Source organism: Cinclus cinclus, chromosome 31 (assembly GCF_963662255.1).
Source record: "Cinclus cinclus chromosome 31, bCinCin1.1, whole genome shotgun sequence".
Classification (NCBI taxonomy): domain Eukaryota; kingdom Metazoa; phylum Chordata; class Aves; order Passeriformes; family Cinclidae; genus Cinclus; species Cinclus cinclus.
Window position 1 is genome coordinate 1732120 of NC_085076.1, and position 134123 is coordinate 1866242.

At 60.8% G+C, this 134123-nt stretch overlaps 14 protein-coding genes across 23 annotated transcripts in view; 8 read left to right on the top strand and 6 right to left on the bottom strand.

Annotated features, from left to right (window-relative positions):
- Positions 1-1063: 1063 nt before the first annotated feature.
- On the bottom strand, positions 1064-17850 carry DCAF8 (DDB1 and CUL4 associated factor 8). Its single transcript, XM_062511199.1, is given in 10 exon segments — positions 1064-1603; positions 1811-1868; positions 2142-2214; positions 6684-6793; positions 10140-10238; positions 12116-12256; positions 14268-14914; positions 15260-15329; positions 16558-16590; positions 17729-17850. Coding segments are annotated over 8 exon segments (1335 nt in total). The 5' UTR covers positions 15309-15329; positions 16558-16590; positions 17729-17850; the 3' UTR covers positions 1064-1445.
- Positions 17851-18733: 883 nt separating this feature from the next.
- PEX19 (peroxisomal biogenesis factor 19) lies at positions 18734-24531 on the bottom strand. Its single transcript, XM_062511201.1, has 8 exons — positions 24456-24531; positions 22520-22617; positions 22285-22450; positions 21075-21160; positions 20836-20994; positions 19643-19819; positions 19495-19539; positions 18734-18998 (listed from the first exon to the last, which is right to left on the bottom strand). Exons 1-8 carry the CDS (start codon positions 24514-24516, stop codon positions 18936-18938), a joined length of 855 nt encoding a protein of 284 aa, XP_062367185.1. The 5' UTR covers positions 24517-24531; the 3' UTR covers positions 18734-18935.
- A 1520-nt stretch (positions 24532-26051) lies between these two features.
- LOC134055117 (Fc receptor-like protein 5) lies at positions 26052-42841 on the bottom strand. The gene is made up of 16 exons (XM_062511246.1): positions 42697-42841; positions 42546-42637; positions 41015-41371; positions 37793-37891; positions 31380-31847; positions 30422-30503; positions 29767-29787; positions 29448-29678; positions 28982-29214; positions 28589-28907; positions 27820-28089; positions 27428-27730; positions 27189-27275; positions 26726-26747; positions 26571-26641; positions 26052-26155 (listed from the first exon to the last, which is right to left on the bottom strand). The coding sequence occupies exons 1-16, from the start codon at positions 42839-42841 to the stop codon at positions 26052-26054; spliced, it is 2904 nt and encodes a 967-aa protein (XP_062367230.1).
- Positions 42840-54761, top strand: VSIG8 (V-set and immunoglobulin domain containing 8). Its single transcript, XM_062511654.1, has 8 exons — positions 42840-42888; positions 45564-45739; positions 48390-48591; positions 48935-48970; positions 49994-50161; positions 51377-51499; positions 52274-52427; positions 53987-54761. Exons 1-8 carry the CDS (start codon positions 42840-42842, stop codon positions 54156-54158), a joined length of 1080 nt encoding a protein of 359 aa, XP_062367638.1. The 3' UTR covers positions 54159-54761.
- Positions 54762-58628: 3867 nt separating this feature from the next.
- On the bottom strand, positions 58629-64815 carry SDHC (succinate dehydrogenase complex subunit C). 2 transcript variants are annotated; one of them, XM_062511428.1, is made up of 6 exons: positions 64789-64815; positions 63989-64045; positions 63311-63412; positions 61943-62004; positions 60370-60533; positions 58631-59227 (listed from the first exon to the last, which is right to left on the bottom strand). In XM_062511428.1, exons 1-6 carry the CDS (start codon positions 64806-64808, stop codon positions 59123-59125), a joined length of 510 nt encoding a protein of 169 aa, XP_062367412.1. In that variant the 5' UTR covers positions 64809-64815; the 3' UTR covers positions 58631-59122. The 2 variants fall into 2 exon arrangements, with proteins under 2 accessions (XP_062367413.1, XP_062367412.1); XM_062511429.1 differs by lacking the exons at positions 63311-63412; positions 63989-64045 and having other exon boundaries at positions 58629-59227; positions 64789-64808.
- Positions 64816-69146: 4331 nt separating this feature from the next.
- MPZ (myelin protein zero) lies at positions 69147-75607 on the top strand. The gene is given in 9 exon segments (XM_062511247.1): positions 69147-69204; positions 70280-70446; positions 71050-71263; positions 72061-72196; positions 72333-72393; positions 73040-73316; positions 74565-74756; positions 75365-75433; positions 75498-75607. Coding segments are annotated over 9 exon segments (1284 nt in total).
- Positions 75608-78865: 3258 nt separating this feature from the next.
- On the top strand, positions 78866-83573 carry NR1I3 (nuclear receptor subfamily 1 group I member 3). Its single transcript, XM_062511248.1, has 9 exons — positions 78866-79374; positions 80731-80861; positions 81201-81285; positions 81382-81478; positions 81875-82077; positions 82157-82302; positions 83053-83169; positions 83249-83354; positions 83444-83573. Exons 1-9 carry the CDS (start codon positions 78866-78868, stop codon positions 83571-83573), a joined length of 1524 nt encoding a protein of 507 aa, XP_062367232.1.
- A 74-nt stretch (positions 83574-83647) lies between these two features.
- Positions 83648-86494, bottom strand: TOMM40L (translocase of outer mitochondrial membrane 40 like). Of its 3 annotated transcripts, XM_062511432.1 has the most exons (9): positions 86366-86494; positions 85884-85951; positions 85706-85798; positions 84945-85046; positions 84750-84855; positions 84550-84672; positions 84392-84468; positions 84203-84305; positions 83648-84123 (listed from the first exon to the last, which is right to left on the bottom strand). In XM_062511432.1, exons 1-9 carry the CDS (start codon positions 86451-86453, stop codon positions 83984-83986), a joined length of 900 nt encoding a protein of 299 aa, XP_062367416.1. In that variant the 5' UTR covers positions 86454-86494; the 3' UTR covers positions 83648-83983. The 3 variants fall into 3 exon arrangements, with proteins under 3 accessions (XP_062367416.1, XP_062367417.1, XP_062367418.1); XM_062511433.1 differs by lacking the exon at positions 84945-85046; XM_062511434.1 differs by lacking the exons at positions 84945-85046; positions 85706-85798.
- Positions 86495-89408: 2914 nt separating this feature from the next.
- UFC1 (ubiquitin-fold modifier conjugating enzyme 1) lies at positions 89409-91771 on the top strand. The gene is given in 7 exon segments (XM_062511452.1): positions 89409-89545; positions 89897-89964; positions 90428-90491; positions 90572-90613; positions 90615-90649; positions 91171-91261; positions 91594-91771. Coding segments are annotated over 7 exon segments (495 nt in total). The 5' UTR covers positions 89409-89422; the 3' UTR covers positions 91666-91771.
- Positions 91772-92007: 236 nt separating this feature from the next.
- On the top strand, positions 92008-97502 carry USP21 (ubiquitin specific peptidase 21). 3 transcript variants are annotated; one of them, XM_062511312.1, is made up of 14 exons: positions 92008-92063; positions 92877-92932; positions 93015-93742; positions 94829-94888; positions 95408-95531; positions 95641-95752; positions 95856-95993; positions 96085-96149; positions 96240-96343; positions 96440-96526; positions 96636-96714; positions 96826-96933; positions 97017-97131; positions 97226-97437. In XM_062511312.1, the coding sequence occupies exons 3-14, from the start codon at positions 93023-93025 to the stop codon at positions 97314-97316; spliced, it is 1803 nt and encodes a 600-aa protein (XP_062367296.1). In that variant the 5' UTR covers positions 92008-92063; positions 92877-92932; positions 93015-93022; the 3' UTR covers positions 97317-97437. The 3 variants fall into 3 exon arrangements, with proteins under 3 accessions (XP_062367296.1, XP_062367295.1, XP_062367297.1); XM_062511311.1 differs by having other exon boundaries at positions 97017-97502; XM_062511313.1 differs by having other exon boundaries at positions 97021-97355.
- Positions 97503-97819: 317 nt separating this feature from the next.
- Positions 97820-104701, top strand: PPOX (protoporphyrinogen oxidase). 3 transcript variants are annotated; one of them, XM_062511320.1, is made up of 12 exons: positions 97820-98005; positions 98532-98666; positions 99063-99178; positions 99422-99791; positions 100352-100496; positions 101066-101256; positions 101852-101912; positions 102402-102520; positions 102614-102739; positions 103348-103497; positions 103789-103831; positions 104457-104701. In XM_062511320.1, the coding sequence occupies exons 1-12, from the start codon at positions 97919-97921 to the stop codon at positions 104591-104593; spliced, it is 1680 nt and encodes a 559-aa protein (XP_062367304.1). In that variant the 5' UTR covers positions 97820-97918; the 3' UTR covers positions 104594-104701. The 3 variants fall into 3 exon arrangements, with proteins under 3 accessions (XP_062367304.1, XP_062367305.1, XP_062367303.1); XM_062511321.1 differs by having other exon boundaries at positions 99659-99791; XM_062511319.1 differs by having other exon boundaries at positions 99063-99791.
- A 148-nt stretch (positions 104702-104849) lies between these two features.
- On the bottom strand, positions 104850-110445 carry B4GALT3 (beta-1,4-galactosyltransferase 3). Of its 2 annotated transcripts, XM_062511322.1 has the most exons (6): positions 109859-110445; positions 108325-108560; positions 107036-107226; positions 106828-106950; positions 105581-105685; positions 104850-105260 (listed from the first exon to the last, which is right to left on the bottom strand). In XM_062511322.1, exons 1-6 carry the CDS (start codon positions 110112-110114, stop codon positions 104912-104914), a joined length of 1260 nt encoding a protein of 419 aa, XP_062367306.1. In that variant the 5' UTR covers positions 110115-110445; the 3' UTR covers positions 104850-104911. The 2 variants fall into 2 exon arrangements, with proteins under 2 accessions (XP_062367306.1, XP_062367307.1); XM_062511323.1 differs by lacking the exon at positions 106828-106950.
- Positions 110446-111607: 1162 nt separating this feature from the next.
- On the top strand, positions 111608-128688 carry NDUFS2 (NADH:ubiquinone oxidoreductase core subunit S2). Its single transcript, XM_062511298.1, has 14 exons — positions 111608-112008; positions 112096-112199; positions 114509-114699; positions 117175-117295; positions 119512-119624; positions 119776-119850; positions 122131-122208; positions 123150-123235; positions 123341-123460; positions 124664-124793; positions 125308-125403; positions 126105-126188; positions 127727-127784; positions 128488-128688. Exons 1-14 carry the CDS (start codon positions 111902-111904, stop codon positions 128523-128525), a joined length of 1401 nt encoding a protein of 466 aa, XP_062367282.1. The 5' UTR covers positions 111608-111901; the 3' UTR covers positions 128526-128688.
- Positions 128689-130971: 2283 nt separating this feature from the next.
- Positions 130972-134123, top strand: part of FCER1G (Fc epsilon receptor Ig) — a 6896-nt gene continuing 3744 nt past the window's right edge. Inside the window, exons 1-3 of one of the 2 annotated variants that reach the window (XM_062511566.1) lie at positions 130972-131032; positions 131863-131954; positions 132143-132178. In XM_062511566.1, the coding sequence (XP_062367550.1) occupies positions 131008-131032; positions 131863-131954; positions 132143-132178 (153 nt within the window). In that variant the 5' untranslated portion in view covers positions 130972-131007. The remainder of the gene's footprint in view (positions 131033-131862; positions 131955-132142; positions 132179-134123) is intronic. The other variant, XM_062511567.1, reaches the window with a different exon arrangement.

A 134123-nucleotide genomic window follows, 5' to 3' on the forward strand; every position in this document is an offset into this window, starting at 1 on the left:
GCGCCGGCTGTACTGAGCTGTCTCAGGGCTGGATTTGGGTTATTTTTGGGGGATATTTGGGGGATATTTGGGGGATATTTGGGGGATATTTCGGGGATATTTCGGGAATATTTGGGGGATATTTCAGGGATATTTCAGGGATATTTCAGGGATATTTGGGGACTCTCCCCACCCGTGGCGTTGTTGCGGTGCCCCCTTGTAGCGCCGGCTGTACTGAGCTGTCTCAGGGCTGGATTTGGGTTATTTTTGGGGGATATTTGGGGGATATTTGGGGGATATTTGGGGGATATTTGGGGGATATTTCGGGGATATTTCGGGGATATTTGGGGGATATTTCAGGGATATTTCAGGGATATTTCAGGGATATTTGGGGGACTCTCCCCACCCGTGGCGTTGTTGCGGTGCCCCTTGTAGCGCCGGCTGTACTGAGCTGTCTCAGGGCTGGATTTGGGTTATTTTTGGGGGATATTTGGGGGATATTTGGGGGATATTTGGGGGATATTTGGGGGATATTTCGGGGATATTTCGGGGATATTTGGGGGATATTTCAGGGATATTTCAGGGATATTCAGGGATATTTGGGGGACTCTCCCCACCCGTGGCGTTGTTGCGGTGCCCCTTGTAGCGCCGGCTGTACTGAGCTGTCTCAGGGCTGGATTTGGGTTATTTTTTGGGGGATATTTCGGGGATATTTGGGGGATATTTGGGGGATATTTGGGGGATATTTGGGGGATATTTGGGGGATATTTCGGGGATATTTCAGGGATATTTCAGGGATATTTGGGGGATATTTGGGGGATATTTCAGGGATATTTCAGGGATATTTCAGGGATATTTCAGGGATATTTCAGGGATATTTGGGGACTCTCCCCACCCGTGGCGTTGTTGCGGTGCCCCTTGTAGCGCCGGCTGTACTGAGCTGTCTCAGGGCTGGATTTGGGTTATTTTTGGGGGATATTTGGGGGATATTTCAGGGATATTTCAGGGATATTTCAGGGATATTTCAGGGATATTTCAGGATATTTGGGGACTCTCCCCACCCGTGGCGTTGTTGCGGTGCCCCTTGTAGCGCCGGCTGTACTGAGCTGTCTCAGGGCTGGATTTGGGTTATTTTTGGGGGATATTTGGGGGATATTTCAGGGATATTTCAGGGATATTTCAGGGATATTTCAGGGATATTTCAGGGATATTTCAGGGATATTTGGGGACTCTCCCCACCCGTGCGTTGTTGCGGTGCCCCTTGTAGCGCCGGCTGTACTGAGCTGTCTCAGGGCTGGATTTGGGTTATTTTTGGGGGATATTTCGGGGATATTTGGGGGATATTTGGGGGATATTTGGGGGATATTTGGGGGATATTTCGGGGATATTTCAGGGATATTTCAGGGATATTTGGGGGATATTTGGGGGATATTTCAGGGATATTTCAGGGATATTTCAGGGATATTTCAGGGATATTTCAGGGATATTTCAGGGATATTTGGGGGACTCTCCCCACCCGTGGCGTTGTTGCGGTGCCCCTTGTAGCGCCGGCTGTACTGCGCGCCGTCGCTGTGAGAGGAGTCGAACAGGTAAATGTCCTCGTCGTTGTAGGAAGCCAAGAGCTCTGGAACGGGGCCAAACATCAGGAAAAACGTGGGGAAACAAGGAATTTTGGAGGAGAAATGGCTGGGGTGTTTTTTTTTTTTTTTGGGAGAATGGGTATTTTTTGGGGGGGGGGGGGGGGGGGGGGGGGAATTGATTGTTTTGAGGTGTTTTTAGGGATATGGATTCCCCCTCTCCAGGGTCCCCCCAAATTCCCAGCTGGACTCACCTGAGCCGTCGTGGCTGTAGACCAGGCAGGTGATGTTGGCTTTGGACTCGCTGTTCACCTGGAAAAGTGGGAAAAACCTTGGATTCAGCCCTTTTTTCTGGGAATTCTGAGTGTTAAAACTCCCAGAAAAGGATTTAAGGAAGTAGAAAATTGGGACTGAGGGAGAAAAAACAAAACCAAAAAAAAAAAAAATTGTGATTTTTGGGAAGTTTCTTTATGTCTTTTCCTAAAGGGTTTTCCAAGAAAAGGAGCAGACACTTCCCATGGGATTGTTCTGGGGGTGATCCCAGTGCTCCCAGTCCCCTCCCAGTGCTCCCAGTACCCCCAGTACCAGGTGATGGGGACAGAACTTCTTCAGGACTCCGTTGTTCTCGTTCTCGTCGATTTTCCTCTGGTCGTAAATCCTGCAGGAATCGGGGGGAAAAGAAAAGAAAAGGATTGGATCCCACGGCCAAAATTCCATCCTAAAATTCCCTGGAATTCTGTGCCAGGATACAGCTGGATTTAGGGCAGGAGTGCTGTTCCCATGGCCAAAATTCCATCCTAAAATTCCTGGAATTCTGTGCCAGGTTTAAAGCTGGATTTAGGGCAGGAGTGATGTTCCATGGCCAGAATTCCATCCTAAAATTCCCTGGAATTCTGTGCCAGGATAAAGCTGGATTTAGGGCAGGAGTGATGTTCCCATGGCCAAAATTCCATCCTAAAATTCCCTGGAATTCTGTGCCAGGATACAGCTGGATTTAGGGCAGGAGTGATGTTCCCATGGCCAAAATTCCATCCTAAAATTCCCTGGAATTCTGTGCCAGGTTAAAGCTGGTTTAGGGCTGGAGTTATGTTCCCATGGCCAGAATTCCATCCTAAAATTCCCTGGAATTCTGTGCCAGGATACAGCTGGATTTAGGGCAGGAGTGATGTTTCCCATGGCCAAAATTCCATCCTAAAATTCCCTGGAATTCTGTGCCAGGATACAGCTGGATTTAGGGCTGGAGTGATGTTCCCACGGCCAGGAATTCCATCCTAAAATTCCCTGGAATTCTGTGCCAGGTTAAAGCTGATTTAGGGCAGGAGTGCTGTTCCATGGCCAGAATTCCATCCTAAAATTCCCTGGAATTCTGTGCCAGGATACAGCTGGATTTAGGGCAGGAGTGATGTTCCCATGGCCAGAATTCCATCCTAAAATTCCCTGGAATTCTGTGCCAGGATACAGCTGGATTTAGGGCAGGAGTGATGTTCCCATGGCCAGAATTCCATCCTAAAATTCCCTGGAATTCTGTGCCAGGATACAGCTGGATTTAGGGCAGGAGTGATGTTCCCATGGCCAGAATTCCATCCTAAAATTCCCTGGAATTCTGTGCCAGGATACAGCTGGATTTAGGGCAGGAGTGATGTTCCCATAGCCAAAATTCCATCCTAAAATTCCATGGAATTCTGTGCCAGGTTCAAGCTGGATTTAGGGCTGGAGTGATGTTCCCACGGCCAGAATTCCATCCTAAAATTCCCTGGAATTCTGTGCCAGGATACAGCTGGATTTAGGGCTGGAGTGATGTTCCCATGGCCAAAATTCCATCCTAAAATTCCCTGGAATTCTGTGCCAGGATACAGCTGGATTTAGGGCAGGAGTGATGTTCCCATGGCCAGAATTCCATCCTAAAATTCCCTGGAATTCTGTGCCAGGATACAGCTGGATTTAGGGCAGGAGTGATGTTCCCATGGCCAAAATTCCATCCTAAAATTCCCTGGAATTCTGTGCCAGGATACAGCTGGATTTAGGGCTGGAGTGATGTTCCCACGGCCAGAATTCCATCCTAAAATTCCCTGGAATTCTGTGCCAGGATACAGCTGGATTTAGGGCAGGAGTGCTGTTCCACGGCCAGAATTCCATCCTAAAATTCCCTGGAATTCTGTGCCAGGATACAGCTGGATTTAGGGCAGGAGTGATGTTCCCACGGCCAGAATTCCATCCTAAAATTCCTGGAATTCTGTGTCAGGATACAGCTGGATTTAGGGCAGGAGTGATGTTCCCATGGCCAGAATTCCATCCTAAAATTCCCTGGAATTCTGTGCCAGGATACAGCTGGATTTAGGGCAGGAGTGATGTTCCCACGGCCAGAATTCCATCCTAAAATTCCCGGGAATTCTGTGCCAGGATAAAGCTGGATTTAGGGCAGGAGTGATGTTCCCATGGCCAGAATTCCATCCTAAAATTCCCTGGAATTCTGTGCCAGGATAAAGCTGGATTTAGGGCAGGAGTGATGTTCCCACGGCCAGAATTCCTTCCTAAAATTCCCTGGAATTCTGTGCCAGGTTCAAGCTGGATTTAGGGCAGGAGTGATGTTCCCATGGCCAGAATTCCATCCTAAAATTCCTGGAATTCTGTGCCAGGATACAGCTGGATTTAGGGCAGGAGTGATGTTCCCATGGCCAAAATTCCATCCTAAAATTCCCTGGAATTCTGTGCCAGGTTAAGCTGGATTTAGGGCAGGAGTGATGTTCCCATGGCCAGAATTCCATCCTAAAATTCCATGGAATTCTGTGCCAGGATAAAGCTGGATTTAGGGCAGGAGTGATGTTCCCATGGCCAAAATTCCATCCTAAAATTCCCTGGAATTCTGTGCCAGGATACAGCTGGATTTAGGGCAGGAGTGATGTTCCACGGCCAGAATTCCATCCTAAAATTCCCTGGAATTCTGTGCCAGGATACAGCTGGATTTAGGGCTGGAGTGATGTTCCCATGGCCAGAATTCCATCCTAAAATTCCCTGGAATTCTGTGCCAGGTTAAAGCTGGATTTAGGGCTGGAGTGATGATCCCATGGCCAGAATTCCATCCTAAAATTCCCTGGAATTCTGTGCCAGGATACAGCTGGATTTAGGGCAGGAGTGATGTTCCCATGGCCAGAATTCCATCCTAAAATTCCCTGGAATTCTGTGCCAGGATACAGCTGGATTTAGGACAGGAGTGATGTTCCCATAGCCAAAATTCCATCCTAAAATTCCATGGAATTCTGTGCCAGGATACAGCTGGATTTAGGGCTGGAGTGATGTTCCCATGGCCAAAATTCCATCCTAAAATTCCCTGGAATTCTGTGCCAGGATACAGCTGGATTTAGGGCAGGAGTGATGTTCCCATGGCCAGAATTCCATCCTAAAATTCCCTGGAATTCTGTGCCAGGATACAGCTGGATTTAGGGCAGCAGTGATGTTCCCATGGCCAGAATTCCATCCTGAAATTCCCTGGAATTCTGTGCCAGGATACAGCTGGATTTAGGGCAGGAGTGCTGTTCCCACGGCCAGAATTCCATCCTAAAATTCCCTGGAATTCTGTGCCAGGATACAGCTGGATTTAGGGCTGGAGTGATGTTCCCATGGCCAAAATTCCATCCTAAAATTCCCTGGAATTCTGTGCCAGGATAAAGCTGGATTTAGGGCAGAGTGCTGTTCCCACGGCCAGAATTCCATCCTAAAATTCCCTGGAATTCTGTGCCAGGATAAAGCTGGATTTAGGGCAGGAGTGATGTTCCCACGGCCAGAATTCCATCCTAAAATTCCCTGGGAATTCTGTGCCAGGATACAGCTGGATTTAGGGCAGGAGTGATGTTCCCATGGCCAGAATTCCATCCTAAAATTCCCTGGAATTCTGTGCCAGGATACAGCTGGATTTAGGGCAGGAGTGCTGTTCCCACGGCCAGAATTCCATCCTAAAATTCCCTGGAATTCTGTGCCAGGATAAAGCTGGATTTAGGGCAGGAGTGCTGTTCCCATGGCCAGAATTCCATCCTAAAATTCCCTGGAATTCTGTGCCAGGTTAAAGCTGGATTTAGGGCAGGAGTGATGTTCCCACGGCCAGAATTCCATCCTAAATTCCCTGGAATTCTGTACCAGGATACAGCTGGATTTAGGGCAGGAGTGATGTTCCCACGGCCAGAATTCCATCCTAAAATTCCCTGGAATTCTGTGCCAGGATAAAGCTGGGATTTAGGGCAGGAGTGATGTTCCCACGGCCAGAATTCCATCCTAAAATTCCCTGGAATTCTGTGCCAGGTTAAAGCTGGATTTAGGGCAGGAGTGCTGTTTCCACGGCCAGAATTCCATCCTAAAATTCCCTGGAATTCTGTGCCAGGATACAGCTGGATTTAGGGCAGGAGTGATGTTCCCATGGCCAGAATTCCATCCTAAAATTCCCTGGAATTCTGTGCCAGGTTAAAGCTGGATTTAGGGCAGGAGTGATGTTCCCACGGCCAGAATTCCATCCTAAAATTCCCTGGAATTCTGTACCAGGATACAGCTGGATTTAGGGCAGGAGTGATGTTCCCACGGCCAGAATTCCATCCTAAAATTCCCGGGAATTCTGTGCCAGGATAAAGCTGGATTTAGGGCAGGAGTGCTGTTCCCATGGCCAGAATTCCATCCTAAAATTCCCTGGAATTCTGTGCCAGGATAAAGCTGGATTTAGGGCAGGAGTGATGTTCCCCACGGCCAGAATTCCTTCCTAAAATTCCCTGGAATTCTGTGCCAGGTTCAAGCTGGATTTAGGGCAGGAGTGATGTTCCCATGGCCAGAATTCCATCCTAAAATTCCCTGGAATTCTGTGCCAGGATACAGCTGGATTTAGGGCAGGAGTGATGTTCCCATGGCCAGAATTCCATCCTAAAATTCCCTGGAATTCTGTCCTGGGATACACCCAGATATGGGGACTCCCAGTGCTCCCAGTTGGGCCTCACTGGATGAACTGGTCCCAACCCCCTCCCCGCTCCCCGATTTGGGAATGGGGAATTTGGGAAGGGAAATCCCTGGATTTGGGGAAGAGGAATTCAGGGATTCGTGACGGGGCAATGACCGATCTGGGCTCTCCCAGTGCTCCCAGTTTGGCCCCACCTCACGAACTGGTCGCGGCCGCCCACGGCGAACTGGGAGGTGTTGGCGGGGTTGACGAAGATGGTGTAGAGCCCGACCTTCTTCTCCTTCTCCTTTGTCACCACCATTTCCTGGGAAAAATCTCTGGGATCAGCCCCCCAAATCCCAGCCCAAAATCCCACCCCCACAAAATCCCAAACCGGGAGCGGGAATTCCCCAGGGGAGAAAAAAAAAAAATAAAATCCCAAAAATCAGCAGGATTTGGGTCAAATGAGGGTGGGGGATGTTCTTAGGGTGGGGAATTTTCCAAGGAAAAATCCACAGGATTTTGGGGGGTGTGGGGGGGGATTGGGAGAATTCTCAAAGGGGAAAATGGGATTTTTTTTTTTTTTTTTTTGTGGGGGGGGTTGCTTTTCCCTAAAAAATAGATGGGATTTGTGGGAATTTGGGGCATTCCAGGAGAGAAATATTCGGGGTTGGCTCTGGCATGGTGAGAATTCCAAAGGGATCCAAAGGACAAGGAGGGGGTTGGGAATTCCCAAAGGAAAATGGGATTTCCCAAACAAAACCCTTGATCTTCCCCCAAACTCTACCTGTTATTCCTCAAATCCCACCTGTTACCCCCAACAAATTCCCATTTTTTCCATTAAAAAAAAAAAAAAATCCCCATTTTGTGACGTAATCCTCATTTTCTTGTCCACCATTCCTCATTATTCCTTCCAAAATCCCCATTATTACCCCTGGAGACACCAATTTCCCCCTTCCTCCATTAAAAAAAAAAAAAAAAAAAATCTCAATTTTTTTTTTTCCCAAAAAACTCAAATTTCTCCCAAAATCCTCATTTTTTTCCCACCCCCCCACCCTCCATTTCCCCCCCCCCTTGAAAAATCCCATTTTTCCCTGAAAACAGCTGGGATTTGTAGAATTTGGGGCGTTCCAGGAGGGATAATTTGAGGTTGGCTCCATCAGGGTGAGAATTCCAAAGGGATGCAGCCCAGGGAGGGGGTTGGGATTGGCTCCAACCACAGATTCCAGTGGGATCAGGGATTAAAAGGCTTGTCCTGGTTATAAAACCTCAGGATTTGGGCTGGATCAACCTCCAGAATGACAGCCCAGAGGTTTGGAAAAAATACAGGCAGACAGAAAAACTGCTTTTCCTTAAAAAAAAAAATCCCTGCTTTTCCCATAAAAAAAATCCTGGTTTTCCTGCTAAAATTAATCTGGTTTTGCCCCAGATTTCCCTGTTTTCTTCAAAAAACAGTGGTTTTTCTCAAAAAATCAACCTGACTGCCCCCCCCCCCCCCCCCAAAAAAAAAGTTTTCTCCCAAAATTACTCTGGTTAAAAAATAAAAAAAAAGCAGTTCTCCCCCCAAAAAAATCAAATTTCCAAAAAAAAAAAAAAATCCATTTCTTCCCCTAAAAATATTCACCTCTCCTCAAAACCTACCCAATTTTCCTGAAAAAAAAACCCCCTCCATTTTCCAAAAAAAAAAAACTCAAGCAATTTTCCCCACAAAAATAACCTGATTTCCCAAAAAATCCCCTTTTCTTCCCCAGTCTCTGCTTTTCCCCCTAAATCCCCACTCTACCCCCCCAGAATTCCCCTTTATTCCCCCAGAATTCCCATTTTACAAACTCAAATTACTATTTCCCCCACTCAAATCCAAGGAATTGGCTCAAAAAAACAGGGATTTGGTGGAGGTCAATGGGGATTCCAGGGGGAAAAAAAAATTGGGGGATTTTTTTTTTTTAGGGAATTACGGAGATTTTGAGGAAAAGCACAGAAAATTTTGGAGAAATAACAGAGCTTTTTTGAGAAAAAAAATAAGGATTTGGCAGGAAAACCAGGGATATTTTTCCCGATCATATTTCCGTTTTCTCCCAGCACTCACAAGGCAGGTTCTGCTGCAGATCACCCCAAATTCCCTTTTTTTCAACACAAAATTGCATTTCCCACCCAGGATTCCCATTTCCCACTAAGCATTCCCAATTTTTCCCTCAGAATTCCCATTTTTTCCCTCAGAATTCCCATTTTTTCAGTCACTCACGAGGCCGGCCTGTCCTGCCGCAGGTCGATGGAATCCCCATTTCCCACCCCAAATCCTCCTTTTTCCCCAAAAAACTCCTGATTTTTCCCTCAGAATTCCTATTTCTTGCCCAGAACTCCCATTTTTCCCCTTAGAATTCCCACTTTTCCCCCTCAGAATTCCCATTTTTTCCCCCTCAGAATTCCCATTTTTTCGGTCACTCATGAGGCCGGCCTGTCCTGCCTCCGGTCGATGGAATCCCCATTTCCCACCCCAAATCCTCCTTTTTCCCCCAAAAACTCCTGATTTTTCCCTCAGAATTCCTATTTCTTGCCCAGAACTCCCATTTTTCCCCCTCAGAATTCCCATTTTTTCCCTCAGAATTCCCATTTTTTCGGTCACTCATGAGGCCGGCCTGTCCTGCCTCAGGTCGATGGAATCCCCATTTCCCACCCCAAATCCTCCTTTTTTCCCCCAGAACTCCTGATTTTTCCCTCAGAATTCCTATTTCTTGCCCAGAACTCCCATTTTTCCCCTTAGAATTCCCATTTTTTCCCCTCAGAATTCCCAGTTTTTTCCCCTCAGGATTCCCATTTTTTCGGTCACTCACGAGGCCGGCCTGTCCTGCCTCAGGTCGATGGAATCCCCATTTCCCACCCCAAATCCTCCTTTTTCCCCCCAGAACTCCTGACTTTTTCCTCAGATTTCCCATTTTTCCCCTCAGGATTCCCATTTTTTCGGTCACTCACGAGGCCGGCCGGTCCTGCCTCAGGTCGATGGAATCCCCATTTCCCACCCCAAATCCTCCTTTTTCCCCAAAAAACTCCTGATTTTTCCCTCAGAATTCCTATTTCTTGCCCAGAACTCCCACTTTTCCCCTCAGAATTCCCATTTTTCCCCCTCAGAATTCCCATTTTTTCGGTCACTCACGAGGCCGGCCTGTCCTGCCTCAGGTCGATGGAATCCCCATTTCCCACCCCAAATCCTCCTTTTTTCCCCCAGAACTCCTGATTTTTCCCTCAGAATTCCTATTTCTTGCCCAGAACTCCCATTTTTCCCCTCAGAATTCCCATTTTTTTCCTCAGAATTCCCATTTTTTCCCCCTCAGAATTCCCATTTTTTCGGTCACTCACGAGGCCGGCCGGTCCTGCCTCAGGTCGATGGAATCCCCATTTCCCACCCCAAATCCTCCTTTTTCCCCAAAAAACTCCTGATTTTTCCCTCAGAATTCCTATTTCTTGCCCAGAACTCCCATTTTTCCCCTTAGAATTCCCATTTTTCGCCTCAGAATTCCCATTTTTTCGGTCACTCACAAGGCCGGCCTGTCCTGCCTCAGGTCGATGGAATCCCCATTTCCCACCCCAAATCCTCCTTTTTCCCCCCAGAACTCCTGACTTTTTCCTCAGAATTCCCATTTTTCCCCTCAGGATTCCCATTTTTTCCCGGTCACTCACGAGGCCGGCCGGTCCTGCCGCAGGTCGATGGTGAACACCACGGCGTCCTCCCCCGCAGACAGGAACGTGCAGGGCGAGTCTGGCTCCAGCGCCAGCTGGGATTGGGGGGGGGAAAAAAAAAAAGGGGAAAAAGCCAGTGGGAATAGCTCCCAAAAATCCCAAAAAACAGGAAAATCCTCCTGGAAAAAACCCCCAGGTTGGGGATTCCTGACCCGAACAGCAGTGATGTCATGTGGGTGATGTCATTGGGAATGACAACATCGGGGTGATGTCATCCGGGTGGTGTCATTGGGAATGGCATCGTCTGGGTGACGTCATTGAGAATGACATCATCTGGGTGATGTCATTGGGAACAATGTCATTGGGAATGGCATCATCTGGGTGACGTCATTGAGACTGATGTCATTGGGAATGGCATCATCTGGGTGATGTCATTGGGAATTACATCATCTGGGTGGTGTCATTGGGAATGACATCATCTGTGTGACGTCATTGGGAATTACATAATCCAGGTGGTGTAATTGGGAATTACATCATCCAGATGGTGTCATTGGGAATGACATCATTGGGAATGGCATCATCTGGGTGACGTCATTGGGAACGACATCATTGGGATTGACATCATCTGGATGGTGTCATTGGGAATGGCATCATCTGGTGACGTCATTGGGAACGACATCATTGGGATTGACATCATCTGGATGGTGTCATTGGGAATGACATCATCTGGGTGACATCATCTGGGGATGTCATGGGGGTTACATCATTGGGATGATGTAATTGGGAGTGATGTCATTGGGAATTACATCATTGGGAATGACATCATCTGGGTGATGTCATTGGGAATGTCGTTATTGGGAATGACATCATCTGGGTGACATCATCTGGGTATGTCATTGGGGTGACATCATCAGGATTCTGTAATTGGGAGTGATGTCATTAGGAATGACGTCACTGGGAACAACATCATCTGGGTGACATCATTGGGAGTGACATCATCTGGGTGATGTCATAGGGACAAGAGCACAGCCAAGGGTTTGAACTGCACCCAAAAACTGGGAAAATCCAAAAAATTCCTGGATTTTAATGGAGTTGAGTGGCTAAACCCAGCTCGCTCACCTGTGTGGTGACGTCACAGGTGACAATGGCCACATCCAAGGTTTTGAAATATTTGGGAATTTGTTCCCTTTGCTCCCAAAAAGTCAGAAAATTCTTTCCTCTCTCCCAGAAAAACCTGGATTTTAATAGAACTGAGCGGAATCCACCCCGCTCACCTGTGCGGTGACGTCACTGGGATGTTACATGTGACATCACAGGGGACAACAAGTCTCATCCAACGTTTTAAATATTTGGGAATTGGTTCTCTTTGCACCCAAAACCAGGGAAAACGCCCACAATTCCTTGATTTTAACAGAGCTAAGCATGGAAATGTGGTGGTGGTGATGTCACTGGTGAGGTTGCAGGAGACATCACAGGTGACAAATGCCACATCCAAGCCTTGAAAAATTCGGGAATTGATTTCTGCTGCACACAGAAAGTGGGAAAATCCCTTCCTTTCTCCCAAAAAACCCTCAGATCCCCAGGAAAAGGAGCAGATGAGCAGGATCTGCTCCTTGAGCCCCTCACTCACCTGCCCAATGTCACCAAGACCCCGCAGGTGACATCAACGGTGACCCCACCCATCCCCCCACCACTCCCACTGTGTCCCTCCATTCCCAAAAACCCCAAATCCCAGGATTTGTCATTCCCAGGATTTGTGATTCCTGGGATTTGTGATTCCTGGCATTTGCCATTCCCAAACCCCTCTCACCTTGTGGGAGGCTCCCTTGTGCTGGGCTCAGTGCTGTGACAGCTCTGTCACCTGTGTGGTGACATCCCCAATCCTCCCACTGCTCCCACACCGTTCCCGCTGTATCCCTCCATTCCCAAAAACCCCAAATCCCGGGATTTGCCATTCCCAAACCCCTCTCACCTTGTGGGAGGCTCCCTTGTGCTGGGCCACACGCTTGGTGCTGCGGCAGCACTGGGTGGCCGAGAGCTCGGCCACGCGCACTTGCCCGTCCCGGGCACACATGGCCAGGGTGGAGTCGCCACTGTTGGGCAGGAACTTGGCCTGGAAAACGTGGAAAACAGGGAAAAGGTGGGAAAAAGGGAGGGGGAAAAAGGGGCAATCGCAGGGGAGGTGGAGGAGGAACAGGGAGGTGGCGAGGGGGAAAGGGATGGGGGGAAGGAATTGTCACAGCTCTCTTGGGAATCATCCCAAAATCTTCCAGGAATCATCCTGAGCTCTACCCTGGGAACCATCCCAGCTCCCCCAGGAATCATCCCAAGGCATCCCAAGAATTGTGCCCGGGATTATCCCAAACTCTCCTGGGAATCATCCTGGAATTGTCCCAAACTCTCACTTGAATCATCCCAAGCTTTCCCCTGGGTACCATCCCGAGCTCTCCCAGGAATCATCCTGGCTTTCCTGGGAATCATCCTAGAGACCAGCAGCTCTCCCAGGAATTCTGCCTGGAATTAGCCCAAATTCTCCTGGGAATCATTCTGGGAATTGTCCCAAGTTCGCCAAGGAATCAGCCCAGCTGTCCTGAGAATCACCCTGGTTCTCTTAGGAATTATCCCAAAATCTCTCAGGAATCACCCCAAACACTCCCAGGAATTATCCCAAACTTTCTTCTGGGAATCATCCCCAGATCTCCCAGGAGTCATTCCAGATGGGAATCATCCCAGTTCCCTTGGCAATCATATTGAGCTCCCCCTAGGAATCATCCCAAACTTTCTCCTGGGAACCATCCCCAGGTCTCCAGGCTTTTCTGGGAATCATCCTGGCACTTATCCCAAGCTCTCACACAAAATCACCCTCACAGCTCCCAGGAATCATCCCAAACTCTCCCAGGTGACCTGGCCCTTATCCCAAATTCTCCCAGGAATCCCTCCAGGTCCACCCTGGCTGGATCTCCAGGATGGGGAATTCCAGGGCAAACCCGTGGGATTTGGGGATCAGATCCCACTGAGCCATTCCCAGCCTCAGGTGAGGCTTTCCTGGGATCAGCCCCATCCTCATCCTCATCCTCATCCTCATCCCTGGGGATCGGGATTTTAGAGCACATTTCTGGGATTTGGGGACCAATCCCATCTCAATTGCTCCCACATCCCTTCATTCCAGGGACACCTTTCCCAATCATACCCTTTCCCACGTGAGGTTTTCCTGGGATCCTGTCCCACCCCAAACAGGGACCCTCAGTCTGACAGAGTTTAGGACACAACTGTGAACTTTGGGATCCCTCAGGATGACAGATCCTGGGGCATCCCTTTGTGATTCCAGCCCCTGACCCCACCCACCCCATCCCTCCCCTGGCCATCCCCACACCATTCCTACATCACCCCCACACCATTCCTACATCACCCCCACACCATTCCTACATCACCCCCACACCATTCCTACACCATCCCCACACCATTCCTGCCCCATCCCCACACCATTCCTGCCCCATCCCCACCCCATTCCTACATCACCCCCACACCATTCCTACACCATCCCCACACCATTCCTACATCACCCCCACACCATTCCTACATCACCCCCACACCATTCCTACACCATCCCCACACCATTCCTACATCACCCCCACACCATTCCTACCCCATCCCCACACCATTCCTACCCCACCCCCACACCATTCCTACACCATCCCCACACCATTCCTACATCACCCCCACACCATTCCTACACCATCCCCACACCATTCCTGCCCCACCCCCACACCATTCCTACACCATCCCCACACCATTCCTGCCCCACCCCCACACCATTCCTACACCATCCCCACACCATTCCTGCCCCACCCCCACACCATTCCTACACCATCCCCACACCATTCCTGCCCCACCCCCACACCATTCCTACACCATCCCCACACCATTCCTGCCCCATCCCCACACCATTCCTACATCACCCCCACACCATTCCAAAACCATCCCCACACCATTCCTGCCCCACCCCCACACCATTCCTGCCCCATCCCCACACCATTCCTGCCCCACCCCCACCCCATTCCTGCCCCATCCCCACCCCATCCCCACCCCATCCCTCCCCACCCCATCCCCAGGACTCTCCCCACCTGGAAGACGTTGCTCTTGTGCCCGCTGTCGAACTGCAGCACGGGCCGGCGCCTCAGCCAGTCCCACACCAGCACCTTGAGGTCGTCGCTGCCGCTGGCCAGGCGCGTGCCGCGCTGGTTGAAGTGCAGCGTGTTGACGCAGCCCGTGTGCCCCTCCAGGCCGTGCTGCAGCCGGAACTTCTGCACGAACAGCCGGGCGCCGCAGGCCTGAGCCACGAAACGGGAGCAGCCCCCGAGCTGGCGCTGCCGCAGCGCCGGGATCGCTCTCCAGCGAGGCCGGGGCAGAGCCCACGTCTCCGAGGCCACCCAGTCCTCCAGCGCCTGCTCCTCGTCCGACGAGTCGCGCTCGTGCGGCGGCCGCTTGCGGGGGGCCCTGCGCCGGGCGCGCGGCTCCTCCTCGTCCTCCTCCTCGTCGTCCTCGTCCTCGTCGTGTCGCGGCTCCTCGGGGATGGAGTAGTGGCCGGTGTCGTCCATGCTGTCGCTGTCCTTGTCGCCGGAGCTGTCGCTGTCGCTGGCGCGGCCCCGGGCGGCCCCGGCGTCGTCGCCCGTCAGGCTCAGGCTCAGGTCGGACGCCTCCACCTCGATGCCCGAGGATGTCTCGCGGCCCTCCTCGGCTGACATGTCCTCAGGGCTGCTGGACAGACTGCCTGGGGACACGGGGACATCGCAGTGTCACCATGGTCACATTGCTGGACAGGCAGCCTGGGGACACGGGGACATCGCAGTGTCACCAAGGCCACACTGCTGGACAGGTAGTCTGGGGACACGGGGACATCGCAGTGTCACCATGGTCACACTGCTGGACAGGCAGCCTGGGGACACGGGGACATCGCAGTGTCACCAGGGCCACACTGCTGGACAGGCAGCCTGGGGACACGGGGACATCGCAGTGTCACCTGGGTCACACTGCTGGACAGGCTGCCTGGGGACACAGGGACATCACCTCCGGCTGTCCCTGTCCCCTGTGCTGTCCCCCTCTGCTGTCCCCTCACCGTTGACGATGTCCGTCCTGCCGTCCATGCTGCCACCTCTGTCCGACATCACCGCTTCCCGTGGGAATCCCTGCGGGGACACGGGGACAGGGGGACATGGGGACAAGGGGACACAGGGCTGGAGTGGCCCTGCCACGGCCACTGCAGAATTTCCCCATGTCCCCAGCCCACCCCGGCACTGTGGGCGTTCCCCAAATCCCCGTTTTCCACGGAAAAACCACCTGGGAATGCTCCAGAACACCCAGCCCCTGGCTCAGCATCCCGGGAAAAGCCGATCCCGAGGCATTTGTGATTGGAAAGATCCATTTTTAAACACATTCCCACGCAAAATTTCCTCGGGAATCTTTCCAGGCTGTCCCAAAAGCTTCCCCCCCCCAAAAAAAAACCTCAATCCCACAGGAATGGGCAAGAGCAGAGCCCTGGAATTCCACTGGAACTCCATGGAACACCACCAGAATTCCACACAATTCCAAAGGCGTGCACTGGGAATTATCTCTCCCCCCTTCAAATCCCACAATTTTTTGCTTCCATCTCGAGGTGAGGGACCAGGAACGAAGCTCCCAAAGGCCGGGAACCCATCCCAGATCCAGAGGGGGGTGGGAAACTCGCTGGGAATGGCCGGGAACGAAACCAAAATCCCGGGATTCCGTGGCTGCCTGGGCACACATCTGGACAGGCTCAGCATTCCCAGCCTGACGCTGCAGCTCCCAAAAATATCCCAGGGCATTCCAGAGCCTCTGGAATTGGGATCCGCCTCCCCGCTGACCCTCCAAACTGGGATAAACTGGGATAAAAGTCCCAGGGGATGGTCCTGTCCACCCCTCACAGCCCAAATTCCTCATGGGATTGGTTCCAGCCACTCCCAGATTTTGGATGTTCCCAAAAATCCAACATTCTGGCAGCCCAAGATTCTGGACTGGAGCCCCCAAATCCCTCAGGATGGAGCCTCCAAAACCCTTGGGATGGAGCCCCCAAATCCCTTGGGATAGAACCCCAAATCCCTTGGGATGGAGCCCCCAGATCCTCTGGGATTAAAGCTCCCAAATCCTTTGGGTTGGATCCTCCAAATCCTCAGGGATGGAGCCCCCAGATCCCTTGGGATGGAACCCCAAATCCTCAGGGATAAGGCTCCTAAATCCTTTGGGTTGGATCCCCCAGATCCCTTGGGATGGAGCCTCAGGAGCATTCCCAGATCTCCAGGAGCATTCCCAGGAGTTTCCCAAAGCCAAGGGAACCCTGGAGAAATCCCAAAAATCCCCAAAACTCCCTCAGATCCCGCGGGATCTGGGCGTACTCACCTGTGCCAGGTGCTGGGGACAGCAGGGCTGGAGCTGGGGGGGAGCGCGGGGTCAAAGCCCAGGAACCCCAAATTTGGGGACCCCCTGACCCCTGGGAACCCCACCCAATCCCTGGGAAATCCCCCTGGATTTTTGGGAATCCCCCTGATCCTGAGGAAATCCACTCCTCCCCCCAGTTTTTGGGAACCCCTCCCGGGGAATTCCCAAGAGTCCCCTCAATCCCTGGAAAATCCCAAATTTTTGGGGAGCTTCCCAATCCCTGAGAAACCCTCACAGATTCCTGGGAACCCCCTGATCCCTGGGAATTCCCAGTTTTTGGGGATCTCGCTGATTCCTGGCGCCCTCCTCCTCAATTCATGGATATTCCCGATTTTTGGGGAACACCCCCCCCCCCCCAATCCCTAGAGACCCAAAATTCTGGGGAACCCCCCCCAGTCCTGCAAAAATTCCTTCCATCCCTGGGGACCCCAAACTTTTGGGAATTCCCAGTTTTTGGGAAACTCCCTCCAAGCCCTGGGGACTTCCCAATAATCTCAGGGATCTCCCCAAAAAACTCCAGAATCCTTCACAGCCCTCCCCGCCCCCCCCCCCACCAACCTCAGGGGCGGCCCCCAAAAAAACCTTCAGGATCCCACCAAAAGCTTGGGGAGTACCCTAAAAATCTCAGGGATCTCCCAAAAAGCTTCAAGGATCCTCCCAGGACACCCAAAAAACTTCAGGACCTCCCCTAAGGGACCCCCCCCCAAGGTTCAGGAATCCACAGGAATCACCAAGGACCTCCCAAAACCCTCAAGGAGCCCCCCAAAAATCTCAGGGGCTCCCCCAGGACCCCCTAAAATCCTCAAGGGCCCTGCAAAATACCCTCAACACCCTCAAGGACCGCCCAAAATCCCCTCAAAAATCTCAAAGGCCTCCCCCAGAACCCCCCAAAACCCCCGAGGATTCCCCAAAATCCCCCAAAACCCCCCAAAATCCCCCCCCCAAATCCTCAACGGCCCCCCAAATCCCCCCCCGGGCTCACTCAGAAGCTCCACCAGAACCCTCCCAAACACTCGGGGACCCCCCCCGTCCTCCCCGCACCGTCCCCCGCCCCGCCGCCGGACAAGGCCCGAGCCCGCGGGGGCCGCGTCCGGACCGGGGGCAGCGGAGGCCGCGGAGGCCGCGCACCGACCCGAGTGTCCCGGAGACTCCCGGCGGGTCCCGGGCGGTGCCGGGGGGTGCGGCCGGGCTCAGTGTTGGCCGCCGCGGGTCCCCCCGGCCGCTCCAGCGCCGGCCCCGGCACCGGGCCCCGCCGCCGCCATCTTTAACGCGCCGCCCCCGCCGGCTCGCTTGACGGCACCGGCCGACGCTTTTGCGACACCGCGGGCGCCGCTTTACGGCAGCGGCCGTTGCGCGACAGCGACGGAGGAGCCCCCCCACCCCCGGCGTTGCCATGGGAACGGCGCCCCTCCCACCTCCGTGTTGTTGTAGGGTCACCCCTGTTTGGGGTCACTGTAGGGTCACCCCCGTGTTCTTTTGGGGTCTCTTTGTGTCCTCCTATGGTGTTGTAGGGTCACCCTCGTTTAGGGTTACCTCTGTTTAGGGTCACCCCCGTTTGGGGTCACTGTAGGGTCACCCCAGTGTTATTGTAAGGTCGCTTTGTATCCCTGTGTTATTGTAGGGTCACCCCTGTTTAGGGTCACTGTGTCCTCCACAGTGTTATTGTAGGGTCACCCCTGTTTGGGGTCACTGTAGGGTCACCCCGTTTAGGGTCACTGTAGGGTCACCCCAGTGTTATTGTAGGGTCACCCCTATTTTAGGGTCCCTGTGTTATTGTAGGGTCACCCCTGTTTGGGGTCACTTCACGTCCCACCCTGTGTTACTGTGGGTTCGCTACAACCCTCTGGTGTTGTAGGGTCACCTGTGTTTAGGGTCACTGTCCTCCCCCAGTGTTATTGCAGGGTCACTTTGTGTTACCCTGTGGCACTGTAGGGTCAGCCCTGTTTAGGGTCACTCCATGTCCCCTCCCCCAGTGTTGTAGGGTGGCCCTGTGACCCTCAGTGTTGTTGTAGGGTCGCTTTGTGTCCCCTGTGTTATTGTAGGGCCACCCCCGTTTAGGGTCCCCTATCCCCCCCAATGTCCCTATAGGGTCACCCCATTTCTGTAGGGTCCCATCCCCATTCCCAGGCAGAGCTGCTCCTGTCACCAACTCTTTATTGGGGACACTGGAGGGGACAAGGGGGAGACACCTCCCCAAATGGGGGGGTCCCTGTGCCCCCCACCCCCCAAAAAAAACCCCAATTTTTTGGGGGGGAGGTCTCAACCTCCCCCTGGGCTCCTCTTCATCCTCATTTAGGGTCGGACGAGGCCGGGGGGAGCACGGGGACCCCAAAATTCCCCTACATGAGGCGGCACTGCTCCCCAGTGACCCCCCCCGGCAGCTCCAGGTTGAGTCCAGGGGGCTGTAGGGGGGCACGGCAGGGTCACCCCAAGTCTTTTGGGGTCACCCCAGCTCTGTGGGGTCACCCCAAATCTACAGGATCACCCCAGATCTACGGGAGCACCCTAAATCTTACGGTGTCATCCCAAATCGTTTGGGATAGCCCCAATCCTATGGGATCACCCTAAATTTTATTGGTTCACCCCAATTCTATGGGGTCACCCCAAATCTTATGGGATCACCCCGATTCTGTGGAGTGACCCCAAATTCATGGGGTCACACCAAATGTATGAGGTCACCCCAAGTCTTCTGAGACCATCCCAAATCTATGGGATTATATGGGATGATTATCTCATGGGATCACCCAGTTCTATTGACTTCAACCCAAAACTTTTGGGATCGCCCAAATTCTTACAGGATCACCCCAAATCTATGAGGTCACCCCAAATCTACGGGGTCACCCCCAAACAGCTCGGCTGACCCCAAATCCTTTTAGGGGGGCGTCCCCAAACACTCACCGTGTCCCCCGCCAGCTCCTTGGGGGGGTGGCCCAGGTCCTGCAGCTGCGAGGGGACAGAAGGAGGGGACACAGGGACACGGAGAGGGGACACAGAGGGGGTCAGGGCAGGGCCGGGCGGTTTTGGGGTCACCCCGGCCCCCCCGTACCTGCTGCATCAGGTCCAGCAGGGTCTCGAAGCGCTCCCGGCGCTGCCCCTCGGGCTCCTCCGGCCGCTCCCGCTCCAGCTCCGAGCAGATCCGGAGCATCAGCGCCTGCTGCGCCCGGAACCGCTCCCGCTGCTCCGGGGACAGGGACCCCTCGTGCTGCTGGAGCCACTCCGGGTACTGGGGACAGCCAGGGGACAGTCAGGGGACACCAGGGGACAGCCAGGGGACAGTCAGGGGACACCAGGGAACCCCCAAATCCCAGCCCCTGCTGCGCCCGGAACCGCTCCCGCTGCTCCGGGGACAGGGACCCCTCGTGCTGCTGGAGCCACTCCGGGTACTGGGGGCAGCCAGGGGACAGTCAGGGGACAGCCAGGGGACAGCCAGGGGACACTGTGTGAACCCATGAGGGATCCCCATGAGACCCTTGATGGAGCCCCAGTATCCCGGAGAAAAGGGGGAGATGTCCCAGTACAGCCCTGGGGGTGACAAGGACAGACCTTGGGGACAGCAGGGACCCTCAGAGACAGAAGAGACCCCCCCAAGAGAGCCCAGAAGGGACAGTAACATCCTGGGGGTGACAGGGACAGACCCTGGGGACAGGAGGGACCCTGGGGACAGAGCCAGGGAACAGAAGGGACCTGCCAATACACCCCAAAAGGGACGGGGACACCTTGAGAGTGATGCAGACAGACCCTGGGAACAGAAGGGCACCCCAGGTTTTTGGGAAGCTTCTCCCCATTTTAGGCATAACAGGACTCTCCCCATTTTTCTGGGGTCCCCTCTCGGATTTTTGAGATCCCCTCTGGTTTTTGGGGTCCCATCTTCTCGGTGATGTCCTTGAGAGAAGGGTAGACCACATCCTTGGACAGCAGGGACTCCATGATACCCCCACAAGTCTCCTGAGTTTCCCACACCCCAAAGGAACCCTCCAAGATTTCAGGGACCCTCCCTAGGGTTTTGGGGACCCCTCTCGCTTTTTGGGGTCCCCTCCCCATTTTTTGGGGTCCCACCTTCTCCGTGGAGGGAGGGGCAGAGCACACCCCAGAACAGCAGGGACTGCACGATGTCCCCACAACCCCTACACATTTCCCATGCCCCAAGGGACAACCCCAGGTTTCTGGGGACACTCCCAGACTTTTGGGGAAACCCTTAGGTTTTTTGGGGTGCCCTCCCGGTTTTTTTTGAGGTCCCACCTTCTCGGTGATCTCCTTGAGGGAAGGGTAGAGCACGTCCTTGGACAGCAGGGACTCCATGATGCTGCGCATGACGGGCAGGACGCCGTCCCCGCCGCCCTCCTCCAGCCCCAGCCCCTCCAGGGCCTTTGCCAGCTCCTCCTCCGAGCCTGGGGAATTCTGTGGGATCCCCGGGACCCCCGTGAGGCCCCCGGGATGCCGGGAGAGCCCCCCAGGATCCCAGGGAGGGCTGGGAATACCTGGATGTCATTGGCATTCTTGGCCAGCCCGCTCAGGGTCTCCTTGAGGCAGGAGGTGAATTCCTGCTGCGAGGCGGCGTCGCTGCCTGCGGGGTTGGGAAGGGGGATAATGGGAACAATGGGACTGGGGACAATGGGAATAATGGGGGTGTCATCCCCCATCCTGAATGGGGGGGAACAATTCCAAATGGGATTGGGAATGGGGCGACACTGGGGAGCCCAATGGGGTCTTGTCTCGGAGATCTTGATCCCAAACGGGGATCCCAGGAGTGGGAATGGGATTGGGAATGGGGTGGGAATGGGGCATAATGGGAATAATGGGGGGTCCTGCTGGGTTCCCAGGAAGATTCTCAGTACCCCACAGCACCCAGAGACGCCCACAGCCCCGAGCCCAAGTGGGGATCCCCAAATTCCAGAAACACGGAAGGTGCTGGGGTGGATCTGGGTGGTGACAACACGGGGTGACAACAGGGACTGGGAGCCCTCCATGGACCAGGAACAGGGACTGGGAATGGGGACTGGGAATGGGGACAGGGACTGGGAATGGGGACAGGGACTGTAGACAGGGACTGGGAGCCCTCCATGGACCAGGAACAGGGACTGGGAATGGGGACTGGGAACAGGCACTGGGAACAGGCACTGGGAACAGGGACAGGGACTGGGAATGGGAACAGGGACTGGGGACAGGGACTGGGAGCCCTCCATGGACCAGGAACAGGGACTGGGAACAGGTAACAGGGACTGGGATCAGGAACAGGGAACAGGGACAGGGATCAGGAACAGGGAACAGGGAACAGGGACAGGGACTGGGAGTGGGGACAGGACAGGGAACAGGGACTGGGACCCCTCCATGGACCAGGAACAGGGACTGGGAACAGGTAACAGGGACTGGGATCAGGAACAGGGAACAGGGAACAGGGACAGGGACTGGGAGTGGGGACAGGACGGGGAACAGGGACTGGGACCCCTCCATGGACCGGGAACCGGGACTGGGAACAAGAACAGGAACAGGGAACAGAGACTGGGAACAGGAACAGGGACTGGGAATAGGGACAGGGAGCAGGAACAGGAACGAGGAACACAGACTGGGATCAGGAAGAGGGATGGGAAACAGGGACAGGGAGCAGGAACCAGGGAGGGGACCAGACACAAGCACAAGGTGCCCAGGGCTGCTCCGGGGTGGGGATCCCCACATTCCCACCTCACCCACCAACTTTTCCAGCAGCTTCTGAGAGCTTCTGGAACTGCTCCACGAGCTGGGGCTCCTGCCGGGCCAGCTCCTGCATGGCCTCCTGGAACTCGGCCGCCGCCTGCGCCGCCAGCTCGCCCTCAAAGAGCTCCTGGAAGAATCTCTCCTGCGAGGAGAAGAGCGAGCCCTGCACACGGGGTCAGCGCGGCCGCACGGCCCCACAACGGGGCACAACGGGATTTTGGGGGGGCCCCACCTTGGCGGAGTCGGCGGCGGAGGAAGGAGAAGGGGACGGGGGGGACGAGGAGCTGGGAGGGGGAGCGGGGCAGCTGCGCTCGAAGTCATCCAGGGCACCTGGGGGGGAACGGGGTCAGGGGACCCCAAAAAAGGGGTGGGAAAAGGGGGTTGTGCACCCCACATGGTCACGGACACCGGGTGACTGTAACTGAAAGGTGTATGCCAGTAACTGTACCCCAGAACTGCACCCCAATAATTCCCATAAATCATGGCGCCCCAGTAACTTCACCCCAATAACTGTAAACCAAAACTGCACCCCAATAATTCCCATAAATCATGGCACCCCAGTAACTTCACCCCAATAACTGTAAACCAAAACTGCACCCCAATAATTCCCATAAATCATGGCACCCCAGTAACTTCACCCCAATAACTGTAAACCAAAACTGCACCCCAATAATTCCCATAAATCATGGTGCCCCAGTAACTTCACCCCAGTAACTGTACCCCAGAACTGCACCCCAATAATTCCCATAAATCATGGCGCTCCAGTAACTTCACCCCAGTAACTGTAAACCAAAACTGCACCCCAATAATTCCCATAAATCATGGCACCCCAGTAACTTCACCCCAGTAACTGTACCCCAAAACTGCACCCCAATAATTCCCATAAATCATGGCACCCCAGTAACTTCACCCCAGTAACTGTACCCCAAAACTGCACCCCAATAATTCCCATAAATCATGGCACCCCAGTAACTGTACCCCAGAACTGCACCCCAATAATTCCCATAAATCATGGCACCCCAGTAACTTCACCCCAGTAACTGTAAACCAAAACTGCACCCCAATAATTCCCATAAATCATGGCACCCCAGTAACTGTACCCCAGAACTGCACCCCAATAATTCCCATAAATCATGGCGCCCCAGTAACTTCACCCCAGTAACTGTAAACCAAAACTGCACCCCAATAATTCCCATAAATCATGGCACCCCAGTAACTTCACCCCAGTAACTGTACCCCAAAACTGCACCCCAATAATTCCCATAAATCATGGCACCCCAGTAACTTCACCCCAGTAATTGTACCCCAAAACTGCGCCCCCAAACCCTCATCCCCTTGTACCCAATAGCCCCCAGACCCTCTGTACTCCAGTGACCCCCCCCAGTTCCCCTGCACCCCAATAATCCATCCAGCCCCTCCCAACACCCCTCACCACAATAACCCCCAGGTCCCCCCGACCCCAATAACCCCTGGAACCCCCAGTACCCCACAAACTCCCCCAGCCCCCCATGAACCCCCCAAACCCCAATGACCCCCCAGCCCCCCATGAACCCCCAGCCCCCCATGAACCCCCCCAAACCCCAATGACCCCCCAGCCCCCCCTGAACCCCCAGCCCCTCATGAACCCCCCCAAACCCCAATGACCCCCCAGCCCCCCCTGAACCCCCAGCCCCTCATGAACCCTCCAAACCCCAATGACCCCCCAGCCCCCCCTGAACCCCCAGCCCCTCATGAACCCCCCCAAACCCCAATGACCCCCCAGCCCCCCCTGAACCCCCAGCCCCTCATGAACCCTCCAAACCCCAATGACCCCCCAGCCCCCCCTGAACCCCCAGCCCCTCATGAACCCTCCAAACCCCAGTGACCCCCCAGCCCCCCATGAACCCCCCAAACCCCAATGATCCCCCAGCTCCCCATGAACCCCCCAAACTCCAATGACCCCTCAGCCTCCCACGAACCCCCCAAGCCCCTCACGAACCCCCCAAACCCCAATGACCCCCTCAGCCCCTCACGACCCCCAGCCCCTCCCGCTCCCTTTCACCCCAATGACCCCCGACCTCCACCGCACCCCATGACCGCCACTGTTCCCAGTGCCGCGCAGCCCCCCCCCGCACCGCAACGACCCCCGGGCCCCTCCGGTCCCCCCTCACTCCAGGGCCCCCCCTCACTCTCCAGCAGCTCCTCCAGCTCCGGGTCGGGCCCCGGGCCCGGGCCCGGCTCCGCCGCCATCTTGGCCCGCTCCGCCCTCCGCCGCCAGGGGGCGCTGTCCTGGGGACACGCCCCTTCCCGCCCCGGGGGACACGCCCCTCCCCGCCGGCCCCGCCCACCCGGAAAACCCGGAACGGGAGCGGGAACGGAGGCGGGAGCGGGAACGGGAACGCGATAGGGAGCGGGAACGGGAGCGGGAGCGGGAACGGGAGTGGAGTGGGAACAGGAACAGGGACAAGAAAGGGAAAAGGAACGGGGACAGGAACAGGGGAACAGGAACGGGATCGGGAGCAGGGACAGGAACGGGGGAACAGGAACGGGATCGGGAACAGGGACGGGAACGGGATCGGGGAACAGTATCGGGAGGGGGAGCAGGGTCGGGATCAGGAACCGGGACTGGGAACTGAGACCGGGTTCGGGGACCGGGGCTGGGAACAGGGACTGGGGAACGGGAACGGGAACTGGGAGCTGGGGTAGGAACTGGGACCGGGAACAGAACTGGGAACATGGACCGGGAAGAGTGACCGGGACCGGGGACCGGGACCAGCGGCAGGGACCTCTCCATGGACCGGGAACCGTGACTGGGACCCTCATCCCAAATTTTGGGGGTCCCGGTCCCTCAGGTCTCAAATTTTGGGATCCCAGGGCTTGGACATCCCGGATTTTGGGGTCCCAGATTTTGGGGTCCCAGCCCCTCACGGCCGCAGGTCACCCCGGTGTCCCCATGTCCCCCTCGTGTCCCCATCATGTCCTCACCGGGGCGGGGGGAAAAAGGAGGAAAAAGCCCCAGAACTCAACGGGGAGGAGGTTGGGATCAACCCTGGAACCCCCCAAAACCCCCAGGACCCCCTTGGGGTGCTCCCCCAGCCCGGGGGGAGGGGCTGGGTTGGGATTTGGGGTCGCTCAAGGGCAGAACGGACTCGGTTTTTGGGAATTAATTGCGTTTATTGTCCACCGAAAGGGAAAACGGGAAGGAAAAAAAAAATCCAGAAACTCCTGCCCCCAACCCCGCTCCCCCCGGGGACACCCCCGTGTCCCCCAGGGCTGTCCCCAACACCCCTCGGCAGCTCCCGGTGACCACAGGGAGGGGACAGGGACAGGTCCCGGTGGCCACGGGCAGGGTGGGCACCCACGGGATGAAGTGACACACGTGTGTGGGCGTCCCCAGTGTCACCTCAGTGTCACCTCAGTGTCCCCAGGGTCACCTCAGCATCCCCAGGGTCACCCAGTGCCCCCAGTGTCACCTCAGTGTCACCCAGTGTCCCCAGTGTCACCTCAGAGTCCCCGGTACCAACCAGTGCCCCTGTGTCACCCCAGTGTCCCCAGTGTCACCTCAGCATCCCCGGTGCTCCCAGTGTCACCCCAGTGCCACCCAGTGTCACCTCAGCATCCCCAGTGTCACCCAGTGCCATCCCCAGTGTCACAGCACGTTCTCGTGCATGTCACCGCTGTCCCCTGGGTGGCATTTGGGGACCTGGCAGCTTCCCAGGGGTGGCACTTGAGGACTCAGCGTCACCCAGTGCCACCCCCCAGTGCCACCCAGTGTCACCCCGGTGTCACAGCACGTTCTCGTAGTCACCGCTGTCCCCTGGGTGCCACCGCGGTCCTGGCAGCTCAGCGTACGTCACCTGGGGGCCCTCGGGGGTGGCACTTGGGGACCCTACAGGAGACACTGCTGCCACCCAGTGCCACGCACGGGTGCCACCTCCCTGTCCCCAACCCCGCTCTTATCCCTTGTGTCCTGGGTGGCATTTGGGGACCGTGTGCCACCCCCAGTGCCACCCCCAGTGCCATCCCCAGTGTCACACAGTATTTTCCAGTGCCAACCCCAGTGCCATCCCAGTGTCACCCACTGCCACCTGATGTCTCCCAGTGTCACCCAGTGCCACCCAGTGTCCCCCAGTATCCCCCAGTGCCACCCCCAGTGTCACAGCATATTTTCATCGATGTCACCGCTGTCCCCTGGGTGGCGTTTGGGGACCTGGCAGCTCCCTGGGGGGTGGCATTTGGGGACCCAGTGCCACCCCCGGTGCCACCCCCGGGTGTCAGGTCCTTGTCCCCACCCCCACACTCACCCCCTGCCCTCTTGGTGGGCACCACCTGGCTGTAGAGCACCTCCCCCACCTCGGGGGGAGCCGGGGGGGTCCTGTGGGGACAATGGGGACAATGGGGTGGCCTCAAGGTGACGTTTGGGGACATGGGGACACCCCCGGGCCCTTCCCACACTCACCTGTCCTGGGGTGTCCTGGGGGCTGCAAGGAAAAGTGTGGGAGGGTGACAATGGGGTGACAATGGGGTCACCGGGGTTGGGATCCCCCTGAAAACCCCCGGAACCCCAAAAAGCTCCAAAATACCCAAAAGTCTTTGAAATCCCAACCCCCCTGCAACCCCCAAAACCCTCTCGGGACCCCAAAATCCCCCAGGACCCCACAAAAAGCCCCAAAATACACAACATTTCTTTGAAATCCCAACCCCACTGCAACCCCAAACCCCCCCCCGGGACCCCAAAACACCCCCAGACGCCCCCAAATCCTCCTGAAATGCCCCAGGAGCACCCTGAGATGTCCCCAAAATGTCTCCAAATCCCCCAGGATCCTCAGCCGAGGTCTCAATTTAGGGTCTGTGGGTGTCACCCCATTGTCCCCAACTCCAGGGGCCATCCCGCCACCCCTGTGCCCCCCATTGTCACCCACCCTGGCGGTGGCACCGGTGCCAGCCCACCATGGCACCCACGAGCAGGACCAGGGACAGGAGGGACCCGCCAACCCCTGCGGCCACTGCTGGGGACAAAGGGGACACTTTGGGGTCATCCGGGGGTCCTGGACCTCACAGTGACTTTGGGTGATGCCAGCTGTGCCCTGTCCCTCTGTGTCACCATCGGGGACAAACCCGGCGGTCCGAGCTCCCCACAGTGATCCCCGAGTGACGTCACCTGTGTCGCCGTGTCCCCACGGTGTCACCTCCAGGGCCAGCTCTGGGCTGAGTGCCCGGAACACGCGGTGTCCGTCCTGTCCCACCTGGTTGGTGGCCATGCACTGGTAGGTGCCCGAATGTCCCACATCGACGTCCCCAAGCTCCAGGAGGGGACCCCGGGCCAGCTCCTGCCCATTGTGCAGCCAGGTGAAGGTGACAGGGGCTGAGCCCACCTGCACCGAGCAGCGCAGGGTCACGGGGTCACCTGGGCGCACCTGGAGTGCCGGGGGACCGGGGGTGATGGTGGCATTGGCCACGGGCACTGCGGGGACACAGACAGGGCTGGCACGTGGCCGGGGAGGATGGGGATGCTGTGGGTGGGGTCACCCCCAGCCCGAGGGTCCCGCTCACCCAGGACAGTGACATTCAGGGGGACACTCTGGGCCACGCTTTCACCGTCGCTGACCCGGCACTGGTAGTGGCCGCTGTCATTGTCCCCAACGTGCCGCAGCTCCAGGCGGGGGCTGGTGCCCAGCGTTGCCCCCGAGCCCTCCCGGTGCCAGGAGAAGGACAGGGGACCTGTCCCCATGGTCACCGTGCAGCTCATCACCAGGCTGTCCCCCAGTGCCACCTGTCCTCCGGGGGGCTGAACCGACAGGGACACCCCCGAGGGTGGGACCCCTGCGGGAGGGAGGGGACACAAGGGGACAGTGAGGGACCCGGGGAGGGGCAGGGGGGACCACAGTGAGGGAGAAGGGGCGCAAGGATTGGGGGGTGCCTGGAAAGGGACCCCAAGGAAGGATCGGGTGTTCAGGGAGGGGACACCAGGAGAGGGATGAGGGGGACACCGGGGAGCGGTGAGGGGACCCAGACAGGGATGGGGTGACCTGGGGACCGTGTGGGGAGATCAGAGAGGGTTGGGCGGACGCGGGTGAGAGTCGAGCAAGGATGGAGGGACCCTTGACAGGGATGGAAGGTCCCGGGCAGCAATGGGGGGACACGGAAAAGGTGTCGGGGATGGATGGAAGCACCGAGTCGTGGCTGGGGGACGAGGGACGGGTCCCGGAAAGGAAGGGGGGACTCGGTGGGCTGGGGGTCCTCAGGCAGGGCGGGGTTTCCCCAACCAGTTTGGGGTCCCGTGGGGGCTCTCGGGGCTCCCCGTGCCCATCCCCGCACTCACTGCGCACCGTGACGCCGAGCTGGGCGCTGCTCTTCCACACGGTCCCCTCCTCAGAGCTCACCTGGCAGCTGTAATTCCCCGAGTGGGAGAGCCCCACGGCGGGCACCAGGAGCTGCGGGGACCCCTGCGGGCCCCCCACCCTCTTCCCATCCCGGTAGAAGCTGTAGAGGAGGGGGGCTGGGGGCCGCAGGGGGCTGGGGGTGCTGAGGCAGCTGAGATTGAGGGGAGACCCCTCGGTGAGCTCGGGGGGACCCTCCAGCACCGGCACCGAGAAGAGCTCTGGGAAGGAGAGGGGAGGGGGATTTGAGACCCCAAGTCCCTGGGGAGGGGCTGTGGGGGTGTCAGGGTGCCGGCTGTGGGGTGCTCACCCTGCACTGTCACTTTGACCGCCACAGAGTTCTCCCACGCCGATATTCCCATCTGTTCCCTGCAGCTGTAGTGACCGCTGTGGTGCAGCCTCAGAGGGGACAGGGACAGCTTGGTCCCTCTGCCGACCCTCCTCAGTTCCTTCCTATCGCGGTAGAAGGACACCGAGGTGACCAAATTTTTCTTCCAGCTCCGGCAGTGCAGCGTCACCGTGTCCCCCTCCAGCAGTGCCCGTGCTGGCACCTGCAGCACCAGATACTCTGTGGGACAGGGGGGACCTGTCAGACCCCTTGTCACTGGGACGCCCCGCTTGGTTCACACCAGGGATCCCCAATTCCAGCACGAGTTATCTCCCACACTGGGATGCTCTGGGATATCCCCAGAGCAGGGGACAGGCTCAGGTCACACCAGGGGGTGACCCATGGAGCTGAGCCCACCCTGAGCCCTCAGGGTCCCAGCGGGTGCTGGGGGTGGACACCCAAACCTCTCTCACCATTTAAGACTGTCACTTGGGAACTGAACCCTGTCCTGGGTCTGTCACACGTGTAGGTGCCACTCTCAGTGACAAGGAATCTGTCACGTCCATCCTGCCCCCAGCGCCGCCCGTCCTTGTACCAGGTGGTGGCACCGGCGGTGCCCGAGCCCTGGCAGGTCAGTGTCACCTGGTCCCACAGCACCGCCGGTGTCCAGGGGGGCTGCACGAGGAGCTGGGTGGTCTGGGCACCTGCGGGTGACAGGGGACACCAGCCTGCCAGGGACAGCCCGGGGCTGGGGACAGCGAGGTGGGGACATGGCATCCCCCGAGGACTCACCAGCGAGGCCGAGGGTCTGGGCTGGAAGGGAGAAGGGACAGGGCTGGGTGGGGGTGGCACCGTGGGGACAGTGGCACCCGGGGGCGGGGTGTGGGGCTGTCCCCGAGCTGTCCCCATGGGGACGCCGTTTCTTGTGGGAAAGCGCTCGGGGACAGTCCCCAACAGGTCTGGAGAGGTTCCCAGGGGACAGCTCTGTGTCACAGCCACCCACGATCCACGTCCGGGTGGCATGGACACCTCGGGGACAGCGACACCACTACCACCCCGTGCTGGCACAGGTTCCCCTCAGCAGCTCCACGGCCACATCCCCATGGTGCTTGTCCCCCATCCCTGTCCCCCTGTCCCTGTGCCCACAGCTGCCCCAGCTCCGTGGAGCCAAACCCCACATCCCTGTCCCCACATGGCTGTCCCCAAATCCTTGTCCCCACATCTCCGTCCCATTCCTGTGCTCTTGTCCCTGTCCCCACAACCCCGGTCACACTGGGGGGGGGGGGCACTGGTTCTGTCCCTCACTGGCTCTGCTGGCCTTGGGGACCTCAGGGGACCCCACAGCCCCCCCCTGTGCCCCCTCCCCACCGGTCTCTGCCTCACCAGGGCCCATCCCTGGGGCGTCAGGCCCGTGCCCGGGGCACTCACCCCACAGGAGCAGCGCCACCTTCCCGGCCATCCCGGTGTCCCCGGCCATGGGCACTGGCTGTCACTCGCTGCCAGGGCCACCTGTCCCCTGGCTGGCGGCTCTTGAGATAAAGGGGAAGGAAGAGAATTTACATCTCATCCCCACGTGGTGGTGGCTCTTGGTGGGGGCAGGGTGGCCACAAACTTGGGACAGGCTGGGGACGAGGCTGAGTGGCACAAGGTGGCACGTGGAATTCCCAGGAGTGGGGAGCACAGAGGGTGTGGGGAGCCAGGGGTGGGAGTCCCAGGGGAATGGGGGGTTCCAAGGATAAGGATGCCAAGGGAATGGGGGGTCCTGTGGGACTGGAGGGTCCTGTGGGAATGAAGATTCCGGGTAAAAAGAGGGATTGTAGGGGATGGAATTTTGGGCAGGGGATTTCCTTTGGGATGGGGGTCTGGTGTCATGGAGACCCTCGGGAAAGGCAGTCCTGGGATGGGGGTCCCAAGGCAAGGGGGACAGAAGGAATGGGGGTGCCTTGATTGGGGTCCCAGGGGAAGGGGGTTGCCAGGGATGGGCAGTGGCTGGGCAGGCCCCATGGGTCACAGCTCCTGCCCTGGGTACCTCAGATTTTGGGGTGATCCAGGACCCAGCACAGCCCCCAAAATGTGCTGCTGCTTTGGGGGAGGCACCCCAAAGGCAGATTCCAAGGGTCTCTGGGTCTGTGCCCACACACACCCCCAGGGACTTTTTCCTCTCTTCGTTTCCATTTGCTTCCATTAATCCCTCAATTTCACAACCCCCCATTGATGATCAGGGGGGCACCTGAGCAGGGAACGGGTTGGGGGAACCCCAGGGTGGAGGAAGCAGAGGGTGAGGGGTCTGCAGGGAAGGGTGGGGAGGCTTTGGGGGACGGGGGTGTCCAGCTGTGCCCCCCAACACTTTCACTTTCTCTACAAAGGGAAAAGTTCTTTCACTTTCTTTTCCGCCTGAGAGTCACACGGGGGCGGGTTCGATGCTCGGGGGCGCATTCGGGAATCCCGTCCGGGCACGAGCGTGGAAAGCCGGAGCAGCGGCTCTGCGGGAGCTGCCGGAGGTGACCCCGGCTGGATGGCGACAGTGGCCCCGGACTCGCTGTCGCGGCCGCTCGGGACACGCGGCCACCGCCGGTCCCCGCAGGCCGGGACAGTCCCGACCCTCGCAGCGCGATGGCAGCCGCGACCTGCGACAGCGACCCGAGCCCGGGACTCCGCTCCCGCGGTGCCGGGGGCTCCTCCCCGCGCTCCCGGGACCCCTCCGCCCTCCCGGCACCTCCGGGGCTCGGACGCCGCTCGGGGAGCGCCGGCTGCGGGGCTTTGGGCACCGGCGGGCACCGGGCAGGGCTGGAGCCGGGCCGGCCTTGGGGGGCGATTTGGGGACAGCCCCGGCTCCGGCCCGGGGCTCTCGGGATGTGCTCTGGGAAGCAGGGCTGGGATTTGGGATGAGATTTGGGAAGCAGGGCTGGGATTTGGGATGTTCTTAGGCAGGGCTGGGATTTGGGATGAGATTTGGGAAGCAGGGCTGGGATTTGGGATGTTCTTAGGCAGGGCTGGGATTTGGGATGAGATTCGGGAAGCAGGGCTGGGATTTGGGATGTTCTTAGGCAGGGCTGGGTTTTGGGATGAGATTTGGGAAGCAGGGCTGGGATTTGGGATGAGATTTGGGAAGCAGGGCTGGGATTTGGGATGTTCTTAGGCAGGGCTGGGTTTTGGGATGAGATTTGGGAAGCAGGGCTGGGATTTGGGATGAGATTTGGGAAGCAGGGCTGGGATTTGGGATGAGATTTGGGAAGCAGGGCTGGGATTTGGGATGAGATTTGGGAAGCAGGGCTGGGATTTGGGATGAGATTTGGGAAGCAGGGCTGGGATTTGGGATGTTCTTAGGCAGGGCTGGGATTTGGGATGAGATTTGGGAAGCAGGGCTGGGATTTGGGATGTTCTTAGGCAGGGCTGGGTTTTGGGATGAGATTTGGGAAGCAGGGCTGGGATTTGGGATGTTCTTAGGCAGGGCTGGGATTTGGGATGAGATTTGGGAAGCAGGGCTGGGATTTGGGATGTTCTTAGGCAGGGCTGGGATTTGGGATGAGATTTGGGAAGCAGGGCTGGGATTTGGGATGAGATTTGGGAAGCAGGGCTGGGATTTGGGATGTTCTTAGGCAGGGCTGGGTTTTGGGATGAGATTTGGGAAGCAGGGCTGGGATTTGGGATGTTCTTAGGCAGGGCTGGGATTTGGGATGAGATTTGGGAAGCAGGGCTGGGATTTGGGATGTTCTTAGGCAGGGCTGGGATTTGGGATGACGTTCGGGAAGCAGGGCTGGGATTTGGGATGTTCTTAGGCAGGGCTGGGTTTTGGGATGAGATTTGGGAAGCAGGGCTGGGATTTGGGATGTTCTTAGGCAGGGCTGGGTTTTGGGATGAGATTTGGGAAGCAGGGCTGGGATTTGGGATGTTCTTAGGCAGGGCTGGGATTTGGGATGAGATTTGGGAAGCAGGGCTGGGATTTGGGATGTTCTTAGGCAGGGCTGGGTTTTGGGATGAGATTTGGGAAGCAGGGCTGGGATTTGGGATGTTCTGAGGCAGGGCTGGGATTTGGGATGAGATTTGGGAAGCAGGGCTGGGATTTGGGATGTTCTTAGGCAGGGCTAGGTTTTGGGATGAGATTTGGGAAGCAGGGCTGGGATTTGGGATGTTCTTAGGCAGGGCTGGGTTTTGGGATGAGATTTGGGAAGCAGGGCTGGGATTTGGGATGTTCTTAGGCAGGGCTGGGATTTGGGATGAGATTTGGGAAGCAGGGCTGGGATTTGGGATGTTCTTAGGCAGGGCTGGGATTTGGGATGAGATTTGGGAAGCAGGGCTGGGATTTGGGATGTTCTTAGGCAGGGCTGGGTTTTGGGATGAGATTTGGGAAGCAGGGCTGGGATTTGGGATGTTCTTAGGCAGGGCTGGGATTTGGGATGAGATTTGGGAAGCAGGGCTGGGATTTGGGATGTTCTTAGGCAGGGCTGGGATTTGGGATGAGATTTGGGAAGCAGGGCTGGGATTTGGGATGTTCTTAGGCAGGGCTGGGATTTGGGATGACGTTCGGGAAGCAGGGCTGGGATTTGGGATGTTCTTAGGCAGGGCTGGGTTTTGGGATGAGATTTGGGAAGCAGGGCTGGGATTTGGGATGTTCTTAGGCAGGGCTGGGATTTGGGATGAGATTTGGGAAGCAGGGCTGGGATTTGGGATGTTCTTAGGCAGGGCTGGGTTTTGGGATGAGATTTGGGAAGCAGGGCTGGGATTTGGGATGTTCTTAGGCAGGGCTGGGATTTGGGATGAGATTTGGGAAGCAGGGCTGGGATTTGGGATGTTCTTAGGCAGGGCTGGGATTTGGGATGAGATTTGGGAAGCAGGGCTGGGATTTGGGATGTTCTGAGGCAGGGCTGGGATTTGGGATGAGATTTGGGAAGCAGGGCTGGGATTTGGGATGTTCTTAGGCAGGGCTGGGTTTTGGGATGAGATTTGGGAAGCAGGGCTGGGATTTGGGATGTTCTTAGGCAGGGCTGGGATTTGGGATGAGATTTGGGAAGCAGGGCTGGGATTTGGGATGTTCTTAGGCAGGGCTGGGATTTGGGATGTGGTTTGGGAAGCAGGGCTGGGATTTGGGATGTTCTTAGGCAGGGCTGGGATTTGGGATGACGTTCGGGAAGCAGGGCTGGGATTTGGGATGTTCTTAGGCAGGGCTGGGATTTGGGATGTGGTTTGGGAAGCAGGGCTGGGATTTGGGATGTTCTGAGGCAGGGCTGGGTTTTGGGATGAGATTTGGGAAGCAGGGCTGGGATTTGGGATGTTCTTAGGCAGGGCTGGGATTTGGGATGAGATTTGGGAAGCAGGGCTGGGATTTGGGATGACGTTCGGGAAGCAGGGCTGGGATTTGGGATGTGCTTCCCCTCGTGCCATTCCTTTCCCCCGCTCCAGCTGCTCTCCAGGGCGGGTTTAGGGCCCTGCCCCATTTTTCCCTCACCACAAATCCGCCCCAAAAAATTTCCCGGAGCCTTTTGGGGTTTCCGGAGGCGGGGAAGGAGATCTGGAGTGGGATTATCTCCGCTTTGGGATGGTTTTTCCCGTGGGGCGGAGTTGGAGCGAGGGTTTGGGATCTCTTATCTCGGAGGCACCTGGATGAAAATCTCCTCATTGGATTCATCCATTAATTAATCCCAGCCGCTCCTGGCTCCGGGGTGGCTGCAGTGACCGACGCCAAACCTTTCACCCCAAATTTTGGGAAGCTGTCCCGGGACCTGTGGGAAAGCCCCTGGAGGGGGATCAGCGGATCCAAAATTTGGGAATATTTCTGGGAGCGAGGCCCCAGTGTGGTGCAGTGCCAGGCGGTGGGATTGGGGCCGGGGTTTAAAGGTGGAAACAGAATTCCCAGGAAAGCTGAAATCTCGGGAAACAGAATTTTGGAAAATATAATTTCATGGAACAAAATTCCTGGGAAACAGAAATCCCGGAAAACAGAAGCCCCGGGAGACAGAAATCCAGGGAAACAGAATTCCCTGGAAATAGAAATCCTGGGAAACGGAATTCCAGGGAAGCAGAATTCCCAGGAAAACAGAAATCCCAGGATGGGCCCGGGGAAGCCACCCCGGGGTTGGGAACACGAGCCCGCCCGCACGTCCCCTCAGCAGGTGGCACTTTGGGGACAGCAGAGCGACAGTCAGGCGGGACTGGGAGGGACTGGGAGGGACTGGGAGGGACGGGGAGTACTGGGAGCACTGGGAGCTGCCGCTGGATGGCCCCGCTGGCCACAAAGAGCTGTCCCCGGGTCCCCTCCCGCCAGCTCCTGGTGGCCACAGAGAGGGGACAGGGACAGGGACAGGGACAGGGGACAGGGACAGGGACAGGGGACAGGGACAGGGACAGCTCCTGGTGGCCACAGACAGGGGACAGGGACAGGGACAGGGACAGGGGCAGGGGACAGAGGACAGGGACAGGGATGGGACAGGGACAAGGGGACATCTCCGGGTGGCCACAGACAGGGGACAGGGACAGGGACAGGGACAGGGACAGGGACAAGGACAGGGACAACTCCTGGTGGCCACAGACAGGGGACAGGGACAGGGACAGGGGCAGGGGCAGGGACAGGGACAGGGACAGCTCCTGGTGGCCACAGACAGGGGACAGGGACAGGGACAGGGGACAGGGACAAGGGGACATCTCCGGGTGGCCACAGACAGGGGACAGGGACAGGGACAGGGACAGGGGACAGGGACGGGACAGGGACAAGGGGACATCTCCGGGTGGCCACGTGCTGCTGGAGCTGGAGGTCCCCGGTTCCCTGACCCCCCCCCCCCCCTTCTCACGCCAACCCCCCGAATAAAAAAAAAAAATTGGGGTGATTTTGGGTTATTTTGGAGGATTTAAATGGGATTATAATGGGATTTCTGGGGGTATTTTATAGGGGTTTTGAGGTGGTTCTGGAAGGGGTTTTTGGGGTGATTTTGGGGTGATTTTGGGGTGATTTTGGGGTTTCACCCCGTCCTTTCCCGCAGCCCCCGGGCCCCTCCAGCTCCATCGTGCTGCCCTGCGATGTCACTGCCTCCCCAGGAGCTCTGCCCTCCTGCAGGGACAAACCCCAAATTAGCAGAATCCTCCCCAAAAATACCCCAAAAAAACCTCCGGGAGATCACGTGAGGCTGTTCCCAAGCCCTGGGGAGATTTGGGGACCCTGGGATGGATTTGGGGACCTGCGGGTGTCACTGCACTGTCCCAAAACCTCAGGCATCAGGGATGGGCTGAAGTACAGAACACGCAGAGCTGAATAATCCCAAAACCCAATAAATCCCCCCCAAAAAAACACCAAAAAAAAAAAAAACAAAAAAAAATCTTTCTGGTCAGATCTAGGGGTTCATTACCCCCCCAAAAATGTTCTGGATGCTGCCTCAGAATCCCAAAATCCCCGGCAGAGGCAGCGGAGCCGCGTGTTTGTGCAGGAGCAGGGCTGAACTTTAGGAACCCCGGCCCTAATTAAAAACACCTCATTAAGGGCCTGAATGGGGCCATTAACCCAACCTGCTCTAATTTAGCCTCGTTTTGACCTCCCCAAATTTTCCCTCGGAGTTGTTGGGCTTCGTTTCCTGTTTGGAGCCTCTGTGGTGTCCTAAAATGTGGCCCCGATGAGTCAGGTTTGGGGTTTTTGGGAGAGGGAAAAGGTGAGGAGGATTTTTGGGGTTGGTTCAGATTTAGGGTTGGTTCAGGGTTTGGGATGATTCAGGGTTTGGGGCTGATTCAAGGTTTGGGCTGATTCAGGGTTTGTCACTGGTTCGGTGTTTGGGACTGGTTTTGTTTTTTTTGGGGGGGGGGAATGATTCAGGGTTTGGGGTTTGTTCCAATTTGGGGTTTTTAGGGTCAGTTCAATTTTGGGACTGGCTCAGGTTTTTGGGGTTGGTTCAGGTTTTGGGGTTGGTTCAGGTTTTGGGGTTGGTTCAGGTTTTTGTCACTGACTCAGGTTTTTGGGGTTGGTTCAGGTTTTGGGGTTGGTTCAGGTTTTTGTCACTGACTCAGGTTTTTGGGGTTGGTTCAGGTTTTGGGGTTGGTTCAGGTTTTTGTCACTGACTCAGGTTTTTGGGGTTGGTTCAGGTTTGTGGGGCTAATTTGGGTTTTAGGGCTGGTTCAGGTTTTTGGGGTCAATTAAGATTTTGACACTGGGTCAGTTTTTGGGACTGGTTCAGGTTTTTGGGGCTGATCCAGATTTTCACACTGGTTCGGATTTTTGGGGCTGATTCAGTTTTTGGGACTGGTTCAGATTTTTGGGGCTGATCCAGATTTTCACACTGGTTCAGATTTTGGGGCTGATTCAGTTTTTGGGACTGGTTCGGATTTTTGAGGCTGAATCAGTTTTTGGGACTGGTTTGGATTTTTGGGGCTGATTCAGTTTTTGGGGCTGGTTCAGATTTTTAGGGCTGATCCAGTTTTTCACACTGGTTCAGATTTTGAGGCTGATTCAGTTTTTGGGACTGGTTCAGGTTTTTGGGGCTGATCCAGATTTTCACACTGGTTCAGATTTTGAGGCTGAATCATCTTTTTTTTAGGGCCGCTTCCATTTGCGAAACCGCTTCCATTTTTACAACTTACACCAAATTTTTCTAGCTCAACTTTTTACAACCATCTCACTTCTTTCAGGACCAGCTCATCCTTTCAGGCTTCTCCAACCTTCACCTGCATTACTCCTGTTGTTTTTCCATCCTTTTTATTTATTTATTTTTTAAATTTTTTTTTTTTTTTTAAATTTATTTACCCCCGCAGCTTCTCCAAACTGTTTGTGCCTGGTTAATTCCTGAAAATCCAGCCCTGGACATCCCCGAGAGCTCGGCCAAACCCTGGCCACTGTCATTACCTTTATTAGAGCCCGATGCTCTGCCGGCGTCTCCCGGAATCTTTTGCCGTGATGAGGCTGCCCGGGGCTGCCCGGGCAGGAATTCTCACTCCCATTCACCTGGGCAGGATGAAAGGTGACACACGGCAGGTAATGAGGGAATTCTGAGAGGCTTCAAAGTGCGGCGGCGTGGGGTTAATGCCCCTGTGCCACCCCTGCCAGCGTCACCGTGGGCTCTGAGTCACCCCGCTTGTCATTAACCCCCCCCGGGACAGCAGCCCCGTGTCATTATCCAAATTTTTACAGCCTGGGAAATGGGGGCACGGTGAGCTTCGCTGCTCTGCTGCCGGCCGACCGCAGCCTGACTCATTTTGGGGTGGCAGAGAAAAAGGAGGGGGGCACCTCCCTGGGCTCTGCTCTGCTTCCGTGTCCTGGATCCCAAAATCTGAGCGGTGGGAAAAGCGGGGTTTTTTGACCCCAAAATCTGCACTGGGTGAGGGTTGGGTGTGGCACGAGCAGGAGTGGCAGTGTCTTGGGTGCGGGTGACAATGGCACTGTCGCTGTCCTCCTGTCCTCGCACGGGGGAGGGGGCTGTGATGGGCAGGGGGATGTCCCGGAGTGGTGGCAGCAGAGCCAAAGTCACAGCCAGAGCTGTCCCCAAGGGGAGGCTGGCACTGTCCCCTCTTTGGGCAGGACACTCTGAGGTCCCTGTGCCATCCTGGTGGCTCTGGGGACACTGGTGACAGTCCAAGACCTGTGCCAGGCATGGCCAGGGGGTGGTGGCAGGGTCCCTGAGCCATCCTGGTGGCACTGGGGACACTGGTGGCAGTCCAGGACCTGTGCCAGGTGTAGCCAGGGGATGGTGGCAGGGTCCCTGTGCCATCCTGGTGACACTGGGGACACTGGTGGCAGTCCAGGACCTGTGCCAGGTGTAGCCAGGGGATGGTGGCAGGGTCCCTGTGCCATCCTGGTGGCACTGGGGACACTGGTGGCAGTCCAAGACCTGTGCCAGGTGTAGCCAGGGGATGGTGGCAGGGTCCCTGTGCCATCCTGGTGGCACTGGGGACACTGGTGACAGTTCAAGACCTGTGCCAGGCATGGCCAGGGGGTGGTGGCAGGGTCCCTGAGCCATCCTGGTGGCACTGGGGACACTGGTGACAGTCCAAGACCTGTGCCAGGCATGGCCAGGTGGCTCTGGGGACTTCAGTGCCAGCCCATTTTTTTATCCACATTTTCAACACCTTTTTCATCTGCACTTTTAACCCGTTTTTCACCCGTGTTTTTAATCCACGTTTTAAACCCATCTTTTATGCACGATTTTAACCCATTTTTAATTAAGTAATGGTTTTAATGAAACACTTTCTTTGAGCCCGTGCTGGTTTTCCATCCTCCCCTCAGCTCAGGAGCTGCCCCCGGGGCCGGAGGAGCCCTGAGGCTCCTTTTGTCCCCTCTGTGCCACTCTGGCTTGTCCCTCGCCCTGTCCCCAACCCCCAGCCCTGCCAGTGCCACCTTGTCACCTCGGTGCCACCTCTGTCCCTCGGGGACAAAGCGAGGGGAGCTTGGATGATGCGAAGGTGTCACCTGCGGGGGGGATGGGGACAGGAGTGGCTCTGATTAATTCCTGGAGCAGCTGGAAAACAAGCGGAGCCCGGCAAGGCGAGGCTGGGCCAGGGGACAGAGCAGGGACAGCACGGGGACAGCACGGGGACAGCACGGGGACACTGCTGGGAGCCGGGCCAGACCGTGGCCTCCTTGTCCCTTGTGGCTTTGTCCCCTGCAGCTCCAGCCCAGGGCTGGGTGTCCTTTGTGGGGACAGCTCTGTCACCTCAGTCCCCAGGGTCCCCACAAGGCCACTGTCACCAGTGCCAGTCCCTGGGTAGTGCTCTGTGCCATCCCCCGTGTCCATCTTGTGTCCATCCCCATGTCCATCCTTGTGTCCATCCCAATTTTCCATCCCTGTGTCCATCCCTGTGTCCATCCCCGTGTCCATCCCCGTGTCCATTCCCATGTCCATCCCCGTGTCCATCTTGTGTCCATCCCCGTGTCCATCCCTGTGTCCATCCCCGTGTCCATCCCAATTTTCCATCCCTGTGTCCATCCCCGTGTCCATCCCCGTGTCCATTCCCGTGTCCATCCCTGTGTCCATCCCCGTGTCCATTCCCGTGTCCATTCCCGTGTCCATCCCCGTGTCCATCCCTGTGTCCATCCCCGTGTCCATCCCAATTTTCCATCCCTGTGTCCATCCCCGTGTCCATCCCCGTGTCCATCCCTGTGTCCATCCCCGTGTCCATCCCCGTGTCCATCCCCGTGTCCATCCCAATTTTCCATCCCTGTGTCCATCTTGTGTCCATCCCCAGCGTCCATCCCTGTGTCCATCCTTGTGTCCATCCCCGTGTCCATCCTTGTGTCCATCCTTGTGTCCATCCCCGTGTCCATCCTTGTGTCCATCCTTGTGTCCATCCCCGTGTCCATCCCCGTGTCCATCCCAATTTTCCATCCCTGTGTCCATCCCTGTGTCCATCCCCGTGTCCATCCCAATTTTCCATCCCCGTGTCCATCCCCGTGTCCATCCTTGTGTCCACCTCCCATGTCACCTTCAGTGTCTGTCCCCATTGCCATCCCCAGTGTCCATCCCCAGTGTCCATCTCGATTTTTCACCCCCAGTGTCCATCCCAATTTTCCATCCCAGTTTCCATCCTCGGTGCCACCCCCATTGTCCATCCCAATTTTTCACCCCGAGTGTCCATCACTATTTTCCACCCCAATTTTTCACCCCGAGTGTCCATCACTATTTTCCATCCCAATTTTCCATCCCCATTGTCCACCCCCGGTGTCCATCCCACCACTGCCACACTCCGGCCATGTCACCCTGGGTCACTCTGAGCTCTGAGGGGTCCAAGGGCCACCGAGCCGAGCCGGGGCTGGCCCTGTCCCCAAGGAGCCCCGGGACCCTGCCAGGTGACAGAAATGACAGAAAGAAATGACAGAAATGATAATAAATGACAGAAATGATAATAAATGACAGAAATGACAGACTCGGCCCTGCACGTGCCCCGTGCCCCGCACGGCTCCCGCTGCCAGCCGGGCACGTTAACTGGTTAAACTGGGAGCTGGGACGGGAACTGGAGCAGCTCATGGCCCCGGGGCCGCGGTTCGGCCCCGCCGGGACAGCGGCAGAGCCGGCTCGGGCAGTCCCGAGCGGGGCCGCGGGGCAGAGCCGGGCCGGGCGGGGCCGGGCCGGGCCGGGCTGGGCACGGAGCGGGAGATGGGGCTGGACTGGGAGATGGGGCTGGACTGGGAGATGAGGCTGAACTGGGAGATAGGACTGAAATGGGACATGTGACTGAACTGGGAGATGGGACTGGACTGGGAGATGGGACTGGACTGGGAGATGGGACTGGACTGGGAGATGGGGCTGGACTGGGAGGTGGGACTGAACTGGGAGATGGGGCTGGACTGGGAGGTGGGACTGAACTGGGAGATGGGGCTGAACTGGGAGATGGGGCTGAACTGGGAGGTGGGGTTGAACTGGGAGATGGGGCTGAACTGGGAGGTGGGGTTGAACTGGGAGATGGGGCTGGACTGGGAGATGGGGCTGAACTGGGAGAAGGGACTGGAGTGGGAGAAGGGACTGGACTGGGAGATGGGGCTGAACTGGGTGACAGTGTCTGGGTGTCCCCCTGTCCCCGAGTTCACGGTGTCCATATCCATGTGTCCCCATGTCCCCGTGTCCCCCTGTCCCCGAGTTCACGGTCCCCACGTCTCCTGTGTGACCTCAGGGGACACAGGCAGGGACAGGTCCCTGGCACAGCCTTCCCGCTGGGCTGAGCCCCCCCCCGGTGTCCCCAACTGTCACGTCCCTGTGCCAGCTCCTACATCCGTCCCCGTGTCCCTGTCCCTGCTCCTTCATGCACTGTCCCTGTCCCTGTCCCCAAGGGTTCCATCCACTGCCATTGTCCCTGTCCCTGTCCCCAACCATTCCATCCACTGCCATTGTCCCCGTCCCAACTCCTCCCTCTGCTGTCACTGTCCCTGTCCCAGCTCTTGATCCTCTTCCATGTCCCTGTCCCAACTTCTCCACCCGTTCCTGTGTCCCTGTCCCATCTCCTGCACTTGTTTCCACTTCCCTGTCCCCAACACTTTCATCCACCGCCATGTCCCTGTCCCAGCTCTTCCATCCATCCCATCCCAGTTCCTCCATCCCTGCCATGTCCCTTTCCCAGTTCCTCCATCCATCCCATCCCAGTTCCTCCATCCATCCCGCCCCAGTTCCTCCATCCCATCCCATCCCATCCCATCCCATCCCATCCCATCCCATCCCATCCCATCCCATCCCAGTTCCTCCATCCATCCCGTCCCAGTTCCTCCATCCATCCCGTCCCAGTTCCTCCATCCATCCCAACCCAGTTCCTCCATCCCTGCCATGTCCCTGTCCCAGTTCCTCCATCCCTCCCATCCCAGTTCCTCCATCCCTGCCACATCCCTGTCCCCACGGACCGTGGCCCTGTCCCTGTCCCTGTCCCTGTCCCACCATCCTGTGCCCGTGCAGTGACCCGTGAGCTCAGTGGGTGCCACCGTCCCCACGCTACCACCGCGTCGCGGTGCCCGCCGCCCGAGGGGCAGGTCCGGAGGAGGGATCTGCCACCTGTAAACCCCCGCTCCAACCACACCTTTAAACCCTTCGAGCCCCGCTCCGAGCCCAGGATCCTTTCGGGATCCGTGGGGTCGAGCTGCCACCTCCAGCCACCCGTGGCTTTGTCCCCACTGTCCCCACTCCGTGCCCATCCCTGTTCCCTCTGGTGTCCCCCGGGTGTCCGATCAGTGTCCGGCCGGTGTCCGGCCGGGGTCCGGCGGGCCGGGCGCTGCCTAATTAGGGGGTAGGAGCGGAGCAGGGCGGCAGCCACGCACAGCTCGGAGCCACTCACTCATCCCGCAGGAATCCGCCCCACGGGGAGGAGCGGCCCCGGCCCAGCGCCTAAAAGGGCCCCGCACGGGCCGGGTGCCCTCGGAGCCTCGGAGCTTTCCTGCGTCCTCCTCCTCCTCTTCCTCCTCCTCCTCCTCCTCCGCCATGGCAGGGCACGGCGCCAGCCTGCTCCTGCTCCTCGGGGTCCTGCCAGGTAGGATCCCGGGATCGCGGCTCCCCGAGGGATCCCCGAGATGCTCCCGAACCCCTGAACCCGTGGTCACGCACCTGCGGTCACCACCGGGGTCCTGTGCTGGACAGGGCAGGTGGCAGTGACCCCCGTGTGTCACCTGTGTCACCTGTGTCACCCGTGTCACCTGCCAGGGGTGCGGGACCCAGCCGGGACATCCCCGCGGGCACCCGGTTTGGGAGATGCGAGCTGCGGGTGGGGGTTTGCAGGTGTGGGGTCGGGGTTTGCAGGTGCGCGGTTTTCGGAGCTGCAGGTGCGCGGGTTTCGGAGCTGCAGGTGCGCGGGTTTCGGGGCTGCAGGTGCGCGGTTTTCGGAGCCGCAGGTGCGGGCTTTTTGGGGCCGCAGGTGCGCGGGTTTTGGGGCCACAGGTGCGCGGGTTTCGGAGCTGCAGGTGCTCGGGTTTCGGAACCGCAGGTGCGCGGGTTTCAGAACCGCAGGTGTGGGGTCTTTGAGGTTGCCAGGTGTGTTGGAACACAGGTTTGGAGTGTGCTGGATCCCTGCGCTGCAGGTGTGGGGTTCAAGGTGTGTCGCGGCACAGGTTCGGGGTTCAGTGCATCCCTGTGCCCCACTGAGGAGGTGCTGCCAGGTGTGGGGTCAGGGGGTGCTACCTCGCATGTGGGGACACGGCTTTGGGGACCCTGAGCTCCACAGGTGGGGAACCGCAGGTTTGGGGTTCAAGGTGTGTCAGGGCACAGGTTTGGGGTGTGCTGGATCCCTGGGCTGCAGGTGTGGGGTCAGAGATGTCGGGGCACAGGTGTGGGGTCCCTGTACCCCATCCTTGCCCCCCGTGGGTCAGGAGCTGCAGGTGTGGGGTCAGGCCGTGCTCCAGGTGCCGTTTTGGGGGGGTTGTGGTGCCATTTTGGAGGTGACAGTGCCGTTTTGGGGGAGTGATGGTACGCTTTTGGAGGGGGATGGCGCCCTTTTGGGGGTGACGCTCCCATTTTGGGAGGTGACAGTTCCGTTTTTAGGGGTGTCAGTCCCGTTTTTGAGGGGTGTCAGTCCCGTTTTGAGGGGTGACAGTCCCGTTTTTGAGAGGTGACAGTCCCGTTTTTGAGGGGTGTCAGTCCCGTTTTTGAGAGGTGACAGTGCCGTTTTTGGGGTGTGACAGTCCCGTTTTTGAGGGGTGACAGTGCCGTTTTTGAGGGGTGACAGTTCCGTTTTGAGGGGTGGCAGTCCCGTTTTTGAGGGGTGACAGTCCCGTTTTTGGGGGGTGACAGTTCCGTTTTGAGGGGTGTCAGTCCCGTTTTTGAGGGGTGACAGTTCCGTTTTGAGGGGTGACAGTCCCGTTTTGAGGGGTGACAGTTCCGTTTCTGAGGGATGACAGTTCCGTTTTGAGGGGTAACAGTCCCGTTTTTGAGAGGTGACAGTGCCGTTTTTGGGGTGTGACAGTCCCGTTTTTGAGGGGTGACAGTCCCGTTTTTGAGGGGTGTCAGTCCCGTTTTTGAGGGGTGACAGTTCCGTTTTGAGGGGTGACAGTCCCGTTTTTGAGGGGTGACAGTCCCGTTTTTGGGGGGTGACAGTCCCGTTTTTGAGGGGTGACAGTCCCGTTTTTGAGGGGTGACAGTTCCGTTTTGAGGGGTGGCAGTCCCGTTTTTGAGGGGTGACAGTCCCGTTTTTGGGGGGTGACAGTTCCGTTTTGAGGGGTGTCAGTCCCGTTTTTGAGGGGTGACAGTTCCGTTTTGAGGGGTGACAGTCCCGTTTTGAGGGGTGTCAGTCCCGTTTTTGAGGGGTGTCAGTCCCGTTTTTGAGGGGTGACAGTGCCGTTTCTGAGGGATGACAGTTCCGTTTTGAGGGGTAACAGTCCCGTTTTTGAGGGGTGACAGTTCCGTTTTTGGGGTGTGACAGTCCCGTTTTTGAGGGGTGACAGTCCCGTTTTTGAGGGGTGACAGTTCCGTTTTGAGGGGTGACAGTCCCGTTTTTGAGGGGTGTCAGTCCCGTTTTTGAGGGGTGACAGTTCCGTTTTTGGGGGTGACAGTCCCGTTTTGAGGGATGACAGTTCCGTTTTGAGGGGTGACAGTCCCGTTTTTGAGGGGTGACAGTGCCGTTTTTGGGGTGTGACAGTCCCGTTTTTGGGGGTGACAGTCCCGTTTTTGAGGGGTGACAGTCCCGTTTTTGGGGGTGACAGTCCCGTTTTTGAGGGGTGACAGTCCCGTTTCTGAGGGATGACAGTTCCGTTTTTGAGGGGTGACAGTTCCGTTTTTGGGGGTGTGACAGTCCCGTTTCTGAGGGATGACAGTTCCGTTTTTGAGGGGTGACAGTTCCGTTTTTGAGGGGTGACAGTCCCGTTTTGAGGGGTGACAGTTCCGTTTTTGGGGGTGTGACAGTCCCGTTTCTGAGGGGTGACAGTTCCGTTTTTGAGGGGTGACAGTCCCGTTTTGAAGGGTGACAGTTCCGTTTTTGAGGGGTGACAGTCCCGTTTTGAGGGGTGACAGTCCCGTTTTGAGGGGTGACAGTGCCGTTTTGAGGGGTGACAGTCCCGTTTTGAGGGGTGACAGTCCCGTTTCTGAGGGGTGACAGTTCCGTTTTGAGGGGTGACAGTTCCGTTTTTGGGGGTGACAGTCCCGTTTTTGGGGGTGACAGTCCCGTTTTGAGGGGTGACAGTCCCGTTTTGAGGGGTGACAGTGCCGTTGTGTTCCCAGCTCTCCTCGTGGCCGTCAGGATCAACGGCAAGGGCCGCGAGGTTCTGTACCTGGCCAAGGGTGACTCGGTCAAGCTGGGCTGTCCCTATGTCCTGGAACCCGAGGACAACGGACCCCAGGGAGTGGGAATCGAGTGGATCCAGGTCACACCCGAGAGACCCGGCCCCGAGAACGTGGTGAGGGGCTCGGGCTCGGTGGGAAGGGGGCAGGAGGGGCAGGGATGGAGCGGGTGGAGGGGCGGGGAGGGACAGACGGACAGGGAGGGACAGACAGGATTGGAAAGGTCTGGCAGGACTGGAAAGGTCTGATAGGACAGGAAAGGTCTGGCAGGACAGACGGACAGGGAGGGACAGACAGGACAGGAAAGGTCTGGCAGGACAGATGGACAGGGAGGGACAGGCAGGACAGGAAAGATCTGGCAGGACAGGGAGGGACGGATGGACAGGGAGGGACAGACAGGATTGGAAGGGTCTGATGGGACTGGGAGGGACAAGCAGGACTGGAAAGGTCTGGCAGGACGGACAGACAGGGAGGGACAGACAGGATTGGAAAGGTCTGATGGGACGGGAAAGGTCTGGCAGGACAGACGGACGGGGAGGGACAGGCAGGACAGGAAAGGTCTGGCAGGACAGACAGGCAGGGACAGACGGACAGGGAGGGACAGGCAGGACTGAGGAGGTTGGGGAGGGCAGGCAAGGACCAGGAAGAGTTTGGAAGTTCTGGGATGGGAAGGATGAAGAGGGACAGGGAGGGACAGAACAGGAGAAGTCTGGCAGGACAGGGAGGGACAGACAGGGACAGGAAGGACTGGGAAGGACTGGGAAGGACAGGAAGGGACAGGTGAGACTGGAAGGGACAGGCAGGGACAGGGAGGACAGGAAAGGACAGGAAGGGACAGGTGAGACTGGAAGGGACAGGCAGGGACAGGGAGAGACAAGCAGGAGACAGAAAGACCTGGTAAGGACAGGCAGGGTTTGGAAGCCCATCAGGACAGATGGGACAGGGAAAGTTGGGAAGGGCAGGGAAGGATTAGGAAGGGTCTGGAAGGATGAAACAGGGCAGGATGGGATTGGGATTGGGATTGGGGATGGGATGGGATGGGATGGGATGGGATGGGATGGGATGGGATGGGATGGGATGGGATGGGATTGGGATTGGGATGGGACCCAGCCAAGCAGGTTGGACAGGCAGGGACAGGCAGGACAAGCAGGGACAGGCAGGACAGGGAAGGTCTGGCAGCATCTGGGAGTGCCAGTCTGGGAAGGACCAGGCAGGGCTGGGCAGGCTGGGCTGGAGTGAAGCAGAGCAGGCAGGGACAGGGACAGGGACAGGGGACAGGGATGGGACAGGGGACATGAGAGAGGGGATGGGGATAGGGACAGGGGGCAGGGACAGGGACAGGGGACATGAGAGAGGGGACAGGGACAGGGACAGGGGACAGGGACAGGGATGGGACAGGGACAGGGACAGGGACAGGGGACATGAGAGAGGGGACAGGGACAGGGGGCAGGGACAGGGACAGGGACAGGGACAGGGACAGGGGACAGGGACAGGGGACAGGGACAGGGACAGGGACAGGGGACAGGGACAGGGGACAGGGACAGGGACAGGGACAGGGGACAGGGACAGGGACAGGCAGAGAAAAAGGCCCAACCCTAAAAAGCCTTAACCATCACCAAAGCCTTAACCCTCACCCAAACCAAACCCTCACCTAAACCAAACCCAATCCTAACCCTACCCAAACCAACCCTAACCAAACCCTCACCTAAACCCAACTCAACCTAAACCCAACCAAACCAAAACCCAAACCAAACCCTAAACCAAACCTTCCCTAAACCTAAACCCAACTCAACCTAAACCCAAACCAAACCCAAACCCAACCCAACCAAAACCCAAACCAAACCCTAAACCCAACTCAACCTAAACCCAAACCAAACCCAAACCCAACCCAAACCCTCACCTAAACCCAACCAAACCAAAACCCAAACCAAACCCTAAACCAAACCTTCCCTAAACCTAAACCAAACTCAACCTAAACCCAAACCAAACCCAAACCCAAACCCAACCTAAACCAAATCCTCACCCAAACCCAACCCAAACCCTCACCTAAACCCAACCAAACCAAAACCCAAACCAAACCCTAAACCAAACCTTCCCTAAACCCAAACCCAACTCAACCTAAACCCAAACCAAACCCTAAACCAAACCTTCCCTAAACCTAAACCCAACTCAACCTAAACCCAAACCAAACCCAAACCCAAACCAACCAAAACCCAAACCAAACCCAAACCCAAACCCAACCTAAACCCAAAGCCAACTCAACCTAAACCCAAACCCAACCAAAACCCAAACCCAAACCCAACTCAACCTAAACCCAAACCAAACCCAAACCCAACCCAACCCAACCTAAACCCAAATCAAACCCAAACCCAACCTAAACCAAATCCTCACCCAAACCCAAACCAAACCCAAACCCAAACCCAAACCAAACCCAAACCCAACCCAACCCAACCTAAACCCAAACCCAAACCCAAACCCAACCCAAACCCTCACCTAAACCCAACCCAACCAAAACCCAAACCAAACCCTAAACCAAACCTTCCCTAAACCTAAACCAAACTCAACCTAAACCCAAACCAAACCCAAACCAAACCCTCACCCAAACCCAACTCAACCTAAACCCAAATCAAACCCAAACCCATACCCAACCCAACCCAAACTAAACCCTCACCCAAACCCAAACCAAACCCAAACCCTCACCCAATCCAACCCAAACCCCCCCCTCGTCCCCGAGGCCACCCTGACGCTGTCCCCTCGTGTCCCCAGTTCCTGTCCTACCAGGACCACCACGTGAACTACGGCAGCGGCTCGGGGCTGCAGGACCGCGTGGCCTTCGTGCAGACGGACCCGGGCCAGCGCGACGCCTCCATCCGCGTGGCCGACCTGCAGGAGAGCGACACCGGTACCTACCAGTGCCGCGTCAAGAAGAACACGGTGGCCGTGCACGAGGTCATCGTCACCGTGCAAGGTGAGACCGCCCCACACCTGCCAGGTGTGGCCCCCGTGTCACCCGGGCCCTCCCTGTGCCGCGCAGAGCTCGTTGTGATCACGCTGCAGCTTCTGGTGGCGCTGGCGGTGTCACCTGTGCCCCTCTCAGGTGGCTCTGGCAGCATCACCTGTACCCCTCTCATGTGGTTCTGGTAGTGTCACCTGTGCCCTTCTCATGTGGCCCTGGCAGTGTCACCTGTGCCCCTCTCAGGTGGCCCTGGCGGTGTCACCTGTGCCCTTCTCATGTGGCCCTGGTGGTGTCACCTGTTCCCTCTCTCATGTGGCCCTCGATGGCCCTGACACTGTCCCCTGTCCCCATCCAGGTGGCCCTGACAGTGTCCCGTGTCCCCCTGCCCCAGGTGACTCCCGTCTCTCCCCTCCCACCCCCCCAGGTGTCCCCTCTCCTGGGTGACCCCTGGTGACCCCAATGGTGTCCCCAGAGTGGTTCTGGCTTTGTCCCAGCCCTCTGTCCCCCTCCATGGTGGCTCTGTCACTGTCCCTGTCCCCTGTCCCCTTGCCGGCTGTGCCTGTCCCTTGTCCCCTTTCGTGGTGTCCCTGTCCCCATCCTGCATGTCCCTGTCCCCTTGACTGTCCCTGACAGTGTCCCCAGTCCCCTTCTCGGGTGTCCCGGGCAGTGTCCCCGCTGTCCCCGCCAGTGTGCCTTGACAGTGTGGCCGCTGTCCTTGGTGTCCCCTGACGCTGTCCTCGGTGTCCCTGGTGTCCCCTGACAGCGTGGCCAGTGTCCCTGGTGTCCCCCGCTGCTGTTCCCGGTGTCCCCCCAAGGTGTCCCCCGACGCTGTCCCCTGATGCTGTCCCCGCTGTCCCCTGACGCTGTCCCCTGACGCTGTCCCCTGACGCTGTCCCTGGTGTTCCCTAACGGTGTCCCCGGTGTCCCCTGACGCTGTCCCCGCTGTCCCCGGTGTCCCCTGACACTGTCCCTGGTGTTCCCTAACGGTGTCCCCGGTGTCCCCTGACGCTGTCCCCGGTGTCCCCTGACGCTGTCCCCGCTGTCCCCGGTGTCCCCTGACGCTGTCCCTGGTGTTCCCTAACGGTGTCCCCGGTGTCCCCTGACGCTGTCCCCGCTGTCCCCGGTGTCCCCTGACGCCGTCCCCTGACGCTGTCCCTGGTGTTCCCTAACGGTGTCCCCGCTGTCCCCTGACACTGTCCCCTGACGCTGTCCCCGCTGTCCCCGGTGTCCCCTGACGCTGTCCCCGCTGTCCCCGGTGTCCCCTGACGCTGTCCCCGCTGTCCCCTGACGCTGTCCCCGCTGTTCCCGGTGTCCCCTGACGCTGTCCCTGGTGTTCCCTAACGGTGTCCCCGCTGTCCCCTGACGCTGTCCCCGCTGTCCCCGGTGTCCCCTGACGCTGTCCCCGCTGTCCCAGCAGAGAAGCCGGCCGTGCCGCAGTGCTGGAGCGAGGGGGAGCTGATCGAGGGGGGCTCGGTGCTGCTGCGCTGCTTCAGCCGGGGGGGCACCGCGCCCCTCTCCTACCAGTGGGCAAAGCTGGCCGAGGGCTACGGGGGGGGGCGCCTGCCCTCGGGGACCCTGCAAGGTGGGTCAGGGACATTTTGGGGGGTTCAGGGGGGGTTTAGAGGGTCCCTGCCCTCGGGGACCCTGCAAGGTGGGTCAGGGACATTTTGGGGGGTTCAGGGGGGGTTTAGAGGGTCCCTGCCCTCGGGGACCCTGCAAGGTGGGTCAGGGATATTTTGGGGGGTTCAGGGGGGGTTTAGAGGGTCCCTGCCCTCGGGGACCCTGCAAGGTGGGTCAGGGACATTTTGGGGGGTTCAGGGGGGGTTTAGAGGGTCCCTGCCCTCGGGGACCCTGCAAGGTGGGTCAGGGACATTTTGGGGGGTTCAGGGGGGGTTTAGAGGGTCCCTGCCCTCGGGGACCCTGCAAGGTGGGTCAGGGACATTTTGGGGGGTTCAGGGGGGGTTTAGAGGGTCCCTGCCTTCGGGCACCCCCGAAGTGGTTGTAGGACCCCCCCAGAGGGACTCCGGGGCTTCAGGAGGGGCTTGGGGGGCACCGGGCAAGGGGCGCTGTGGCCGTGGGGGGCTCAGGGGGTCCTAGGTGGGGGGCAAGGGGCTCTGTGTGTCCATGTGTCCGTGTGTCCGTGTCCATGCCTGTGTGTCCATCCATCCATGTCCCTGTATGTCCATGTCCCTGTCACCCGTGTCCCCGTGTGTCCGTGTCCCTGCGCTCCCACGTCCCTGCGTGCTCCATGTCCCTGTGTGTCCCTGTGTCCCTGTGTCACTGTCCCTGTGTGTCCCCATGTCCCTGTGTGTCCCTGTGTGACCCTGTCCCTGCGTGTCCCCATGTCCCTGTGTGTCCCTGTGTCCCTGTGTCACTGTCCCTGTGTGTCCCTGTGTCCCTGCGCTCCCACGTCCCTGCGTGCTCCATGTCCCTGTGTGTCCCTGTGTCCCTGTGTCACTGTCCCTGTGTGTCCCTGTGTCCCCGTCCCCAGTGTCCCCATGTCCCTATGTCCCCTGTTCGTGTCCCTGTGTGTCCCTGTCCCTGTGTGACCCTGTCCCTGCGTGTCCCCATGTCCCTGCGTGTCCATGTCCTTGTGTGTCCCTGTCCCCATCATGTCCCTGTGTCACTGTCCGTGTGTGTCCCTGTGTGTCCCCATGTCCCCCGCCTGTGTCCCTGTGTGTCCCTGTCCCCGGTGCCCCCATATCTCCATGTCCCTGAGTCCCACACACCCTATCCGGGGTGTGCAGGTGGCACCGAGGTGACAGTGCCACCTGTCCCATCCTGTCCTGTCCCCCAGGCCGTGCTCCAGGTGACCTCCTGATCCGCAGCCTGACCGGGGCCCACGCCGGGACCTACCAGTGCCGCGTCACCAACCGCGTCGGGTACTCGGTGTGCCAGCTCAACCTGAGCCCCGGGCCCCGTGAGTGACACTGGGGACACTGGGGGGACACTGGGGACACTGGGGGTACTCGGTGTGCCAGCTCAACCTGAGCCCCGGGCCCCGTGAGTGACACTGGGGACACTGGGGGGACACTGGGGACACTGGGGGTACTCGGTGTGCCAGCTCAACCTGAGCCCCGGGCCCCGTGAGTGACACTGGGGACACTGGGGGGACACTGGGGACACTGGGGGTACTCGGTGTGCCAGCTCAACCTGAGCCCCGGGCCCCGTGAGTGACACCGGGGACATTGGGGTGACACTGGGTGGCACTGGGATGTCTCAGGTGCCAGGGTGCCCCAAGGGTGGCTCTGGGTGGCTGTCTCTGCTCACCAGGCTGGCACGGGGGTGGCTCTGGGTGACACTGGGGCTGTCCCTGGTCACTGGACTGGCACTGGGGGTGGCTCTGGGTGACACTGGGGCTGTCCCTGGTCACTGGACTGGCACTGGGGGTGGCTCTGGGTGACACTGGGGCTGTCCCTGCTCACCAGGCTGGCACTGGGGGTGGCTCTGGGTGACACTGGGGCTGTCCCTGCTCACCAGGCTGGCACTGGGGGTGGCTCTGGGTGACACTGGGGCTGTCCCTGCTCACCAGGCTGGCACTGGGGGTGGCTCTGGGTGACACTGGGGCTGTCCCTGCTCACCAGGCTGGCACTGGGGGTGGCTCTGGGTGACACTGGGGCTGTCCCTGCTCACCAGGCTGGCTCTGGGGGTGCCCCCGGAGGCACGGGCACCTGGCAGAGGCCGCTGGTGACAGGGAATGTCCCCGTGGCAGGCGGGCGCCAGGCTGGCATCATCGTGGGCTCCATCCTGGGCTCCCTCCTCCTCCTCAGCCTTCTGGGGCTGCTCATCTGGGCACTGATCGCCCGCTACCAGCGCAAGGAGTGCCAGCGCGCCTGCAGCGACTGCAGGTGGGCACCGCGGGCACGGGGGGGCGGCACTGGGCCCTACTGGGATGTACTGGGCTGTTCTGGGTGCCGGTGAGTGACACTGGGCTCTACTGGGATGTACTGGGCTGTTCTGGGTGCCGGTGAGTGACACTGGGCTCTACTGGGATGTACTGGGCTGTTCTGGGTGCCGGTGAGTGACACTGGGCTCTACTGGGCACCACTGGGCACCACTGGGCACTACGGGGCTGTACTGGGTGCCAGTGAGCGCCACTGGGCTGTACTGGGCACCAGTGAGTGCCACTTGGATGTACTGGGTTGTACTGGGAACTACTGGGATGTACTGGGCACCAGTGAGTGCCACTTGGATGTACTGGGTTGTACTGGGAACTACTGGGATGTACTGGATTATACTGGACTCTACTGGGCACCAGTGGGATGTACTGAGTTGTACTGGACACCACTGGGATGTACTGGGTTATACTGGGCTCTACTGGGCACCAGTGGGATGTACTGGGTTGTACTGGGAACCACGGGGCTGTACTGGGCACCAGTGAGGGCCACTGGGATATACTGGGTTGTACTGGGAACCACTGGGATGTACTGGGTTATACTGGGCTGTTCTGGGCACCAGTGAGTGGCACTGGGCTGTACTGGGCACCACTGGGTGGCACTGGGTGACACTGGGTGGGTGCCACCAGATCCTGGTAGGTGACACAGGACAATGAGGGACACCAAGGGGCACCCCTGAGTGCCACCAGGTCCTGATGGGTGACACAGGACAATGAGGGACACCAAGGGGCACCCCTGAGTGCCACCAGATCCTGGTAGGTGACACAGGACACTGAGGGACACCAAGGGGCACCCCTGAGTGCCACCAGGGCCTGGTGGGTGACACAGGACAATGAGGGACACCAAGGGGCACCCCTGAGTGCCACCAGGGCCTGGTAGGTGACACAGGACACTGAGGGACACCAAGGGGCACCCCTGAGTGCCACCAGGTCCTGATGGGTGACACAGGACACTGAGGGACACCAAGGGGCACCAGTGAGTGCCACCAGATCCTGATGGGTGACACAGGACAATGAGGGACACCAAGGGGTACCAGTGAGTGCCACCAGGTCCTGGTAGGTGACACAGGACAATGAGGGACACCAAGGGGCACCCCTGAGTGCCACCAGGTCCTGGTGGGTGACACAGGACACTGAGGGACACCAAGGGGTACCAGTGAGTGCCACCAGGTCCTGGTAGGTGACACAGGACAATGAGGGACACCAAGGGGCACCCCTGAGTGCCACCAGGTCCTGATGGGTGACACAGGACAATGAGGGACACCAAGGGGTACCCCTGAGTGCCACCAGATCCTGGTGGGTGACACAGGACACTGAGGGACACCAAGGGGTACCCCTGAGTGCCACCAGGGCCTGGTGGGTGACACAGGACAATGAGGGACACCAAGGGGCACCCCTGAGTGCCACCAGATCCTGATGGGTGACACAGGACACTGAGGGACACCAAGGGGCACCCCTGAGTGCCACCAAGCCCTGACTCTGCGTCGCGGGGCTGTCCCCTCTTTGTCGCAGGAGCAGCACGGGTGGCACCATGCCCCGGCCGTGCACGGCTTGTGCCCACCACTCGTACTCGCCACACGGCATCAGCTACATGCAGTGCCAGCACGGCGACAGCGACGAGCGCGCGGCCGCGCTGCTCTGCAACGACGGCATCCGCCACCAGGTCGCCTGTCCCGCTCTGTGACACCGCGCTCGCGCCCCGGTGTCCCCGCGCGGGGTCGGGACGGCGACCGCGACAGCGACGGCGACAGCGCGGACCAGAAAGTGACGGCGGGAGCGGTTCACTCTGCTCAAAATCTCCTTTAAAAAAAAAAAAAAAAAAAAACCAAACAAAAAACCCTCCCAGAATCCCACAGAATTCCACCCAAAAACTTCACCAAATCCTTCAAAAAAAAAAAAAAAATATCCTCAAGAATTCTCTCCTCGGTGTCACCTCTGCGGGGACACCGCAGCGACGGCGACAGAGAGCGGTCGGGAAAGCGACGGCGGGAGCGGCTCCCTCTGCTCAGAATCCCTGAAAATCCTCCGAAATCCCACAGAATGTTTCAGAATTCCCCAAAAGTTCCTTCCCCGGTGTCCCACTGCGGGGACACGACAGCGACAGCGACAGCGACAGCGACAACGACAGCGACATCGAGCGCGCGGCCCCAAAAGTGACGGCGGGAGAGGCTCCCTCTGCTCCAAATCCCTCAAAATTCCCCCAAAAATCGCTCAAAATTCCCCCAAAAATCCCAAAAAATTCCCCCAAAAATTCCTCAAAATTCCCCCAAAATTCCTCAAAATTCCCCCAAAATCCCCTCCCCATCACCCCCGGGCCGCTTCATTTGTTGCTTCATTTTGGGGTTTGGACCCCGTTTTTTACGTGTCCGTCCCTCCCCCCCACCCCTCAAATTCCAGACTCTCCCAGTTCCCCCCCTCCCAATTCCCAGTTTCCACCCCCATTCCCAGACCCGTTCCCGGTTTTTCCAGCCCTTCCCCCCTCGCTGTCACCGCCGTATTTATTGTCACCTGCTGTCACCAAAAGCTGATTCCCAACGCCCTTTCCCCCCCCCTCCCCCCGCGCATTTTGGATTTTTTGGTTTTTTTTTTTTTTGGGGGGGGGGGGGGGGAGGGAATTGAGGAACCAAAAGGAAAAGGAATCCCAAAGAGAAAACAAACAAAAAAAAAAAGGAAAAAAGGAAAAAGGAGAAATAAGGAAATTGAATAAAATTAATAAAATTAATAAAATTAATAAAACTACTACTAATAATAAAAATAATAAAATTGAGTGAAATGAGAGAGGGAGTGGCGTGACATGGGGGGGACAAGGGACAGGGTTGGGACAGGGATGGGACGTCCCGTCTTCTGTCCCTGTCCCTATCTCCTCCCTGTCCCTGTCCCCGTCCATGTCCCTGTCCCTGTCCCTGTCCCTGTTCCTGTCCCATCCCTGTCCCCTCTCTCATGTCCCTGTCTCTGTCCCTGTCCCCATCCCCTCTCTCATGTCCCTGTCCCTGTCCCTGTTCCTGTCCCTGTCCCTGTCCCTGTTCCTGTCCCATCCCTGTCCCTGTCCCCATCCCATTCCATCCCTGTCCCTGTCCCTGTCCCATCCCTGTCCCTGTCCCTGTCTCTGTCCCTGTCCCCATCCCCTCTCTCATGTCCCTGTCCCTGTCCCTGTTCCTGTCCCTGTTCCTGTCCCTGTTCCTGTCCCCTCTCTCATGTCCCTGTCCCTGTCCTATCCCTGTCCCTCTCTCATGTCCCTGTCCCTGCCCCTGTCCCTGTCCCTGTCCCCGTCCCCTCTCTCATGTCCCTGTCCCTGTCCCCGTCCATGTCCCTGTCCCTGTTCCTGTCCCCTCTCTCATGTCCCTGTCCCTGTCCCTGTCCCATCCCTGTCCCTCTCTCATGTCCCTGTCCCTGTCCCTGTTCCTGTCCCCTCTCTCATGTCCCTGTCCCTGTCCCTGTCCCCATCCCCTCTCTCATGTCCCTGTCCCTGTCCCTGTCCCTGTCCCCTCTCTCATGTCCCTGTCCCTGTCCCTGTTCCTGTCCCCTCTCTCATGTCCCTGTCCCTGTCCCCGTCCCTTTCTCGGTCCCGCCTCTGGGACCCATCCGAGGTAGGCGTGGCCATTTGAGGGGGCGTGGTCACAAAAGGGGCGGTGTTCATCGATGACGTCAGTGACCCCGCCCCTCGCTGCCCACACCGGCCGCCAGGGGGCGCTCGCCGCGGTTGCCGGGCAACGAAACATGGCGGGGCAGGTGGGGGAGGGGCAGGGAAATGGGGGGGAAAAATGGGGGGAAAAAAAGAGAAAAAGGGGAAACAAAACGGGGGGAACGAAGGGGGAGAAAAGGGAGGAAGAGAGGGGGAAGGAGGCGCAAAATGGGGGAGAAAATGGGGGGAGGAAATGGGGGGCGGCAGGCCCGGGGGTCTTGGGGGAGGGGTCCAGGGGTCCCGGCTCTCAGTGAGCCCCTCCCCTCCCCATCCCTGGACCCTCAAACCCCTCCCTGGGGGCACCTGGACCCCCCAACCCCATCCCTGGGAGCACCTGGACCCCCCAACCCCATCCCTGGGAGCACCTGGACCCCCAAACCCCTCCCTGGGGGCACCTGGACCCCCAACCCCATCCCTGGGAGCACCTGGACCCCCCAACCCCATCCCTGGGAGCACCTGGACCCCCAAACCCCTCCCTGGGAGCACCTGGGCCCCCAAACCCCTCCCTGGGGGCACCTGGACCCTGGCTGGACCTGACCCCCCGCTCGCCCCGCGCCGCTGCCGCCATGCTGGTGACACCTGGGACACACCTGGGACACACCTGGGACACACCTGGGATACACCTGGGATACACCTGGGACACACCTGGGATACACCTGGGACACACCTGGGACACACCTGGGACACACCTGGGACACACCTGGGATACACCTGGGACACACCTGGGACACCCATGGGATACACCTGGGTTACACACAGGGCTCCCTGCTGAGAGCCTGCAACGGTACCTGCACCCACGTCACTGGCCAGGTGACACCTGGGACACACCTGGGACACACCTGGGACACACCTGGGACACACCTGGGACACCCATGGGATACACCTGGGTACAGCTAGGATACACCTGGGTTACAGTTGGGACACACCTGGGTACAGCTAGGGACACCTTGGCACCCCTGGGGCACACCTGGACCCACCTTGGCACACCTGGGGTACACATGTGGGACACAGCCGGGGCTCAGGGAGGGGGGCAGGGGGTGGCACAGAACAGACAGGGACAAGGGATAATGGGGGACAGGGATGGGGGATTTGGGGACAGGGATGGGGGATTTGGGGACAGGGATGGGGGATCTGGGGACAGGGATGGGGGATCTGGGGACAGGGATGGGGGATTTGGGGACAAAGGGGACACAGGGATGGGGGATTTGGGGACAGGGATGGGGGATCTGGGGACAGGGATGGGGGATTTGGGGACAGGGATGAGGGATTTGGGGACAAAGGGGACACAGGGATGGGGGATTTGGGGACAGGGATGGGGGATTTGGGGACAGGGATGGGGGATTTGGGGACAAAGGGGACACAGGGATGGGGGATTTGGGGACAGGGATGGGGGATTTGGGGACAGGGATGGGGGATTTGGGGACAAAGGGGGGACAGGGATGGGGGATTTGGGGACAGGGATGGGGGATTTGGGGACAGGGATGGGGGATTTGGGGACAGGGATGGGGGTACAGGGATAAAGGGGGACACTGGAGTGGGGGGACACAGTTTCGGGGCTGTTCCTACAAGGAATCAGCTCCCAGTTTTCCCATCCATCCCAAACCCGGGCCTGGCCCCGGCTCCGGGTGGGGATCCAGACACCAAACCCAGGAGCTCCCCCCATTTCTGAGGGGTCCCCGGGTGCCCCCCACCCCAATTCCCCTCCATGGGGACCCCCCTGACCCCCCCCCCCCCCCCCCCCTCCACCCCTTCCCTCCTTTCCCACAGCTCCAGAAACCCTGGGATGAGACGGAACCTTCTGGAAAGGACCGGGGGGGGGGTCCCAGCAGGGGCTTCCCCCACCCTGAGACCCCAAAACTTGGGAACAACCCCAGGGGGGGATCCTGTCCCCAAACCCCCCCCCCCCCAAAAAAAAAAAAAGAAAGAGAAATAAAAGCTGGGAAAAAGCAGGAAATCCTTGGGATGAGCCCGAATCCATTTGGGATTTAAGGTTCGGCCCTACTCCCTCCTCTTCCTCCTCCCTGGTATCCCAGGGGAGGGTTTTTAATTGGGAAATTAATTGGGGATGGGATTGGGATGGGAGCAAAGCCCCCTCCTCACTTCTCCAATCCCAAAATCCACCCCAAAATCCCAAGCAGGAGAGGATTTTCCTGCCAAAATCCTGCATTTTACCGGGAGGATCCCCCCCCACAGGGAGCTGGGGTAGGAATGTGGGATGGAGTGGGGAGGGTCCCCTTTCCAAAAGTTAAAAATGCCCTAAAATCTGACCCCAAAAACTGCCAGGCTCATCCCTGCTCCTCCAGAACCCGCAAATTTCGGGTTTTTTTTTTTTTCCCCCCATGTTTTTTCCATGCTGGGCTCCATTGGGAAGCAGCAATTCCCCAAATCCCAAAGGAAAAATCCCTTTTAAGACAGGAGGATCAGAGCTGCTTTATTCCAGAGGGGACAGGTAACAACACCTGGGGAAAAAAAAAAAAAAAAAAAAGTTTTAAAAAAATCCCTCCAGCAGGAGAGGAGGAAAAAAAAAAAAAAAAAGGAGATTTTTCCCTGGCAGGAAGCTCCAAAACGAGAATTTTTTATTTTTTTTTTTTCCCCCTCCAGAATGGGCTGAATCATGGAATTCCCACGGGATCGAGGACCCCGAGTGGTGGCAGAGGGGCGGGGGGGAGGTGGCAGCGAGATGTCACCTGTCACCCACCCCCGTGGTGTGCTGGCTCAATGGAGCTCCTTGTCCCCTCTGCCATTCCCGATCCCACTCGTGGGGACACAGATCCCGCATTGTCCCGGCCTTGGGGACACGTGGGGACACCGGGGACGAGCAGTGAGGCTGGCACGGGTTGGTGGGGGTGGGGTAGGAGAGGCAGATCTGCTCATCCTGGCATTATTTTGGGGAGGGGGGGGGGAAAGCGTCACCTTCCCCGAATTCTGGGAATTGCCGGAATTGGTGAAACCCCTGGAATTGTGGCTCACAGGACGGCCAGGCCGGCGGAGGACAGCAGGGTCAGCAGCAGCACCAGCACACCTGACTGGGTCACCTGGGCCAGCCGCAGCCCCTTGCCCAGATCCCAGGCCTGTGGGGACACCGAGGAGCCCGTGGCAATTCCCAAGGACTGTCCCCAAGTCCCCGGCAGGGGACGTGTCCCCGGTTCCCCCGGTGTCACCCCGCTCCCTTCCTGCTCCCTGTTCCCATCCCCTTTTCCATCCCCTCTCCCCCTTCCCCTTTTTCCCACCCCCTTTTTCCCATCCCCTCTCCCCTGTTCCACTCCCTTTTTTCCCATCCCCTCTCCCCCTTTTTCCCATCCCCTCTCCCCTGTTCCACTCCCTTTTTTCCCATCTCCTCTCCCCCTCTCCCTTCTTCCCATTTCCTCTCCCCCTTTCTCCTTTCCCATCCCTGTTCCCATCCCCTCTCCCTCTTCCCCTTCCCCTCTCCCCTTTCCCTTCCCCTTTTTCCCATCCCCTCTCCACACTCCCATTCCCAATCCCGTTCCCATTTCCATCCCAATCCCATTCCCAATCACACTCTCCCCATTCCCATCCCCATTTCTCTTCCCATTCCCCCATTCCCCATCCCCATTCCCCATTCCCATTCCCCATTCCCATTCCCCATTCCCCCATTCCCATCCCCATCCCCATTCCCCATTCCCCATTCCCATCCCCATTCCCATTCCCCATTCCCCATTCCCCATTCCCATTCCCCATCCCCATTCCCATTCCCCATTCCCATTCCCCATTCCCCATTCCCATTCCCCATTCCCATTCCCCATTTCCATCCCAATCCCATTCCCAATCACACTCTCCCCATTCCCATTCCCCATTCCCCATTCCCATTCCCCATTCCCCATTCCCATTCCCATTCCCATTCCCCATTCCCCATTCCCATTCCCCATTCCCAAAGGCTCCGCTTTTCCCAAACAAAAAAGCAAAAAAACGCAGCCCAGACCCTCACCCAGGGCCACCCCAGTGCCTCAATCCCAGTTCCAAACTGGGAGCACTGGGATGCTGTCATCCTCTGGAATTCCCAAATAAAAGCCCTCCAGCAATCTCTAACCCAGCAGATTTCCCGCCCTTCCCAAAAAAATCCTCTCCAATCCCGAGGGATCCGGGCAGGGGGGGACGCTCCGGTGTCACCACCTTTGTCACCTGCCACCCCCAAAAACAGGGACAGGAAATTCCAGGCTCACAATTCCCAAATTTCCCAGGCTGGGGCACTCACCAGGTGCCGGATCCCGTTCCAGGTGTGGTAGGAGAAGGGAAGGACCAGAGCGAATTTGGCCGAGAAAATGAGGGCGGGGCCCAGGCTCAGGTCCCTCACCTGAGCCAGGTAATGAGGGAAATGCTCTGGGAGCAGGAAAGCAGCCAGGGAGAACAGGGACACACCTGGGATGGGCAGGGAACACTCAGGGGTACACCTGGGATGGGGATGGACTTCCCAGTGTCCCCAGTGTCACCCACCCAGGCTCAGTGTGCTCCCCCAGTGTCCTCAGTGTCCCTCAGTGTCCCCACCAGTGTCCCCCAGTGCCACCCACCCAGGCACAGTGTCCCCCAGTGTCCCCGCTGTCCCCCTAGCATCTCCAGTGTCACCCAGTGTCCCCAGAGTCCCTCAGTGTCCCCAGTGTCCCTAGTGCCACCCACCCACACTCAGTGTCCCCCCCAGTGCCTCTCAGTGTCCCCAGCGTCCCCCAGTGTCTCCCCCAGTGTCCCTCAGTGTCCCACCAGTGTCCCCAGTACCCCTCAGTGTCCCCCCAGCGTCTCCAGTGTCACCCAGTGTCCCTCAGTGTCCCCAGCGTCCCACCAGTGTCCCCCAGTGCCACCCACCCACACTCAGTTTCCCCCCAGTGTCCCCCAGTATCCCCTGTGTCCCCCAGTGTCCCCCAGTATCCCCAGTGTCCCCCCAGTGTCCCCCCAGTGTCCCCAGTGCCACCCACCCAGGCTCAGTGTCACCCAGTGTCCCCCAGTGTCCCCCGTGTCCCCCAGTGTCCCCAGTGTCTTCCCAGTGTCCCCAGTGTCCCCCAGTATCCCCCGTGTCCCCCCAGTGTCCCCCCAGCATCCCCAGTGCCACCCACCCAGGCTCAGTGTCACCCAGTGTCCCCCGTGTCCCCCAGTGTCCCCCAGTATCCCCAGTGTCCCCCCAGTGTCCCCAGTGTCCCCAGTGCCACCCACCCAGGCTCAGTGTCACCCAGTGTCCCCCAGTGTCCCCCGTGTCCCCCAGTGTCCCCCAGTATCCCCAGTGTCCCCCCAGTGTCCCCAGTGTCCCCAGTGCCACCCACCCAGGCTCAGTGTCACCCAGTGTCACCCAGTGTCCCCCAGTATCCCCCGTGTCCCCCAGTGTCCCCCAGCGTCCCCAGTGCCACCCACCCAGGCTCAGAGTCCCCAGTGTCCCCCCAGTGTCCCCCAGTATCCCCTGTGTCCCCCAGTGTCCCCCGTGTCCCCAGTGTCTCCCCAGTGTCCCCAGTGCCACCCACCCAAGCTCAGTGTCCCCCAGTATCCCCTGTGTCACCCCAGTGTCCCCAGTGTCCCCAGTGCCACCCACCCAGGCTCAGTGTCACCCAGTGTCCCCCAGTATCCCCCGTGTCCCCCAGTGTCCCCAGTGTCTTCCCAGTGTCCCCAGTGCCACCCACCCAGGCTCAGAGTCCCCAGTGTCCCCCCAGTGTCCCCCAGTATCCCCTGTGTCCCCCAGTGTCCCCAGTGTCTCCCCAGTGTCCCCCAGTGCCACCCACCCAGGCTCAGAGTCCCCAGTGTCCCCCCAGTGTCCCCCCAGTGTCCCCAGTGTCCCCAGTGCCACCCACCCAGGCTCAGTGCCACGCCGGTGCCACGGTGGGTGATGGACATGGCCATGGGCAGAGACCACCTGCAACGGGGACACAATTGGGGTCACCCCAAAATTCCCCCAAAACGGGAACTGGGGCACCCTGGGGTGGTTTTGGGATGGGTTTGGTGTTCCCAGGGGGGTTTTGGGGTGGATTTGGGGTTCCTGGGATGGTTTTGGGGTGGATTTGGGGTTCCTGGGATGGTTTTGGGGTGGATTTTGGTGTTCCCGGAGTGGATTTGGGGTGGATTTTGGTGTCTCAGGGTGGTTTTGGGGTGGATTTTGGGCTCCTGGAGTGGTTTTGGGGTGGATTTGGGGTTCCCGGGATGGTTTTGGGGTGGATTTGGTGTTCCCAGGGTGGTTTTGGGGTAGATTTGGGGCTCCTGGGGTGGTTTTGGGGTGGATTTGGGGCTCCCAGGATGGTTTGGGGGTGGATTTTGGTGTTCCCAGGGTGGTTTTTGGGGTGGATTTGGGGTTCCCGGGATGGTTTGGGGGTGGATTTTGGTGTCCCAGGGTGTTTTTGGGGTGGATTTGGGGTTCCCGGGATGGTTTGGGGGTGGATTTTGGTGTCTCAGGGTGGTTTTGGGGTGGATTTGGGATGGGTTTGGTGTTCCCAGGGTGGTTTTGGGGTGGATTTGGTGTTCCCAGGGTGGTTTTGGGGTGGATTTGGGGCTCCTGGGGTGGTTTTGGGGTGGGTTTGGTCTTCCCAGGGTGGTTTTGGGGTGGATTTGGGGTTCCCGGGATGGTTTTGGGGTGGATTTTGGTGTTCCCAGGGTGGTTTTGGGGTGGATTTTGGTGTCCCAGGATGGTTTTGGGGTGGATTTGGGATGGGTTTGGTGTTCCCAGGGTGTTTTTGGGGTGGATTTGGGGTTCCTGGGATGGTTTTGGGGTGGATTTTGGTGTTCCCAGGGTGGTTTTGGGGTGGATTTGGGGTTCCCGGGATGGTTTGGGGGTGGATTTTGGTGTTCCCAGGGTGGTTTTGGGGTGGGTTTTGGTGTCCCAGGGTGGTTTTGGGGTGGATTTGGTGTTCCCAGGGTGGTTTTGGGGTGGATTTGGGGTTCCCGGGATGGTTTGGGGGTGGATTTTGGTGTCCCAGGGTGTTTTTGGGGTGGATTTGGGGTTCTCGGGATGGTTTGGGGGTGGATTTTGGTGTCCCAGGGTGGTTTTGGGGTGGGTTTTGGTGTCCCAGGGTGGTTTTGGGGTGGATTTGGGGTTCCCGGGATGGTTTGGGGGTGGATTTTGGTGTCCCAGGGTGGTTTTGGGGTGGACTTGGAATGGATTTTGGTGTTCCCAGGGTGGTTTTGGGGTGGGTTTTGGTGTCCCAGGGTGGTTTTGGGGTGCCCCTCACTTGTAGATGCTGACGTGGGGGGACAGGGGTCGGTTGGAGCTCTCGTTCCTCTCCCAAAATCGCTGCATCTCCTCCCGGGCCGTCGTTCCCATCGGGATCACCCTGGGACCGGGGACACCGTGGGGTCGGGGGGGGGGGGGGGGGGTCTCAGCCCCCAAAAAATCCCTCCTTGGAAACTCCCAAAACCCCAAAAATCCACCCCAAAACCCTCCTTGAAAACTCCTGAAGCTCCAAACCCCAAAATTTACCCCAAAACCCCCCCAAAAAAATCGTTCCTTGAAGACTCCCAAAACCCCAAAATACAAACCCCTTCCCAAAAAAAGAACTTCCTTGGACGCTCCCAAAATTCACCCCAAAACCCCCCCCAAAAAAAAAAAAAACAAGAAAAAGCTCCTCAAAAACTCCCAATAGCCCCAAAACCCACCCCAAAACTCCCCTTAAAAACTCCCAAAATCCAAAAAACCCCCAAAACACAGAAAAAAATTCAATCCCCCAAAACCCTCTCCATGATCACTCCCAAAAATGCCCCAAACTCTAAAAACTAAAAAAAAAAAAAAAAAAAAAAAACCCAAAAAAACCCACCCAAACACCCCAAAATCCCCCAAAGCCACCCCCAAAGCACCCAAAATCCCCAGGAATCACCCCAAAATCCCTTCCCAGTCCATCCCAGTCACTCACTGGTGCAGAGTGGGGCCGGGCCCCAGCCGGGCCAGGAGGCAGCGCCGCCCCAAACCCCTGGAAAAAGAGGGAAAAATGGGAAAAAATGGGGAAAAGTGGGGGGAAATGAGACCAGGAACAACCCAAATCCCCCCAGAATTGCAGCAGGAATATCCAAAAAAATCCCCAGAATTCCAGCAGGAATATCCCAAATTTCCAGAATTCTTACAGGAATGTCCCAAATCCCCCCGGAATTCCAGCAGGAATATCCCAAATCCCCAGAATTCCAGTGGGAAGGGAGCGAACCCATGGGAATTCAAGTTAAAATCCATCGGGATCGGGGCTGGATCTGGAGGAGATTCCCCCCCAAAAAAAGGGGCCTGGGGGGATTGGGGATGAGATTTTGGGGATGGGAGAAAGGATCTGGGGATTGGGGAAGGGATTTGGGGATGGGATTTTGGGATAGGAGAAGGGATTTGGGGATGTGGGAAAGGATTTGGGGATGGGGATTTGGATTGGGAACTGATTTGGGGATGGGGAAGGGAATTGAGATGGGAGAAGGGATTTGGGATGACAAGGAGGGGGGCAGGGAGGCGACACGGGGGTGAGGAGCCCCGCGGTCCCCGGGACCGGAACGGCCCCGGATCCCAGAAATGGCCTCAGGCCGGGCCGCCCTCGCGTCTCCCGGTGTCCCCTCAATGTCCCTCAGTGCCCCCAAATGTCCTCAATGTCCCTCAGTGCCCCCAAATGTCCTCAATGTCTCTCAGGGTCCCCAAATGTCCCTCAGTGTTCCCCGGCCTGTCCCGGGCCCTCAGAGTCACCTCAGTGCCAGCGCCGCCATCTTGGAGCTGCCACGCCGGAAGTGGCTCTGACGTAATTCCGGTTCCGGCGCACGATGGGAGGGCGGGAACACGCGGGATCGATCACTGATAACATCGATCACTGGGATGGATCGATCGATCACTGATAACATCGATCATTGGGATGGATCGATCACTGATAACATCGATCATTGGGACGGATCGATCGATCACTGATAACATCGATCACTGGGATGGATCGATCACTGATAACATTGATCACTGGGATGGATCGATCGATCACTGATAACATCGATCATTGGGATGGATGGATCGATCACTGATAACATCGATCATTGGGATGGATGGATCGATCACTGATAACATCGATCATTGGGATGGATCGATCGATCACTGATAACATCGATCATTGGGATGGATCGATCACTGATAACATTGATCACTGGGATGGATCGATCGATCACTGATAACATCGATCATTGGGATGGATCGATCACTGATAACATTGATCCTTGATATCCCTGTTATCAATCAGCGTTTCAATCCCCATTATCGATCCCTGTTATCCATCCCTGTTATCAATCCCTGTTATCGATCCCCATTATCGATCCCCATTTTCAATCCACATTACCAATCCCCTTTATCAATCCCCATTATCGATCCCTGTTATCCATCCCTGTTATCCATCCCCGTTATCGATCCCCGTTATCCATCCCCATTATCAATCCCTTATCAATCCCCATTATCAATCCCCATTATCCATCTCCATTATCAATCCCCAATATCGATCCCCATTATCAATCCCCATTATCGATCCCCGATATCGATCCCCATTATCAATCCCCATTATCGATCCCCGTTATCGATCCCCATTATCAATCCACGTTATCGATCCCCATTATCGATCCCCATTATTGATCCCCATTATCAATCCCCGTTATCGATCCCCATTATCAATCCCCGTTATCGATCCCCATTATCGATCCCCGATATCGATCCCCATTATCAATCCCCATTATCGATCCCCGTTATCGATCCCCATTATCAATCCACGTTATCGATCCCCATTATCGATCCCCATTATTGATCCCCATTATCAATCCCCGTTATCGATCCCCATTATCGATCCCCGTTATCGATCCCCATTATCAATCCACGTTATCGATCCCCATTATCGATCCCCATTATTGATCCCCATTATCAATCCCCGTTATCGATCCCCATTATCAATCCCCGTTATCGATCCCCATTATCGATCCCCGATATCGATCCCCATTATCAATCCCCATTATCGATCCCCGTTATCGATCCCCATTATCAATCCACGTTATCGATCCCCATTATCGATCCCCATTATTGATCCCCATTATCAATCCCCGTTATCGATCCCCATTATCGATCCCCGATATCGATCCCCATTATCAATCCACGTTATCGATCTCCATTATTGATCCCCGTTATCAATCCCCATTATCGATCCCCGTTATCCATCCCCGTTATCGATCCCCATTATCAATCCCCGTTATCAATCCCCGTTATCAATCCCTTATCAATCCCCATTATCAATCCCCATTATCCATCTCCATTATCGATCGCCATTATCAATCCCCATTATCGATCCCTGTTATCGATGTCCATTATCAATCCCCGTTATCCATCCCCGTTATCAATCCCCATTATCAATCCCCGTTATCGATCCCCCTTATCGATCCCCATTATTGATCCCCATTATCGATCCCCGTTATCCATCCCCATTATCGATCCCCGATATCGATCCCGGTTATCAGCCCCCAATCAAACCCCACTGTGCAGTTTTCCTTCACAACTCCCCCCCCAAACCCCGCAAGTCCCCCTCAAAAATCCCAAAATCCACTCAAACCCCACAATTCTCACCAAAAACAAACCCCCAGATCCCCCAAACCCCACAACCCGCCTCCAAAAACTCCAAAATCGCCCAAATTCCACAACTCCCACCCCCCCCAAAAAAAAAAAAAAAAAATCTGCCCCACCCCTCCAATGTAATCCCCAAATCCCGGGATTTTCCCCTGAATCCTGATGTTTCCCCCAAAATTCAGCGCGTTTCTCCCAAATTCCGTGGTTTTCTCTCCAAATCCCGAGTTTTTCACCACATCCCGTTTTCTTAACCCTAAATCCAGCATTCCGCCCCTCCACAAATCCCAGATTTTTCCCACTAAATCCAGCGGTTTTCCCAAAAATTCCAGCGGTTTCCCCCCCCAAATCCCATCTAATTCCTCAAAATTCCAGCGGTTTTCTCCCCCAAACCCCGAGTTTTCCACCCTAAATCCGTTTTTTTTCTCCCCCAAATCTCGAGTTTTTCACCCTAAACCAGCGGTTTCCCCCAAATTCCGAGTTTTTCACCCCAAATCTCGAGTTTTTTCACCCAAATCCCGAGTTTTTCACCGCATCCCATGTTCTTAACCCTAAATCCAGCGGTTTTCCCCCAAAAAATCCAGCGTTTTTTGCCACAATTCCCGACTTTTTAAACCCTAAATCCTCCGGATTTCCCCCAAATCCCATTTTTTTTCCTCCCAAATCCCAAATTTTTCAACCCTAAATCCTCCAGTTTTCCACCCTAAATCCTCCAGTTTTCCCCCCAAATCCCATTTTTTTTTCCTCCCAAATCCCAAATTTTTCCCTCTAAATCCTCCGGATTTCCCCCAAATCCCATTTTTTTTCCTCCCAAATCCCAAATTTTTCAACCCTAAATCCTCCAGTTTTTCCCCCCAAATCCCATTTTTTTCCCTCCTCAATTCCCAAATTTTTCCCTCTAAATCCTCCAGTTTTTCCCCCAAATCCCATTTTTTCCCCCCAAATCCCAAATTTTTCCCTCTAAATCCTCCGGATTTCCCCCCAAATCCCATTTTTTTTCCTCCCAAATCCCAAATTTTTCAACCCTAAATCCTCCAGTTTTTCCCCCCAAATCCCATTTTTTTCCCTCCCAAATCCCAAATTTTTCCCTCTAAATCCTCCGGATTTCTCCCCAAATCCCATTTTTTTCCCTCCTCAAATCCCAAATTTTTCCCTCTAAATCCTCCGGATTTCTCCCCAAATCCCATTTTTTTCCCTCCTCAAATCCCAAATTTTTCCCCCTAAATCCTCCGGATTTCCCCCCAAATCCCATTTTTTTTCCTCCCAAATCCCAAATTTTTCAACCCTAAATCCTCCAGTTTTTCCCCTCAAATCCCATTTTTTTCCCTCCTCAAATCCCAAATTTTTCCCCCTAAATCCTCCGGATTTCCCCCCAAATCCCATTTTTTTTCCTCCCAAATCCCAAATTTTTCCACCCTAAATCCTCCAGTTTTCCACCCTAAATCCTCCAGTTTTTCCCCCAAATCCCATTTTTTTCCCTCCTCAAATCCCAAATTTTTCCCTCTAAATCCTCCGGATTTCCCCCCAAATCCCATTTTTTTTCCTCCCAAATCCCAAATTTTTCCACCCTAAATCCTCCAGTTTTCCACCCTAAATCCTCCAGTTTTTCCCCCAAATCCCATTTTTTTCCCTCCTCAAATCCCAAATTTTTCCCTCTAAATCCTCCGGATTTCCCCCCAAATCCCATTTTTTTCCCTCCCAAATCCCAAATTTTTCAACCCTAAATCCTCCAGTTTTCCACCCTAAAACTTCCAGTTTTTCCCCCAAATCCCATTTTTTTCCCTCCCATATCCCAAATTTTTCCCTCTAAATCCTCCGGATTTCCCCCCAAATCCCATTTTTTTCCCTCCCAAATCCCAAATTTTTCAACCCTAAATCCTCCAGTTTTCCACCCTAAATCCTCCAGTTTTTCCCCCAAATCCCATTTTTTCCCCCCAAATCCCAAATTTTTCCCCCTAAATCCTCCAGTTTTTCCCCTCAAATCCCATTTTTTTCCCTCCTCAAATCCCAAATTTTTCAACCCTAAATCCTCCAGTTTTTCCCCTCAAATCCCATTTTTTTCCCTCCTCAAATCCCAAATTTTTCCCCCTAAATCCTCCGGATTTCCCCCCAAATCCCCATTTTTTCCCCCCAAACCCCCCCCAAAAAAAACCCAACCCCGCCCTTCCCTGTCCCCTGGGTGCCCCCCATGTCACCCCCCCCCCCCCACACACACTGTCCCCGCTGTCCCCTCCGGCCACATTCCTTGTCGCCCGCCCCCGCGGCTCTGGGGAATGCGGCGGGGCGGGACAAAGGGCGCAGTGTCCCCACGGACACTGTCCCCACAGTGTCCCCTAAATGTCCCCTTTGAGCCCCCCGCCCTCCCCCCGCGGCCGGCGCTCATTGGCCGGGATTTGGGGGTGCAGCCGTGGCGGTGCCATCCCTTAAACTCCTGTCCCCGCCGCTGTCCCCTCCGTGTCACCGTCACCATGTCCCCGAGGGCCACCCGCCACCTCCTCCTGCTGGCCGGGCTCGTGGCGGCGCTGGGTGAGCTTGGGGACAAGGGACACGTCCCACCCATCCCCCCCTCCCCCAAAAAAAAAAAAAAGTGTGGGGGGGTGGGGTGATGGGAGGGGGAGGGGGGACAGGAGAGTTTTGGGGGTGGTCGTGGGGATGGTGGCACCCACGTGGTGTTGGGGGACTGTCACCGGTGGGGGTGGCGTCAAGGAGGGTCCCAGAGGTGTCACCAACCTGGGGACAATGGTGACATCCAGGAGGGTCCCAGAGGTGTCACCAACCTGGGGACAGGTGGGGGTGGCATCCAGGAGGGTCCCCGAGTTGTCACCAACCTGGGGACAGGTGGGGGTGGTGTCAAGGAGGGTCCCAGAGGTGTCACCAACCTGGGGACAATGGTGACATCCAGGAGGGTCCCAGAGGTGTCACCAACCTGGGGACAATGGTGACATCCAGGAGGGTCCCCGAGTTGTCACCAACCTGGGGACAGGTGGGGGTGGTGTCAAGGAGGGTCCCAGAGTTGTCACCAAACTGGAGACAGGTGGGGGGGGGCATCAAAGAGGGTCCCAGACTCGTCACCTTCCTGGGGACAATGGTGACATCCAGGAGGGTCCCAGAGCTGTCACCAACCTGGGGACAGGTGGGGGTGGCACACCCAGTTCTGATGGTGTCGCCGAGGTGGCTTTGGGTGGGGTCCCATTGTCACCTCCCCGCGGGTGCTGGGTGCCAGCCCCGCCGGCGTCACCACGCACTGGGACAGTGTCCCCTCCGAGCCACCCCCGGGGACACCGAGACAGTGCCACAACCCCGCTGTCCCCTCCGTGCCACCCCCGGGGACACCGGGACAGTGCCACAACCCCGCTGTCCCCTCCGTGCCACCCCCGGGGACACCGGGACAGTGCCACAACCCCGCTGTCCCCTCCGTGCCACCCCCGGGGACACCGGGACAGTGCCACATCCCCGCTGTCCCCTCCGAGCCACCCCCGGGGACACCGGGACAGTGCCACATCCCCGCTGTCACCCCCACAGCCCTCGCCCTCCCCTCGGCGCCCTTGGGTGGCAGCTCGGGGACACCGCGCGGGGGACGCTGACGCCTCTGTGTCCCCAGGAGTGTCGCCGGTGTCCCCAATCCACGTGTACACGCAGCGCGAGGTTTATGGCACCGTGGGGGCGAGTGTCACCCTGTCCTGCAGCTTCTGGTCCAGCGAGTGGATCTCGGAGGACATTTCCATCACCTGGCACTTCCAGGCCGAGGGCACCCGCGACAGCATCTCCGTGAGTGTCCCCAGTGTCCCCAACCCACCCCAGTGTCCCCGCGGTGTCCCCAACCCAACCCCGTTGTCCCAGTGCCAGCAGGACAGGGACAGGTCCTCCCCTGAGGGTGACACGGTGTCCTCCTGCACTGTGGTGGCGCTGGGGTGTCCCCGAGACACCGTCAGTGACACCAGTGCCCACCCAGCAGGGCCCACCGGGTCCCAGCTCCAGCAGTGTCCCCTTGCTCTGTGGTGGCACTGGGATGTCCCCACAGTGTCCCCATGGTGTCACCGGTGCCCACTGGGTCCCAGTGCCAGCCCCAGCATTGTCCCCTCTCACCGTGGTGGCACCGGGCTGTCCCCACAGTGTCCCCGCGTCCCTCCACCCCCAGCACCAGGACAGTCCCCTCCCTGCTGGTGGCACCTGGCTGTCCCCACAGTGTCCCCGCGTCCCTCCACCCCCAGCACCAGGACAGTCCCCTCCCTACTGGTGCCACCCTCACCCCGCGCTGCCACCCTGGGGACATCACGAGCACCTCCAGGACCCCCCCAACACCCCGCACATCGCCACTGTCCCCTCTGTCCCCACCTGAGCTGCTCGGTGACGGCGATGTCGCTGTCGCAGATCTTCCACTACGCCCAGGGCCAGCCCTACATCGATGACGTGGGGAGCTTCAAGGAGCGCATGGAGTGGGTGGGGAACCCGCGGCGCAAGGACGGCTCCATCGTCATCCACGGCCTGGAGCCCAGCGACAACGGCACCTTCACCTGTGACGTCAAGAACCCGCCCGACATCGTGGGCAAGTCCTCGCAGGTCACGCTCTACGTGCTGGAGAAAGGTGAGCGCTGCTGTCACCTCCCGGTGAAGCGGTGGTGGAGGTGTCACCTCCCTGACACCCATGGTGGGGTGGCACTGGGCTGCTGTCACCTCCCTGACTCCAATGGTGGTGCTGTCACCTCCCTGACACCGATGGTGGCGGTGTCACCTCCCTGACACCGATAATGGCGGTGTCACCTCCCTGACTCCAATGGTGGCGGTGTCACCTCCCTGACACCCATGGTGAGGTGGCACTGGGCTGGTGTCACCTCCCAGTGAACCGATGGTGGCGGTGTCACCTCCCTGAGCATTGATGGTGGCCGTGTCCCCTCCGTGCTGCGGGGGGGGTGACACGGTGCCACCGTCCTGTCCCTGCTGCGGAGGAGGTGACACGGTGCCACCGTCCCCTCCCTGCTGTGGGGGGTCACACGGTGCCACCGTCCTGTCCCTGCTCCGGGGGGTGACACGGTGCCACCGTCCTGTCCTTGCTGTGGGGGGTGACACGGTGCCACCGTCCCCTCCCTGCTGTGGGGGGTGACACGGTGCCACCGTCCTGTCCCTGCTCCGGGGGGTGACACGGTGCCACCGTCCCCTCCCTGCTGTGGGGGGTGACACGGTGCCACCGTCCTGTCCCTGCTCCGGGGGGTGACACGGTGCCACCGTCCCCTCCCTGCTCCGGGGGGTCACACGGTGCCACCGTCCTGTCCCTGCTCCGGGGGGTGACACGGTGCCACCGTCCTGTCCCTGCTGTGGGGGGTGACACGGTGCCACCGTCCCCTCCCTGCTCCGGGGGGTGACACGGTGCCACCGTCCCCGCAGTGCCCACCCGCTACGGCGTCGTGCTGGGCTCTGTCATCGGCGGGGTCCTGCTGCTGGTGGCCGTGCTGGTGGCCCTGGGCTACGCCACCCGCTACTGCTGGCAGCGGCGCCAGGCGCTCCTGCAGCGGCGGCTGAGGTGAGCCACGACCCCTCCCCAAACCGGCCCCAAACCGGCGGCTGCACATTCCAGCACCCCCAGCCGCTCCTTTTCATTTTTTATTTTATTTTTTTTACTTTTTTTTTCCCTCAAAAAAAAAAAAAAAAAATCTCAGCGCCATGGAGAAGGGGAAGCTGCAGCGCTCGGGAAAGGACGGCTCCAAGCGCAGCCGGCAGGTGAGCGCCGGGAGGGGCGGGGGGCGCGGCGGGGTGTCACACCTGTCCTCCTGTCACCGCTGTCCCCCTGTCCCCCTGTCCCTCCTGTCACCCCTGTCCCCCCTGTCCCTCCTGTCCCCCCTGTCACCCCTGTCCCCCCTGTCCCTCCTGTCCCCCCTGTCACCCCTGTCACCCCTGTCCCTCCTGTCCCCCTGTCACCGCTGTCCCCCTGTCCCCCTGTCCCCCCTGTCCCTCCTGTCCCCCCGTCACTCCTGTCCCTCCTGTCCCTCCTGTCCCCCCTGTCACTCCTGTCACCCCTGTCCCCCCTGTCCCTGCTGTCTCCCCTGTCACCCCTGTCCCCCCTGTCACCTCTGTCCCTCCTGTCCCCCCTGTCACTCCTGTCACCCCTGCCACCCCTGTCCCTGCTGTCCCCCTGTCACCCCGTCCCCCTGTCCCTCCTGTCACCCCTGTCCCTGCTGTCCCCCTGTCACCCCTGTCCCCCTGTCCCTCCTGTCCCCCTGTCCCCCCTGTCACCCCTGTCCCCCTGTCCCTCCTGTCCCCATGTCCCTCCTGTCCCCATGTCCCCCTGCCCCCCCTGTCACCCCTGTCCCCCCTGCCCCCCCTGTCCCCGCTGTCCCCGGGAGCTGACGCCCCCCTGTCCCCGCAGGCCCCCGTTCTCTACGCCATGCTGGACCACGGCCGCAGCGCCAAGAAATCCAAGGGAGGCGCGGGAGACTCTCGCAAGGATAGGAAATAGCGGTTAGCGGGCAGGGAGGGACCCCCGGGGGCGGGCACGGGGGACCCCCGGCCCCCCAAAGTCATCATGACCATCGAGATGGAGCTGCGGGGGGAGCCCCAGGCCGCGCCCCCACCCGCCGCCCGCTCCCCGAGCCGGGGCAGCCTCAAGAGCGCCCTGCTGAGCATCATCAAACCCAACTCGGGGGGCTCCTGATTCACCCCCCGGCCCCGGCCCCGGCCCCGGCCCCGGCCCCGGCTCCTCCAGGCTCGGGACCCGGCGAGGAGCGGGGTGTGATCCTCGCCTCGGGTCCCCCGGCCTTGGGGACAACGCTGGGGACAACCCCGGGTCGTCCCCCCCGCCCTCCCTCGGTCCCTCCCTGCCCCAGCCCCGGGCGAGGAGGGAATTTCTCCTTTTTGAGCACAAAACCAGCGGATTTGGGGTCGGATCCCCCCCCGTCCCCAATGGGGCCGTGTCACCGCCGCGTGTCCCCCTCCCCGAACTCGGGGCTGGGGTTTCTCTGCTCCCCCGATTTTTTTTTTTTCTCCTTTTCTGGCCGTTTTCTCGTCTCTCCCCGCGACCGACCCCAAATGACGTCGCAGGGTGGCCCCCGCCCTGTCCCCTTTGTCCCCTCCTGTCCCTCCCCATTAACCCCCACACCCCTTAACCCCCGGGACCTCCCCCCGCGCCCCCCAAAATCCGGCCGGAGCCCCGTGGAGGGGGCGAGGCTGCGGCCGGGCTGGGGGGAGCCTCCCGTGCCCCCCGACGAGTTTTTCTATGCCCTGTCCCTATCCCTGTCCCCTCCCTGTCCCCGTGGTGCCATTAATAAAACTGACATCTCCGGGAGCCCCGTGTCCCCTCCGAGCTGTCGCTGTCGCTGTCGCTGTCGCTGTCCCCACCCCGGGGCTGTCCGAGCACTCACGAACTCATCGCACGGAGCTCCCACGGGACGGGGACGTCGCTGTCACCCTCAGAGGGGAGGAGGTGACGCCTCGAGGGTGACCTGGTGGCACAGGATGGTGACGTCCCCCCTCAGCCGGGAGGGGGCTGTCCCCGAGGCCACCTCAGGGCCACCTCCCTGCCACCCGCCGTTAATTAAAGCTCGCTGTAATTAACACAGAGGCCAAGGCTCAGGGGATGGGCAGGGGTCTCCTCGTGGGGGTGTCCCCTCAGGGGTGGGTGGCTGTCACCTCCTCCCGGGAGAAGACCCCAGACCCGGCCCTGGGGAGGGGGGAGGGGGGGGGTGGAAGTTATTTGGGGACATTTGGGGCACGGAGCAGGGCGGGAATTGCCTCTCCCACCTCCCACGGGAAGCGGGGACGGAGCGGCCCCCGGTGCCCCCCCCGGTGCCCCCCCGGTGCCCCCCGGGATCTTTGTCCTTTCCCTAATAAGTCTGAGCAGCTCGACCCCGCCGTGTCCCCTGGGCCCCGCCCCGGGCTCTGTTTTTCTTTCCAAGGAGCTATTTCTGCACCGGACCGCGGCATTCCCGGGCCCTCCGAACCCCCCGACCCCCTCCCACTGCCCCCAAAATCCGGCTGTGAACCTCCCCAAAACCCGGCTGCAAATCCCCCCAAAACCCGGCTGCAAATCCCCCGAAATCCGGCTGTGAATCCCCCAAATCCGGCTGTGAACCCCCCCAAACCCAGCTGTGAGCCCCCCGAAATCCGGCTGTGAACCCCCCCAAATCCGGCTGTGAATCCCCCCGAAACCCGGCTGTGAACCCCCCCGAAACCCGGCTGTGAATCCCCCCGAAACCCGGCTGTGAACCCCCCCAAACCCGGCTGTGAACCCCCCGAAACCCGGCTGTGAGCCCCCCGAAATCCGGCTGTGAACCCCCCCAAAACCCGGCTGTGAACCCCCCCAAAACCCGGCTGTGAACCCCCCCAAACCCAGCTGTGAGCCCCCCGAAATCCGGCTGTGAATCCCCCCAAAACCCGGCTGTGAACCCCCCCAAAACCCGGCTGTGAATCCCCCCAAAACCCGGCTGTGAATCCCCCCGAAATCCGGCTGTGAACCCCCCCGAAATCCGGCTGTGAATCCCCCCAAAACCCGGCTGTGAATCCCCCCGAAATCCGGCTGTGAACCCCCCCGAAATCCGGCTGTGAATCCCCCCAAAACCCGGCTGTGGACCCCCCCAAAACCCGGCTGTGAACCCCCCCAAACCCAGCTGTGAACCCCCCGAAATCCGGCTGTGAATCCCTCCGAAACCCGGCTGTGAACCCCCCCAAACCCGGCTGTGAACCCCCCCAAACCCAGCTGTGAACCCCCCCAAATCCGGCTGTGAACCCCCCCGAAATCCGGCTGTGAACCCCCCGAAACCCGGCTGTGAACCCCCCCAAACCCGGCTGTGAACCCCCCGAAACCCGGCTGTGAACCCCCCCAAACCCAGCTGTGAACCCCCCCAAACCCGGCTGTGAACCCCCCCAAATCCGGCTGCGAATCCCCCAAAACCCAGCTATGAACCCCCCGAAATCCAGCTGCGACCCCCCCCCACCCTAAACCCAACTGCGAACCCCCCCGCCCCCAAAATCACAGGATTTTATCCCCACCCCCCAGAAGGGACAACCCCGTCCCAAGACACTGATTTAAAAGGGAGGGGGGGGGGTCCCTGTCCCCAAATTCCCCCGAACCCCCAGACCTTCCTCTTCCTCAGACTTTATTCTTTGCACGGGACAAAAGTCCCTCCTGGGGGGGGGGGGGTATGGGGGACAGTGACAGTGACAGGAGGGTGGGGAGCCCCGATTTCCTGGGCTGGGGGCTGCAGCGGGACCCCTCCCCTCGCTTGGGGACACCGGTGTGTCCCCCCCGAGTGTCCCCAGCGCCGTCCCAGGACGGGGAAATGGGGGATTCTCAAGAAAAAAATGGGGGGCTCCCAGGAAAGAATGGGGGGGCTCCACGCCACCCCCTCGCTCCAGGGCCACCTCCCCTGCGGGGGACACCCGGCTGTGTCCCCCCCGTGTCACTCGGGGTCCCGGCTCGGAGCAGGGAAGGGCAGAACCCCCTTCCCCATCCCCGGGGGGTGGCGGGGGGGGTCCCCAAGAGGGTTGGGGGTCCCGGGACCCCCTCAGGGCCCCGACTCCTTCTTCCGCCTCTGGAATTTGCGGAATTTGCCCTGGATGGCGAGCGCGGCGCGCTCCGTCTCGGGCGCGCTCAGGTCGATGTCGATCTCCTCCTCCTCCTCTTCTTCCTCCTTCTTGGGGTCACCGGCCTTGGCTGGCGGGGGGGGGGGGAGCGGGACACGGGACAGGGACATCCTTGGGGACAGCCTGGCACCCCCAGATTCAATCCAGGGACACTCAGGGGGGACAACCCGCCACACCCAGGGGACAAAAGACAGCCTGGCACCCCCAAACTGACCCCAGGGACATCCCTGGGGACAGCCTGGCACCCCCAAACTGACCCCAGGGACACTCCGAGGGACTCAGAGACATCCTTGGGGACAGCCTGGCACCCCCAGATTCAATCCAGGGACACTCAGGGGGGACAACCCGCCACACCCAGGGGACAAGGGACAGCCTGGCACCCCCAGACTGACCCCAGGGACATCCTTGGGGACAGCCTGGCACCCCCAAACTGACCCCGGGGACACTCGTGGGGACACCCCGCCATCCTCATCAAGGACAGGGATATGGACCCAGGGGTCTGCGGGGACAGAGTGGGCCCGGGAGAGGACAGCGGGGACAGCGGGGACAGAGGGGACAGCGGGGACAGCGACCCCGCGCCCCACCTGTGCCGGTGGTCCTCACCTTGCTGCTGCCCACCGGGGGCCTCCGCCGCCGAAGGGGGGTCATGGGGGCTGCGCTGCGGACAGAGGGGACCGGGGGGGTGACACAGGGGCTCCGCTGTTCCCAGAGTCCCCCCATTGTCCCCTGAGTCCCCTCATTGTCCCCTGCGTCCCCCCATTGTCCCCTGAGTCCCCCCATTGTCCCCGAGCGTCCCCCCATCCTCCATCCAGAGTGGTGGGGACTGCTCTGAGAAGAGAGGAGGGCCCGGAGGGGAAGGGGAGGTGACACCTGTGCTCCGGAGTCCCCAAACTGTCCCCGTGGTCCCCTCCAGCCCCCCCCACTTCCCCGGGGTGCAGCATCTTCTCCCCATCCCCACTCCCAGGGCTGCTCCTCGCCCGGTCCGGCGCTGAAAACCACGGGAAAAGGAGCAAACCGCTCTTCCCGGTCAGTCCCGGTGTCCCCCGGTGTCCCCACCTCGCTCATCCCGCCCGGTGTCGCCGCTGGCGCCCAGGACGGGACCGGCGCTGCCGGCACCGCTTTTATAGGGGCGGGGTTTGAGTGACAGCGGCCATCAGCCAATGGGGAGATGGGGTGTGGCCTCTATAGGACACGCCCACTCGGGTGGATTCTTTCCCGCCCCCCCCCCACCCCCCGCCCCGGGCGAGACAACCCCGGGGGGGACACGGGGGGACATTGGGGACACATGGGGGACATCGGGGACACGGGGCACATTGGGGACATCGGGGACATTGGTGACACTGGGACACGGGGGACATTGGGGACATTGGTGACATTGGGGACATTGGGGACATTGGTGACACTGGGACACGGGGGACATTGGGGACATTGGGGACATTGGTGACATTGGTGACACTGGGACACGGGGGACATTGGGGACATTGGTGACATTGGGGACATTGGGGACATTGGGGACATTGGGGACATTGGTGACACTGGGACACGGGGGACATTGGGGACATTGGGGACATTGGTGACATTGGTGACACTGGGACACGGGGGACATTGGGGACATTGGTGACACTGGGACACGGGGGACACTGGGGATATTGGGGACATGGGGAACATCGGGGACATGGGGGACATTGGTGACACTGGGACATGGGGGACACGGAGGACACGGGGGATATTGGGAACACGGGGGACATCGGGGACACTGGGACACGGGGGACATTGGGGACATTGGTGACACTGGGACACGGGGGACACTGGGGATATTGGGGACATGGGGAACATCGGGGACATGGGGGACATCGGGGACATTGGGGACACTGGGGGACACGAGGACTTTGGGGACATGGAAACATCAGGGGACATTGGGGACATTAGGGGACATGGGGGACACTGTGAACACGAGGGGAACATGGGAACACGGGGGGGACACTGGGGACATTGGGAAATACTGGAGGGACATAAGGACTTGGGGACACTGGGGCCACATGGAGGACATGGGGGACATTGGTGACATGGGGACACGGGTGGACAAGGAGGGACATTGGGGGACACAGGGGATCTCAGGGAGTGTGGGGACACCGGGGTGACCGTGAGCCCCCCCACCCCGAGTGCCACCCTCCTGGTGGGTGGGGTGACACGTGGGGACAGGGTGACACAGGGGCTGCCCGGGGATGCCACCATGGGGACATCCGCGTGGGGCTGGTGACAGGGACCTTCCTGTGGGGACAGCAGTGACGGGACGGCCACCACCGCGTCCCCTGTGGGGCTCCCAGTGCCACCCTCAGCACGCACGGGTGACATTTCTGCCTGACCCCTCCGTGCCAGCCCGTCACCGCGTCCTGTCCCCGTGTCCCTCTGTCCCCCCCATTGCCATCCCCGTGTCCCTCTGTCCCCCCCACTGCCATCCCCGTGCTCCCCTGTCCCCGCCTGTCCCCGTGTCCCCCCAGGTGTCACCTGTCCCCTCCTCCCTGCGCTCTGTCCCCGCCTGTCGCGGCCTCGCTCGAGTTCAAGGTTCAAACTCCACCGGGCCCTTCCCGGGACCGACGGGGACACAGCGACAATGGAGGGGACACTCGGGGACCGGAGGGGACACACAGGGACCGACGGGCACACTCGGGAACCCGATGTGCCCTCACTGCGTGGGGACAATCCCCTGTCACCAGCCGTACCGGGGGACACCGGCTCAGGTACCGCCACCGACGGGGACACGCGGGGACAGGAGGGGACACGCGGGGACCGACAGGGACACAGGGGTGACAGTACCGCGAGCGGAGGGGACACCGTGGCGGCGGGCGGGTGCGCGTGGGTGACAGCGCCGCGGGACAGGGCGGCACTCGAGGGGACAGGACGCGGGGGCCGCCGCCGGCTGTGTCACCCCCCCGCTGTCCCCTTGTCCCCAGCCGTGTCCCTGCCGAGCCCCTCCCTGGGCACAGAGCGCACGCCCCGGCCCCGGGACCCCCCTGGGGACACGGAGCCCGACGGGGACAAGGTGTGCGCCGTGTGCGGGGACAGGGCCAACGGGTACCACTTCCACGTCATGAGCTGCGAGGGCTGCAAGGGCTTCTTCAGGTGTGGGGACAGCGCGGGATGGGATAACGGGATAACGGGATAACGGGATAACGGGGTAATGGGATAACGGGGTAACGGGGTAATGGGATAACGGGATAACGGGATAACGGGATAATGGGATAATGGGGTAATGGGATAACGGGATAACGGGATAACGGGATCATGGGATAACGGGATAATGGGATAATGGGATAATGGGATAACGGGATAACGGGATAACGGGGTAACGGGATAATGGGATAACGGGATAACGGGGTAATGGGATAACGGGATAACGGGATAACGGGGTAATGGGATAACGGGATAACGGGATAACGGGATAATGGGGTAATGGGATAACGGGATAACGGGATAACGGGATAATGGGATAATGGGATAACGGGATAATGGGATAATGGGATAATGGGGTAATGGGATAACGGGATAATGGGATGGGATAATGGGATAATGGGATAATGGGATAACGGGATAACGGGATAACGGGATAACGGGATAATGGGATAATGGGATGGGATGATGGGATGGGATGGGATGGGATAATGGGATGGGATAATGGGATAACGGGATAACGGGATAACGGGATAACGGGATAATGGGATAACGGGATAATGGGATAATGGGATGGGATGATGGGATGGGATGTGATGGGATGGGATGGGATAATGGGATGGGATAACGGGATAACGGGATAACGGGATAATGGGATAACGGGATGATGGGATGACGGGATAACGGGATAATGGGATAACGGGATAACGGGATAACGGGATAACGGGATAACGGGATAACGGGATGACGGGATAATGGGATGACGGGATAATGGGATGATGGGATAATGGGATAACAGGATAATGGGATAATGGGATAACAGGATAATGGGATAACGGGATAATGGGATGGGATGGGATGGGATAATGGGATGATGGGATGGGATAATGGGATGATGGGATAATGGGATAATGGGATGGGACGGGATGGGACAAGGGGACAGAGTGGAGAAGGTTGGGGACAAGATGGGAGGGGTGGGACAGGATGGGAAAGGACAGGATGGGATGGAATAGGATGGGATGGGGAAAGGGATCGGGGGGGACAAGATGGCACGAAGGGACAGGGTGGGATGGGACAAAGGGACAAGGCAGAATGGGATGGATGGAAAGCACAAAACGTGATGAACGGGACAGGGTAGGATGGGACAAGGGGACAAGACGGGATGTGGCGACAGGATGGGACAGGACACCACGGGCTGCGATGGGAGGGGGTGGCACAGGGCGGTCCCATGGGTGGGGACAGGGCGGGACAAGACGGGACACGCCCTGTCCCTGGGGACACGCGGTGACAGCGGCCGTGTCCCCGCAGGCGCTCTGTCATCAAAGGTGTCCGGTTCACGTGTCCCCTGGCGCGGCGCTGCCCTGTCACCAAGGCCAAGCGGCGACAGTGCCAGGCCTGTCGCCTCCAGAAGTGCCTCGATGTGGGCATGAGGAGGGACAGTGAGTGACACGGGGGGGACACGGGGGGACGTGGAGCAGAGGAGAGAGGGGTGGGGGACCCGGAGGGGACAAAGGGGACATGGCGGGGAGGGGATGGTGGGGGGACACAGGGGACACCTGGGGATGAGGGGGACAGACGGGACAGGGGCGGGGGACACGGGGGAAGAGGGTGGGATAAAGGGGACATGGGGTGGACAGAGAGAAGCGGCCCGGGTGGGGTGGCAGGGGAGGGGACAGCTAGGGACAGAGGTGGCAGCAGGGGGTGTGGCAGAGAGGGGACAGCGTGGGGGGACACCACGAGACCCTGGTGTCACCGCTCGCTGTCCCCGCTGTCGGCAGTGATCATGTCGGAGGAGGCGCTGCGGCGGCGGCGGGAGCTGCGGGGCCAGCGGGGCCAGCTCGGGGGCCAGCGGGGCCAGCTCGGGGGCCAGCAGGGCCAGCGGGGCCAGCTCGGGGGCCAGCTCGGGGGCCAGCTCGGGGGCCAGCGGGGCCAGCTCGGGGGCCAGCGGGGCCAGCGGGCCGGACTGACGGGCGAGCAGCAGGAGCTCATCGAGCTCCTCATCGCCGCCCACCAGCGCACCTTCGACTCCAGCTTCTCCCAGTTCATGCACTGCTGGGTGAGCTGGGGACACCCCTGTCCCCGTGGGTGACGCCCCTGTCCCCGTGGTTGTCCCAGCCCTGGCCATCACTGGGGATGTCGTGGCTGTCCCCAGAGGTGACCCAGCCAATCTCCCTGGTGTCCCGCCTGTCCCCACATGTCCCCAGACTGTCTCCAAAATGTCCCACCTGTCCCTACAGACCCTCAGATTGTCCCCACGTGTCCCCAGACTGTCCCCAAAAATGTCCTGCCTGTCCCCACACTCGGATTGTCCCCACGTGTCCCCAGACTGTCCCCAAAAATGTCCCACCTATCCCTACAGACCCTCAGATTGTCCCCACGTGTCCCCAGACTGTCCCCAAAAATGTCCTGCCTGTCCCCACAGCCACCGTGCCCCGTCCCCCCGTGTCCCCAGCCCGCCGTGCGCCTGTTCGTGCCCGGCCCGCCGGCTCCGGCTGTCCCCACGGGGCTGTCGCTGTCGCTGTCGCCGTCGCCGTCGCCGTCGCCGTGCGAGGAGGCGCCGCCGGACGTGTTGTCTTTGCTGCCTCAGTTCGCCGACCTGAGCACGTTCATGATCCAGCAGGTGATCAAATTCGCCAAGGAGATCCCGGTGTTCAGGTGCGCGGGGCGGGGACGCGGCGGGGACGGCGCTCGGTGCCACCCCCGTGACGTGCGGCCGTGTCCCCCCTCCCGCCAGGAGTTTGTCCCTGGACACCCAAATTTCGCTGCTGAAAGGGGCCACGCTGGGGATTTGCCAGATCCGCTTCAACACCGTCTTCAACGCCGACACCAAGGCCTGGGAGTGCGGGCAGCGCTGCTACACCATCCGCGACGGGGCCCTGGGTACACCTGGGGACACCTGGGGACACCTGGGGACACCTGGGGACACGGCTCCGCGGGGCTGGGACCCACGAGGACAGGAGGGTGGCAGGACAAAGAGCAGGGTCCTGTGTTGTCGCAACGACTCCCCGGGGGACACAAAGGGAGCCGAGGGAACGGCGGCTGGACATGAGCCAGGTGTGCCCAGGTGTGCCCAGGGTGGCACCTGGGCTGGCTCAGGGACAGCGTGGCCACCGGGGGATTGTCCCCCGGTGAGACCACAGCTCGAGGGCTGTGTCCAGTTTTGGTCACTCAATTTAGGAAGGGCCTGGAAAATCCTGGGGAGGGGGTGGGCTCAGCCTGGAGAAAAGGAGGGGTCCAGGGGGGAATTTTGGGATCTGTCAGGGGGGATTTGGGATGGAAAACCCTGGAGGAGCTGAGGGGGGCTTATCCTGGAGAAAAGGGGATTCAGGGGGAATTTTGGGCTCTGCCAGGGGGAATTTTGGGATCTGATCCCAGGGAACAGGGCCTCCAGCCATGCCCAGGGAGGCTCAGGGTGGAAATTTGGAGAAATTCCTCCTGGAAAAGAGAAAATGTTTTGGAACAGGCTGCCTGGGGAGGTTTGGAGAGGTCACCCCCGGAGGTGTCCCTGGAGGTGGCACTCGGTGTTCCAGGCTGGTGGCACAGCAGGGATTGGGCACGGCGGGGTCTCCCCGATCCCAAAAGCGCTCCCCACCCTAATCCCAGGATTTTTTGGGGTTCCCCCCACCACAGCTGGGTTCCAGCAGGTCTACCTGGAGCCGCTGCTCAAGTTCCACGAGAGCCTGCGGCGGCTGCGGCTGCACGAGGCCGAGTACGCCCTGCTGCAGGCCATGCTGCTCTTCTCGCCAGGTGAGCCGCCCCGGGGGGGGACTCAGGGACATCCTGCTGTCCCCAAAGCCCCGCTGATGTCACCCCGCGCCCCCACCAGACAACGCCGGCATCGCCCAGCGCGACGTCGTCGACCACTTCCAGGAGAAGGTGGCCCTGACCCTAAAGAGTTACATCGACCACCAGCACCCCCCGTGCGAGGGCAGGTGAGCGCCGGGACGGGCTGGCGGTGTCCCCAAGGAGGTGGGGACGGCCACCACGCCCGGCTGGCTGTCCCCTTTGTCCCCCTCCCAAGGTTCCTGTACGCCAAGCTGCTGCTGCTGCTGACGGAGCTGCAGACGCTGAAGGTGGAGAACACGCGGCAGATCCTGCACATCCAGGACCTGTCGGCCATGACGCCGCTGCTCTCCGAGATCATCAGCTGAGCCCGGCCCCTGATGTCACCCTCGGGTCCCTTAATGTCACCCCCGGCCCCCACTGGGCACAGAGTAAAGCTCCTTTATTTATCCGGGCTCCCGCGTGTGTCACCGCAGGGAAACTGAGGCACGGCCACGATGGCGCTGGGGACAACGGGGACCCCCAGACCACCGTGGCAGCAGCCACCCTCAGGGGGTGGCACTGGGGACAACGGGGACCCCCAGCCCCCCCATGGCAGCAGCCACCCTCAGGGGGTGGCACTGGGGACAACGGGGACCCCCAGCCCCCTGTGGCCACCACCTGCAGCCCTCTCGTGGTGCTGTCGCTCGCTGTCCCCAGCCCGCCGTGTCCCTGTGCCACCTGCACAGCCCGGTGGCTCCCTGAGCAGCACAGTGCCACACTGTCCCCTGCTGTCCCCTCAGCCCACGGTGACGCTGAAGCCACAGTGGAAACGATTCCTCCAGTGATTGAGGAAGGCGCCCAGGGCCAGCGTGACGGGCAGGGGGGGCAACTTCTTCTCCAGGACCCCCCCCACACTCCAATTACTGTCCAGGAGCCCTGCAGGGGACAGGAGGGACAGCTGAGTGCCACCAGCGGGTGACAGCTGGGGACAGAAGCCACCAGGAGCCCGGCCCACCTCTGAAGACGACGTTGGCTCGCGGCAGGTTGAGCTGGTAGCCGAAGGCAAAGTTGGTCTCCTGCAGCCGCGTGTTGGCCTCCAGCTCCACTCCCACCTGCACCTGGTGGGGGACACCGCGGTCATGGGGGGGGGGGGGGGGGCGCGGGGACACCGGGGACACCACAGGGGACCCCAGGGGACACCCACCTGCTCGTTGGCCCGGTGGTAGTAGCTGGCGTGAGCCCCCCCGTAGCCCACGTTGAGCGTCGTCACCCAGTTCGGGGCTGCAACAGAGAAGCAGCGCCGAGGTGGCACCACCAGAGCGTCCCCAGGGTGTCCCCGAAGCGTCCCCAAAGCGTCCCTACCCGAGTATTTGCCAGCCAGCGTCAGGATGGCCCCCTCCTCGCCGGGGCGCCGGTGGTAGACGAGCTCCCCGCCCAGCACGAGGCGGGCGGTGACGCTCTGCAGGAAATGGGCCACCACGATCACTGCGGGGACAGCGCGGTGGCCTCAGCGGCGGCGTCCCCACGGGGCCACCGGGGCCACGTGCCGGGCTCTCGCTCACCGGAGCCGCCCAGCAGGTCGGGGTTGCCCAGCGTGAGCGTGGCCGTGCAGTCGTCGCCGCGGTACTCGCCGTCGAACTGCCACGTCACGAACTTGGCCTGGTGCGTCTGGGGACAGGGGACAGCGGTGGCACCGCCGAGGGGCTGTGAGGGCGGCCCGCAGAGGGTTGGTCGGGCGCGGCGGGCGTGGGGCTCACCTGGAACACGGCCTTGGCACGGAGGCGCTCGCCCAGCAGGTGCAGGGCCTGCGCGTTGAGGCTGCCGGCGCTGTCCATGTCCCCGAGCAGCGTGGGGAACACCTGGGGACACGCGGCGTGGGCGTGGGGACGGACACGGCCCGGCCACCGCCGAGCCACCCCGGCTCTGTGCTGCTGCTGGCAGGGCCATCGCAACGGCCCCGGGCCGCAGCGAGGCCACCAATGTGGCCAGAGCTCAGCAGTGATGACAAGGCCGCTGATGACCCCAGGGTCATACGGGACCACCCATAACCCCGTGGCCATCGATGACCCCGGAGCCACCTGGGACCACCCCTCACCCCACGATCACCCATATCCCTGAAGCCACCAGTGACCCCAGGGCCACCAATGACCTGAGGCCACCCACCACCCTGGGGTCACTCGCCATGCCAAAGCCACCGAAGACCCCAAGGTCACCTGGGACCACCCCTCGCCCCAGGGCCACCAATGACCCCAAGGCCACTGACCACTCTTAGGCCACCAATGACCACAGGACCACCCTGAGGCCACCCGCCTCCCCAGGGCCACCGGTGCCGTAGGGCCACCAATCACCCCAAAGCCACCAACCACTCTGGGGCCACCTGGGGTCACAGATGACCACAATGATCCCACGGCCCTGGGGTCACTGGTGGCCTGGGGGTGACCACGAGGTTCCAGAATGGGTGACAACATCTGTGACCACCTGAGGCCACCCCCCAGCCCGGTGCCACCCGCGGTGTCACCTCGGTGGGTCCGAGCTGGCGGTCCCCCACGTAGGTGGCGTTGAAGCGATAGCCGGAGGGGCCCAGGGTGCTCATGTGCACCGTGTGTGTCACCTGCGGGGACACCAGGGGTCACAGGGGACATCGCAGGGGGGACACACAGATCCCCCCCCAGGTCCCCACGTGTCCCCTCCCAGACCTGGAAGTGGCTGCTCAGGGTCTTGGTGACGATCAGCTTCACCCCCTCCATCTGTGGCGGGAACACCTCTGGGGGGACACGGCCGTCACCCGCCTGGGGACACGGCTGTCACCCCCCAGGGACACCCAGAGACCCCCCCAGACACGGCTGGGGACACCTTTGTCCCCCCCCGGGGCACCCAGACACCCCCCAGACACAGCTGTCACCCGCCTGGGGACATGGCTGTCACTTCCCAGACACCGCTGTCACCCCCACCAGGGACACCCACGACCCCTTGTTGGAGACACCACCCGGACCAGCGCCCCTGGGGACACAGCTGCCACCCCTGCTGTCCCCCCAGCCCCGCTGTCCCCTCACAGCCCCGCTGTCCCCTCACAGCCCTATTGTCCCTTCACAGCCCCTCACAGCCCCACTGTCCCCCCCCAGCCCCACTGTCCCCCCTGCCCCGCTGACCCCGCTGTCCCCGCTCCCCGCGGACGCACCTTTGCAGAGCCGGTGCAGCTCATCGAAGCTGCCGGGGTTGCCGCGAGGCTCGGCCCGGCGCGGGGCGCGGCCCTCGGCGTTGCCCATGGCCCCTACGGGCCCCTGCCGGCCGCCGCCATCGCGGGCGGCGCCGCCCGGAGCGCCTTCAGGGGGCGCGCCGCCGCCATCTTGGCCGCGGGCAACGCTCGCCTCCTATTGGCTGAGCGGGGAGGGCGGGACAGCGCCGGAATGCGACCCCTCCGGACCCCCCACCCCCAAGCGGAGACGTTCCGTGGCGTGCGCGTTCCGCGCCACATTCCTGTCCCGCGCGCGTCCCCAAATCCGCGCTGTCCCCCTTGTCCTGTGACCCCCATGTGCCCTCCCCGCATCCCTGGACTCCCCCTACTCCATGTTCCCTCCTACGCCATCTCCCCCACCCCATATCCCCTCTTGTCCCCACCTGTGTGTCCCATGTCACCCCCCCCCCCCCATGTCTGTACCGTCCTGGCTCTGTCCCAACACCTCCTTCGTGTCCCCTTCCCACATCTCTGAACCCCCCCCCCACCCCATGTCCCCTTCCCACATTCCTCCCTGTGTCCCCCGCCATGTCCCCTCTGTCCCCATCTCCTCAGCCCACTGTCCCCTCCCCGCGCCACCTCTGCTGTCGCCACTCCCCTCCTTGTCCCCTGGGCTGTCCCCATGTCCCTGTCCCCCATCCCCACCGGTGACCGGGGGGACTCCGACCTTTTGTCGCCAGCGCCACCACTGCCCTTTGCCCGCGTGTCCCCAGCGCTGGCCCCAGCCCGGGGTGTCCCCAGTGTCCCCCTCCCGGCCGGGGGGACGAGGGTCAGTGACACTGCAGGTGACAACCTTCGCCCCGGGGGGCCCGCCCGGCCCCAGTCCCACGGCCACCATCCCCTGGTGGCCCTTGGGGACACAGGGACAGGCCCGGGAGGGGACACGGGGCCCCCCCGCGCTGCCCCTCGGCCCCGCCGTGTTTGCCTGGGGAGGGGGCGGGGGCTGAGGTGGGATAAAAACGGGGCCTGGGGAGGGAGGACCCCAAAGCTGCAGCAGCACCTGCCCAGGTGAGAGGGGACGGGGACAGGGATGGGGACAGGGTCAGGGTGTCGGGCAGGGATGGGGATGTGGGGTCGGGATTGGGACGTGGGGTCAGGATTAGGTGAAGGGTCAGGATTGGGATGTGGGGCAGGGATTGGGATGTGGGGTCGGGATTAGGTGAAGGGTCAGGATTAGGATGTGGGGCAGGGATTGAGATGTGGGGTCAGGATTAGGTGAAGGGTCAGGATTGGGATGTGGGGCAGGGATTGGGATGTGGGGTCGGGATTAGGTGAAGGGTCAGGATTGGGATGTGGGGCAGGGATTGGGATGTGGGGTCGGGATTAGGTGAAGGGTCAGGATTAGGATGTGGGGCAGGAATGGGGTGTGGGCATTGGGATTGGGGTGGGGGTCCGGGACGGGGATCAGGACAGGCATTGGAATGTGAGGGGTGGGATGAGGCTGGCAGTTCCTGTGGGGCTGGCCTGGGGCTATGGGGCAGGAATGGGACAGGACGGTGGGGACAGCAGTGCCACACCTCCCCCAAATCCCATGCCGATATCCCCCCACCCCCAGCCATGAAGATCCCGGTAGCCACCCTGCTATTCCTGCTGGCCACCGGCCGCCTCGGGGCCGCGCTGGTCCGGCGGGACGTGGCCAGCGAGGGCTCAGAGCCCGCGGCCAGCGAGGATTTCCTGACTCGCCACTTCCAGAGCTTCTCCGACTTCGTGACCCGCGAGCTGCAGCAGAAGCTGCAGGTGGAGGAGCTGCGCAGCCAGGCCGAGTATGGGGGGGGGGGGGGCTTGGGACCCCCTCCTACCCGGGACCCCCCCCCCCCCCCCGTGCCTCTGACCCACCCTGTGTCCCGCAGGCAGTACCTGGACCGGGCCAACAAACAGCTGGAACCGCTGGCCCGGGAGCTGCAGAACAACGTGCTGGGGCTCTTCTCGTCCCTGCTGCGGTTGGGCAAGGATGAAGGGCAGGGGGGAAGCCCCTGAGACCCCCAAGATGGACCCCCAAAACAGCCCTGAGACCCCCGGGATGGACCCCAAAACAGCCCTGAGACCCCACGTGGACCCCAAAACAGCCCTGAGACCCTCAAGATGGACCCCAATACAGCCCTGAGACCCCCGGGATGGATCCCAATACAGCCCTGAGACCCCCAGGATGGACCCCAAAACAGCCCTGAGACCCCACGTGGACCCCAATACAGCCCTGAGACCCCCCCCCAGAATGGACCCAAATGCAGCCCTGAGACCCCCAGGATGGACCCCAAAACAGTCCTGAGACCCCCCCCCCCCCCCCCCCCACTCTGGACCCCAATCCAGCCCTGAGCCCATCATAGGACCCCCAGTATAGTCCTGAGATTCCCATCCCCCACAATCTCCCACCCCAACACAGCCCATAGCCCCCCCACTGTGGCCCCCCGATAGAGCCCCAAAATAAAGACCCCCAAATAAAGCCCTGAGGCCCCAGAATGTCCTTTGACTGGGGCAAGGGGTCCTGGAGCTGAGGGGAGGGGTCCCTGCGGCTTTGAAGGGGTGTCAGGAGGGCTGGGGGGGGGAATCCCCTGGTGCTATAGGGGGGGTCCCTGGGGCTTTGAAGGGGTGTCAGTGGGGCTGGGGGGGGTCGTGGGTCTGCGGATGTCATTTGGGCTGCAGGGACTGTGGGGGATCCCTGTGGTTTTGAGAGGGGTCCCTGAGGTGGGGAGTGTCCCCAGGCCTGTCGGGGGGTCCCTGTCGTCTGTGGGGAGGGGGTCCCTGAGGTGTGCAATGTCCCCAGGCCTGTGGGGGGGGGGGGGGGGGTGTCCCTGTCGCTGACCCCCAACCAACTCAATCCCGGCTGCCAGCACCAAACATGGCGCCGCCGCCGCGCCCTCACGCGTAGGGCGTGCCCTCACCAAAGATGGCGACGACGGCAGCGTCGCCTTCCCGCCCCGCCCACGCGCAAGATGGCGGCGCGGGGCCGGGCGGTGGCGGCGCCACGTCACTTCCGGCGGGGCGCCATGGCGGGGCCCGGTCATGGCGGAGGCGGCGGCGCGGCGGGCGGTGGCGGAGCTGCCTCTGCTGCGGGCGCCGGCGGGGCCGCGGGACCGCGAGGGATGGGCCGAGCGCTTGCGTGAGGAGTACCGTGCGCTCATACAGGTGGGTCCGCGGCGCTCCGCCCTGTCCTCGCCACACGCTTCTCGTCTGGCCGTGGTTCCGTTCATCATCCTCGGTGCTCCCCCGGTGTCCTCATCCCTCCGGTCCCTTCTCCCCTGTCCCGTCCTCGGGGTCTTACCGCGACGTTTCCCCAGTGTCCCCAAGTCCTCATTCCCGAATTTTTCCCGGTGTCCTTCCCCCCCGCCCTCCAGTGTCGGACCCCCCCCCCCCCCCCCGCAATGTCCCTCGGTCCCCCCGGGTGTCCCCTTGATACTCTCGGTGTCCTTCTCGATGTCCCCCGAATCTCCTCCCGGTTCTGCCATCCCCCCCCCGGTGACCCGCGATGTCCCCCAGTACGTGGAGAACAACAAACGAGCTGACACCGACTGGTTCCGCCTGGAGTCCAACCCCGAGGGCACCCGGTGAGTGGGGAGGGGGCTCCGGGACCCTCCAGGATCCCCCATTCCGCTCTGGTCACCCCGGGATTGTGACCCCCCCCCCCCACCCCCGGGGCTGCTCCGGTGCCTGGGGGAGGTCCCAGGATCGAGGAGGGCAGGAGGGGGTCCTGGACCATAAAATGGCAATGGGGGGGGGTCTTGAGGGGCGTCCCTGGTCTGAGGGAAATTTGGGGAGGGTTCGGGGTGTGCTGAGGTGTCCTGGGGTGGGGGGGTCCTGCACTGAGGGTGGTCCTGGGGGGTCTCGGTGCTTTGGGGGGGGGGGGTCTGAGGTGCTTTAGAGGGTGTGAGGTGATTTTGGGGGGGTCCCAGGGGGTGCTGAGGTGTCCTGGGGAGGGGTCTGAGGTGTTTTGGGGGGGGGGGTCTGAGGGGTGAGGTGGGGGGGGTCCCCACACTGAGAGGGCCCCGGTGCCCCCCGAATTTCCCGCAGGTGGTTCGGCAGGTGCTGGTACGTCCATGAGCTGCTCAAGTACGAGTTCAACATCGAGTTCGAGGTGAGGAGGGGGCTCCTGGAGGGGTTTTGGGGGTGGTTCTGGGGTCGCAAGGTGTGCTGACACCACCCCCCCTCCCCCAGATCCCGGTGACGTACCCGGGCACTGCCCCCGAAATCGCCATCCCCCGAGCTGGACGGGAAAACGGCCAAGATGTACCGGTGGGTTTGGGGGGGAGGTCCTAGGGCTGGGGGGGTCCTGGAGGGGGTCCTGGAGCTGGGTGGGGTCGTGGGGAGGGTCTTAGGGAGGGTGTTATGGCTGGGGGGGGTTGGTAAGGGGATTTGAGGGGGGGTCCTGAGGCTGGGGTGTTCCTGGGGGAGGGTCCTAGGGAGGGTTTTGGAGTTTGGGTGGGGGTCGTGAAGCTGAGGGGGGGTTCTGGGGAGGGTCCCAGGGCTGGGGATTCCTGGGGAGGGGTCTTGGGGAGGGTCCCAGGGCTTTGAGAAGTTCTTGAAGGGGGGGTGGGGGGTTCTGGAGCTGGAGGGGGGGGGGGGTGGGGGCTTGGGAAGGGTCTTGGGGCTGAGTGGGGACCCTGGGGAGGGGTCTTGGGGTTGGGGGGAGGGGGGGAAGGACTGATGGGTCCCTCCTGCTCCAAAGGAGATTTGGGGAAGGGGGGTGGGGGTCCCAGGGTTACTGGGGGGGTCCCGGTGGGCTCAGGGGGTGTGACAGTTCCCTCACCCCACAGGGGGGGCAAGATCTGCCTCAGCGACCACTTCAAGCCCCTCTGGGCCAGGAATGTCCCCAAATTCGGGCTGGCACATCTGATGGCCCTGGGGGTGAGTGGGCAAGGGGGGTGACACTGGGGGAGTGCCAGGGGTGACATTTGGGGGTGTCACGGTGTCAGGGGTGGACACTCAGGGGTGTTGTCACCTCTGTGGTGACACCCAGAGGTGACATCATGGGGGGGGCACGGGGAGGCCATCACCCATGGGGGTGTGTGACAGTGGGGGGGTGTGAGGTTGAGGGGGGATTGTCACCCACTCGGGGGGGGTGTGACACGGAGGGGGGGGGCTGTCACCTATAGGGGGAGGATGTTGTGACACCGGGGAGGGGGGGGGTGACACGTTATGGGGGTGTCCCCCCACGGTAGTAACCCCTGTCCCCACAGCTGGGTCCCTGGCTGGCCGTGGAGATCCGGACCTCATCTCCAAGGGGCCTCATCCAGCACAAGGACAAGTGACCAACGGAGGGACATGGGGGGAGCCACCCCTATGGGGGTCCCCCCTTCCCCTCCCAGCTCCTCCCACCCCTCCCCACCGCTTCGCCGCTGCTCCCCAATAAAAAGTGACCCCGAATTAGTCGCGGTTTGTTATTTTGGGGGTGGCACTGAGGGGATTTGTCCCCAACATCCCCCGCTGTCCCCCAACACATCGCGGCCCTAACAGAAACCCGCGCGGGTTGCGGTCCCTTTAAGACGCCGCGCGGTTTCCACGGCGACGCCGGTCTGTGGGCGTGGCCTTCCAGGGCGGCGCATGCGCAGACACCGCCGGCGAGGCCGCCGGGGCGGGGGCCGGCTGAGGGAGGAACAAAGATGGCGGCGGGTGCGGCGGGAGTTGTTGCCATGGCGGCCCGCGGGAGGTGCGGGGGGACTGCGGGGCGACCCCGCCGAGGGGCGTAGGGGGTGCAGGGGGCTGTCGGTTGGGGCTGGGGGGGGCTCAGGGACAGCGGACACCCCTCCCCAGGGGAGCCCTGGGGCCGGGCGGGGGGTGCGGGACAGGGCCCCGGGGGGTGGGGGGGTACCGGGATGATGGGGGGGGGGGGGGGGGGGGGGGTGCCAGCGGGGACAACTCAAGGGGGTCTCCGGGACAGAGGAGGGGAGGCCCGGTAGGGGCCTGCGGGGAGGGGGGCAGGGGACACCCCCCGTGAGGGACCCCGGCCCGGAGAGGGGGGCGGGGCCCCGAGGGGCGGGGGGGACCGGGGTGATGGGGGGGACCGGGAGGGATTTTGTGAGGGGGGGGGGGGGGGGGGGGGTCTGCGGGAAGCGCCTTTCGAGGGAGTCCGGGTTGGGGCGAGGGGCAGGGCCCGGGGAGTGAAGGGGAGACCGGGGACAGCGGAGGGGGCTGAGCCCGGGGGTCGCGGGCCGGGAGGGGGGGGGAGGTTGGAGGCTTTCCCAGCGACCTGGCCGCCCCCACCGGGCCCTTCCCGGCAGAAGCCTCGGGGGTCCCGCCGCGACCCCTTCCCCTACCCGGGGGACAGGCGGGGATTTTTCCTCTGCTCCTCCGGGATCCCCCCCCCATCACCTCCGGCATCCCCCGGCCCGGACAGCAGGACCCGATTTGGGGGTGGGACACAGCTCCCAGTGATCCGAACCCACCGGGAGCCTGCATGGAACCGACGGGCTTTGGGGTCCCCTCGGTGATCCCGTGTCCTCCCCCCCCATCCACCCCGCAGGGCCCCCGCCGACGGGACGCTGTGTCCGGCCGCCGGGCGCAGGGGGCTGTGAGCAGGTGGGTCCCCTCGTCCCCTCCCCTTCTGCCGCACCCCCGCGGTTGTGCCACCCTTGTCACCGGCCCGTCGCTGTCTCCGCAGGCCCCGCCATGCCCCAGGCCTCGGAGCACCGCCTGGGCCGAGCCAGGGACCCCGGCTCCGTGGTGACCTCGCAGCCCCGGCCGGGCGCCCGCTTGCCCAGCGGCCACCGAGCGCTGAGCCAGGAGCGCCATGCGGCCCCCAACGGGCTGTCCCCGGCCCCCAAACTGCGCCTGCTGCCCCCCCGGCCCCCGCCGCCACCCGACGACCCCCGCCCCAAGAAGCTGGAGCTGGAACGGGGCCGGGCGGCCAAGCGGGGGGACCCAACTCCCCGCGGGCCGGGGGGCCGCCGGGGGCCGGTGAAAGCCGATCACGGTGTCAGGGTGCCCGGGGGAGCCCCGCAGGTTCCTGGCAGCGCCTCCTTCTCGCTGCCCAGCGCGGCCGAGCGGCGCCGGAGCAACTTGGCCCGCTCCAAATCCATCAGCATCGGGGACCTGAGCCAGGGAGGTGGCGGTGGCGGCGGTGTCCCCAGCCGCGCCGAGGACGTGGCGGTGGCGCTGAGCCGGCTGGTGCTCAGGGACTGCGGGCACCCGCTGGGCGCGGGTGCTCTGGCGCTCCGGAGGAGCTCCTCGCTCCGTAGGGTCACAGTGGCACCCGGGCCCGACGGCAAAGCCACCCCGCCGCTGCTCTCCGTGCGCCCCGAGGGCGGTCCCCGTACCCGCACCGAGCCCCCGTACGGCCACGGCCCCGGCAGCCCCGCACCCGGCCGGACCGAGGACAAGGCGGCGGCCGTAAGAGCCTGGGGAGGCCCGGGGGGTGTGGCGGGGTCCCCGCGGTGTCCCCGGCCTCAGTGACATACGGTGACCCCCACGCTGTCCCCAGCTTTGGGGTCGTGTTGAGACCCCCTCTCGGGGTCAGTGACATCGCCAGGGTGGGGACAGTGGTGATGGTCTCACCTGTCCCCGCTCCAGTGCTGTTTTGGGGACCCCCCCCCCCCCCCCCCCCCACGGCTCTGGGGAGGGGTCGCTGCTGTCCCCCACAGCTCGGGGGTGGGGGAATGTTGGCGGTGGCCGCTGCCATCCCCGTGGCTCTGGGTGTGACTGGTTCCATCCCGCACAGCTCCGGGGTGGCCGCGGGTGACCAGTGCCAGCCCTGTGGCACTGAGCTGGCCGGGGGTGGCCGCTCCCCTCCCCGTTTCCGTATCCTCCTCCCCCCCGTCCCGTACCTCACCTGCTCGGCCACGTGTGGGGGGGGGATCGTAATCCCCGAAATCCCATGTGGGCACCGGGACACGGCTTTGTCCCCCTCGGCATGTCCCCAGCGCTGACACTGGGGGGGTCCCGCAGCCTCTCCAGCCCCCCGAAACTCCTAGAGTTAAATTGGGGAGGTTTTTGTTGTTTTGTTTTTTTTTTTTGGGGGGGGGGGGGTGTTTACCTCGGCACCCCTCCGAGTTCTCGCTGTCCCCCGGGATAGCTCCGGCTAATTAATCCCCCCGGGATGAGCCTCCCTCGAGGCCCAGAATAGCCGGGAGAATCGGATCAGCTAATGAGCTGAGAGGGGGAGGGGACACTCCGGTGGCTGCCAGCGGTGTCACCGGTCCCACGGGGACCGTGCCGGTGCCTCCATCGCCTGTGGCCACCATGCCGGGGCTACAGGGAGCCACGCTGGTGGAGCTGCCGCGGAAACTGCACCGCTCGCTGGTGACCCGGCGGGAGCTCCAGGGCCGGGCCACCGACATCTCCGAGTCCGTGGTGCACACGGCGGTCATGGGGCTACTGCTGGTCACCGGCGAGGTGAAGCCACCGCCGCCGGGGGACGGCCGGGGGGACGGGGCAGGCGGGGCGCGGCTCACGGTGTGTCACTCGCTGTCCCCGCAGACCCACCACACGCTGCTGCTGGGCTCGGGCCACGTCGGCCTCAGGAATTTGGGCAACACGGTAAGTGGCCGTGGTCACCCCTCCCGGGCTTCTGTTCTGGGGTGCGGGTGGGATTCGGGGTCCTCCCAGGCTCAGTGGCCATGGTCGCGTCCCGCGGGGATGTCACATTCCCGGAGCAGCCCCCCCCCCCATCTCCACAGCGCTGTCCCCACGGTCCCCAGCCTTCCTGTCCCTCTGTCCTGGGGTGCAGGAGGGATTTGGGGTTCCCTCTGTCACCTCAGAGTCCCCCAGGCTTCGAGTCCTGCTGGGGATGTCCCCCGTCCCCACAGCACTGTCCCCACGGTCCCCAACCCTCTTGTCCCCCCCACCCTGGTCTGTGGGAGGGACTGGGGTCCCTTTGCTGTCCTTGGTGTCACCTCAGTGTCCCCCAGGCTCTTTGTGGCTATCCCACCACGCTCCCATCCCCCTGGGGACATCACAGGACACCTGTGACACGGCATGGGGGACACCCTGAGGGACCCCCTCGTGACCTGCCACATCCCAGGATGTCCCCATGTCCCCCCCCCCCGCCTCCCTCAGTGCTTCATGAACGCGGTGCTGCAGTGCCTGAGCAGCACCAAACCGCTGCGGGACTACTGCCTGCGCCGGGACTTCCAGCAGGAGCAGCCCCCCGGCCCCCGCGCCCCACAGGAGCTCACCGAAGGTGGGACAGACCCGACCTCCCCCCCCCCCCCCCCCCCAAAACACCTTTAGCTCCCCTCGGAGCGTTACACAACCTCCCCCGGGGCGCTGACCCCGCCGTGTCCCCGCAGCCTTCGCCGATGTCATCGCCGCCCTCTGGCACCCCGACTCCTCCGAGGCCGTCAACCCCGGGCGCTTCAAGGCCGTGTTCCAAAAATACGTCCCCTCCTTCACGGGCTACAGGTGAGACGCACCCTCCCACCCGCCCCCCCCCCAGCCCCGAGATCTTTGGGGACCCCCTCCCCACCCCTTGCGGGGTAGGCACCGAGTGTCCCCGTCCCCACAGCCAGCAGGACGCGCAGGAATTCCTCAAATTCTTCATGGACCGGCTGCACGTGGAGATCAACAGGAAGGGCCGGCGTACCCCCAGCATCCTGTCGGACACACGGAGACCCCCGGCCCTGGAGGACCCCGAAACTCTCAGGTGAGGAGTGGGGGGAGGGCTGGTGGGGAGGGGGAACCCCGGTTTTGGGGACAGCTCACCCCCGCCCTCACCCCGACGTCACCCCTGGCAGCGACGACGAACGCGCCAACCAGATGTGGAAGCGCTACCTGGAGAGGGAGGACAGCAAGATCGTGGGTGAGCGCTGGCAATGGGGGTGTCCTCCCCCATCTCCGGGACCCCAAAATCTCTGGGGGTGCCCTCCCTGACTGCTCCTTTGTCCCCCAGATCTCTTTGTGGGGCAGCTCAAGAGCTGCCTCAAGTGCCAGGCCTGCGGCTACCGCTCCACCACCTTCGAGGTGTTCTGCGACCTCTCGCTGCCCATCCCAAAGGTAGGATCCCCAAAAACCTCTCAGACCCCTCCCCAAAACACACCCCCCCTCCCCAAAATCTCCCCTTGACACCCCAAACTCGCCCCTGACCTCCAGAAAAGCTTTGCCGGGGGGAAGGTCTCGCTCCACGACTGCTTCAGCCTCTTCACCAAGGAGGAGGAGCTGGACTCAGAGAACGCCCCGGTGAGAGGATGGACCCCACCCCAGTGTCCCGTTCCTCCCCCCTCCCCCACTCCTCCTGGAGCCCCCCAGTTTGTCCCCCAGCCCCTCCCTGACCGTCCTGTCCCCTCAGGTGTGTGACAAGTGCCGGCAGCGGACGCGGAGCACCAAGAAGTTGACGATCCAGCGCTTCCCACGCATCCTGGTGCTCCGTATCCTTTGGGAATCAGCACCCCTGGGAGGACCCCCCTCAAGATTTTTGGGGGTTTTTGGGGGGTTCGGGGGCCACCCCTCCGTCCCCCTTTTCCCTTAACCCTTGCCAGACCTGAACCGGTTCTCCACCACTCGCTACTCCATCAAGAAATGCTCCGTCTTCGTGGACTTCCCGCTGCAGCAGCTCAACCTGCGGGAATTCGCCAGCGAGAAGGCGGGTGAGGAGGGAATTCCGGGTGGGAATTTTTGGGGTGGTGTGGAGGGGTTGGCAGCGCTCAGCCCGATCCCCCCCCTGTTGCAGGCAGCCCCGTTTACAGCCTGTACGCTCTCTGCAACCACTCGGGCAGCGTCCACTACGGTCACTACACGGCTTTCTGCCGCGACCCGGCCGGCTGGCGCGTCTACAACGACTCCCGGTCAGTGCCCCCCCCCGACCCAAAGCGTGCCCCCCACCCTGCCCGGGGTACCCCCCGAGCCCCCCCACCGTGGGTGCTGAGGGTGTCCCCGCAGCGTCTCGCCCATCAGCGAGAACCAGGTGCCGTCCAGCGAGGGCTACGTGCTGTTCTACGAGCTGGAGGAGCCCCCCGGCCGCAGACCCTGAGACCACCCCCCCCAACCACCCCCGGACCCCGGTCTGGAGTTTTGGGAGGTTGGGGGGGGGAGGGGTTGAACCCCTCCTTCCTCTCCCTCGGGAGCCTCCCGGACCCCGCGGCGAGGGGGGTGCGGGGGGTGCGGCCGCAGCCCGAGCGGCCCCGGGGGGTTTTGTGAATAAATTTATTAAAAAAACCCCAAAAACCGCCAAGTTTTGGGGGGGATGGTGTTAAAGGGAGGGGTGGGGCCTGTGATTGACAGCGTGCGATGGGCGTGGTTTATGTGTGGGCGTGATTTAGCGTCGGGGGCGGGGCTGCGCTGTGATTAGGGGTGGGCGTGGTCACATGAGCTTCACGTGGCTGTTGATTGGACGGTTACTTTGTGGGCGGTGCCTAGCGCCATGGCGCGCTCCCTCCCGCCACAACGCGCTGTCAATCAACGCGCTGCGCCTTCTCCTTGGTCCGTCTCCCCTAAGCCCCGCCCTCTACCCCTGATAAGCGGCGGGAAGGGGCGTGGCCAGCGCGGTCGGACGCGGGACCGGTGAGGGAGGGACCGGGGGGTCCCCGGGGGCTCCCGGTGGCCACTCTGACCCTGCCCGCCCCAGGTCCCCTCATGCCGCGGACCGTGGCCGTCGTGGGCGGCGGCATCAGCGGCCTGGCTGCCTGTTACCACCTGGTGCGCGCCCCCCGCCCGCCCAAGGTGAGCGTGGGACCCCCACCCCCCTTTTCACCGCGGGACCCCCGAATTCTACCCCCGCTCCATCCCGGGACCCCTAACTCCCATTCACTCCCGGTGTTTGTTCTTCTCCGGGATTCGCACTCTTCCGGGTCACCCAGCGCTTCTCCGGGACCCCCGGTGTCACCCCCGGGACCCCCATCCCCTGTGAGACCCGAGCCCCCCAATTCCCTGGGGGTTCCCTTTTCTCTCCCGGGACCCCCAATTCTTCCAGCACCCAAATTCCTGTGAGGTTCCCACCCCTCCCGGGACCCTCAATCCTCCACGACCCCAATTCCCCCAGGACCCCAATTCCCCGGGGGTTCCCTTTTCCCTCCTGAGACCCCCGATTCCCCCAAGCCCCCCAGTTCCCGTGGGGTTCCCCCTGCTCCCAGGACCCCCAATTCCCCCAGAACCCAAATTCCTGCAGGGTTCTTCCCCCATCCCCATCCTGAGCCCCCCAATTCCCGCGGTGTCCCCGTGGTGATTTGGGGGTCCCGGGGGTCCCCAGGTGGTGCTGCTGGAGGCCAGTGGCCGTTTTGGGGGGTGGCTGCAGAGCTCCAGGACCCCCGAGGGCGCCGTGTTCGAGCACGGCCCGAGGGGCGTCCGCCCGGCCGGGGCCGCGGGGGCCGAGACCCTGCACATGGTACGGGGGGCTGGGGGGGGGGTCCTCGGGGTTTGGGGGGGTCCCCAGGGCTGGGTCTGGGGTGATACGGGGGGCCCCAGGGTTTGGGGGGAGGTGGGGAGGGGGCTGGTCCTCGGTGCTGGGTCTGGGGTCTCACAGGGGTCCCCAGAGTTTGGGCAGGGTCCCTGGGGCTGGGTTTGGGGTGCCGGGGAGGGGGGGGGTCCCCAGGGCTGGGTCTGCGGGGGTCCGCAGTGTTTGGGGGGTGGTCCTCAGGGTTGGGTTTGGGGTGACAGAGGGGTCCCCAGGGTTTGGGGGGAGGTTCCCTGTATGAACTTTTTGGAGTCCCTGGGAGGATTCTGGGGGTCCCCGGGTGCATTCCGGGGTCCCTCCCGCAGTGTCACCGCCGTGTCCCCACAGGTGTCGGAGCTGGGGCTGGCCGGTGACGTCCTGGCTGTCCCCAGGGACCACCCGGCGGCCCGGAACCGCTTCCTGTACCTGGGGGGGGCCCTGCACCCCCTGCCCTCGGGGCTGGGGTGCGTGTCCCCTGTCCCCAGGGCCACCTCCCTCTGTCCCCAGGGCCGCCCCCGTCTGCAGTGCCGCTCCTGTCCCCTCTGTCCCCAGTGTCACCTCATGTCCCCAGGGCCACCCCTGGACCGTGTGGTGTCCCTAGGGACTGCTCTGGGCTGTCCCCTCTGTCCCCAGTGTCACCTCATGTCCCCAGTTCCACCTCCTGTCCCCTGTGTCCCTGCTGTCCCCAATGTCCCTGCTGTCCCCAGGGGCCTGCTCCGTGCTGTCCCCAATGTCACCCCTGTCCCTGCTGTCCCCAGGGGGCTGTCCCCAATGTCCCGGCTGTCCCTGCTGTCCCCAATGTCCCTGCTGTCCCCAATGTCCCTGCTGTCCCCAGGGGGCTGTCCCTGCTGTCCCCAATGTCCCTGCTGTCCCCAGGGGGCTGTCCCTGCTGTCCCCAATGTCCCTGCTGTCCCTGCTGTCCCCAATGTCCCTGCTGTCCCCAGGGGCCTGCTCCGTGCTGTCCCCCCGTTCTCACGGGCTCTGCTCTGGAGTGGGGTTCGGGATCTGCTGACCCCGGCGGGGACGGGGCCGGACGAGAGCGCCCACGCCTTCGCCCAGCGCCGCTTCGGCCCCGAGGTGGGTGTGACCCCCCAAAACCCCCCCCAAAAAAACCCCAAAACCCCAAAAAAAAAAAACCTTCCTGAACCTCCCAACCCTCCCCCTCCCCAGAACTGCTCAAAACCTGATAATCCCCCCAAAAACCCTGATAAACCCTCCATAAATCCCTAAAACACCATAACCCCCAAAACCCTGATAAAGTCCCCAAAACTTGATCAGCCCCCCCAAAAACATCCCCATAACCACCCCCAAAACACCATAACCCCCAAAACCCTGATAAACCCCCCCAAAACCCTGATAACCCCTTCAAATTCCCGATAACGCCCCCAAAACTTTCCCCAAACCCTGATAGCTCACCCCAAAACCCCACCCGGCCTTATCGGGGCCTCCCCGGGGTGGGTGGGGTCCCATTGTCACTGTCCCTGCTGTCCCTGTCACCGTCCCTGTCACTGTCCCCGCTGTCCCTGTCCCCGTCGCTGTCCCCGCTGTCCCTGTCTCTGTCCCTGCTGTCCCCTTCACTGTCCCTGCTGTCCCCGTCGCTGTCCCCGCTGTCGCTGTCACCGTCGCTGTCCCCACAGGTGGCCGAGCTGGCCGTGGACAGTCTGTGCCGGGGGGTGTTTGCCGGGGACAGCCGAGCCCTGAGTGTCCGGTCCTGCTTCCCTGCCCTGTTCCAGGCCGAGCGGCGCCGGGGCTCCGTGCTGCTGGGGCTGGCACTGCCACACGGTGGGGACACTGTGGGGACACTGTGGGGACACTGCTGGGGCTGGCACTGCCACACGGTGGGGACACTGTGGGGACACTGCTGGGGCTGGCACTGCCACACGGTGGGGACACTGTGGGGACACTGCTGGGGCTGGCACTGCCACACAGTGGGGACACTGTGGGGACACTGTGAGGACACTGCTGGGGCTGGCACTGCCACACGGTGGGGACACTGTGGGGACACTGCTGGGGACACTGCTGGGGCTGGCACTGCCACACGGTGGGGACACTGTGGGGACACTGCTGGGGCTGGCACTGCCACACGGTGGGGACACGGTGGGGACACTGTTGGGACATTGGAGACGCTGCAGGGGCTGGCTCTGGGGACACTGGGAACACTGGGGACAGTGCTGGGGCTGGCCCTGGGACACCATGGGGACACTGGGAACACTGGGGACAGTGCTGAGGTTGGCTCTGGGACACCGTGGGGACACTGGGGACAGTGCAGGGGCTGGCCCTGGGACACCGTGGGGACACTGCTGGCTCTGGTGACACCCTGGCCTCCCCGGGTGTCGCCGTTGTCGCCTCAGGTGAGCGCGGGGCGGGCCCGGAGGTGGCCCTGGCGCGGCGGGCGCGGGCCGAGCGCTGGAGCCAGTGGTCCCTTCGGGGGGGGATGGAGTCCCTGGCGGGGGCCTTGGTGGCCTTCGTGTCCCCCCGCGGGGCCGAGCTGCGCTGCCACGCGCCCCTGAGGCACCTGTGTCACCGCCGCGGCCGCTGGCAGGTGGGGACACCGCCGCTGCCACCCGGTCCCCTCTCGGTGTCACCCTCCCCGCTCTCCATCCCCCTCCCACTGTGATCTCTGTCCCCTCCCCAGTGCTCCCAGTCACCCAGACCCCCTCCCAGTATCCCTGTGGATGGTTCCCAGTCACCCGGACCCCCTCCCAGTATCCCTGTGGATGGTTCCCAGTCACCCGGACCCCTTCCCAGTATCCCTGTGGGTGGTTCCCAGTCACCCGGACCCCCTCCCAGTATCCCTGTGGGTGGTTCCCAGTCACCCGGACCCCCTCCCAGTATCCCTGTGGGTGGTTCCCAGTCACCCAGACCCCTTCCCAGTATCCCTGTGGGTGGTTCCCAGTCACCCGGACCCCCTCCCAGTATCCCTGTGGGTGGTTCCCAGTCACCCGGACCCCCTCCCAGTATCCCTGTGGGTGGTTCCCAGTCACCCAGACCCCTTCCCAGTATCCCTGTGGGTGGTTCCCAGTCACCCGGACCCCCTCCCAGTATCCCTGTGGGTGGTTCCCAGTCACCCGGACCCCCTCCCAGTATCCCCAGTATCCCCAGTATCCCCAGTATCCGCCGTCTCTCTCTCTCCCCAGCTCACCTTAGCTGACCACACCATCACTGCTGACCATGTGATCAGTGCCCTCCCGGCCGCAGGTACGGCCGGACCGCCGGTCCCCAACCCCGTGTCCCCAACCCCGTGTCCCCGCTGTCCCCAACCCCGTGTCCCCAACCCCGTGTCCCCGCTGTCCCCTCCATGTCCCCGCTGTCCCCAACCCCGTGTCCCCGCTGTCCCCTCCATGTCCCAGCTGTCCCCAACCCCGTGTCCCCTCTGTCCCCTCCATGTCCCCGCTGTCCCCAACCCCGTGTCCCCGCTGTCCCCTCCATGTCCCAGCTGTCCCCAACCCCGTGTCCCCTCTGTCCCCTCCATGTCCCCGCTGTCCCCAACGCCGTGTCCCCGCTGTCCCCAACCCCGTGTCCCCTCTGTCCCCTCCATGTCCCCGCTGTCCCCAACGCCGTGTCCCCGCTGTCCCCTCCATGTCCCCGCTGTCCCCAACCCCGTGTCCCCTCTGTCCCCAACCCCGTGTCCCCTCTGTCCCCAACCCCGTGTCCCCGCTGTCCCCTCCATGTCCCCGCTGTCCCCAGCCCTGGCCCGGGTCCTGCCGGCCGAGGCGGAGCCGCTGGCTCGGGAGCTCCGGGACATCCCGGCCGCGTCCGTGGCCGTGGTCAGCCTGCAGTACGAGGGGGCCGCGCTGCCCGTCACGGTGAGAGGAGGGGTCCCCGACCCCCAGAGTGTCCCCGACCCCCAGAGTGTCCCCGACCCCCGGTGGTGACCCCAACTCCCCCGCCCTCTCCAGGGTTTCGGTCACCTGGTGCCATCCTCGGAGGACCCCGCGCTCCTCGGCATCGTCTACGACTCGGTGGCGTTCCCGGAGCTCGATGGGACCCCCGGGAGCACCGGGAGCCCCTCGCTGCGGCTCACGGTGGGTGACAGGGACGGGGGGGGACGGGGACAGGGACAGGGACGGGGGGGGGGACAGGGACGGGGGGGGGACGGGGACGGGGGGGGGACGGGGACAGGGACAGCGGGGGGGACAGGGACGGGGGGGGGACAGGGACAGGGACAGCGGGGGGGACAGGGACGGGGGGGGACGGGGACAGGGACAGGGACAGCGGGGGGGACAGGGACGGGGGGGTGACAGGGACAGGGACGGGGGGGGGGACAGGGACGGGGGGGGACGGGGACAGGGACAGCGGGGGGGACAGGGACAGGGACAGCGGGGGGGACAGGGACAGTGACATTGGGGGCTGACATTGAGTGACAATGGGGGTGACAGGGAATGACAACAGTGGTGACAATGACATCGGGGGGTGATGGATAATTTTGGGGACACCAGGAGGGTGACATAGAGTGACGCTAGGGGGGTGACAGGGGTGATTTTGGGGGGTGACAGGGATGATTTTGGGGGGTCTGACAGGGATGATTTGAGGGGTCTGACAGGGATGATTTTGGGGGGTGACAGGGATGATTTTGGGGGGTCTGACAGGGATGATTTGAGGGGTCTGACGGGTGATTTTGGGGTGTCCCCAGGTGATGCTGGGCGGTGCCTGGTTCCAGCAGAGTTTTGGGGACCCTGCAGCCGCGGCTCCGGAGCCGCTGCTGCGCCGGGCGCGGGCGGCCGTGCGCGACCACCTGGGGCTGGCCGGGACCCCCGCCCGTGCCATGGTCAGGGTGCAGCAGGTGGGTGACACTTCCGGGGGGGGTGGGGGGGGGGGGGTGGGGTCTCTGGGTGGGTGACACTTCCGGGGGGGGTGGGGTCTCTGGGTGGGTGACACTTCCGGGAGGGTGGGGTCTCTGGGTGGGTGACACTTCCGGGGGGGGGTGGGGTCTCTGGGTGGGTGACACTTCCGGGGGGGGTGGGATCTCTGGGTGGGTGACACTTCCGGGGGGGGTGGGGTCTCTGGGTGGGTGACACTTCCGGGGGCAGGGGGCTCACCTGTGTCCACACCCACCCCTCTTTGTTCTCCCCAGGACTGCATTCCCCAGTACACGCTGGGACACTGGGAGCGCCTTGGTGAGAGGGGTGTCCCCCTGTCCCCGGGGGTGTCCCCAGGGGTGTCCCCAGTTGTGTCCCCCTGTCCCCAGGGGTGTCCCCCTGTCCCCGGGGGTGTTCCCTGTCCCTGGGGGGTGTCCTCTGTCCCCAGTCGTGTCCCGGGGCTGTCCCCCTGTCCCCGGGGGTGTCCCCAGGGGTGTCCCCTGTCCCCAGGGGTGTCCCCTGTCCCCAGGGGTGTCCCTTGTCCCCGGGGATGTCCCCAGGGGTGTCCCCAGGGGTGTCCCCAGGGGTGTCCCCTGTCCCCGGGGGTGTCCTCTGTCCCCGGGGGTGTCCCCTGTCCCCGGGGGTGTCCCCAGACGTGTCCTCTGTCCCCAGGGGGTGTCCCCAGGGGTGTCCCCAGGGGTGTCCCCAGGGGTGTCCCCAGGGGGTGTCCCCTGTCCCCGGGGGTGTCCCCAGTCGTGTCCCCGGGGGTGTCCCCTGTCCCCAGGGGTGTCCCCAGTTGTGTCCCCCTGTCCCCGGGGGTGTCCCCTGTCCCCGGGGGTGTCCCCAGTCGTGTCCCCGGGGGTGTCCCCTGTCCCCGGGGATGTCCCCGGGGGGTGTCCCCTGTCCCCGGGGGTGTCCCCAGCTGCCGTCACTGTCCCCCCAGAGCGGATCCAGCGATTCCTGAAGGAGCAGGAGCTGCCCCTGAGCCTCATCGGTGCCTCCTACTGCGGGGTCTCCGTCAATGACTGCATTGCCAGTGCCAAGGCGGCCGTGGGGAGGATTTTGGGGCTCCCCCCGTGATCCTCAGCACCCCCCTCCCGCCCCGTGCAGGGGCTCCCCTCGGTCACCACCAGACGACTAAGTGATTTTTTTTTTTTTTAATTGAAAAAAACTCCTTAGAAAGGTCCAGGGAACGGCTCATAAATAGAATAAATACCCGAAGTCGGGACCACAACCCCCCACCCCCCCCCCCCAAAAAAAACCTGTGGGGGGAGGGGTCGGGCGAGCCCCTGGCTCACCCCCTGTCCCTTCCCGGGGCTGTCCCCTGTCCCCCCACCCCCCAACTCCCCCCAGCCCAGAGTCCACACCGTGAGGGGCGAGGCGATAAAAATTTGGGGCTCAGGGGGGTCCCCGTGGCACGCTCTGGTTTCCCTCCCTCGCCCCCTCCTCGCGCGGCGCCTTCGCCGTCCCCAGCGCTCGGGGCGGGGCCGCTCCGGTGGTGGCGTCGTGCGGCCGGGGAGGTGACAAGGACAGCGCCGGGTCCCCTCGGGGGGGCTTGCGCAGCATTTCCTCTCGGAAGCGGCTGGAGCTGCCGGGGGGCGCTCGGGAGCGGGCGCGGGGGTCGCGGCCGATGTCCACGGTCAGGTTGGTGTAGAGGGGCCGCAGCTCCTTGGCCAGCAGCGCGTAGGTGACAGAGTTCATCCCGTCCTGCGTCCAGGTGCGCTGCGTCCGGACCAGCAGGTCAAACCTGGGGACACGGTGAGAGCGTCACCGCTGTCCCCTCCCTGTCACCGCTGTCCCCTCCCCGTCCCGGGAGTGTCACCGCTGTCCCCTCCCTGTCACCGCTGTCCCCTCCCCGTCACCGCTGTCCCCTCCCCGTCCCGGGAGTGTCACCGCTGTCCCCTCCCCGTCCCGGGACACACTGAGAGTCTCCCCACTCTCCCCTCCTGTCCCCTCCCTGTCCCCTCCCTGTCCCCACTCTCCCCTCCCTGTCCCCTCCCTGTCCCCTCCCTGTCCCCTCCCTGTCCCTTCCCTGTCCCCTCCCTGTCCCCTCCCTGTCCCCGGTACCTGTGCGGGTTCTCCTCGTTGCCTTTGTCGCTCTTGTGCTTCACCATTTTGTAGTGACCGATGGAGATGGGAGGACGAGAGATCTTCATCCCGGCCAGGCGCACCCTGAGGGGACAGAGGGGACACTCAGGGGACAGAGGGGACACTCAGGGGACACTCAGGGGACAGCGGGGACACTCAGGGGACAGAGGGGACACTCAGGGGACACTCAGGGGACAGCGGGGACACTCAGGGGACAGCAGGGACACTCGAGGGCAGAGGGGACACTCGAGGGCAGAGGGGACACTCAGGGGACACTCGGGGACAGGGGACACTTGAGGACAGGAGGGACACTCGGGGAACACTGAAGGGACAGAGGGGACACTTGGGGGACAGTGACAGCTCTGGGGTGACACTGGGGGTCTGTTTCTGTCACTCCAGGTGGGTCCCGGGGTGGTGGCACAGCCCCTGTGTCCCCAGGCAGTGACATCATGGCAGGGGACAGCGAGGTCGAGGGGTCACCACGTCACCCTGGGGGAGCAGGACATGGGGACATCACTGTGTCCCCTCCCCCCCAGTGTGACAGGACACCCCTTGTGTCCCCTCCAAGGTGATGTCACATGTCCCTGCCAGAGCAATGTCACCCCCAGACCAATGTCACCCCCCTTGTCCCCCCCCAGACCAATGTCACCCCCTCTGTGTAACCCCCAGACCAATGTCACCCCCCGTGTCCCCCCCAGGGCAATGTCCCCCCCAGACCAATGTCACCCCTCTGTGTCCCCCCCAGACCAATGTCACCCCCTCTGTGTAACCCCCAGACCAATGTCACCCCCCGTGTCCCCCCCAGGGCAATGTCCCCCCCAGACCAATGTCACCCCCAGACCAATGTCACCCCTCTGTGTCCCCCCCAGACCAATGTCACCCCCTCTGTGTAACCCCCAGACCAATGTCACCCCCTCTGTGTAACCCCCAGACCAATGTCACCCCCCGTGTCCCCCCCAGACCAATGTCACCCCCAGACCAATGTCACCCCGTGTCCCCCCCAGACCAATGTCACCCCCTCCGTGGACCCCCAGACCAATGTCACCCCGTGTCACCCCCAGACCAATGTCACCCCCCTTGTCCCCCCCCCCAGACCAATGTCACCCCCCGTGTCCCCCCCAGCTCGGTGGCCACACCCCCACGCCATGCCATCAGGTGCCACACCCCCGCGACCGCCTGTCCCCAGGTTGTCCCCAGGACGTCCCCAGGACGTCCCCAAGCCCTACCTGGTGGCGATGTCATCGTCCTCTCCCCCCCAGCCCCAGTACTCGTTGGGGAACCCGTTGATCTTCATGTACTGGTCTGGGGTCAGCGCCGAGACCCCCCCGAAATACTGCGGGTACGGCAGGCTGGGGACAGGGGACAGTGAGGCAGCTGTGCCCCGAGCGTCCCCGAGCGTCCCCGAGCGTCCCCGAGCGTCCCCGAGCGTCTCACCTGTAACCGAACTTGTTCATGGCCACCGAGACGTGTTTGGGGTTCCAGGGGTCGCAGGTGTACAGGTTGTGGTCGTTCTCGGGGATCAGGTCCACGTCGTGCAGGAACAGGCAGTCCCAGTCCTCGTCCTTGAGAGCCTCCTTCACCCCCACGTTCAGCAGCTTGGCCCGGTTAAACGTGGAGTTCCCGGCCTGGGGACACCCCAAAATGTCCGGGAGAGACCCCAAAATATCCTGGGGACACCCCAAAATCTTCCTGGGAATCCTCTGAACCATCCCCACTAAACCACCTGAACCCCACGTTCAGCAGCTTGGCCCCAGTTAAATGTGGAGTTCCCGGCCTGGGGACACCCCAAAATGTCCGGGAGAGACCCCAAAATATCCTGGGGACACCCCAAAATATCCTGGGGACACCCCAAAATCTTCCTGGGAATCCTCTGAACCATCCCCACTGAACCTCCTTCACCCCCACGTTCAGCAGCTTGGCCCCAGTTAAATGTGGAGTTCCTGGCCTGGGGAACCCCCAAAATGTCCTGGGGACACCCCAAAATATCCTGGGGACACCCCAAAATGTCCTGGGGACACCCCAAAATGTCCTGGGGACACCCCAAAATATGCGGGGGAAACCTCAAAATGTCCAGGGGAGACCTCAAATCTTGGGGAGATGACAAAACCACCATGGGGACCCCCAAACCCCCCCGGTCACCCCTCAAACACTCCCTGGGGACCCCAAAACCACTCTGGTCACCCTCAAACCCCCCCTGGGGACCCCAAAACCACTCTGGTCACCCTCAAACCCCCCCTGGTCACCCCCAAATCACCCTGGTCACCCCCAAACCACTCTGGGGACCCCTCAAACCTCCCCAGGGATCCCCCAAACCACCCTGGTCACCCCCCAAACCCCCCCTGGTCACCCCCAAACCACTCTGGTCACCCCCCAAACCCCCCTGGTCACCCTCAAACCCCCCCTGGTCACCCTCAAACCCCCCCTGGTCACCCCCAAATCACCCTGGTCACCCCCAAACCACTCTGGGGACCCCTCAAACCTCCCCAGGGATCCCCCAAACCACCCTGGTCACCCCCCAAACCCCCCTGGTCACCCTCAAACCCCCCCTGGTCACCCTCAAACCCCCCCTGGTCACCCCCAAACCCCCCTGGTCACCCTCAAACCCCCCCTGGTCACCCCCAAACCCCCCTGGTCACCCCCCAAACCCCCCCGGTCACCCCCCAAACCACCCTGGTCACCCCTCAGACCCCCCCCAAACCCTTTCCGGAGCCCCCCACCCTCACCTGGTGCACCACGTAGATGCCGTAGTGCAGCTGCTGGCGCTGCAGGAAGGGGTGCAGGTAGTAGAGCAGGTGGCCCAGGTGACTCTCCCGGTTCCGGTGGGGGACAATGACGGCGGTTCGGGACCGGGACTCGCACAGGGGGGGTCGGTACCGACCCCCCTCCTGCACCCCCGGGTTCTTGGCCCGGATCTGCTCCAGCGTCGGCACCCGGGCGAAGGACACGGTCAGGGGACCCACTGTGGGGACAGGGGGACACGGTGGTGGCACCAGGGGGGGGCCGGGGTGGCCCCGGCGTGTCCCACACTGGGGGGGGATTCGGGGCTTTGTCCTAAACTGGGAGGGACAGGATGTGTCCCCTTGTCCCAAACTGGGCTGGGTGTCCCAAACTGGGGGGGACAGGATGTGTCCCCTTGTCCCAAACTGGGCTGGGTGTCCCAAACTGGGGGGGACAGGATGTGTCCCCTTGTCCCAAACTGGGCTGGGTGTCCCAAACTGGACTGGGTGTCCCAAACTGGGCTGGGTGTGTCCCCTCCAATCCCAAACTGGGCTGGGTGTCCTAAACTGGGGGGGACAGGATGTGTCCCCTTGTCCCAAACTGGGCTGGGCGTCCCAAACTGGGCTGGGTGTCCGAAACTGGGCTGGGTGTGTCCCCCACCAATCCCAAATCCCAATTCCCGGCTCCTCCCCGGGGCAGTGGGGGGATGGGATCCGGTTCTACCGGTTCTTCTTCCCGCGAAAACGGGTCGGGGGGAGGGGCTGGCACCGGTTCTGTCCGGGGGGGGTCGCGGGTCGGTTCCCCCCCACCATGGGGAGGGGTCGCTTCTCTGTCCTTCCCCCCACCCGGGGGTCCCCGGTTCCTTCCCCCTCCGGTTCCTCCCCCTCGGGGGTCTCCACTCCCATTTCCCCCGACCCCTCCCGGTTCTCCCGGGGGCTCTCCCTTCCCCCGACCCCTCCCGGTTCTCCCGGGAGCTCTCCCTTCCCCCGACCCCTCCCGGTTCTCCCGGGGGGCTCTCCCTTCCTCCGACCCCTCCCGGGGGCTCTCCCTTCCCCCGACCCCTCCCGGGGGGCTCTCCCTTCCCCCGACCCCTCCCGGGGGCTCTCCCTTCCCCCGACCCCTCCTGGGGGGCTCTCCCTTCCCCCGACCCCTCCCGGGGGGCTCTCCCTTCCCCCGACCCCTCCCGGTTCTCCCGGGGCTCTCCCTTCCCCCGACCCCTCCCGGTTCTCCCGGGAGCTCTCCCTTCCCCAGACCCCTCCCGGTTCTCCCGGGAGCTCTCCCTTCCCCAGACCCCTCCCGGTTCTCCCGGGAGCTCTCCCTTCCCCAGACCCCTCCCGGTTCTCCCGGGGCTCTCCCTTCCCCAGACCCCTCCCGGTTCTCCCGGGAGCTCTCCCTTCCCCCGACCCCTCCCGGGGGCTCTCCCTTCCCCAGACCCCTCCCGGTTCTCCCGGGGGCTCTCCCTTCCCCAGACCCCTCCCGGTTCTCCCGGGGGCTCTCCCTTCCCCAGACCCCTCCCGGTCCCCCCCTCCGCTGTCTCACCGAGGAACGGCGATCTCTCGGGGCAGAACGGCAGCGGCCGTGCGGGGTCGGGCGGGGCGGCGCGGGCCGAACCGAGCCGGCTGAGGTTGGCGTACACGTCGTGGGTCCGGGAATAATCCACGGCGGGTCCGGCGGAGCGGCCGAACAGCGCCGTGAGGTTACGGAACCCACCCAGCGAGAAATAGGCCACGAAGGCGAACTGGCACCCGACCAGCAGCGCCAGCGAGCACGGCCGCTCCAGCAGCCGCCGCAGCATCGCGGAGCCTCCCGGTTTACCGGAGAGCCGCCCGGTTTACCGGAGAGCCTCCCGGTTTACCGGGGCAGCATGGCGGGGGCACCGGGCAGCATGGCGGGGCTGCGGGATAGATGGGACAGGGATTGGAGCCGTGGATGGGGATTGTCCGGAATCGGTGGTTGCTCGGTTCCTACGCGGTACCGGGAAATGTCTGGTCCTTGCTCGGGAGACCGGCTCCGTCCCCGTTCAGCCCCTCTCCGGTACCCGTCCAGTCCCCGCCCGGCTCCGGTATTACCGGTCCCGGTATGTGCCTGACCCCTGTACCGTTCCTCCGGCCCCGGTCCTGCCCCGGTACCGGTCCTGCCCCACCCGGCCCCGGTATCTGCTCCCCCGCCGCTCCAGCCCCCAAGCCCCGGTGCCGGTCCTGCTCCAAACACCCCCCCCCCGCCCCCGGCTCCGGTACCTGCCCGGGCCCTGCTGGGCCCAGTTCAGCCCCTCCCCCTGCCCGCGGGTCACGCCCCGGTCCGGCCCCGGTCCGGTCCCGGTACCTGCCTGGGCCCAGCTCAGCCCCGCCCGGCCGCCGCCATCTTGCAATGAAGGGCGCTGCGTGATGACGTCACAGGGCGGAGCCGCGGTCGGGTCGAGGCCCGGGGTGAGGGGGGCGCAGCGGGGCGGGGAACGGGGGCGTCCCTGGGGGACCCCGGGAGGGTGCGGGGGGCTCCGGTGGCGCTCGGTGACCCCCGGGCGAGGCGCGGGGCCCGGAACAACCCGGGAGAGATCCCGGAGACTGGTGGGGGCGTGGCCTGTTTTTAGTGTCACCCTGAGGGGGCGTGGTCATAGCGGCCGCCGTCGCCGTGGCAACCGCGCTTGGCCGCGCCCCTTCGCCCGTATTTCCCCGCCTGTTGTGTGACGTCACGAAGAGAATGCGTTGTGATTGGGTGCGGGGCAGGAGGCGGGAGCGCGTCCGCGCCACGTGTGCCGCTCCTGACCACGTATCCCTGTCCCCAGGGTGTCCGTGCGACCTCCTTGTCACATGTGTCCCCTCTGTCCTTCTGAGGTCACCCCTGGCCACCTGTGTCGCTATCCCGAGGGGGTCCCTGCCGCCCTCATGTCCCCCCCAACGGCCACGAGAGTACCCCCAGCCCCGTGTCCCCCCGTCCCCGTGGGGTCCCCTCAGGGAGGAGACTCCACTAAAGTCCCATTCCGGAGGCGTTTTGGGGGGACAGGGGTGCTGGTGGCACCCTGGGTGAGGGGAACGTGTCCCATCACTCTCGGGGACAGCGCAGAGTCTTCACTCGGGCAGCGCCACCTCGCACGGGGAGGGGACCAGGCGGTGTTGAGCAGGGACAGGGGAGGGGACAACGGTCCCAGTGGCGATGGTGGCACCCCGGGGGATGTGGGGACGCGGGGACTGGTGGACATGCGGATACAGCATCCCCTCTGCCCGTAACAAAGACGGCGCCTCCCTCCGGCCTCATCTTCCCTTATCAAACATGGCGTCCTGAAGCCTTGCCCACACCCATCATGGCGGCACTCACAGCCGTCCCTTCCCTTTCCCTGCCACGGCGCTCCCGCTCCAAGCACACCCAACACAGAGGCGCTCATTACGTTTGCCCTTCGCGGCCACACTGGGCTCCCTCCACCCTTGCGCAGCGCCAAAGGCGCGATGGCGGCGCTCGCACCTTCCCCCGCCCGGCAGCACAATGGCGCCGCGAGCATGCGCAGTGTGAGCAGCATGACTGCGGGGAATCTGCCCTCACCCAACATGGCGGCGCTTCCGCCCTTCCCCGTTATGGCGCCCCCCGCGCATGCGCAGCGCCAAGGGCACGATGGCGGCGCTGAGGGCGCTGTGGCGGCTCCGCGGCCCCTCGGGGCTGAGGGCGGCCGGGACGCGGCTGGGCCCGGGTCCGGTCCGGTGAGACCGCGGGGAACACGGGGACATGGCGGGGGGTGGCGGGGGAGGCTGTGGGGCTGTTCCCCGCTTACCCGCCGGCCCCCTCAGGTCGCTCCAGTGGCAGCCCGACTTGGAATGGGCGCAGCAGTTCGCCGGGGCCATCATGTACCCGAGCAAAGCCACCGAAAAGTGGGTGCCGCCTCCCTGGAACGGTGAGGGCATAGCGGGGACCCTCTTGCAGAAGGTGGGGAGGGGGCGTGGAGAGGCCCTGAGGACTTTGGGGGGCCCTGAGGAGGGAGGACAAGGCCTTTGGGGGAAGGAGGGGTGTCAGATGCTCTGGGTGGGGTGTCCTGAGGCCTTTGGGGGGCCCAGGAGGGGTCTCAGGGGATTTGGGGGTGCTCTAGGGGTGTCCTGATGCCTTTGGGGGGCTCTAGGGGTGCCCTGAGGCCTTTGGGGAGCCCAGGAGGGGTCTCTGGATTTGGGGAGGCTCTAGAGGTGCTCTGAGGTCTTTGGGGGGGCCAGGAGGGGTCTCAGGGCTCTAGGGGTGTCCTGAGGTCTTTAGGGGGGCTTTGGGGGTGCTCTGAGGTCTTTGGGGAGCCCAGGAGAGGTTTCAGGGCTCTGGGGGGATCTGGGGGTGCTCTGAAGTCTTTGGGGGGCTCTAGGGATGTCATGATGCCTTTGGGGGGTCTCTCGGGGTGCTCTGAGGTCTTTGGGGGTCCCAGGAGGAGTCTCAGGGCTATGGGGGAATCTGGGGATGTCCCGAGGCCTTTGGGGGAGCTCTAGGGGGTCTCAGGGCCTTTGGGTTGGTCCTGGAGGGGACCTGAGACGCTGAGTGGGGTTTGAGGAGGGGGCTCAAGGCCTCTGGGGGGGTTCTGAAGGGTCCCTCGCAGGTTCTGTGGGGGTGTTGGGCCACTCGGGGCAGCTTGGGACCCCCAAAAACGCTCAGTGGGTGCTGGGTGCTTGCTGAACCCCAGGATTTGGGTGAGGTTGGGGTCACTCGGAGCAGTTTGGGCTCGCTCTGAGCAGTTCTGGGCTCACTCGGAGCAGTTTTGGGGTCACTCTGGGCAGTTTTGGGCTCGCTCTGGGCAGTTTGGGCTCGCTCTGGGCAGTTTTGGGGTGGCTCGGAGCAGGTTTGGGCTCGCTCTGGGCAGTTTTGGGGTGGCTCGGAGCAGGTTTGGGCTCGCTCGGAGCAGTTTTGGGCTCGCTCGGAGCAGTTTTGGGCTCGCTCGGAGCAGTTTTGGGGTCACTCTGGGCAGTTTTGGGCTCGCTCGGAGCAGTTCTGGGCTCGCTCGGAGCAGTTTGGGCTCGCTCTGGGCAGTTTTGGGCTCGCTCTGGGCAGTTTTGGGCTCGCTCGGAGCAGTTTTGGGCTCGCTCTGGGCAGTTTTGGGCTCGCTCTGGGCAGTTTTGGGCTCGCTCGGAGCAGTTTTGGGCTCGCTCTGGGCAGTTTTGGGCTCGCTCGGAGCAGTTTTGGGCTCGCTCTGGGCAGTTTTGGGCTCGCTCTGGGCAGTTTTGGGCTCGCTCTGGGCAGTTTTGGGCTCGCTCTGGGCAGTTTTGGGCTCGCTCGGAGCAGTTTTGGGCTCGCTCTGGGCAGTTTTGGGCTCGCTCGGAGCAGTTTTGGGCTCGCTCGGAGCAGTTTTGGGCTCACTCGGAGCAGTTTTGGGGTCACTCTGGGCAGTTTTGGGCTCGCTCTGGGCAGTTTGGGCCCGCTCGGAGCAGTTTTGGGCTCGCTCGGGGCAGTTTGGGCTCGCTCTGGGCAGTTTGGGTTCGCTCTGGGCAGTTTTGGGCTCGCTCGGAGCAGTTTGGGCTCGCTCGGAGCAGTTTTGGGGTGGCTCGGAGCAGTTTTGGGGTGGCTCGGAGCAGTTTTGGGCTCGCTCGGAGCAGTTTTGGGCTCGCTCGGAGCAGTTTTGGGCTTGCTCTGGGCAGTTTTGGGCTCGCTCTGGGCAGTTTTGGGCTCGCTCTGGGCAGTTTTGGGCTCGCTCTGGGCAGTTTTGGGCTCGCTCGGAGCAGTTTGGGCTCGCTCTGGGCAGTTTTGGGCTCGCTCTGGGCAGTTCTGGGCTCGTTCTGGGCTCGCTCTGGGCAGTTTTGGGCTCGTTCTGGGCTCGCTCTGGGCAGTTTTGGGCTCACTCGGAGCAGTTTGGGCTCGCTCGGAGCAGTTTGGGCTCGCTCGGAGCAGTTTTGGGCTCGTTCTGGGCAGTTCTGGGCTCGTTCTGGGCTCGCTCTGGGCAGTTCTGGGCTCGTTCTGGGCTCACTCTGGGCAGTTTTGGGCTCGCTCTGGGCAGTTCTGGGCTCGTTTTGGGCTCGCTCTGGGCAGTTTTGGGCTCGCTCGGAGCAGTTTGGGCTCACTCTGGTAGTTTTGGGCTCCCTCGAGACACTTTGTGCTCGCTCAGCTCACTTCAGCAGCCCCACAACCCCTCCCCAGGTGCCGTTCCCTCCCTGCACCCCAAGATTTGGCGTCCCCGAGCCGTGTCAGGGGGGTTTGTCCCTGCGTCCCTGACCCTTCCCCTCACCTGTCCCACCCCAGACAAGGACCCGGTGGCCCACAAGAAGGTTTCCAGCCTGACCATCAACTTCGGGCCGCAGCACCCGGCGGCGCACGGCGTCCTGCGCCTGGTGCTGGAGCTCAGCGGGGAGACGGTGAAACGCTGCGACCCCCACGTGGGGCTGCTGCACCGGGGCACCGAGAAACTCATCGAGTACAAAACCTACCTGCAGGTACCGTGGGGAGCTGGGGAGCACAGCCCTGCATCCCCGATCCCATGGGATCCCCGATGCCCTGGGATCCCCTTTTCCTGGGATCCCCGCTGCCCTGGGGTCCCCCTTTTCCTGGGGTCCCCCTTTTCCTGGGGTCCCCCTTTTCCTGGGATCCCCCTTTTCCTGGGATTCCCTTTTCCTGGGATCCTGCTGCCCTGGGGTCCCCCTTTTCCTGGGGTCCCCCTTTTCCTGGGATCCCCCTTTTCCTGGGATCCCCTTTTCCTGGGATCCCCGCTGCCCTGGGATCCCCTTTTCCTGGGATCCCCCTTTTCCTGGGATCCTCTTTTCCTGGGATCCTCTTTTCCTGGGATCCCCGCTGCCCTGGGATCCCCCTTTTCCTGGGATCCCCCTTTTCCTGGGATCCCCCTTTTCCTGGGATCCCCGTTGCCCTGGGATCCCCGTTGCCCTGGGATCCCCGTTGCCCTGGGATCCCCGTTGCCCTGGGATCCCTTTTTCCTGGGATCCCCCTTTTCCTGAGATTCCCTTTTCCTGGGATCCCTGCTGCCCTGGGGTCCCCCTTTTCCTGGGGTCCCCCTTTTCCTGAGATCCCATCCCATTGCTGTGGAATCCCACTGCCCTGAGATCCCATTTTCCTGAGATCCCAGTGCCCTAAGATCCCCATTCCCATGGGATCCCCATTTCTGACACCCTCATTCCCACGGGATCCCCATTTCCAACACCCCAATTCCCATGGGATTCCCATTCCCATGGGATCCCCATTTCTGACACCCCCATTCCCATGGGATCCCCATTTCTGACACCCCCATTCCCATGGGATCCCCATTTCTGACACCCCCATTCCCATGGGATCCCCATTTCTGACACCCCCATTCCCATGGGATCCCCATTTCTGACACCCCATTCCCATGGGATCCCCATTTCTGACACCCCATTCCCATGGGATCCCCATTTCTGACACCCCCATTCCCATGGGATCCCCATTTCTGACACCCCATTCCCATGGGATCCCCATTTCTGACACCCCCATTCCCATGGGATCCCCATTTCTGACACCCCATTCCCATGGGATCCCCATTTCTGACACCCCATTCCCATGGGATCCCCATTTCTGACACCCCATTCCCATGGGATCCCCATTTCTGACACCCCATTCCCATGGGATCCCCATTTCTGACACCCCATTCCCATGGGATCCCCATTCTCCTGAGATCTCTGTCCCAGGGGATCCCATTTCCATGGGGTCCCCATTTCTCAGGGATCCCCATCACAGGGATCCCCATTTCCCTGAAACCCTGTCCGTGTGTCCGTCCAGCCCCGATCCCATCTCAGGCCTGTCTGTCTGTCTGTCCCTCCAGCTCCACTCCCATTTTAGGAACCCCTTTTCCCCATCCAGCCCCACATTCCTGCTGCCGTTCCCAGCTCCTCTGGTGCCCTCATGACCTCCCAGCGCTGCCCCTCCCAGTATTCCCAGCACGTTCCCAGTATTCCCAGCACGTTCCCAGTGTTCCCAGCATTCCCAGCACGCTCCCAGTATTCACAGAAATGTTTCCAGTGTTCCCAGCAAATTCCCAGCACATCCCCATCAGCATGCCCAGTAGTATTTCCAGTATTCCCAGTCCGTTCCCAGTCCGTTCCCAGTCCGTTCCCAGTCCGTTCCCAGTATCCCCAGTATCCCCAGTATCCCCAGTATCCCCAGTTCATTCCCAGCTGTCTCTCCTGCAGGCCCTGCCCTATTTTGACCGCCTGGACTACGTTTCCATGATGTGCAATGAGCAGGCCTCAGCAGCGTTCCCAGCCCGTTCCCAGCCCGTTCCCAGCCCGTTCCCAGTCCGTTCCCAGTATCCCCAGTATCCCCAGTATCCCCAGTTCATTCCCAGTTCATTCCCAGTTCTCTCTCCTGCAGGCCCTGCCCTATTTTGACCGCCTGGACTACGTTTCCATGATGTGCAATGAGCAGGCCTCAGCAGCGTTCCCAGTCCGTTCCCAGCCCGTTCCCAGCCCGTTCCCAGTATCCCCAGTATCCCCAGTATCCCCAGTATCCCCAGTATCCCCAGTTCATTCCCAGCTCTCTCTCCTGCAGGCCCTGCCCTATTTTGACCGCCTGGACTACGTTTCCATGATGTGCAATGAGCAGGCCTCAGCAGCGTTCCCAGTCCGTTCCCAGCCCGTTCCCAGTCCGTTCCCAGTCCGTTCCCAGTCCGTTCCCAGTCCGTTCCCAGTCCGTTCCCAGTCCGTTCCCAGTATCCCCAGTATCCCCAGTATCCCCAGTTCATTCCCAGCTCTCTCTCCTGCAGGCCCTGCCCTATTTTGACCGCCTGGACTACGTTTCCATGATGTGCAATGAGCAGGCCTCAGCAGCGTTCCCAGTCCGTTCCCAGTCCGTTCCCAGTCCGTTCCCAGTCCGTTCCCAGTCCGTTCCCAGTATCCCCAGTATCCCCAGTATCCCCAGTTCATTCCCAGTTCTCTCTCCTGCAGGCCCTGCCCTATTTTGACCGCCTGGACTACGTTTCCATGATGTGCAATGAGCAGGCCTATTCCCTGGCCGTGGAGAAACTCCTCAACATCCGTCCCCCTCCGCGTGCTCGGTGGATCCGAGGTCTGCCTCCCTCTCCCCCACTTTGAATTCATTTTTTCTTTTTTTTCCCCCCAAACTCCCCCGTTCCATCCAAATTTTAAAATTCCTCTCCTGTTTCTCCCTGTGGTTTTTTTTTTTTTTTAATTTTGTGAGAAATTCTGATATCCAAAACCTTTAAGGTGTTAATTTGTCCAATTAGGGACTGGCAGATGATTAGTTTTAGTTTTTATTTTATTTTTTTTATGTTAAATTATTGAGTTAAAGTAAATTAATAATTTAAATTAATAATAACCTAATTTAAATTGCATTAATAATAATTCTATTAAACCCATTAAATTAATAAATTAAAGGCGTTCAATTAAATTATTTTCACTTTTAACTCCATTTTCACTTTAAAAAAAAAGACCCCATGACCCTCAGTTTTTTGTGTTTAATTACAAAAATTTCCACCTAGGCTCGTGAAAAAGGTGAAGAAAAAAGACAAAAACTTCCACCCTAAAACTTTTATCATCACATTACATTTTATTTTTATGTAAATTTTTTATCTATACATTACCAGGTTTTAAAACCTTAAATTTTTATTTTTCCACTGCCTGATATTTCACATTTTTATGCAAATTACGAGCTCGTGATTACAATAAAAAAAAAAAAAAATCCAACTTAGAGCAGTGAGTAAAAAAAAATAAAATAATAAATTAAAAAAAAGCTGGAAAAGGAAAAAAACCTCCACCAAAACTTTTTATTTTTTCCCTCTGCTGCTGTATTTTCCCAATTTCAAATTTCCAATTTTTTTTTTTTTTTTTCCCCCCCGTTGCGCGCTCCCGTCCGGTTTGGAATTTCGTGACTGAAATTTTGGAACCTCGCCCCGTCCTCAAATCCCCAATTCCCCCCCTCAAACCCCCAATTCCCCCCCTGAAACCCCGAATTCCCCCCTCAAACCCCCAATCCCCCCTCAAATCCCCAATTCCCCCCCTCAAATCCCCAATTCCCCCCTCAAATCCCCAATTCCCCCCCTCAAATCCCCAATTCCCCCCTCAAATCCCCAATTCCCCCCCTCAAATCCCCAATTCCCCCCTCAAATCCCCAATTCCCCCCCTCAAATCCCGAATTCCCCCCTCAAATCCCCAATTCCCCCCCTCAAATCCCCAATTCCCCCCCTCAAATCCCCAATTCCCCCCCTCAAATCCCCAATTCCCCCCCTCAAATCCCCAATTCCCCCCCTCAAATCCCCAATTCCCCCCCTCAAATCCCCAATTCCCCCCCTCAAATCCCCAATTCCCCCCCTCAAATCCCCAATTCCCCCCCTCAAATCCCCAATTCCCCCCTCAAATCCCCAATTCCCCCCTCAAATCCCCAATTCCCCCCTCAAATCCCCAATTCCCCCCTCAAATCCCCAATTCCCCCCTCAAATCCCCAATTCCCCCCCTCAAATCCCCAATTCCCCCCTGAAATCCCGAATTCCCCCCCTCAAATCCCCAATTCCCCCCTCAAATCCCCAATTCCCCCCTCAAATCCCCAATTCCTTCCCTCAAATCCCCAATTCCCCCCCTCAAATCCCCAATTCCCCCCTCAAATCCCCAATTCCCCCCTCAAATCCCCAATTCCCCCCTCAAATCCCCAATTCCCCCCCTCAAATCCCCAATTCCCCCCTCAAACCCCGAATTCCTCCCTCAAATCCCCAATCCCCCCCTCAAACCCCCAATTCCCCCCTCAAATCCCCAATCCCTCCCTCAAATCCCCAATTCCCCCCTCAAATCCCCAATTCCCCCCCTCAAATCCCCAATTCCCCCCCTCAAATCCCCAATTCCCCCCCTCAAATCCCCAATTCCCCCCTCAAATCCCCAATTCCCCCCCTCAAATCCCCAATTCCCCCCCTCAAATCCCCAATTCCCCCCCTCAAATCCCCAATTCCCCCCCTCAAATCCCCAATTCCCCCCCTCAAATCCCCAATTCCCCCCTCAAATCCCCAATTCCCCCCCTCAAATCCCCAATTCCCCCCCTCAAATCCCCAATTCCCCCCTCAAATCCCCAATTCCCCCCTCAAATCCCCAATTCCCCCCCTCAAATCCCCAATCCCCCCCTCAAACCCCCAATTCCCCCCTCAAACCCCCAATTCCCCATTTTCGGGGAGCGCTGTCGTTTGTGGGATCGCCCCCTTGTTTTATCCCCCTATCGATTGATTTCATTTTTATTTCTTTATTTAATTTAATTTAATTCTCTCTTTCTGTGCCCCTCAGTTCTCTTCGCCGAGATCACCCGGCTGCTCAACCACATCATGGCGGTGACCACGCACGCGCTGGACATCGGGGCCATGACCCCGTTCTTCTGGATGTTCGAGGAGAGGGAGAAGGTTGGGGGGGGGGGTTCTTTTTTTTTTTGGGGTTCGTTTTTTTTTTTTTTTGGGTTTTTTTTTTTTGTTTTTTTTTTTTGGGGTGCACGGCTGCAGCGGGGTTCTCTCTCTGTCTCTCTCTGTTTTTGCGCGTCCCCGTCGCCCGTCCCAGATGTTCGAGTTCTACGAGCGCGTGTCGGGGGCGCGGATGCACGCGGCGTACGTGAGACCCGGAGGGGTGCACCAGGTGAGGGGGTGCGGCAGGTGAGGGGTGCGCCAGGTGAGGGGGTGCGGCAGGTGAGGGGGTGCGGCAGGTGAGGGGGTGCGCCAGGTGAGGGGGTGCGCCAGGTGAGGGGTGCGCCAGGTGAGGGGGTGCGGCAGGTGAGGGGTGCACCAGGTGAGGGGGTGCGGCAGGTGAGGGGGTGCGCCAGGTGAGGGGTGCGCCAGGTGAGGGGTGCGCCAGGTGAGGGGTGCAAAGGGGCTGCTGTGGGGGTGGGGGGGGAGGAACGGGGGACAGCCCCCCCCCCAATTCCCTGGGGAAGGCCCCGTTCCCATGGGAACCCCACTACTGGGATGTCCCCAGCACAGCCCAGACCCCCGGAATCCCCATTCCCATGGAATCCCCATTCCCATGGAATCCCCATTCCCTGGAATCCCCATTCCCATGGAATCCCCATTCCCTGGGATCCCCATTCCCATGGAATCCCCATTCCCTGGAATCCCCATTCCCATGGAATCCCCATTCCCTGGGATCCCCATTCCCATGGAATCCCCATTCCCTGGAATCCCCATTCCCATGGAATCCCCATTCCCTGGGATCCCCATTCCCATGGAATCCCCATTCCCATGGAATCCCCATTCCCTGGAATCCCCATTCCCATGGAATCCCCATTCCCTGGGATCCCCATTCCCCGGAATCCCCATTCCCATGGAATCCCCATTCCCATGGAATCCCCATTCCCATGGAATCCCCATTCCCTGGAATTCCCATTCCCATGGAATCCCCATTCCCGTGGAATCCCCATTCCCATGGAATCCCCATTCCCATGGAATCCCCATTCCCATGGTATCCCCATTCTGGAATCCCCATTCCCATGGAATCCCCATTCCCATGGAATCCCCATTCCCATGGAATCCCCATTCCCTGGAATTCCCATTCCCGTGGAATCCCCATTCCCGTGGAATCCCCATTCCCATGGAATCCCCATTCCCATGGAATCCCCATTCCCTGGAATCCCCATTCCTGGGTCCCCCCTATTTCTCCTGCCCCCCCCACACCTGGGACACTTCTCCATGGCACCCCCTGCCCACATCCCTGGTGGCACCTGAGCTCCCACCTGTCCCTTTAATTCCACCTGTCCCTTTAATTCCACCTGTCCCTTTAATTCCACCTGTCCCTTGAGTCCCACCTGTCCCTTGAGTCCCACCAGTCCCACCTGTCCCAATCCCACCAATCCCACCTGTCCCTTGAGTCCCACCAGTCCCACCTGTCCCAATCCCACCAATCCCACCTGTCCCTTGAGTCCCACCTGTCCCAATCCCACCTGTCCCACCAGTCCCACCAATCCCTCCTGTCCCTTGAGTCCCACCTGTCCCTTGAGTCCCACCTGTCCCAATCCCACCTGTCTCACCTGTGCCACCTGTCCCTTGGGTCCCACCAGTCCCAATCCCACCTGTCCCTTGAGTCCCACCTGTCCCTTGAGTCCCACCTGTCCCAATCCCACCTGTCTCACCTGTGCCACCTGTCCCTTGGGTCCCACCTGTCCCAATCCCACCTGTCCCTTGAGTCCCACCTGTCCCTTGAGTCCCACCTGTCCCAATCCCACCTGTCTCACCTGTGCCACCTGTCCCTTGGGTCCCACCTGTCCCAATCCCACCTGTCTCTCCTATCTCTCCTGTCCCACCTGTCCCTCGGGTCCCACCAATCCCACCTGTCCCAATCCCACCTGTCTCACCTGTGCCACCTGTCCCTTGGGTCCCATCAGTCCCACCTGTCCCAGTCCCACCAGTCCCACCTGTCCCTTGAGTCCCACCTGTCCCAATCCCACCTGTCTCACCTGTGCCACCTGTCCCTTGGGTCCCACCAGTCCCACCTGTCCCAATCCCACCTGTCTCACCTGTGCCACCTGTCCCTTGAGTCCCACCTGTCCCTTGAGTCCCACCTGTCCCAATCCCACCTGTCTCACCTGTGCCACCTGTCCCTTGAGTCCCACCTGTCCCTTGAGTCCCACCTGTCCCAAGCCCACCTGTCTCGCCTGTGCCACCTGTCCCTTGGGTCCCATCAGTCCCTCCTGTCCCAGTCCCACCAGTCCCACCTGTCCCTTGAGTCCCACCTGTCCCAATCCCACCTGTCCCTTGAGTCCCACCTGTCCCAATCCCGTCTCACCTGTGCCACCTGTCCCTTGGGTCCCACCAGTCCCACCTGTCCCAATCCCACCTGTCCCACCTGTCTCTCCTATCTCTCCTGTCCCACCTGTCCTTCGGGTCCCACCAATCCCACCTGTCTCACCTGTCCCACCTGTGCCAGGACCTGCCCCTGGGGCTCATGGATGACATCTACGAGTTCGTGAAGAACTTTTCCATCCGGATCGACGAGGTGGAGGAGGTGAGGGGGGGTTGGGAATCTGGGGAGGGGGCACGGCCAGGCTGCTGTCACCTGTCACCTTTCTGTCACCTGAGAGGGGCAGGGTCATTCCTCACAGCACGGGGGGATGAGGTGACACAGGTTGGGGTGGAGGGGAACAAGGACAGGTGAGGGTTACAGGTGCAGGTGAGATGTGCCAGGCGCAGGTGAGATGTGCCAGACGCAGGTGAGGGGTCCCAGGCGCAGGTGAGATGTGCCAGGCACAGGTGAGCTGCACACCTGACAGTGGCCAGGACAAGTTTCAGTGTGAGAGATGCGTGGAGGGAGGAGGACAAGGAACAGGTGCCAGCACCAGGTGAGCAGAGCAGGGCAGCTGCCCGGAGTGCCAGGTGTTCTAGGTGTCCCAGGTGTGCCAGGTGTTCTAGGTTTGCTGAGTGTTCCAGGTGTTTAGGCGTTCCAGGTGTGCCACGCGTTCCAGGTGTACCTGGAGTACCAAGTGTGCCAGGTGTTCTATGTGTACCAGGTGTTCCAGATGTTCTAGGCGTTCCAGGTGTGCCAGGTGTTCTAGGTGTGCCAGCTGTTCCAGGTGTTTAGGCATGCCAGGTGTACCTGCAGTGCCAGGTGTGCCAGGTGTGTCAGGTGTTCTAGGTGTGTCAGGTGTTCTAGGTGTGTCAGGTGTTCTAGGTGTTCCAGGTGTACCTGGAGTGCCAGGTGTTCCAGGTGTTCTAGGTGTGTTAGGTGTACCAGGTGTTCCAGGTGTACATGGAGTGCCAGGTGTTCTAGGTGTTCCAGGTGTACCTGGAGTGACAGGTGTTCCAGGTGTTCTAGGTGTGTCAGGTGTACCTGGAGTGCCAGGTGTTCCAGGTGTTCTAGGTGTGTCAGGTGTTCCAGGTGTACCTGGAGTGCCAGGTGTTCCAGGTGTACCTGGAGTGCCAGGTGTTCCAGGTGTTCCCCCCATCCAGATGTTGACCAACAACCGCATCTGGAAGAACCGCACCGTGGGCATCGGCGTCATCACGGCCGAGGAGGCCCTGAACTACGGCTTCAGGTGAGCCGGGGGAGGATCCCTCACCTGGCCGCGCCCCCAGGTGTGCCCGCGGTGGGCGTGGCCGATGCTCAGGTGTGCCTTTTGGGGATTTTGGGGCGGTCTCAGCGGGGTGATGCTGCGGGGCTCCGGCATCCAGTGGGACCTGCGCAAGGCCCAGCCCTACGACGTCTACGACCAGGTGGAGTTCGACGTCCCCATCGGCTCCAACGGCGACTGCTACGACAGGTGAGGCCTCACCTGGGCTCGGGGGGGTGGGGGTGGTGTCCCGGGGGCCTGCTGCTGTCCCTCCAAGGGGGTCCCGGTCCAGGTAAGCTCCGGTTCTTGGAGTGCTGCTGGTACTTGGGATTGCTGTGCTGGGAATGGTTGAGCTCGATGGGTCCCACACACCTGGATGGGTCTACCTGGGTCCCACACACCTGGGACCACCACACCTGGATGTGTCTACCTGGGTCCCACACACCTGAGCCCCACACACCTGGATGGGTCTACCTGGGATCCACACACCTGGGACCACCACACCTGGATGTGTCTACCTGGGTCCCACACACCTGAGCCCCACACACCTGGATGGGTCTACCTGGGTCCCACACACCTGAGCCCCACACACCTGGATGGGTCTACCTGGGTCCCACACACCTGAGCCCCACACACCTGGATGGGTCTACCTGGGTCCCACACACCTGGGACCACGACACCTGGATGACTCTACCTGGGATCCACCACACCTGGTTGGCTCTACCTGGGACCCCCAGCAACCCCAGCCCAAGGGAATCCCATTCTTAGGTTACCTGTTCCTTCAGGATCCCCCATCCCAAATTTGGGGTGCAGGTACCTGTGGCAGGTGCGGGGACACGCCCGGTTTGGGTTTCGGGGTGCAGGTACCTGTGGCAGGTGCGGGGACACGCCCGGTTTGGGTTTCGGGGTGCAGGTACCTGTGCCAGGTGCGGGGACACGCCCAATCCGGGTTTCGGGGTGCAGGTACCTGTGGCAGGTGCGGGGACACGCCCAATCTGGGTTTCGGGGTGAAGGTACCTGTGGCAGGTGCGGGGACACGCCCAATCTGGGTTTCGGGGTGCAGGTACCTGTGGCAGGTGCGGGGACACGCCCAATCCGGGTTTCGGGGTGCAGGTACCTGTGGCAGGTGCGGGGACACGCCCAATCTGGGTTTCGGGGTGCAGGTACCTGTGGCAGGTGCGGGGACACGCCCAATCTGGGTTTCGGGGTGCAGGTACCTGTGGCAGGTGCGGGGACACGCCCAATCCGGGTTTCGGGGTGCAGGTACCTGTGGCAGGTGCGGGGACACGCCCAATCTGGGTTTCGGGGTGCAGGTACCTGTGGCAGGTGCGGGGACACGCCCAATCTGGGTTTCGGGGTGCAGGTACCTGTGGCAGGTGCGGGGACACGCCCAATCCGGGTTTCGGGGTGCAGGTACCTGTGCCGGGTGGAGGAGATGCGCCAGTCCCTGCGGATCATCCTGCAGTGCCTCAACAAGATGCCACCTGGCGAGATCAAGGTGGACGACGCCAAGGTGTCGCCCCCCAAACGCGCCGAGATGAAGGTGACGTGTCCCCAGGTGTCCTGTGGGGAGGAGGGCAGGTGACACCCAGGGACAGGTGTGAGGGATGGGTTGTGGTAACGGGGCCTGGTGACGAGCGTGAGGGACAGGTGGCACAGGTGACACTGAGGAAAGGTGACAGCCAGGGCAGGTGCCACTTGTGGCAGGGACACCCAGGCCAGGTGACAGCCAGTGCAGGTGAGACTGACAGCACAGGTGAGACTGATAGCGCAGGTGACACTGAAGGCACAGGTGATACTGATAGCGCAGGTGACACGGCGCAGGTGACGCGGCACAGGTGACACTGATAGCACAGGTGACACTGATGGCACAGGTGACACTGATGGCACAGGTGACACAGCACAGGTGACACTGATGGCACAGGTGACACTGACAGCACAAGTGACACTGATAGCACAGGTGACACCCGTCACAGGTGACACCCAGCTCAGGTGCCAGTGATGGCTCAGGTGTCCCCTGGCCAGGTGCCAGCTCAGGTGTCCCCGTGTCCCCGCAGACGTCCATGGAGTCCCTGATCCATCACTTCAAGCTCTACACCGAGGGCTACCAGGTGCCACCTGGGGCCACCTACACGGCCATCGAGGCCCCCAAGGTGACACTTCCTGCTGGGCTTGTCCCTGTCCCCGAACCTGTCCCTGAACCTGTCCCCGAACCTGTCCCCAAACCTGTCCCCAAACCTGTCCCCGAACCTGTCCCCATGTCCCCAAACCTGTCCCCAAACCTGTCCCCATGTCCCTGTCCCTGTGTCACCAAACCTGTCCCTGTGTGTCCCCGAACCTGTCCCCAAACCTGTCCCTGTGTGTCCCCAAACCTGTCCCCAAACCTGTCCCCAAACCTGTCCCCATGTCCCTGTCCCTGTGTCCCCAAACCTGTCCCTGTGTGTCCCCGAACCTGTCCCCAAACCTGTCCCTGTGTGTCCCCAAACCTGTCCCCAAACCTGTCCCTGAACCTGTCCCTGAACCTGTCCCCGAACCTGTCCCCATGTCCCTGTCCCTGTGTGTCCCCGAACCTGTCCCCGAACCTGTCCCTGTGTGTCCCCAAACCTGTCCCCAAACCTGTCCCCAAACCTGTCCCCATGTCCCTGTCCCCGTGTCCCCAAACCTGTCCCTGTGTCCCCAAACCTGTCCCTGTGTGTCCCCGAACCTGTCCCCAAACCTGTCCCTGTGTGTCCCCAAACCTGTCCCTGTGTGTCCCCGAACCTGTCCCCAAACCTGTCCCCATGTCCCTGTCCCTGTGTCCCCAAACCTGTCCCCAAACCTGTCCCCGAACCTGTCCCCGTGTCCCCATTTTTAGGGTGAGTTTGGGGTGTACCTGGTCTCCGATGGCAGCAGCCGTCCCTATCGCTGCAAGATCAAAGCACCTGGATTCGCTCACCTGGTACGGCCTGGGGACACCTGGGGGGACACTGGGGACACCTGGGGGACACCTGGGGGCGCTGGGGATACCTGGGGGGGACACCTGGGGGGACACCTGGGGGACACCTGGGGGCACTGGGGATACCTGGGGGGACACCTGGGGGGGCACTGGGGATACCTGGGGGCACTGGGGATATCTGGGGGAACACCTGGGGGCACTGGGGACAACTGGGGACACCTGGGGGACACCTGGGGGCACTGGGGATACCTGAGGACAACTGGGGACACCTGGGGGCACTGGGGACACCTGGGGGACACCTGGGGGCACTGGGGGGGACACCTGGGGGCACTGGGGACACCTGGGGGACACCTGGGGGACAGTGGAGTCTGTGGGTTGTTTGTTAATTGTGTGTTAATGGTGTTAATTGTGTTAGTGCTGTTAATGAACGCTGTTAATGAACGCTGTTAATTAATGCCATTAATGAATGCCGTTAATTACTGCCGTTCATTAATGCCATTAATGAACGCCGTTAATGAACGCTGTTAATGAGTTCCGTTCATTACTGCCGTTAACGAACGCCGTTAATGAACGCCGTTAATGAACGCTGTTAATTACTGCCGTTAATGAACGCCGTTAACGAACGCCGTTAATGAACGCTGTTAATTACTGCCATTAACGAGCGCCGTTAATGAACGCTGTTAATTACTGCCATTAACGAGCGCCGTTAATGAACGCTGTTAATTACTGCCATTAACGAGCGCCATTAATGAACGCCGTTAATTAATGCCGTTAAGGAACGCCGTTAACGAACGCTGTTAATGAATGCCGTTCATTAATGCCGTTAACGAACGCTGTTAATTACTGCTGTTAACGAACGCCGTTAATGAACGCTGTTAATGAACGCTGTTAATGAACGCTGTTAATGAACGCTGTTAATGAACGCTGTTAATGAACGCTGTTAATGAACGCTGTTAATTACTGCCGTTAACGAATGCCGTTAATGAACGCTGTTAATTACTGCCGTTAATGAACGCCGTTAATGAACGCTGTTAATTACTGCCGTTAACGAATGCCGTTAATGAACGCTGTTAATGAGTTCTGTTCATTACTGCCATTAACGAACGCCGTTAACGAACGCTGTTAATGAACGCCATTAACGAACGCCGTTAACGAACGCTGTTAATGAACGCCGTTAACGAACGCTGTTAATTAATGCCGTTAAGGAACGCCGTTAACGAACGCTGTTAATGAACGCTGTTAATTAATGCCGTTAAGGAACGCCGTTAACGAACGCTGTTAATGAATGCCGTTCATTAATGCCGTTAATGAACGCTGTTAATTACTGCCGTTAACGAACGCCGTTAATGAACACTGTTAATTATTGCTGTTAACGATCGCCGTTAATGAACGCTGTTAATGAGTTCCGTTCATTACTGCCATTAACGAACGCCGTTAACGAACGCTGTTAATTAATGCCGTTAACGAACGCCGTTAACGAACGCCGTTAATGAACGCTGTTAATTACTGCCGTTAACGAACCCGTTAATTGCCCTGTGCAGGCCGGGCTGGACAGGATGTCCCAGGGACACATGCTGGCCGACGTGGTGGCCATCATCGGTACGGGCTCATTTTGGGGTCCCCCCTTCCCTTTTGGGGTCCCCCCTTCCCCTTTTGGGGTCCCCCCCTTCCCTTTTGGGGTCCCCATTCCCTTTTGGGGTCCCCATTCCCCTTTTAGGGTCCCCCCATCCCTTTTGGGGTCCCCATTCCCTTTTGGGGTCCCCATTCCTCTTTTGGGGTCCTCCCTTCCCTTTTGGGGTCCCCATTCCCCTTTTAGGGTCCCCCCATCCCTTTTGGGGTCCCCCCCTTCCCCTTTTGGGGTCCCCCTTCCCTTTTGGGGTCCCCCCTTCCCCTTTTGGGGTCCCCCCTTCCCCTTTGGGGTCCCCCCTTCCCCTTTTGGGGTCCCCCCATCCCTTTTGGGGTCACTTCCCCATTTTGGGTTCCCTTTTCTCCATTTTGGGATCCCTTCCCCATTTTGGAGTCCCTTCCCTTTTTGGGGTCCCCTTCCAAATTTTGGGCTCCTTTCCCCCATTTTTGGGGATCCCCCTCCTCTTCTAGGGGTCCCTCCCCATTTTGGGATCTCTCCCCATTTTGGGATCTCCCCCTCCCCATTTTGGGATCTCTCCCCATTTTGGGATCTCTCCCCATTTTGGGATCTCCCCCTCCCCATTTTGGGATCTCCCCCCCATTTTGGGATCTCTCTCCCCATTTTGGGGTCTCCCCCCCAATTTTGGGGTGCCCTGACCCCCCCGTTTCCCCACAGGTACCCAGGACATCGTTTTTGGGGAGGTCGATCGATGAGGGGGGGGTCCCATCCCCCCCTCCCTGTGCTGCTCCAGTTTGGGGCTCCCCCGTTCCCAGTTTGGGGCTCCCCCGTTCCCAGTTTGGGGCTCCCCCGTTCCCAGTTTGGGGGTCCCCCCCCACCCCCCATTTCTGGTCAAATAAATCCAAAATCGGTTCTGAACCTCCGTGTCCCCTTTGTCCCCAATGTCCCTCCTCCTGCCCCAGTGTGGGGGGGTCACAGCCCCCCAAAAAGGGTCACAGCCCCCCAAAAAAGGATCACAGCCCCCCAAAAAGGGTCACAGCCCCCCAAAAAAGGATCACAGCCCCCCAAAAAAGGGTCAGAGCCCCCCTAAAGGGTCAGAGCCCCCCAAAAAGGGTCACAGCCCCCCCAAAAAGGATCACAGCCCCCCAAAAAGGGTCACAGCCCCCCCAAAAAGGATCACAGCCCCCCAAAAAGGGTCACAGCCCCCCAAAAAAGGATCACAGCCCCCCAAAAAGGGTCACAGCCCCCCAAAAAGGGTCACAGCCCCCCCAAAAAAGAGTCACAGCCCCCCAAAAAGGGTCACAGCCCCCCAAAAAAGGATCACAGCCCCCCAAAAAGGGTCACAGCCCCCCCAAAAAGGATCACAGCCCCCCAAAAAGGGTCACAGCCCCCCAAAAAGGGTCACAGCCCCCCAAAAAAGGATCACAGCCCCCCAAAAAGGGTCACAGCCCCCCAAAAAAGGATCACAGCCCCCCAAAAAGGGTCACAGCCCCCCAAAAAAAGAGTCAGAGCCCCCCAAAAAGGGTCACAGCCCCCCAAAAAAGAGTCAGAGCCCCCCAAAAAGGGTCACAGCCCCCCAAAAAAGGATCACAGCCCCCCAAAAAGGGTCACAGCCCCCCAAAAAAGAGTCAGAGCCCCCCAAAAAGGGTCACAGCCCCCCAAAAAGGGTCAGAGCCCCCCCTAAAGGGTCAGAGCCCCCCTAAAGGGTCAGAGCCCCCCAAAAAGAGTCACAGCCCCCCAAAAAAGGGTCAGAGCCCCCCTAAAGGGTCACAGCCCCCCCTAAAGGGTCACAGCCCCCCAAAAAAGGGTCAGAGCCCCCCAAAAAGGGTCAGAGCCCCCCAAAAAGAGTCAGAGCCCCCCTAAAGAGTCAGAGCCCCCCTAAAGGGTCAGAGCCCCCCAAAAAAGAGTCACAGCCCCCCAAAAAAGGGTCAGAGCCCCCCAAAAAAGAGTCACAGCCCCCCAAAAAAGGGTCACAGCCCCCCAAAAAAGAGTCACAGCCCCCCAAAAAAGGGTCAGAGCCCCCCTAAAGGGTCACAGCCCCCCAAAAAAGGGTCAGAGCCCCCCTAAGGGGTCAGAGCCCCCAAAAAAGGGTCACAGCCCCCCCTAAAGGGTCACAGCCCCCCCAAAGGGTCAGAGCCCCCCCAAAAAGGGTCAGAGCCCCCCAAAAAGGGTCAGATCCCCCCAGAAGGGTCAGAGCCCCCCCCCAAAAGGGTCAGATCCCCCCAGAAGGGTCAGACCCCCCCCAAAAAGAGTCAGAGCCCCCCAGAAAGGATCAGAGCCCCCAAAAAAGGATCAGAGCCCCCCAAATGGGGTCAGAGCCCCCCAGAAGGGTCACAGCCCCCCAAAAAGGGTCAGAGCCCCCCAAAATTGAGGAAGGGGCTTCCCCACCCCCCACCCCTTCCCCTTCCCGTCGCGGCTTTTGGGGACACCTAGGGGACAGTGGGGGAGGGGGAGGTGACACCTGGTGACCCCAGAGGGGGGGAGGGGGGGGAGGGGGGAAGGGAAGTGGCCCTGGTGACACTTGGGGACAGCGGAAGGGAGGGGAGGTGGCCCTGGGGGGAAGTGGGGGGAGGGGCCGGCGCTGCGGTCACTCCGCGCGTGACCGAGGGGACACCAGTGGGGACAGCACTGGGGACACTGGGGACACTGGGGACACTGGGGACAGCACTGGGGGCACTGGGGACACTGGGGACACTGGGGACAGCACTGGGGACAGCACTGGGGACAGAACTGGGGACAGAACTGGGGACACTGGGGACAGCACTGGGGACACTGGGGACAGCACTGGGGTTACTGGGGACACTGGGGACAGCACTGGGGACAGCACTGGGGACACTGGGGACACTGGGGACAGCACTGGGGACACTGGGGACAGCACTGGGGACAGCACTGGGGACAGCACTGGGGACACTGGGGACAGAACTGGGGTTACTGGGGACAGCACTGGGGACAGCACTGGGGACACTGGGGACAGCTCTGGGGACACTGGGGACAGCACTGGGGACAGCACTGGGGACACTGGGGTTACTGGGGACAGCACTGGGGACACTGGGGACAGCACTGGGGACAGCACTGGGGACACTGGGGACAGCGGGGACAGCACTGGGGACACTGGGGACACTGGGGACAGCACTGGGGACAGCACTGGGGGCACTGGGGACACTGGGGACAGCACTGGGGACAGCACTGGGGACACTGGGGACAGCGAGGAGCCGCTGGCTGCTGGGGCTCGTCCTCATGGGGGGGCCCGGACCGGCCGCAGGTGAGGACGGGGGGGGTTGGGGGGGATTTGGGGGATTTGGGATTTTGGGGGTTTTGGGGGATTCTGGGGGGTTTGGGTGGATTTTGGGGGGATTTGGGGTGTCCGGGGGGTGGTTTGGGGGATTTTGGTGAGGTTTGGTTGGATTTTGGGGGGATTTGGGGTGTCCGGGGGGTGGTTTGGGGGATTTTGGGGAGGTTTGGTTGGATTTTGGGGAATTTTGGGGAGGCCGGGGGGTGGTTTGGGGAATTTTGGGGAGGTTTGGTTGGATTTTGGGGGGATTTGGGGTGTCCGGGGGGTGGTTTGGGGAATTTTGGGGAGGTTTGGGTGGATTTTGGGGGGATTTGGGGTGTCCGGGGGGTGGTTTGGGGAATTTTGCGGAGGTTTGGGTGGATTTTGGGGGGATTTGGGGTGTCCAGGGGGTGGTTTGGGGGATTTTGGGGAGGTTTGGTTGGATTTTGGGGGGATTTGGGGTGTCCGGGGGGTGGTTTGGGGAATTTTGGGGAGGTTTGGGTGGATTTTGGGGGGATTTGGGGTGTCCGGGGGGTGGTTTGGGGAATTTTGGGGAGGCCGGGGGGTGGTTTGGGGAATTTTGGGGAGGTTTGGGTGCATTTTGGGAATTTTGGGGAGGCCGGGGGGTGGTTTGGGGAATTTTGGGGAGGTTTGGGTGCATTTTGGGGTGTCCTGCATTGGCATCACTGAGCCCCCCGCGCTGTGCGCCCAACCGAGGACCCCCAAAACCCCCCCCCAAAACCCCCAAAAACCCCCCAAAAACCCCCAAAAACCCCCCAAAAAACCCCAAAACCCCCCAAAAAACCCCCAAACCCCCGCAGGGCTCCTGGCCGAGCCCCAGGTGTGTTACCTGCTGGACGCGGTGCTCTTCCTCTACAGCCTCATCCTCACCTGCCTCTACTGCCGCCTCCGGGTGAGGGGGAACCCCCAAACCCCTTTTTTTGGGGGGGGGATCCCCAAAATTCCCCCCAAATTCCCTCCGCTTTCCCCTTTTGTGTTTTTTTTTTTTGGGGGGGGGAGGGGTTTGGGTTTGTTTTTTTTTTTTTTTTTTCCCGTTTTCGCCCTTTTTTCCCTCATTCCGGTTCTCTCTCCCCTCCCCAGTTCGTGGCTTGGAGGAGGCGAGGAGAGGCTGAGAAGGTGAAATTTTGGGGGGGAGGGGGGATTTTTGGGGGGGATTTTGGGGTGCGGGGAGGGATTTTAGGGTTCTGGGAGGGATTTTGGGGGGATTTTGGGGGGATTTTAGGGTTCTGGGAGGGATTTTGGGGGGATTTTGGGGGGATTTTAGGGTTCTGGGAGGGATTTTGGGGGGATTTTGGGGGGATTTTAGGGTTCTGGGAGGGATTTTGAGGGGATTTTGGGGGGATTTTAGGGTTCTGGGAGGGATTTTGGGGGGATTTTGGGGGGATTTTAGGGTTCTGGGAGGGTTTTTGAGGGATTTTGGGGGGATTTTAGGGTTCTGGGAGGGATTTTGGGGGGATTTTGGGGGGATTTTAGGGTTCTGGGAGGGATTTTGAGGGATTTTGGGGGGATTTTGGGGTGCGGGGAGGATTTTTGGAGGGATTTTGGGGGAATTTTGGGGGATGTTTGGGGTGCTGGGAGGGATTTTGGGGGATTTTGGGGGGGATTTTGGGGTACTGGGAAGATTTTGGGGGATTTTGGGGTGCCGGGAGGGATTTTAGGGTTCCGGGAGGGATTTTGGGGGCATTTTGGGGGGATTTTGGGGTGTGGGGAGGATTTTTGGAGAGATTTTGGGGAATTTTGGGGTGTGTTGAGGATTTTTGGGGGTTTTTGGGGGGATTTTGGGGTTCTGGGAGGGATTTTGGGGGATTTTTGGGGGGATTTTAGGGGGATTTTGGGGCGTGGGGAGGATTTTTGGGGGGATTTTTTGGGGTGCTAGAAGGGATTTTAGGGTGCTGGGAGGATTTTTGGGGAGATTTTGGGGGGATTTTAGGTTGCTGGGAGGGATTTTGAGGGATTTTGGGGGGTTTGGGGGCGGGTTGAGGATTCTTGGGGGCATTTTGGGGGAATTTTGGGGGATGTTTGTGGTGCTGGAAGGGATTTTAGGGTTCTGGGAGGGATTTTGGGGGGATTTTTGGGGGGATTTTGGGGTACTGGGAAGATTTTGGGGGGATTTTGGGGTGCGGGGAGGGATTTTAGGGTTCTGGGAGGGATTTTGAGGGAATTTTGGGGGGATTTTGGGGTGTGGGGAGGATTTTTGGGGGGATTTTGGGGGAATTTTGGGGGATGTTTGTGGTGCTGGAAGGGATTTTAGGGTTCTGGGAGGGATTTTGGGGGGATTTTTGGGGGGATTTTGGGGTACTGGGAAGATTTTGGGGGGATTTTGGGGTGCCGGGAGGGATTTTAGGGTTCCGGGAGGGATTTTGGGGGCATTTTGGGGGGATTTTTGGGTGTGGGGAGGATTTTTGGAGGGATTTTGGGGAATTTTGGGGTGTGTTGAGGATTTTTGGGGGTTTTTGGGGGGATTTTGGGGTTCTGGGAGGGATTTTGGGGGATTTTTGGGGGGGATTTTAGGGGGATTTTGGGGCGTGGGGAGGATTTTTGGGGGGATTTTTTGGGGTGCTAGAAGGGATTTTAGGGTGCTGGGAGGATTTTTGGGGGGATTTTGGGGGGATTTTAGGTTGCTGGGAGGGATTTTGAGGGATTTTGGGGGGTTTGGGGGCGGGTTGAGGATTCTTGGGGGCATTTTGGGGGAATTTTGGGGGATGTTTGTGGTGCTGGAAGGGATTTTAGGGTTCTGGGAGGGATTTTGGGGGGATTTTTGGGGGGATTTTGGGGTACTGGGAAGATTTTGGGGGATTTTGGGGTGCTGGGAGGGATTTTAGGGATCCGGGAGGGATTTTGGGGGGATTTTTGGGGGGATTTTGGGGCGTGGGGATGGATTTTGAGGGAATTTAGGGGGTTTTGGGGTGTGTTGAGGATTTTTGGAGGGATTTTGGGGAATTTTGGGGTGTGTTTAGGATTTTTGGGGTTTTTTGGGGGGCTTTTGGGGTGCTGGGAGGGATTTTGGGGGATTTTTGGGGGGGTTTTGGGGCGTGAGGAGGATTTTTGGGGGAATTTTTGG

Bases quoted from the DNA above. Each gene is read 5' to 3' on its own strand.
- PEX19 (XM_062511201.1), bottom strand. From the start codon at position 24,516: ATGGCGGCGGAGCCGGGCCCGGGCCCGGGGCCCGACCCGGAGCTGGAG. The intron at 22,618-24,455 runs GTGAGGGGGGGC...GTTCCCCCCCAG, and splicing joins GCTGGAGGAGCTGCTGGAGA to GTGCCCTGGATGACTTCGAG. The intron at 18,999-19,494 runs GTGAGTGTTTGG...GCCCCCCTACAG, and splicing joins AGGAGCTGGCGGGGGACACG to CCCCCTGGACTCAACCTGGA.
- VSIG8 (XM_062511654.1), top strand. From the start codon at position 42,840: ATGGCAGGGCACGGCGCCAGCCTGCTCCTGCTCCTCGGGGTCCTGCCA. The intron at 48,971-49,993 runs GTGACTCCCGTC...CCGCTGTCCCAG, and splicing joins CCCGTGTCCCCCTGCCCCAG to CAGAGAAGCCGGCCGTGCCG. The intron at 51,500-52,273 runs GTGAGTGACACT...CGCTGGTGACAG, and splicing joins CAACCTGAGCCCCGGGCCCC to GGAATGTCCCCGTGGCAGGC.
- LOC134055117 (XM_062511246.1), bottom strand. From the start codon at position 42,841: ATGGCGGAGGAGGAGGAGGAGGAGGAAGAGGAGGAGGAGGACGCAGGA. The intron at 42,638-42,696 runs GTGAGTGGCTCC...CCCCCTAATTAG, and splicing joins GGCGGATTCCTGCGGGATGA to GCAGCGCCCGGCCCGCCGGA. The intron at 30,504-31,379 runs GTGACTCTCAGG...CTTTATCTCAAG, and splicing joins AGCATCGAACCCGCCCCCGT to AGCCGCCAGCCAGGGGACAG.
- SDHC (XM_062511428.1), bottom strand. From the start codon at position 64,808: ATGGCGGCGCTGGCACTGAG. The intron at 63,413-63,988 runs GTGAGTGACTGG...CCCCGGTCCCAG, and splicing joins CCCGGCCCCACTCTGCACCA to GGTGATCCCGATGGGAACGA. The intron at 60,534-61,942 runs GTGGGTGGCACT...TGCCCATCCCAG, and splicing joins CGGCGTGGCACTGAGCCTGG to GTGTGTCCCTGTTCTCCCTG.
- NR1I3 (XM_062511248.1), top strand. From the start codon at position 78,866: ATGGAGGGGACACTCGGGGACCGGAGGGGACACACAGGGACCGACGGG. The intron at 82,303-83,052 runs GTACACCTGGGG...CCCCCACCACAG, and splicing joins CATCCGCGACGGGGCCCTGG to CTGGGTTCCAGCAGGTCTAC. The intron at 83,355-83,443 runs GTGAGCGCCGGG...CCCCCTCCCAAG, and splicing joins CACCCCCCGTGCGAGGGCAG to GTTCCTGTACGCCAAGCTGC.
- TOMM40L (XM_062511432.1), bottom strand. From the start codon at position 86,453: ATGGGCAACGCCGAGGGCCGCGCCCCGCGCCGGGCCGAGCCTCGCGGC. The intron at 85,952-86,365 runs GTGCGTCCGCGG...GTGTCCCCCCAG, and splicing joins GCTGCACCGGCTCTGCAAAG to AGGTGTTCCCGCCACAGATG. The intron at 84,856-84,944 runs GTGAGCCCCACG...CCCTGTCCCCAG, and splicing joins GTGCCAAGGCCGTGTTCCAG to ACGCACCAGGCCAAGTTCGT.
- USP21 (XM_062511311.1), top strand. From the start codon at position 93,023: ATGCCCCAGGCCTCGGAGCACCGCCTGGGCCGAGCCAGGGACCCCGGC. The intron at 95,532-95,640 runs GTGGGACAGACC...GTGTCCCCGCAG, and splicing joins CCCACAGGAGCTCACCGAAG to CCTTCGCCGATGTCATCGCC. The intron at 96,715-96,825 runs GTATCCTTTGGG...AACCCTTGCCAG, and splicing joins CCCACGCATCCTGGTGCTCC to ACCTGAACCGGTTCTCCACC.
- PPOX (XM_062511319.1), top strand. From the start codon at position 97,919: ATGCCGCGGACCGTGGCCGTCGTGGGCGGCGGCATCAGCGGCCTGGCT. The intron at 102,740-103,347 runs GTGGGTGACAGG...GGGTGTCCCCAG, and splicing joins GCCCCTCGCTGCGGCTCACG to GTGATGCTGGGCGGTGCCTG. The intron at 103,832-104,456 runs GTGAGAGGGGTG...CTGTCCCCCCAG, and splicing joins GGGACACTGGGAGCGCCTTG to AGCGGATCCAGCGATTCCTG.
- B4GALT3 (XM_062511322.1), bottom strand. From the start codon at position 110,114: ATGCTGCGGCGGCTGCTGGAGCGGCCGTGCTCGCTGGCGCTGCTGGTC. The intron at 106,951-107,035 runs GTGAGACGCTCG...CCCTGTCCCCAG, and splicing joins ATGAACAAGTTCGGTTACAG to CCTGCCGTACCCGCAGTATT. The intron at 105,686-106,827 runs GTAGGGCTTGGG...CTGTCCCCTCAG, and splicing joins GACGATGACATCGCCACCAG to GGTGCGCCTGGCCGGGATGA.
- NDUFS2 (XM_062511298.1), top strand. From the start codon at position 111,902: ATGCGCAGCGCCAAGGGCACGATGGCGGCGCTGAGGGCGCTGTGGCGG. The intron at 119,625-119,775 runs GTTGGGGGGGGG...CGCCCGTCCCAG, and splicing joins TGTTCGAGGAGAGGGAGAAG to ATGTTCGAGTTCTACGAGCG. The intron at 124,794-125,307 runs GTGACGTGTCCC...GTGTCCCCGCAG, and splicing joins CCAAACGCGCCGAGATGAAG to ACGTCCATGGAGTCCCTGAT.